This window comes from Vitis riparia, chromosome 6, assembly GCF_004353265.1.
Source record: "Vitis riparia cultivar Riparia Gloire de Montpellier isolate 1030 chromosome 6, EGFV_Vit.rip_1.0, whole genome shotgun sequence".
NCBI lineage: Eukaryota > Viridiplantae > Streptophyta > Magnoliopsida > Vitales > Vitaceae > Vitis > Vitis riparia.
In genome coordinates this window covers 19,930,123-20,071,394 of record NC_048436.1, presented here as the reverse complement: position 1 = coordinate 20,071,394, position 141,272 = coordinate 19,930,123, and the positions used below count along the sequence as shown (strand labels likewise).

Sequence of the window (141,272 nt, the reverse complement as noted above, 5' to 3'; positions counted from 1 at the left end):
TTAATATAAAGCAAAATTTCCTACTACATAAAAACCAAATTATAGGTTTTGAGCACAAAAAATATCAATTTTGATATAGAGTTAAAATTAGTCAACAATTATAACAAAACATCAAGTTTATATGAAGTAATTATTTAGGTAAATCCTTCATACAAAATAGCTCTACTAACATTTTCTCCCGAAACCAATCCATACGAGGACCTGCTAGTGAAATTGAATGGATGATTGTGCATCCAATATTCCACATATTTGATTATAAACATACCATAATTCTTACTACATGATACTCCAATAACCAATGTTAGAGTTGTTATTGAGGATTAAGTGTATAAGATATGAAAGTAAATCTAAGAATCACTTACTTATCTTCATGTTGAAGAATATCTTGTAATTGTTCAATATCCTGTTGTTGCTAGATAATGTTAGTGTCACCATGATCCCCATAATATGCTCTAACATTTAATATATATGACAACAACTTAGCTAACAATTTAATGACAACACTAAGAAAAAAGACTTTTAGCGAAAAAATATTTTGTTAGTGAAAGTTTAAATTTCGTCTTAAAAAGCATTTCTCAATGAAAAATGTTTTGTGTCATGTTCATTGCCCTAGATAATTGTTGTCTAGTTTGGATGAGATAAGGATAAACCTGTTGGTTCTTGAGGTGTCTCCTATTGCGTGCACTACTTTGATACCATGTTTGAAAGAAAAAAAAGATAGCAAAATAGGAAGAAAAGGATTATCAGTCCATTCTAGATTTATTATTTGTTAACATTCTATATAACGCACATGGTTTTTAAAGTGGTAAGTAGTTTGCAACTACTTGAATAGTTTGTTGTAATAGAAGGAGAACTAATTAAGCTACATCCTAACCATTCAACGGATGCAACAACTATAATGTGCAACTAAACTAATCTTCTATAACAAATAAAAAATCTAATCATTGTTATTTGTGGGCTTGATCTTAGAGTTTGATGGTGAAGAGTTTGTTAGGGTAAGGTCGAGCCAGTAGTGAACAACTATCGACCTCACTGACTAGTAGTTGGTGGTGGCTGATCATAGATGAAACAAATGTTTACGACGCCTCTTATAGTTTTCTATTTCTTAGCATGAGGTCACCAGTTGATGGCCATCGGTAGTGATTGATCATTAATGTTGCTAATTGTTGGCTGCCGACGATCGCCTATGGTGGGTGATTGTCAAGGACATTAGGGCTCCAAGGGTCTAGGATGTGAGCATAATATGTAAGAACATGGGAAAAAAATGAATTTACTAAATAAATTGAATTAAATTTAGGTTATATTTAGCTCCGAAAAGTTGTAAGGATAGAAAAAAAAAATGATAAGAAAAATGATTTTTTTTCAAGTTTGATTATGCTATGAAAAATATTTTAAAAAATCAAATATATTTAAAATTAATTAGAAATTTAAGTATTTTAAAATTATTTACTTTTTATATAAAAAAAATTAAAATAAGTAAAATGAGTTTGAAGTAGCATATAAAAACAATTTATTGAATTTAAATTTATATATATTTTTATTTTATTTCATTTTTTGTTTTTTCTATATATTTTGTTTTCTTTTTCTTACATTTTCCCTCAAAATTTCCAATAATCAAATGTAACATTAATAAAAACGTCAAAGTTGCTTTTAATTTTGATTAACATTTCTAAAAGTGTTGGGGTCACTCCAAATTTCTTAAAGTGCTTTTGACTAATATTTGAAATATCGATAAATATGAATATATCAATACTTTGATTTTACTGATATATTAAAAAAATATCAGTGGATATTTTGACAAAAATATTGATTGAATAAAAAAGGTTTAAAATTCATGAAAATGCTTAATTTTTTTTATTTAAAAAATGATAAAATAAGAAAGAATACACATATTAAATTTATTTTATAAATGTAATTGATATAAATATGATTAAGATAATATTCATCAATTTTTTTAAATAATTAAAATTCCTTTAATATATTTATATTCATTTATTTTAAAATTTAAAAACGACTTTTATTACATTTTAAATAAAAAATTAAATTGATTTACATAAAATAATTTATTTGAGATTTAGTTTCTAAAATTTTATTACAAATTTATAGAGACAATTTTTTCTATTAACATTAATTTATTTAAATAATTAAAATTATTAAAAATTATATTAATAATTTATCTTATCAAAAATATTATAACTTTATTAATTGCTTTTATATTTCAACAATTTTTGAATAAAATTATATTTTTAATATTTTAAAATAAAATATTTAAAATTAAATAAAATTTAAAGGATAAATATAAAAAATATTTAAAATTGAAGCGATAGTGATTTTTTAAAATAGGATGAATGAAATAAATATGAAAAGTAATTAAAAATAAAATCATAATATAAAATAAAAGGATAATATAAATTTAAAATAAAAGATAAATTATAAATGAATAATTTTAAAAATATATTAAAATTTTTTTTTGGCCTTTTTACCCGAAAAAGTCACTAAAAATCAACAATTTTTTCAAAACAAAAAGATAAATATTTAATTAGAAATGAATAATAATAAAAAAAGATATAAATATATTTTTTTAAATGGAGTTTTTTCCACGAAAAAATCACCCAATTTATGAGTGATTCATGGGTGATAAATCGGCGTGCGATCCTCCCCATGTGCGACTTCCCATTTTTTCACCAAAAAAGTGATCCAATCTATTGACCATTTTTCCAATTTTTTACCTAATCAGAAGAACCTCCAATATTCGATATTTCGATGAAATATACGGTTTAAATCTTGCTTTTGATAATAATTCTAAAAAATGGTTATAAAATTTCTAATATTTAAAAGATGAATAAAATATTTAAACTTTTAAAACATTGACTTAATTATTCCTTTGTCACCTTGTATAACACCCAAAAAGCAAGTGTTATAATTTTCAATTTTTTTAAACAGTAAATATTTTCAAGTGTTATAAAATTTTAAATCTTTCCAATCATACAAGACTCAATATCCATTCATGAAAATTGAAGTATATATACTCTAGAAATAGCATTATTGGGAAAAGAGACTTATTACTCTTAACAAAAATTAATTTCCTTTCGTTTGGAAGAAAGAGAAAATTTGCCCAGCTGTAAAGGGAAAATAAGGGCTAATAGAAAGCAAAACAAACATGCCCTACATTAAATAAATACAACAATGTGACAGGTAAAAGGTGACTTGGAATCCAATTCAGTTTCCAATCATAAATAATAACAGTAATTAAACTGTCACAATTATGAATTTGAATCCAAAAATTTCAATTTTCATTCCCATAAGAATAGTTTATCCAAAAATTAGTATTTTAAAGATAAGATTTATACAAAAATAAATAAATTATATTGGTTATCTTATTTAATTTATCCTTCTAGGTAAAGATTACATTTTGTAGATATAATTAATAAAAATGAATTAAGGTTCATAAGCATAAAATATATAAGAATTATTTTAAATATTGGGATTTTTTTGAAAAATAATATTTTTTCAGAATTATGAAAATTTATATGAATTTAATAGAAATAAAATCTATCTTAAAAACATAATTTGAAGTTGAAAAATTCACTTGTGACATTGGCAATATCACAAATAGTATTAGAAACGGAGATGTAGCTATTACACGGTATGATAAATAAATATATAGATAGAAAATTATTTTTATTGCAACCATTTCCATTTGTGGATTTTCCTTTTTTTTTCTAGGAATGGACCCCACAAGAGATGAATGGAATGGATTTGCAATCCTAATAAATAAATACAAAAATGTCATAAAATCTCACCTGGATTTAAATATTTAATTAATATATATTTTCATCAAAATCCAAATGACTAAAAATGAAGTAAAATAGGATTTATTACCAAAAAAAAAAAAAAAAAATCAAAGTAGAATGCAAGAAGAGAGTGAAAAACAGGAGGAAGCAGTTGTGAGTTGTGATTGGTGCATTTTCACGTACATATCGTCCAAAGTTTGAACTATAAATAGACGCCCAAGGAAACACTTTCTTCTTGTACATAAACCCTATCAATTACATTTTTCTTATTTTGGTCTGTCTGTTCATGGAATCTTCTTCGAAGTCATCGCCTTCTAAGCGCCGCCGATCTGTCTCAGTCAGGCGTCCTGTCAAGGACCGCCATAAGAAAGTGGAGGGCAGAGGCCGACGGGTTAGGGTTCCGGCCATCTGCGCTGCTAGGATTTTTCAGCTCACCAGGGAACTTAAACTTCGTACAGACGGCCAAACCATTGCCTGGCTTCTCTCCCACGTGACTTCTGCTGCCGTGGAAGCCCATATTGCGCGCTCCAAAGAGGCCACTGTTGCTCCTCATGGGACCACCGCAGGTGCCGCTGTAAATGGTGTTTCTGCAGTCCCTGCCGTTCCTGTTGTCCCTCCAGTTCCTGCCGCTGTGATTGACCCTGTCCCTTTGATGGCTCCGCCGGCTGGATTGGGACAGGTGTCGAGTTCCTGTAATGCGATCCCCGCATCGGGGACTACCGGCCTGGAGTGCCTGGGAGGGTTTATGGCGGGGGACATGGCGGATGATGGATGTGAACTTGAGCTGTTTCCGAGGGCATATGTGAACATGCCGTTCACTTCTCTGTTGATGGAATCCTCCAGGGTTGAGGATAATGATTTCTTCTTTTAGAGTGTTTGGATGTTGGGTTTCTGGAATTTCGTCAGCGTGTTTAATCATGGTTATATAAACATCAGTGTCGTAAGGGCCAACAGTTGCAGTATTGGTGTATGAATGGTGGTTTTGAATAATCGAGTCCATTTTCTTCTTCCTGTTTGTTGTGATTCACCCGAGGTTTCAAGAATGGATCTCATTGGCATTTGAGAGACAAAGAAACCCCAACTCATTTTGAAGTCTAACTCGCTAGCTTGTGGCTTCTAGAATATTAATATCAATAACAACAATCATAATATTAATGTATTTTTCATTTTTGGTGTTTAAGTTTGTTGTGTCATAAAAGCACACCCTATCAAACGTTTTGAATGGTTGAACCCATCTGCAGTGACTATCCGGGATGACAAGCTCAGTATAATGAGTACAAAAGAGGTTAAATGGCTGTCATAAAGTTCTGTTGTTTATCCAACTTATTCCTGACAGTGACTGTGCTTTGGTTGTAACTTAATTGAACCAGTAGAGTTTTAGTGCCAAAGTTGGATAGCTAGCTTTTCTGTGAGTTGAAATGATACATAAATCAAGAAGTTCCAAGAATAAATCTACCAAGGGCTCATGAACTTCATCTCCTGAAGTCAGAAACACCAGAAACAACTAGGGTTTCTTCAGTAATGGAACTTTGAACAGAGAGGAGCCTGGAAGGGAAGAGACTTGATTGCTTAAGAAAATGTGTATCAAATGCTGCAATTTGAAAGAGACATATGGGGAGTTGGCAATGAAGTTTACAGAATTATTTTTGGGTGGAAAGCATAGAGGTTTAACGGATGGATGAAGACAAGAAATCAGGAGAGAAGTGACATGAACAAATTTGAAGATGTGTCTCAGCTATATATCAATTTCCACCCAAGCTTATTTCTTTGATTGAAATAATGGTTTTTAAATGTATATTACATTGGTATACTGTTATAAAGATGGCTCTATTATCATTTTCCTATACTCTTAATAATTTAAATATCATATAGGAGGTACATGCCAATTTTTTCAGTTGATAATGGTTTTAGGTCGGTAATAATGTTTTTGTTAGTACCGGTCTAAAATTATTTTCGGTTTTAGACCGGTACTAACAGTTGTTATAAAGATTATAGTTTACCAATTATTGTTATCATTTTCCTATATATGTATTTTAATTATTTCATTACTATGATGCTTTGCTGCATAACAGTTTGATAAAAAATTCCTCTTTTGAAATGAAAGATAAAAGTGATGATGAAGTAATATCATAGCGATGATTATTTTGGCTCTCATCAAGAAATTAATGGAGTGAAATGATAAATAGAAAAGATCGAAAATCATTTCTACAATCATTCTCAATCCAAATTTTTATTAATTCGTCATTGAAACTTTCTAGTTTATAATGGTTTTTCTTATATTAGTTGACACTTTGAAGATGACAGTTTAGGTTTATCTATGTTTTAATTATTTCATTACTATTAGAGATGCATAATTTCTATACTTTGAAATGGAGGCTAAAAGTGACAACGAATGTAATGTAGATCATATTAACAATTAGCATATATTGCGATTTATTTTGGCTTTCTAGAAAGATATATAACAAGGAACGACAAGAAAAACGGTTTTAGTTATATTTTTAAAATTAATAGAATCATGATGCCACAACCAATAACATCCTCAACCCTAGCTTTCTACATCCCTTGCACTTAACTATAGCTTTAATTACATTATGAAATTAATATAAACACAAAGATTTAAATTCTACAATGTTTTAAAAATCTCACAACTATTTTAAGATGTATCTTCGGTCAATAATTTGGTAAAAGATTCGTTACCTTTTGAAACCAAAGACAGTGAATGACACAGGGATGGTATAACAATGAGTAGCATAATGTCCATCAATGGTATAACAATGCTACAATGATGATCATTTTGCTTTAAAATTGAAATCAGAAAATTTATTTCACCATTTGTCATTGCGGGGGATTAAGTAGCAAGAAGAGATGTAAAGCACTTCCAAGTTGATATGCAGTTCTATGGAACTAGAGAGTATCTCTAGCCTGTAGCTAGGGAAATTTGTTGCTGGCCATACTTGAGTTTTTGGCACAGCCTATCAAACGTTTTGAATGGTTGAACTTATCTGTAGGGACTATCCAGGATGATAAGCTCAGTATAATGAGTACAAAAGAGGTTAAAATGGCTGTCATAAAGGTTCTGTTGTTTATCCAACTTATTCCTGACAGTGCCAGTGCTTTGGTTGAAACATAAAGATGGTTTGAAGGGAAATGGGTAGGGCAGCGACCAAATCTCCCTAAGTTCATATTTTTAGCTAAAATAGGATTATGGCAGTCCTCTCTACACTTAAGCTATCTAACATGGTGGGTATAAGTAATAAATAAATGTTGTTCTGGACTCAGAGCTCAACCTTAATAACTTACAAAGGATCCAATGGATTTTTGTGATTCTGTATGTCTGATTCCCCCAATTGGTTACTCGTCAGTGCTTTCAAGAGGAAGCAGAACGGTATAGCTTATTCACCAAACAGTGACCACTGCACTAGTGCTTTTTATTTGGTAAATCTTGAAAGGTGGTAAGCTCTATAGTCAACCATTTTGTATGATATCTTATTCTTACCAAAAGCACTTTATCTAGTTTATCTTTACTTTATGACTTCCTTTGTCATCCAGCTGGGCTCAGTGCCGAACCATCCAGAAAACTTTGGAGGAATTTCTCTTTGAAGGGGATTAGGTAAAGTGGTATATTAATTTTTTGTACTTTAGAGGGAAGGTGGCGTTTGTTGAGTATTAGACTTTAGGAGTATAATTAAGCTTTAAAAGGTTGCTTAGGAATTTTTGCATTAAGGAATCTGTATTATTGATATATGTATATACTGCTGAAAAATTACAGAGGAAAAAATAAATGAAAAACTGAAGTTGTTTTATTTCAGAATAGCAAATGATCTTCTTCTCTTGTGTGAGCCCAAACATTGTTTCAACGTGGTATTAGAGCAAGATTGGCAATGGCATCAAGCAGCAATATGTTTTAGCCAACACTTCCCTCTATTTAACATGCGTAGAAAAATTGTAGTCAATGGAATATTCACATGAAAGTCTTATATGGTGCCCAAGATCTTGGAGATAAGATAGAAAATGGTTATAAAAATACAGATAATCAAGTGGACTTCACAACAATTCTTTGGATTCATAAAAAACCAGAGGAAGGACAACAAGGCGTTGTTCCTCATGTATTAAGCTATGGATCATGACGCCATTTTTGAAATGATTTCAATAGCAAACTCTGAACTTAAGGTACAAAGCTACAGGAGTGAAGATAACGAAGGCAATATGGTGAGGCACCAAGCTCTTAGATCTAAATTTGATGCCATCAAAATGAGGGATTCCAAAAAAGTTACAAGAATTTTTCTAGCTATCATGTTCTTTCTATTGTCAGTCAAATGAAATTGAATGGAGAGGAGATTGATGATAAGAGAATTATTTAAAAGATTTTAAAAATGCAATTATCTTAGTGCATTGACAATTCTAGGTCAATGTCATTTGCGTGTGATTTGCATTTTTTAATTATTAGTAGCATTGCTTTGTCTACGAATGTCTTTTATTTTTTAATTTTTTTTGTGTTGTTCTCTAAAAAATTAATTAAAAAAAGAAAAAGAAAAATTAGGGGAGTGGTAAAATTTATGGGTTAACCTTTGTAAAATTTTTAGAGGCACCTATCCACCCCTTCTTAAGAGCTAATCCACAAATGAGATTCACCTTTAGAAAAGCATGACCAAAAAATTTGAATGTGGATATTGGAGAATTGAAGAACTCTTTTACTTTGTCTCTTAACATCTTGATGACATCACCCCAATGTCAAGAGTTCAATTGAAGCAATCTGACATGGCTCCTTTAGAACAAGTTTATCAAATTTATGCTTTTTTTGGAGGAATTTGTATAGGAAGAAGGGATGAACATGTTGGATGAAATAATAATTTAAGGACTTCTAAGAATGGGAAAAATGAAGTTTTTTATATTCCTCAATCCAAATAGGGTTTGAAGATGAAGTAGGGAAGGAGGATAGAAGACTGCTAGTTTTCCTTTCATCCAGCACTACTTTTGCAAACATTTTGTTCAAGGTCAAGAAATTTGTAGATTGCAGAAAAATGAAATAGCAATAATGAATCAAAACTTAGCACAATAATAATGAAGGGTGTTGTTCCTTGTATGTAATACTTGAGAAGACATTGCAGAATTTGTTTGGTATATTAATAGTGGTTATAGTAACCCTAGGACTAAAAGGGTCAAAATGAAAATTTTGACCCTAGCTCCTTCAAAAATTTTAAATAAAATGATTCTTGAGAAAATTTTTGAAGACAAAAGGCATATGAGCAATAGTAACTTTGAAGTCCCACAAGTAGAATCGTAAAACCTAAAAAAAATTATTGTTCAGTATAATCGACCTCTGAACAAGCCCCTAAATACACCACATATAATAAATCTATATATTATTCTAGTAAGTGTTGTAATAGTCTCTTCAAACAATTTTCAAACTTGTATTAATAGACTAATGAGTAAGTTTGATACCTTAGACATCATATTTTGAATATTAAGAAAGGTGGTAGGTCTCATATTATGTTTAAGAAAGGAAAGAATCCGATAGACACACCTCTTAGACCAATGCAAATTTAGATAAAAAAAGATGACTTAATTGCTCTTCAAGATTTAAGCCTAGTAAGTGATAAATCTAATCCTTTAGACTTTCTTAGGATTTCATTTTCCAATAAATTTTTGGAGCTTCATCTTCTAGATAGCATATTTTGTTTCATAATTCAAGGTCTAGTTTTCATTCTTTATCCTTAGGCTACGTCATCCTAAGAGTCTTCTTATTTTTTATTTTATTATTATTTTATTAATTTTAGGACCTATTTATTAATTAATGTACTTTTATCCTTGACATTAAATTTAGGTCTTAGATTTAGGGGGATCAAATTGATATGTTTTTGAGTTTAAGATCACATATCTAAGGACAGTATTATTTGTTCATTTTATTAAGAATCATGTCTTTACCAAAGGCCAATTGGCTAATCTATTTACTAAATCATTAGATGTCAGCCTTTAGGTTTGAGAATCTTAGAAAATTTCTAGGTATTTCTACCTTAGAATAAGATTAGACATGATAGATTCTAGGATCTTGCAATTGGGGGACATTTTTATTGTGATTAATCTATAGTCTTGGCTCATTAATTCCATTCCATATATATATATATATATATATATATATCACTCTAAATATGATTTACTTATATTTGTTTATATATATGTCTCTACTTTTCCAAATTGTAATTTTCGTGACAAAAAGGACGTTGGGTTTTTTGGAAGGGGCTGTGTTTTTCTTTTTCCTAATGTTTCAGTCCCTAAGGTCTAAAATCATGGTTTAGCATGATATCCAATGTCAACTTAAAATTTTAGAACTTGAAGTATGAACCAAAGTAAAGGTTATAGTTTTTTTGGTTAAATTTTATCATTTGTAAGCTTTTTAAACATCACTCTTTAGGTCGAAAAACTTCAAATTATATACTAACTTATCTATCTTAACTTTTTAACAAGTATTTCTTAAATTGAGATAAAAATTGGTGTTTTTTTTTCATATTGGTAAAACTAAAAATGTTCTTTTTTTTTTTGAAAATTTTATTTTTATTAGCCTTGCTCATGTAAGTTATTTTCGACAATTTTCTAATGAAACTTGTTATTTTATGACTAAAATTGGAAAATTAGTTTTTAAGTTACTTAAAATGTGTTTTTGGAAGAATTTTTATTAATTTTAAATGGAGTGTTTTATGTCATTTATGTTGTAAATTTAAAGTAAATGGAGAAATGACGAACAAGTAAATGAAGAAATAAGTAACAAAATGTAAAACAATGGCAATGTCAACATAGATACCATGCTACCTATACAAGGTTGAGAAGTTATGTCAGGGAAATCTGCCCAAGGAAGCCAAGTTTGCCTACAAATTCGTGGTGGGGTTTAAGTGGGAAGCACGCCTTGAGCAAGCTCACTTAGAGCTTCCTTCTACCTAAGCTTTTATCTTGTTCAGGTTTTTCCATGAGAATACACCTATCTCAAGCTTTGCGCAAAGCTGCTCAGTAGCTTGCTTAGCCTTTTTCCATGCGCATGTCTAAGCACCCAATTCATCTGCCAATTCACATTTCGAATAGTTTTTAACCTATTTTCCAACGGTTTAAGCACTTGGAACTTATCTTTAAACATTCACTGAGTGATTTTAAGCAGTGGGAACTCAATTAACAACTAAAAAGCTACTTTGCATACATCAAACCAAATACCTAAACATAACCAAAATGAGAATTACCTCCTCGAATTTTTATATACAGTATAATAAGAGCACATTGTTATAATGTCAGTAATCATAAACTATCTAAATAAGGAAGCATCACATTAATAGCAACTAACAAAAGTTTCATATCAAATGTTTCCTCTCTCTACTTGTACAACTTGAGCTATTTTTGAAAAGGGTGAAGTATGGCTCAATAGAGAAGGATCCCACTATAAAATCTAAGCATTTGAAAATATTCATCTAGTAAATACAAATTCTTATCCAACAGATAATCGTTGAAAGCCACTTAAACCAATCAGTTTCAATTTACCATATATCCATGTACTAATCATAATAATCAAAACCTATATTTTAGGAATTCTCAACTAGGGGCATACATCCATATCCATGTTATAACCAAACAAGAATCTTCCTAAGGTGGTTTCGGATCTTTCATCTTAAGGATTTTACTCTTCTTTCTTGAGGGGTTCTCACTCAATGACCACTTCCCTTATTAATTTTATAAGACTATCTATCATGGTGCTTTTTCTCTGACTTTTCAATGCCTATCCCTTTTCCATGTTGTTAATGTTGCAATTCAGAGTTAGTTCTAAGCATTATAATTTCTATTGCAAGATATGAACAACATATTTCAACAAATCAATCATTTTTAAACATGCTTGATATCATATATTGAGAAATTTCTAGACCATCACAACCAGCACTTTTTAAATTAATTTCCTGTAGACAAATGGCCAACACAACCAGCATGGGTGGCTTCATCGATTGCTCATTCTCAGCCACTCTATAATAAGTAAGCAGCTAACTCAACTGCAACCTTTTCCAGTAGCTCTCTTTGCTACCTGCTACTTTAGCAACTTGATTAGTTGTTTCTCCATTAATTTAATTACTAACCACTTTGGTCCATTCTTAAGCCACATTTCACCTAGTATTTCACAATAATTACAACACCAATTAAATCCCTAATTCATCCTCTATCTCTCTCTCTCTCTAAATAAATAATATATATATATATATACACACACATTAATGTTTTTCACTGGTTTTTCTTATTTGAGTGTGTGCCAACCACATATTAACAATGAGAATGTTGAAAAGTAGAAGATGGTCAAGACACTATAGTTTTAGGTTTTAATGAGGTTTTGTTTGAGAGATTGGGGCATTATTGAAATCTTATGTTTTGTCATAAAATTTCAAGAGAAGAATATTATTATTAGTCTAAGTTAGCAATTTTATTCCATTACTGTACTATATTTAATGTATTTTTCCACCAAAGGTCTTATTGGTTATAGTCAAGTTTGAGTTGCTTCAAACTGAATTTGTGGTATGTATACATTTTGAGGTAAATAAAGTATAAGGAATAATTAAGATATAAGTACTTGGTGAAATTTTATAGAAAATATAGAAAAAGAGATCCAAGTGCACAAAATAAGGCATGGACATTTGAATACGGGATCAAACGTCAGGACGATCAAATGTCTTGCTCAAGGAGGTTTAATTTCCTCAGGACATTTAAATGTCTTGCTTAGTACATTCAAATTAACACCCCCTCAGCTTTTTGAACACTAGGCCACTTCCTCACATGTTTCAACTATTTTCAATTTTTTTTCAAGTATATTTTGGTAACTTAATTATACAAAAGGTCTCCAAAATTGTCTCTTAGGATTTTGATATAAATATGAGATTTTCCTAAGATAGAAGATACACAAAAGAGCATTGTCATTCTTTTTGTCATAGTTCTCCATCTTGAAAGGGCTTCAACAAAAAAGAGGATGACATTGATATAGTAGTCTTACCACAAAGTCGAGGCACCCACTAGGGAATGTGAAGTGATGTATTGAAGACATGATTTGTGCAAGTTCTTATTGGTATAAGGCCACAAAAGAGCAAGAACATCCAAATATAGTAATTTTTTATGCATTCTCTTACCTTTATAATGTACTTATTCACAACCATTTGACCTTGTGATTTTTTACATTATCTAAGTTTCTAGGAAACGTTGTAAGTGATTTTTCCACATTATACTTAGCATTCTTATATGCGATTAATTTTCTCTTTTCATTGTTAAAGTCATTGAAAATTTTAAAATGCGAATACAAATTAAAATTTAAAATAACTTGTTTGGACTACATTTAAGTGGTTTTGCATGTTAAGACATGAACTCATAGTTGTTAATTTTGACATGTGTTTTAGATCTATTTTGTCATCGTTCTCTATATATTTCCAACACACTCAAATCCCCAACTCGAATGTGTTTGCTTGAAATGGTTGATCAATCTCCTAAGTCAATGAAGAATTCACTAAGGAGCATATATATGATGTCATAAACATGAAAGAGAATATAGACATTGGCAGTGTAAGACCATAGAAAGAAGGTAGCATCTAGATACAAGTAAAACTATGTACTTGATATTTTATAATTTTGTAAATTTGCTCTGTGGTCCATTAACTTTTGTTTTTTATATTTGCAAAGTTTTTGGGAGATTTTGAATTTTTCATAAAAAAAAAATATAAGAAAGAAACAATAACAATCATGATAAGTTAATACACAACTTAAGAATTAAAGTTAAGTAATGCAAATTGTTAATATAGGATTAAGAAAAGTTAAAGCTATATAGAGTTTGATAATCTTAAATTCGCTTGAATTTCTTCATTAATTTTCACAATAAACGAGCAAAATTGTCAAATGGATTGCTGCATGCGCTATTAATATGCCAAGTTGCCAAGTAGCCAAGTAAGTGGATGAAGTAGAAATGACTGCTTTAAATACTGCACCTTGAAGGAGAATAATCCTTGGTCAAGTCTTTAAGTCGAATCAATTTGATTTTCAAAAGCTACAAAGGTTGTTTGGGTTTTTAGGAATTTTGAAAATTAACTTTATCAATTCAATTTTCTAATTGATAAAAATTAAAACAAACCGAAAATTTAAGATTTTTATCTTTTATAATTTACAATTGTACAACATTTGATGAGTTTATTTATATTTATTATTATATATATTAATTGTACAACAACTGAAATTCATGATTATTAAATTAGACTTAAATTAATATTTAAATGCATTTAATATATTTTGGATTAGAAATTTAAATATATTTTGAACTTGAGACCCAAGTCGGTTTTTAAAAACAAATCGAACTTAAATCCTAAATTAACTTGTATCTAATCAATTATTTAAACAAAATCAAACCAATCTTAAATTAGTTTGATTTGATTTGGTTTTGATTCAAACATAAACCACACCTTTTTATACATGCAAGGCTTAAAGGTGGGGAGAGAATGCATGCCTGTGGCTTAATTGCAATTCGGAGATGACACCATTTTCATTTTTGAAGTAATTTTGAGGATATCAAGAAAGGCCTTTGTTCTTCTGAGGAAGAAGAACCACTTTTGGTTCAGTTTTATCGGTCTCACATTCCAATGTTTTATTTTGCGTCAGTAGTTTTATGCGTTCTAAGGATTATCTTCAAACATAATTATAATAATTAAAAATATAATATTACATATAAGATTTATTTTTAAAATATATTTAAAAATATAAAAAACAAGTTAAAAACATTTCAAGTTCCAAACATACATTTTATTTTACAAAACATCATAAAATGATTTTCAAAAACTATTTTTGAAATCAGTTACCAAACTCGGCCTTAATCTTCGACTTCCTACATCTTTGTTTACCTACCTTTGGTCTCAAGTTAACATCAAGATCGACCCCTTTCAAATAGGCAAAAGGATGAGAAAATTAGTTGATTTAATAGATAACCTACTCCACAGCAACAGAATTAACCAGCCTATTGAAGGCACCACATACTCCCACATCTCTCCGAAAATGCGCTCCCAACCCCACCTACAAGATTGAACACCAGCGGCCACTGTGAAGATGAATCAAAGAGTACTGATTTCTGAAGAAATTTCCTCCATTCATTAATTTTAAAATAAAACTCAATTATATTAATTGCACAGTTGCACTTTGCATTCTTCCAGAAAGAGAGGGATAAAAAACACCCACCAAATTTCATCCATGAACATGGGTTTGTAAATGGCATGTACAATGCTAAGAAAAATGGTACATAATAACAAAACATTCTGAAAATGCGAAAGTCAAGCAGATGGGAATCTAGAATACCAGCACCGTATCAATGCTGCCAGCAAAGTTCTTAATATTGCCAAAAAGAAAAAAAAAGGATTATTATTGAACAAAGAATGCAGATGAGAGATATTTCAGGTGAGGAAATGCTCAAGCCATCCCAAAGTGCAGTGGCAGGAGAAATTTGTGCCCTTGGTATAGTATGCCCCTAAAATCCCACTCTGAAAATGAAACCCAGTAAAAAAGAATAAAATAAAAATATAGAGCTGAACCTCTTTAAGAAAGTGACGGGCACAGAAACCAGCTAGAAAAACATCAAACAAATGAAGCAATGTCATTACCATTCACTCGTGCATTCATCCTGTGACTCAAATTGCTTATTTCGAAAACTCCACCATCTCTTCTTCTTCTTAGTCTCAAATTCAGGCACATCTGAATTAAAACCTTAATGGATTAAAACACTACTATTTTCTGAGACAATTGCAAAAGATTACACAGTTAATAATTCTATCAGATGAGTTATAACACAATTTTGAAGGGACCAAACAAAACCATCCATAAGAATCACACGCTCAAACCACGCACCAATATTGATGCACATGCAAATACCATAAAATTTATAATGAATATTAGGTTAAGGAAACCTCATATCCAACTACTGGGGTTGACTAAACAAATCATTTCAGTAAAGTAAAACCGAATTTGGTCCATGACATGGACCAGACACAAGTCCAGCCCTTTTAAAGAATTCTAAACCAAAATATCTTAATATTAGGAATTAGTCATTTAGATTCAGAGAGGCACATTTGCAACCAATTCAATGATAGTTTTGATTCATATTCTTTTACCAATAAAACAATATGCAATGAACAATGTTTGCTGTGAAAAGATGTGAAAGTTTACCTCCTTTAAAATATATTGAGTTGTAGTGAACCTCTGCCCAAAAGCTCAAAAGCATTACTGCAAAAAATACCCCCACCCAATGAAGTTCATCCCAAAGTCTTGAACATTATGAAGAATTACAACAATTTAATCACAAATAGACATTCAACTAGTACATACTGGCATTCAATAAAGGAGTATTCTAAGATGGCCATAGTGCCATACCAAGTTGAAACTAGTTGTAGAAATATAAAGCTAAAAGAAGATGAAAATTTTCTAACAAAGCTGTCGGGCCAGTATATTTCAGCTCAAAGCAAGTGAACTATCGGGGTAAAGAAAGAAACTAATCAGCTTTGAAACTCCAGTTACACTTGGGTGTGCTTTATAGAAAGCACATATTTCCACCAAAATCATTTGGTGTTCAGTAATGAAGTACTTTAAAGATGGTCTTACCAAGCTGAAACTGGTTTTAGAAACTATAGAATTAAAAGATGAAGCAAATTTCTAGAAAAGCTGCTTAGCCAGTATATTTCAGCCTAAAACAAGCGATCTGCAGGGGATAGACAAAGAACCAAACCAGCTTGGCAAGTTCAATTAGAATGCTCCATTTGTTGCTAGGGACATCATTCCCATATAAAAAGCATGCCAATGCAGCAGCAGTGGATCAACAACTTCTAAAAAGCCATATATTTCCTACCCCTTCACAAATAATTACCATAAAAGAATATTAATCGTCAAAGTATGATCTTTTTATTGTAATAGTTGTGCTATTAATATTTCACTAATAGCTATATATTACAAAAAGTGCCTACATTTTATGAGAAATAACATATATATATATATATATATATATATATATATTGCCATATGTAAAATAATTATTTTGCAAATAATAATAATAATATTGCTTACTAGTATCATACCATTTATAATATACTAATTATTGTTACACAGTTGCATTATTAATTATAAGAATTATTACAATAAAAAACATAGCCACTATCAGAAAATGCCATCTCATTATCTTATTACAGTTCATAAAAAGAAAGGAATTGTATTAATAATTATTACTATGTTATAATTTTACAATTATCTCCTTGTTGCTTACTTAAATAGTCAAACAAGTAACTATATATTTGTAGAATTAACTCCCTAAGGCATGGCTCAAGTGACAAAAAGTTAGGGTTGGGGATAAAGAGGTTCCAAGTTTGACCTCATGTACCAAAATAAAGTAATTAGCTGTCAAAATATTAAACTTACTTGCAGATCTATACCCTGTCATCCAGCAATTTAATCAAGTTTATTTTTTTTGATAAGCAAACACAATTCAATAAAAGGGGAAAGAAACCCCAATGTATACAGGGAGTATACCAGGCAGCAAAGCCCTAAACAAGCAAAAAGCAAAAAACAAACCACCCCTCAACTGGAGGCCAACCACTCCAGCAAAAAGCAATTTAATCAAGTTTATTTGTTTCTTCTAATAATAATAAGAAATGTGAGATAAAAATAAAATGAGGTATCATTCCTGTTGATGTAAGGCAAAGTTCTTGGGATGAAAGAAACGTTTCTATCTTGCCTTAGATAAGTACCAATAGGGATATCACATATTTATGGTGTAGTAATAAACTCTCAAAAATTCTAATCTTAAACAAATGTGTTTGATATTTCCTATATAAATGTCTTCTATGATGGGTCTCCTTTTTTTTCTTTTTTTCTTTTTTGTTTTTCTGATAGGTAAATAAGGGCCTAATACAGAAAAGAGAGATTGCTATTACCAAAACCCCCTTTTCTCTTATTTGTACAAATAATTGAGCAACCAAAGGAAGTTTTTTTTCTTTTTTTGATACGTAAGAGGTTGTATTAATAAAAACGCCAAAAGCGCAAAAGAATATACATGTCATATACAAAGAGAACTAAGAAAAAAACATAAGAGAGAATACAAAAAAAATACTCCCCCTCTCATCCAAGACCCAACCAATCTATGAAATCAACTATATGCGTATAACCTCCACCTATATATGCCCTGACCCACACAGAGAAATTGTTTAGGTATATATTTTTTAGCCTTTGATCAGACAATTTTTCACTATCAAAGTATCTCCTCTTTCTTTCCTTCCAGATTGTCCAGAAAATGCAATGAGCTACTCTCCAAGCCTTAATACATCTTCTCTCTATAAAAGAACCATGCCACCCAAGCAGCGTCTCCCTAATTGACTAAAAAATAACTCACTGAACACCAAAAATGGAGAACACCAACTGCCATAATAATCTCGTCTTGTCATAATGAAGAAGGATGTGATCAATGGACTTCAACTCCTCTTTGCACAATGCACGCTCATTGGTCAAAATCCACCCTCTTCGTTGAAGCTAATCCAAAGTCAAAACATTTCCCAACAAGCCTCCTAAGTGAAGAAACTCACCTTTGAAGGAATCCATGGGTTCCAAACTATCTTTAAAAGGAAAGGGATAGTACCATCATTCTCTAGCAAAGAATAAAGCCCCCTTACAGAGAAAACCCCTTTGCTATAACCCTTCCAAACTACTCCATCTTCTTGCTCCCTTTTCACTAAATGTCCTCGAAGTTTAGAAAGAAAACGCTTCATAACACCCAACTCACAATCATTCAAGTTCCTAACAAAATAGAAGTTCCAATTTCCTCCTCCTCAATGTTCCCATAAATCAACTACCCATACCTCTTTAGAATCAAATAAGGCAAACAAGGATGGGAAAGTCTCACATAAGGGCTCTTCGCTACACTTGTCTTTCCAAAACTTCACCCTACACCTATCGTCCACCTTAAAGGAAATCATTGAATTAAAAAGCTTCCATTGCTTCCCAATCTCTTTACATACCCTAACTTCATAGGAATCTCTTACCACTCCTGACCTTTATTCCCCTTCCTCCTCCTCAAACTTTCCCCTCATGATTTTCTTCCACAATGAATCTCTTTCAATAGCAAAACACCAACACCACTTACAAAGAAGGACCTTGTAAAACAACGAACACCTATCCTTGCTTTTGACTTTGCTTTGCTGGAAAGACATTCACTCTTGTAGCATACAAAAATTGTTATAAGATTTTTACCAAACAGCATCCCTTCTTTGCTCCCTGACAAACTGTTATGTCCACTCCCACCCAAAGCACTCCCATGGAATGAACGAACTCCATAAAACAAACCCACCACCTCTTAATACCAAACCTGAAAATAGCTACAAAAAAGGGGTTCCAATGACCTTGATCTCCCTTCACCACGCATATATCCATCACTCTTCAATTCTTGACCATGCAAGAGTACAAAGAGATGGAAAGGCTTTCCTCAAAGAGTGCTTCCCAATCCACCTATCTGCTAAAACCTGGTCCTTGATCCATTCCCCATCAAGATTAGGGATGGCAATGGGGCAGGTATGGGACGGGCCACCCCTACCCCATTTCCGTCTCGGTTATATATTTTTTTTCCCATCCCCGTCCCAAATGTGTTTTCGGGAATTATGCTTTTACAGAACATGAGTCTCTAGAATTTCAATAAACGCTATCTAGGTTATCATATTTAAGCTACAAAGAACCTCTTTCTGTAGTGCCAACGAAAGCTTTGATGCCAACAATGTTAGTTCAAGAACACAAAGATAAAACAATTACACATACAGTACACGAGGTTTTAACGTGGTTCAGCCAACCATGCCTACGTCCACGGATGAGAGATAATGATTTCACTATACAATAGAGAATATTACAGAGGACAGAACCAGATACAACTATTGGGTTCCCGAAACATCCCATGTTTCCCCACTCCTTGTATCCATACCTTACTACGAGCCATCTCGCTCCACCGTGTACCTCCCGTTCTTCCTCACATCTCTATCCACCTTGTATAGTCTCTACCCATCTCCATCTCATAACTTTTTCCCCTCATGACCTAGAATATTTATAGAGATATTTCCAACAACCTTCCTTATTCTATAAGGAAGTCTAATATTACAATAATATATCAACCTAGAAATATTCTATATAATATTCTTTACAAAAAGGAATCTATACTAATTAGGAATTTGGGACACTTCCTAACACTTTCAAAATGATTCATACTCCGACAACACCCATGTTGTGTTGTCTCCTCATCCACATTTAATCAAGCATTTGTTGTGCAACAAAATTGCAAACTGCACATACGAGAACAAAATGCACAGATCTACAAATAAACAATCCTAAAATCTTAAATCCATAAACTAAAACAAAAAAATATGAAAAACAAGACATTTCTAACAAAGCCTCAAAACTTAGGGTTTTCTTACCTGGAAATGAGGAATCCATAGAAACCCTAATAATTTGTTGTCTACGAATTTGGTATTTTGGTTTTTAGAGCAAAAACTGTGCTTTTAGGGTGAAACGGAAGAAGCAATTTAGGAAGAAATCAGAAAACGAAAGCCCTCTTACGAGGAAAAAAACCCTGAGCAATTTAGGAAGAAATGAGAAAACGGGAAGAAATGAGAACGAAAGCCCTCTAACTCTTTTACGAGTGAAAGAACCTTGAACTTTAGGAAGAAATGATTATATATGGAGGACTTTTTGGGTATTTGTAATGACATAAGGGTAAATTGGTAATTCACATACGGCGGGGCGGAAACTGCAAAACCCATCCCGCCCTAAACCCGATTCGGGTTTTTATATATTCCCCAAACCCGTTCTATACCCAAATAGGATATTCCCATACCCGTCCCAATAGGGGCGGGCCGGGGCAGGTGACCCGAATTACCCGTAAAATTGTCATTCCTAATCAAGATTAAACTCCTGATCTTAACCTCCTGTCATTCCCTTCTAATGGCTTTCCACATTCCTCCCTAAATACCTCTCTCACCTCCAAGGTACTCTATCATTGATCTAACTCCCCAAACTTGCCCTTAGTGACCCTCTTTCACAAGTTATTTGGGTATATATCCCACAACCACTTAGCAAACAAGGCCCAATTTAAAGTAGAGAACCTTCTGATTCCCAATTGCCATCCTTTTTACCCACGCACATGTTTGACCAACTCACTAGATGAAGCTTTATCCCCTCTACATGATTCCCCCACAAGAAGTTTCTTAGATCTTCTCTAGCCTATTTTTAACTATGTTGGAATGACAATCAACAACATGAAATAAATTGACATGCTTCAAAGAGTGTTTTTAATAAGTTTCAGTTTACATATGAACAAGCATTGATTCATCCAAGAAGACAGCCTCCTCTTAAGCAGTCCTCCACTGAATCCTATGCTAAGCAGGAGTTAAGAGAAGTACCCAAAGGCAGTCCTAGATAGGTAGTTCCACCCTGAAACTAAGCAAAGAAGCAATTCTTCACCCCCTTCACCTTCTCCACCAGGATCATCTCACTCTTTTATAAATTAAGCTTCGATCCAAACACTAGCTTAAAGTAAGTCAGAACCTACTGAAGATATCTCAACTGCTCCTCACAAGCCTTACAAAACAACCAGGTATCATCTGGAAAGAGAGGATGAGTTTCCTGCCCTAATCCTTTCCTTCCACCAACCTGAAGCCAATAATAAGCCCCTCTTGCATGACCCTTGAAATGTATCCTCACTAGGGGCTTCCATTAGCAACACAAATAAATAGGTACCTAAAATTTCTAGAGGTCTGAAAAAAGCTTGTAGGATAGTCATTCACCAACCAAAAAAAAAAAAAACTGGCTGCAGAAATGCAGTAACTAATGCAACCCACCTATCTATGCCCAAAACCAATTGATCCATAACAGAAAGAAAAAAACTTCTAATTCATGTGATCATACACTTTCTCGATATCTAATTTGCACAATAAACCCTCATCCAAGCTCCTCTCACTGGAATTTATTACCTCATTTATGATCAAAGCAACATCTGAAATTAGTCTACTCCCCATAAAAGCATTTTAAGATTCTGACTCCACCTTTCAGAACCTCTTCCTCTCCAAAAAGCCTTTCCAACCCCTCTTTATCAATAGAGGCAATGGACCTGAAAAAATCTCCCATAATGGGACTCCTGGCAAGGGTCCTTTGAATGAATGAACATAAAGCAAACCATTCATACTTGAACTATTTATAAGATTGCCTCTTTTCATGTGCATTAGTCATCCTATGGAAAAATTTAGTTGTCCTTTTTTTTTTTTTTGCCTAAACCTAAACATTTCTATTTGATATTAAGTTCTAAATTCATCACTTTACCCAGTTTTATTACTAAGTCACTACTTTTTTTAGTCTAATGTGTTTTGTGGAGTTTTCCTTAGTTTTTGGCATGTTTACATCTAGTTTTTGGCATTTTACATCACATTTTTCCAACTGACCATATTNTTATTTGTTTCTTCTAATAATAATAAGAAATGTGAGATAAAAATAAAATGAGGTATCATTCCTGTTGATGTAAGGCAAAGTTCTTGGGATGAAAGAAACGTTTCTATCTTGCCTTAGATAAGTACCAATAGGGATATCACATATTTATGGTGTAGTAATAAACTCTCAAAATTCTAATCTTAAACAAATGTGTTTGATATTTCCTATATAAATGTCTTCTATGATGGGTCTCCTTTTTTTTCTTTTTTTCTTTTTTGTTTTTCTGATAGGTAAATAAGGGCCTAATACAGAAAAGAGAGATTGCTATTACCAAAACCCCCTTTTCTCTTATTTGTACAAATAATTGAGCAACCAAAGGAAGTTTTTTTTCTTTTTTTGATACGTAAGAGGTTGTATTAATAAAAACGCCAAAAGCGCAAAAGAATATACATGTCATATACAAAGAGAACTAAGAAAAAAACATAAGAGAGAATACAAAAAAAATACTCCCCCTCTCATCCAAGACCCAACCAATCTATGAAATCAACTATATGCGTATAACCTCCACCTATATATGCCCTGACCCACACAGAGAAATTGTTTAGGTATATATTTTTTAGCCTTTGATCAGACAATTTTTCACTATCAAAGTATCTCCTCTTTCTTTCCTTCCAGATTGTCCAGAAAATGCAATGAGCTACTCTCCAAGCCTTAATACATCTTCTCTCTATAAAAGAACCATGCCACCCAAGCAGCGTCTCCCTAATTGACTAAAAAATAACTCACTGAACACCAAAAATGGAGAACACCAACTGCCATAATCTCTTACCAATCTCGTCTTGTCATAATGAAGAAGGATGTGATCAATGGACTTCAACTCCTCTTTGCACAATGCACGCTCATTGGTCAAAATCCACCCTCTTCGTTGAAGCTAATCCAAAGTCAAAACATTTCCCAACAAGCCTCCTAAGTGAAGAAACTCACCTTTGAAGGAATCCATGGGTTCCAAACTATCTTTAAAAGGAAAGGGATAGTACCATCATTCTCTAGCAAAGAATAAAGCCCCCTTACAGAGAAAACCCCTTTGCTATAACCCTTCCAAACTACTCCATCTTCTTGCTCCCTTTTCACTAAATGTCCTCGAAGTTTAGAAAGAAAACGCTTCATAACACCCAACTCACAATCATTCAAGTTCCTAACAAAATAGAAGTTCCAATTTCCTCCTCCTCAATGTTCCCATAAATCAACTACCCATACCTCTTTAGAATCAAATAAGGCAAACAAGGATGGGAAAGTCTCACATAAGGGCTCTTCGCTACACTTGTCTTTCCAAAACTTCACCCTACACCTATCGTCCACCTTAAAGGAAATCATTGAATTAAAAAGCTTCCATTGCTTCCCAATCTCTTTACATACCCTAACTTCATAGGAATCTCTTACCACTCCTGACCTTTATTCCCCTTCCTCCTCCTCAAACTTTCCCCTCATGATTTTCTTCCACAATGAATCTCTTTCAATAGCAAAACACCAACACCACTTACAAAGAAGGACCTTGTAAAACAACGAACACCTATCCTTGCTTTTGACTTTGCTTTGCTGGAAAGACATTCACTCTTGTAGCATACAAAAAATTGTTATAAGATTTTTACCAAACAGCATCCCTTCTTTGCTCCCTGACAAACTGTTATGTCCACTCCCACCCAAAGCACTCCCATGGAATGAACGAACTCCATAAAACAAACCCACCACCTCTTAATACCAAACCTGAAAATAGCTACAAAAAAAGGGGTTCCAATGACCTTGATCTCCCTTCACCACGCATATATCCATCACTCTTCAATTCTTGACCATGCAAGAGTACAAAGAGATGGAAAGGCTTTCCTCAAAGAGTGCTTCCCAATCCACCTATCTGCTAAAACCTGGTCCTTGATCCATTCCCCATCAAGATTAGGGATGGCAATGGGGCAGGTATGGGACGGGCCACCCCTACCCCATTTCCGTCTCGGTTATATATTTTTTTTCCCATCCCCGTCCCAAATGTGTTTTCGGGAATTATGCTTTTACAGAACATGAGTCTCTAGAATTTCAATAAACGCTATCTAGGTTATCATATTTAAGCTACAAAGAACCTCTTTCTGTAGTGCCAACGAAAGCTTTGATGCCAACAATGTTAGTTCAAGAACACAAAGATAAAACAATTACACATACAGTACACGAGGTTTTAACGTGGTTCAGCCAACCATGCCTACGTCCACGGATGAGAGATAATGATTTCACTATACAATAGAGAATATTACAGAGGACAGAACCAGATACAACTATTGGGTTCCCGAAACATCCCATGTTTCCCCACTCCTTGTATCCATACCTTACTACGAGCCATCTCGCTCCACCGTGTACCTCCCGTTCTTCCTCACATCTCTATCCACCTTGTATAGTCTCTACCCATCTCCATCTCATAACTTTTTCCCCTCATGACCTAGAATATTTATAGAGATATTTCCAACAACCTTCCTTATTCTATAAGGAAGTCTAATATTACAATAATATATCAACCTAGAAATATTCTATATAATATTCTTTACAAAAAGGAATCTATACTAATTAGGAATTTGGGACACTTCCTAACACTTTCAAAATGATTCATACTCCGACAACACCCATGTTGTGTTGTCTCCTCATCCACATTTAATCAAGCATTTGTTGTGCAACAAAATTGCAAACTGCACATACGAGAACAAAATGCACAGATCTACAAATAAACAATCCTAAAAATCTTAAATCCATAAACTAAAACAAAAAAATATGAAAAACAAGACATTTCTAACAAAGCCTCAAAACTTAGGGTTTTCTTACCTGGAAATGAGGAATCCATAGAAACCCTAATAATTTGTTGTCTACGAATTTGGTATTTTGGTTTTTAGAGCAAAAACTGTGCTTTTAGGGTGAAACGGGAAGAAGCAATTTAGGAAGAAATCAGAAAACGAAAGCCCTCTTACGAGGAAAAAAACCCTGAGCAATTTAGGAAGAAATGAGAAAACAGGAAGAAATGAGAACGAAAGCCCTCTAACTCTTTTACGAGTGAAAGAACCTTGAAACTTTAGGAAGAAATGATTATATATGGAGGACTTTTTGGGTATTTTGTAATGACATAAGGGTAAATTGGTAATTCACATACGGGCGGGGCGGAAACTGCAAAACCCATCCCCGCCCTAAACCCGATTCGGGTTTTTATATATTCCCCAAACCCGTTCTATACCCAAATAGGATATTCCCATACCCGTCCCAATAGGGGCGGGGCGGGGCAGGTGACCCGAATTACCCGTAAAATTGTCATTCCTAATCAAGATTAAACTCCTGATCTTAACCTCCTGTCATTCCCTTCTAATGGCTTTCCACATTCCTCCCTAAATACCTCTCTCACCTCCAAGGTACTCTATCATTGATCTAACTCCCCAAACTTGCCCTTAGTGACCCTCTTTCACAAGTTATTTGGGTATATATCCCCACAACCACTTAGCAAACAAGGCCCAATTTAAAGTAGAGAACCTTCTGATTCCCAATTGCCATCCTTTTTACCCACGCACATGTTTGACCAACTCACTAGATGAAGCTTTATCCCCTCTACATGATTCCCCCACAAGAAGTTTCTTAGATCTTCTCTAGCCTATTTTTAACTATGTTGGGAATGACAATCAACAACATGAAATAAATTGACATGCTTCAAAGAGTGTTTTTAATAAGTTTCAGTTTACATATGAACAAGCATTGATTCATCCAAGAAGACAGCCTCCTCTTAAGCAGTCCTCCACTGAATCCTATGCTAAGCAGGAGTTAAGAGAAGTACCCAAAGGCAGTCCTAGATAGGTAGTTCCACCCTGAAACTAAGCAAAGAAGCAATTCTTCACCCCCTTCACCTTCTCCACCAGGATCATCTCACTCTTTTATAAATTAAGCTTCGATCCAAACACTAGCTTAAAGTAAGTCAGAACCTACTGAAGATATCTCAACTGCTCCTCACAAGCCTTACAAAACAACCAGGTATCATCTGGAAAGAGAGGATGAGTTTCCTGCCCTAATCCTTTCCTTCCACCAACCTGAAGCCAATAATAAGCCCCTCTTGCATGACCCTTGAAATGTATCCTCACTAGGGGCTTCCATTAGCAACACAAATAAATAGGTACCTAAAATTTCTAGAGGTCTGAAAAAAGCTTGTAGGATAGTCATTCACCAACCAAAAAAAAAAAAAACTGGCTGCAGAAATGCAGTAACTAATGCAACCCACCTATCTATGCCCAAAACCAATTTGATCCATAACAGAAAGAAAAAAACTTCTAATTCATGTGATCATACACTTTCTCGATATCTAATTTGCACAATAAACCCTCATCCAAGCTCCTCTCACTGGAATTTATTACCTCATTTATGATCAAAGCAACATCTGAAATTAGTCTACTCCCCATAAAAGCATTTTAAGATTCTGACTCCACCTTTCAGAACCTCTTCCTCTCCAAAAAGCCTTTCCAACCCCTCTTTATCAATAGAGGCAATGGACCTGAAAAAATCTCCCATAATGGGACTCCTGGCAAGGGTCCTTTGAATGAATGAACATAAAGCAAACCCATTCATACTTGAACTATTTATAAGATTGCCTCTTTTCATGTGCATTAGTCATCCTATGGAAAAATTTAGTTGTCCTTTTTTTTTTTTTTTGCCTAAACCTAAACATTTCTATTTGATATTAAGTTCTAAATTCATCACTTTACCCAGTTTTATTACTAAGTCACTACTTTTTTTAGTCTAATGTGTTTTGTGGAGTTTTCCTTAGTTTTTGGCATGTTTACATCTAGTTTTTGGCATTTTTACATCACATTTTTCCAACTGACCATATTTTCATGCTATTGGCTGCCACATTCTCTGCTCTATAGCTGCCATATTTTCCGACTATTGGCCATCACTTAGTTTGTCCCTTTTTTTCTTTTTCTTTTTTGCCTTAACTTAAACATTTCTATTTGATATTAAGTTCTAAATACATCACTTTACCTAGTTTTATTACCAAGTCCCTAACTTTTAGTCTAATGTGCTTTCTGGTATTTTCCTTAGTTTTTGGCATGTTTACATCACATTTTGCCAACTGCCTATATTTTCATGCTATTGGCTGCCACATTCTCCGCTCTATGGCTGCCATATTTTTCAACTATTGGCCATCACATCATCCAACCATGGGAACCAACCTTTTCCAGCTATCTTAGGCACCTTTTCCATCTACTTTCCATGCCTAAAATAACCTCTACAACTACTGTCTATGCTGAGAAAAGTCGCCGCCATCCTTACTTCAAGTTGCTGCCAGTTGTACCCCAAGCTGCCCATGCTATCTTTGTCTCCTATCCATTGGAAAAGAGTGTGAAAATAGCTCTATTTAAGAGAGGTGAAGGGTGGCTTGATGCAAGAAGAAGGGAAGGGGAGAGGAAGAAATGTAAGGATAGTTTTAGTTATCCTCTTCAACAGGAAGTTAAGCATGTAGTTGTCAAAATGAATTTTCACTCATAAAATTTAAAGTTTCAATTTTCTGCTCTTGTTCACTTTGTGTTGCCACAATGAGTGACCAAGTTTCTAAGCTAAGGTGAGGCAAAGCTTGGTCACTCCATTCTTGTTGTTTCCAAGATATTGGGAGAATTCATAGGTGATGTTTCATAATTTAGCTTGCTCATGTCATCCTAGTTGCGAGCTTACTTAGGGAAAGTTCTAGGACGCACCCTTACCCTTCTCGCTACTTTCATAACCCTTCTACTGCTTGGAAACATCTTGATTTTGAGGAGTTGATGTTTGAGCAAGAACTAGTACATTTGACTCTTACCATAGTGTAAATCAATATGGAACAGTGAAGGGAAGTAGAACTGGTTTGTGTGTTTTCAGGTTGTAATTTGATGAAGAAATGCACTGAATGCTATGGCACCGCATGAATGGTGATGGGCTGTTCATCACAATGGAGATAGCTCAAATGAAGGACACCTTAAGGCAACTGACTACGACCTTAAGAAAAATGACAACTGTTATAAACAGCAAAATCATCATGCTATGCTTTGCTTTTATTTAAGATTTTAAAGATATCAACCCTACATGGTGCAAGATAGGAAGATGAACACAGGCATAAATCCTTAAAAAGAAGAAACCAGAATCAACATTGGAAATATTACTTACAACATCAGTAAAAAAATCAACCTATCCAACAGCATAAATTTACTAGTAAGTTCTCTGAATGAAAACTTAGTAGTTGAAAATGAGAACTCTTGAAATAATACCTCGCTCTGACCTTTGAACATTTGGAAGAATCTCAATGTAGCATGTATCCTTGAAAGATGTTATGACAAATATTTTAACACCATACTGCAAAAAATCATTAATGTGCATTAGGTAGCATCCTATGTGTTTGACATTTCTATGAAAAACACTCTCAAAGTGGCAAACAGATTAACTTTAACATATTGATCACAGAAAATCAAGTTTAAGTCTCCTTAAGTACTTGATGTATTCAGGTTTCCATAGATTTCTATAAATGAATGTAAATATGACTAATCAATTCCATGTGAACTTACAATTAATCATGTGAATATTGTGTAACCAGAATGGGATGCAGACTTGCTAGTTATTGAACATATAGCGTGGTTAGCTGAATTTGGCCCTCCACATCAGCACCTAAGTGGGGAGTTAAGGCATCAAGGCCCAACAGGGTCTCCATGATAAAGTAGGAGGTGATAACCTTGAATGCAGCTTTGGCCACAGACATGGACTGTAATAACCGTCAACGGTTTAACTTGAAACAGAGGGCAAGAAAAATCACAAAAGAAGCTTGCTATATGTTCAGTCTTCCACTCTGTACTTTCTAATTTAATTAAAAGCAACAAAGTGATATGGCTCTAGAGTTTTTGCATGACAACATAAGACACAAGGCAAAATCCCAACTCTCTCAAGGGGTTCCCAAAAACTCAATCATCACCACCCTCACCCCTCCTAAGAAACTCACAAAGATTTTATAAGCTGGTTGTTAGTGAATGATATACATTGTGAGACCAAATTCTAACAACTTCAACTTTTAGAAAAATTGATAGTTTAACATGCAATCAAAATGCTCTGGTTAATTGGAGGTCTCAGGTTCCCCAATGAGGACCTAAACTCGAGATCTCCAATTAACTGGAGCTCACTCAAAGTGATTCTGTATTTTCCTCATTTACAATCAATAATTATTTGAAAAATGAAACTATGAGGCTTAACTGGAGCTCACTCAAGGTGATTCTGCATTTTACTCGTTCACAATCAATTATTATTTGAAAAATGAAACTATGAGGCTTAAGTTTCATGCCTCAAGATTTACAATTGTTTTTGGAGGTCAGAAGCTATAATGTGGTCAGCAATGGCAGAGTAGAAATTTATAATGGGGACCAAAGAGTAGGATATTTATCTGGGGGGGGTGAGTGTGGGGAGGGAGGGCAGTGGTTGTTTGCACCACACAAAACTGTATATAGTGATAAATTTTGCCTCATGGTACTCCCATGTCCTCTCCTTGGAAGAGATCTGGGTCCAAATCCAGCAAAAATCAACATATATTTTAGTTGTTTGGCATGCACTCCCTCTCCCCCCACCCACAACCAGCCATTGTTAGCTCCACCACAGGCAGCTAGTACATAATACCCAAAACACTTATCTGCTCACAGTGAATTGTGGGTAGTATATGCTAGTTGCCTGGGATGGAAGTAAAAAGTGCCTGGGGGCTACCAAAATAGAAACCAAACAAACAAAAAAAGGTGATTTAATGCAAGCTATAACAGTTGTAAGATTAGAATAAAAGTTCCTAAATTAATACATGATCATGAAAAGAGCTAACAAAACATACCAAATCTGCGGCAGCCTGCAAAGTGACATGATCACCCCATTCTCCAGTCCTATTTTCATCCATATTACAGCAAAAGCATAGTCAAGTTTTAGCCAAATGTTTAATTTCAAGTCAACAAAAGGGAGTGGAGAAATACTTGGACATCTTCTCCAAATAGTCACCATAAGCCATGGGAACATATCCTTCATATATCTCTGGGTAAGACTTAAGCTGATAGTTCAAAATATTAAAACACAAGGAACATCACAATCCAAATAAAGTCCAAAATGGTTGCTTCCTCAAATTTTAACTCATAGTTCCCAAACTAATATTATATAAAATGGTGTAATAATTAGAGAGGCCAACCTGATTTACAACTTGTTGTCTGATAAATTGGTGGTGCTCAGGAGTACAATAAACTTGATCTGACAGAGAACGAAACTGGAAAAATTATGGAACAAATTAGACATCAACTGAGTTAGTGGCATTCACCAACAATCACAGCACAGGCAATATTGGGCCAGGAGATAGCCACATAGCAATATTGTGCCAGGAGATAGCCACATAGCAATATTGGGCCAGGAGACAGCAACATGGATGATGTACAAATAAGTTGATGGTAGAGGGTATCATATCAAAGAGATTCACCATCATTCAACTAAAACTTAAAATGACCTACATGGTGAATGCAAGGCTGTCTTTCTTGGCATAGAAAAATGGTGAATTCACTTCAAGTGCTGAATACAGATCCACAAAACTTTAAGGAAAGGTGGACAGGAAACAGGCTGACCTACTTAACTGGTTTCACAGTCAGTAGTTGTTACAAGACAATGAAAAAAAGAAAATAGTTCTTCACAGCACATTTAAATCTGCTGAAAAGAGGGTGAATCCTGGCTTAATGAAGTCAGGTAAGAAAACTGGTTCTACCAATAAATTCCATGCAAAAACATTGACTAAAGGCCCAAGATTGAAGAAAGCTTGGGAAGACTCCATCGAGATTCTGGCACAAAAGTACCACTCGTCTAGCACATATTCTTAACACCAGCATTAACATCCAGTGATGGAGATGATATGCTGATCTACTGATCACCTATGGTAAGACTGGAAAGACATGGCCAGTTCAGTATGGCCTTTGTGGTCTCTTGCCTTTAACACCAAAAACATTAGCACTATCATTCCATTATTAAAAAAAAGTACATGGGCAAAATAGTAAACCACTCAATTTAACCTCCACTAAATAAGGAGTAACACCCCCATTTTCAGGTAGTAAAATAAAAAATAATAAACAAATAAATTAATTCACAGTATGCAGAGCATGTTGTGTATGATCAGGGCATGAAAATTTAAATTGCTAACCTGACAGTTACCATCTCCTTGAACTTTAAGCTCCACCAAATCAAATAACTGCAATCTATAGAAGAACAAACATTCACAGCCTTAATTGTACATACGAGTAGGCACAGAACAAAATTGCTACAGGACCATAACAATAGACAGAGATGCAAAGATCTTGACAAATGAAAGATAAGCAAAAGGAAAATAAACAAAAAAGAAAAAAGAAAACATCCACAGGATATTCCTTGTCCAGGATGATAAGGAATCAATACCGGTCCAACAGCCTCTGATGATCTAGAGTTGCTTCATCAAGAGAGGGTATTTCTCCATTGATTTTAGGAACATGCTGCACAGAACCAAGAAGAAAAACAAAAACATAAGTTTGAGGATGGTATATCAAGGAGCTAAAGCATATACTAGCCCCTCGATTTACAAAATTAAGCAAGCACAACAATCAATCATCCTGTAGCATGTGTTACTGACCATTTCATGTGTAAGGTTTTGGAGATGTTAGAGAATCTAGAGACACTACAATTTTACCTCACATTAAGCCATTCAGTTACAATATGTAATGCATACTTCTGAACATTAACTATTCGAGATTAGCTTGCATATTATCAATTTATATTCCTGAACATTACAGAACATAACATTTTAGGCTTAAAATGATGAACATGATAACAATATGTACTCCTAGCTCTATAAAAAGACCAACTTCACTCTCTCTTTTTTCTTTTCTTTTCTTGGCCCAAAATCTCTCTTTTAATCATAGCATGAATACAGAATTAGGATATCCCAGACCAAAACTTCCTATGTGACCAGAAACACAAGAAACTAGGCAAGTGAAAACCAATTATTTTCTATAACAGAGTAATATTTCAATCCACAGCATTAATGATTCTTAGAAACTTCCAAATTATTGAAAAAAGAGTATACAAAGTGAAATTAAAGATTAGCAAAATATGCCACATGCTAATGCTACACAGACACAAGCAAACTTAAACAGGTATAATGCAGCAGGAGGATGTTGTGCCAAGTCCTCAACATGGAAAAACAAGGGCGCAAGTGATATATGGAATACAACTCCCCAAAATGCAGGACTTCAAGTTTTCAATTTTAACCAATTTTACAGATTGAATATCTTATCTCATTAATTCAAGCATAAAGAGTGTTCAATAGATGCTACACTTACAGGAACAGGAACCATCTGATTCAATATTTTGCCTACTTCACCATCGAGTGCATATTCATCTGTCAGATCTAGAGAATATGACCAATCCTCCCCATTGTATGACTTTTCGTCAGGACTAGAACATGAACTAGAAAGTCCCATATCATCTGTATCTTCCTGGCCGCTCTCATGCCCTGCAAGTTATAAAGGAAATAAGCACAATAGAACAAAGCAAGGAAAGCATCCAACCAAACTAATTAGATAATCAAATTGGTATTATTGAATTTTCCCAATACCAAATCCATAATTTCCTATAGATTGATCAGGCCATTCTTCTGGAAAAATAGATACTTGCAAATCCTCTACCACTTCATGTGAAAGTCCAGCTGCTTCGTCAACAGCAAGTTGTGATAGTTCTTCTTGAAGAGCATGTGCAATAATCTCATCATTCTCCACATTGCTACATTCATTATCATAATGATCTTCCTTGAAATATGGTCCATCATAATAACTTACATCATTTTGTACAATGGTGCCACCATACCCGCAATTAGAAAACGGATCACCATCAAAAAGCTGGAGACCCCACCGAACAACATCAGGATCTTGCTCATATGTAATCATTTGCAATTTCTATGTCTCTTCTTAACTCAAAATCTGATTTTTTTGACACTCTTGAAGCAGATGTTCTTTTGCTAAAAGATGTACATGACTTAATCTATCTTGTGAAGCGCACCATATCCAGCTTTCATCCAATATAATATATGACATTGAACATTTTACTTCCAACAAGTCAGGATATTTGCCACAAAATTCACCACAAGAGCCAAAAGGTTTACCAACAGATGCGCAAATATAAACTGTTACCTTTTACCTGCAGGAAATAAAGCTGCCAGAAATAAATTTGACTATTTCAGATATATAATAGTCATGAAACTTTAATCAAAAAGGAAAAAGAAAAAAAAAATTGTGGGGAATTAAGGAAACCTATTGATACTGAAACTAAAAGTTACAAAATACCAATAAGCTTAAAAAAGGAAAAAAGAAAAAAAAAAAGAGAGATTTTCCGATCTAAATGAGAGAGATGACCTTTCTTTATAGGCAACGAACAAATAGATTATAGATAAATAAAACACCGACAGGGAACATGATCTTAACAAAATTTGACGAGCAATCAAAGTAAAGAAGTTGGGCAACTGGAATCATCATTCATGATCCCTTTTTTCCCACCTTAACAATTGAACTAGGCTGTGTGACTATGCATCCCACCAAAATAGAAATCATTCAGTTGTCTTTGACATAGCATTTAAAATCATTCTAATATGGTGTTCTCACAATAATAGAAAAGCACATTAGACCAACTTTCAGTATTCTCGGTATTTCAACACTCATAGAAAAGCATGCATGACCAACATTGGTATTTTAGGTATTTCAAAAATTACGACATTGAAGAATATAGATCTTCCGTTCAAATGTGCGTCCAACTATAATCAATTTACAAAGAAAAAATACAAGAACATTAAATTACAATTCACGAGCAAATGAAAAAACCATAAACCTCAAACCAGATAAAGCAAAAGGTCAATCTCCAAAACCAAGTAAAGTCAAAATTGACCACAAAATCAGAATTAAGCCAAAAAAGAAACACAAATTCTACTAATAAATCAGCATTGCAAAATCAGGCATTACCTATGTCCTCCATTTCGCTGTTGAGAAAAATGCAAGGAAAAAAATACAAAATCTTGATCTTTTCAGCCTAGCCTAGTTCAACCAATCATCAAAAAATGCCCATTTCCTTTCCTTTTTTTTCTCTCCATTTTCTCAGACTACTAAACAGAACCCCTACTTGGACCAGTGAGGATCCACTCATTCAGGCTTGAAAATCAAAATCCACGAAACGGTGAATCTCTCACCTCTTATGTGAATCGAATGAGATCGCATCGCTTGATCCTCACAAATCATGATACCGAGATTTTTTTTTACCAAAAAAAAAAAAAAAGAAGAAAAAAACAGGAGAGAGAGAGAGAGAGAGAGAGAGAGAGAGAGAGAGAGAGAGAGAGGGAAGGGTAGGAAAATGAAAATGATATTTGAGAGAAGCGCGTTCGAGACGCCACGAAATGGAGAGAGTGACCAGTAGAGAGGGCTTTGTTTTGTGTTTGTTTCGACGGGAACGGACGTCACGAGGCTGTCGTACGGATTATTCTGACACTAGCAGCAGCCCATTCTCAGAGAAGTGGACACACTACACAGACACTGATGAGGAGCCGTTACTTAACGGCGTTTGGGTTCTCTGCAGTTCACTTTCTCTTCATGTCCCTCCTGATATAAGCATTTCCGAGAGTTCAGAAGCACTTCCTTTACCCTTTCAGAGATTTAGCAAAATTTTCTACCTGGCCCCTTAAGGAAGGCCTGTCTGGATTCAACTGTTAGACGTTTCATCTTTATAAAAGCCTTTTGGACTCTTTGTTTTTATAAGCGTTTATGGGTTTAAAAAAAAAACTTGATATAAAAATCACAGAGGTATTAGCTAGGATGGTTTATGTTTCTAACTTTTAAATCTAAAAAAGTTGCTTTTAATATTTAAAATAAATTAATTTTTTATTACGAACAAAATTATTTTATTATTTAAAAAGTTGCTTTAATTTCACACCTTTGCATTTTTTTTATGATTTTTAAAATTTTTGTCTTATTTATTTATATAATTTTATTGTTTAAGATTATTAATTTACTCATAAATAAAAACGGTAATTTATTAGTATTTTAAACAAATTAATTTTTATTGAAATAATACTCTACTCTTTAAGTGTCAATATATAGATTTTTTATTATTTTAAAGCATATATTTTTAATTTCATGCAATAAGAGTATTAATTGGTAAATAATAATCTTTAATGTATAAATTTTATATACCAACTTGATAATTTTATATTTTTAATGATGTTATTTATACACACACAACACATATACCTCAAAGATAAATTTTGAAAGTAATGAAATCAAATTTTAAAAGTCTACTGTAAAATATAATTTTCACAAGCTTCATTAAAATCACAAAAAAATAAATGTCTACTAAACATTCATTTAGTGGAATAAAAAAATGAAAAAATAATCGCATATGCCTCTACAAGAGAAGAACCTATGTTTAATTGGTACTTTCTTTCTCTTTGATCACTCTTCTCTAATTATAGAAGTTACCAAACCTCCATGGGACATGTGATGAACATATATCTATGATGGAGCTAAAAATATATATGGTAAAGGTAGCATAGCATTGCAAATGTCTACCTAATGGTAGAGGTAACACAACATTACCTATATCAACCCCTCAAAATGTCTAGGGGTAAATCTATTTAAGCAGATATAGTTGTCTATATGATATAAAAAGACTAATATAAATGTATCATACAAAGGTGTATATGGTGTAGACATTTGTATGGGGTCAAACTGATGACTTAAACTCATGTCTTTGCAGCATAGCTAAAGAAGCATCAAAGAGCAATGAAAGTGGGTTGACATATGTGGTAGGGGATACTGAAAGTGATTCTGAAGAGGTATGGGTGTACCGATGAAGGGTTTGAAAGTTTGGTGATTATATTAATGTTGGTTCTAAAGAGGTAGGGAGTTGTACTAATTTTGGGTTTGAGACCTCCACTTCAAGATGTTCATCAACCTTAAACAAATGGCAATCAAGCAACTATCAATTATGTCAGTATTAAGATAGAACCCTATAAAGCATAACATGATGTAATAACTTTCGAATTTTATTATTTATTAATAAATTTCTCATTCACTTTTAACTAATGTCATTCCATGCATTATACCTTATAAACATTTTGGTCTACATCTCTTTCATTATATGTAACTTGGGTACAGTATGAGTTGTGCAAAAAATCCAAGTTATAGGTTCCTTGCAAATAGATGATTTGTTCATCGTCAGTTTGTGGGTCTAAACAACTCATTAGATACTATAATACATTACCTCATAATTTGATAAATAGATGATCTTAACTATTGAGATGAGTTTCTCTTTGTGAATGTACTCGTGTGTATGGTTACAAATTAGATAAGATTCATGGTGAGTCATGACATAAAACTATTAAGTAGTCATGACTTTACCAAGTTGTTTCATTATGTTATCTGTTAACCTTAAGAGAATATTGAGTTTATGCTAAAGTTAATAGTGGTTTTGATCTATGAGTGAGATCATAAATTGATCATGTATTCCCTATAGATTAGGTTACTGTTGATGAAAGTCGATAACAATAAATATTCTCAATAAAGACATTATGATATCTCATGGAATTGAGACAAAGTGTCTCATTGGGTCAACATAAGAATGTGTGTCCATATAAACTATGATCATAATAGTTCCTTAAGTAAAATTTGACATAAGCTTCCGAGAGCTAAGATATATCAATTGAATCCATAATATAAGGATCTATAACTAAAGAATAATAGTGATAGTCTTGTAACGTTAATAATTTTTACCGTATTAGACCACAAACAACAATTCATGGAGAGACTAAACGCAATGGATAGCAGGTCACGAACTTGAGCACTTAGCATCTTATTGTTATTTACATAGGGTATTGGAGTATAGTGGTTCTTTATAGTGGGATGTTGAATCAACTTCGAAATTAGATTTTAAGGGGGTTAGTATTGTCTTATGTGTCTCAAAGGTCTCTTCTTAAGCTCATATACTTTGTTGACATGATTTATCAAATACGTTATACTTAAATATTTAAATTAAAAACAAACAAATAAATAAAAATACCTTTTTGAAAATTATAACTTCACCTTTCAACGAAAATAAATAAATAAAAACACGAAATTATTGCAAAAGGACCTAATTCTTGTACTAACACTTTAAAATATTTGTTTTATAAGAGGAAAAATATTTTAAAAGGAAGACATGATTCGACAACGAGCTTGAAATGTGGACTATTTTGATAAGTCTTATAAAAGAATCATGGAAAAGCTAGAAAGTCATCCAAAGGCCATGTGGGTAAATAATGAAAAGAAAATGTTGAAAATGACCTTCAACAACCTAAAAAAAGAAATAAAAATATTTTGTAAACTAACTCTAATAAACCATTCCCTCAAACCTACTTGTATTTTCCGTTGCAAAAAATCAAACAAGAAATGAAAGTTGAAAAATATCTCAAAGCTTACATCAAACGGCTTTATGTTCTCCTATTCTTCTTCCATTTCTTTCCTAAACTCTCATATCAACTACTATTATCTTATTTGAAATCCAAAGGTAAAGTGAAACTTACAATATTGACACCCAAGATTTATTGTCTTTGATTTGAGCTTTTTTATTTTTCTTTTTGTGTCAATAGAAAATACTTTTTATTACATAAGATTTGCCAAAAATAAAAATAAAAATTACCCAAATCACATTAGTCGTACCTCAATCAACATGGTTATATTGTTTGTACCCATGTCACATTTTTTGTACCCAATTCATATTATTTATACCATGGTCATATTTTTCATATATGTCTCAACTTTTTCATACTTTGATCACATTATTTATACCTTGACCACACGATTAGTACCTTAATCATATTTTTCATATTTTAGTGATATTTTTTTGTACCTTGGTTATATTATTCAAACACTATCCCACTTTATTTGTACTATGATCATGTTTTTCTTACCTTGGTCACATTATTTGTACTATGATCATATTTTTCTTACTTTTGTCACATTATTTGTACTATGATCATATTTTTCTTACCTTGGTCACATTATTTTTATGTTGATCACATTTTCATACCTCAATCATATTATTTGTACCCAAGTTGCATTATTTATACCTTGGTCATACTATTAATATTTTAATCAAATTATTTGTCCATTGGTTATCTTAGTCATATTTTTCATGTCTTGATTACATTATTTTTACCTAGGTTAGATTATTTGAATCTTGGTCCCAAGTCACATTATTCATACTCAGGTTACATTATTTGTACCTTGGTTACATTATTTGTGTCATGATCATATTTTTTGTATTCTAATTACATTTTTCATACCTTAAATCAACTTATTCACACCTTGATCAAATAATAATAATTATATTTTTCATACCTTAAATCAGCGTATTCATACCTTGATCAAATAATAATAATAATAATAATAATAATAATAATAATAATCATCATCATCATCATCGTTACCATTTTCTTGCAATTTTCACTTCACAATATGCTTCCACTGGTGATGATCATAATAATAATAATAATAATAATAATAATAACAACAATAATAATAATGATGATGAGGGGAGATAGAAAGAGTGAAGAGAGAAGAAGAAGAAAATTAAAGGTTAGAAAAATACTACATCATCACCATTTTCTTGCATTTTTCACCCTACAATATGCTTACGCTTTCATTGCAATTTAGGAATCAATAGTAGCAGTTGGAGAGGAAGAATGAAAGAGGAAGAGAAAGGTTGGGTTGGGGTTTTTGGTGTTTTGAAATGAAATGACCATTTTGTTCTCGATCATGTGAAGAGCATATGCGTCTTCTATAAAAGAAAAAAATATATAACATCGTTACTCCGAAAATATACATTATATATAATTATAAAACATAGATGATACACTAATCAATTTCAAATTCAATGGGGTAATGTGCAAAGCACGATATAGGTTGGAAGGGTAAAATATAATAAACCCTAATAATAATAATAATAATAATGAAAAAGGAAAAAACAATATATATAAAGACAAAATAAAAATATATTTGATTTAAAAGTGAAAAGTTCGGGTACGATTGACTTACTTTTATAACATTGCTTAGGACCTATAAAAAATGGATGAAGGTTTCCACTCATTTTTACTACTTTCAATGAAAAAATAAAATAAAAAAATCCTCTATTTACATGCCCCTCAAACTGTTGCTTAACTACTCCTTTCCACTATGTTGTGTGGGTTGGGTTTACACTTTTTTAAGTTCATATTTGATTAAGAAAATCGAGGAAAATGCAAGGAAATAAAGTATAGTGAAAAAGCATAATAAATAAAAAATAAATTTAAAATTAATAAATTATTTTTATATGTTACTTTAAACTTATTTCACTTACTTTATTTTTTTTTTTAGTATTTTTCAAGAAACAAACATGACCTTAAAGGAAATCATACCTATGGGTTTTTTTTTTTTTTTTTTTTTTAAATGTAAGAAACACAACCATTAATAAGGATTGTATATAATTTATAAAAAATCATCAAAATGCAATATGTAATTGCGTTTATTATGAAATTTTTAAGTATATATATTGAAAAGGGTTAAAATGGGTGGAAACTAAAGAAAAAAAAAATGGCACTCAAGTTGAAGACAACTTCTTAATTCCATGTCACCTATTGAATAAATTTCTCTTTAATTTTCTGTTATATTTCCCCACAATAAACTCAAGAAAAGATTGTTTGAATTCTTTTTTGCCTTTTCCTTTTTGTTCCTTAATACTTTCCTATCCCAAGTGAATACTAAGGATTTTTTGGTCTATTTTAATAATTTAGCCATGTAAATTTCGTACTCATGAATGGCACTTTATGATTATTCAATTTATTATTGTCATGACAAATAAAATACAAAGTTAATGGGTGTTTAATAAAATTTAATATTTATTACTTAATGATTTAAGTTGATTTTAAATTAAATTATTTTTAAGTTATTAATTTAAAACTTATTATTTATTTTTTACCTCAAGTATTAAAGTTGTTCGATAAAATTAACTTAAAAATTTATTCTAAATCATCGAATTGACATATTTACCTTCTAATTTTAACTGATATTTCTCATTGATTTTTACTCATATTTATTTTCATTAATTTTAAGACACAAGTTTGTTTATAAAACATTTGCATAAATCTCCTAACTAACGAGGGCTAGTCCATGATACCAAAAATTAACTTTTTGATGTTGGGAGATGGTTCAATACCCTATTAGGGATAACATAAGTGAAAGGATGGTTGAACACTTGTAGGGATGGCTGAAAGTTGAACACTTCTAGGAATAGTTTATCATGATGAGTAAAACCATAGTTTTAAATGGGATCAGACCTGTTTTCTAGTTCGATTTGGTGGAATTAACCATTCTAAGCTTGAACCGTCGTCAAATCATTCAACCTGGCAGTGAGACACTGAGACTAAACCAGTTCCGCGTGAACCGGTCAACATATAATTTTTCTAAAACTGCTTATATAGCTCATTTCCCTTGTGCTTTTTTGATGTGGGATGTAGTGGTGAGGATTTGAACCGTAGAGATGAGGTTGTCAAAACAAAAAGAGAATTATTGTGCTACATGGATGGTTCTTTTGTTAAACATATATGTGTATATATATATATATATATATATATATATATTCAGGTTTATTCTTATAATAATTATCAACAATAAATATGAAAATAATATCAATTAATTAACATAATAATTTTTAAAATTTTAAAATAATAAAATACATAGATACTTAGATAAAATTAAATATTATAATTTTCTTTTCATATTTAAATATTATACATATAGTATTTAATAAAATTTTATATATTAATATATTTATATTTATATTTATCATTTAATTGACATATCAAATACAAAAAAATAAAATATTGTTAAAATTTTTAATTATATATATATGACATCACTGATTCGCTTGTGGTTAGACTACCCGTCATGTATTAGTAACTTTTTCAGTTCAATGACCGATCCAATTATGAAAATATTGAGTAAAACACCGGAATTTGACCTAAGCCAAAATTTTCCACAACAAACTAATGATAAAAGCTCAACAAAAAATATCCATAACAAAACATTAACAAAAAGGATATAAAAAATATAACATAGAAAAACTAAGAGAAACTTTCTTCAATTATCAAATAAATAATGAGAATATAATGGTCTCACCAAGACTCCTATGAGGTCAAGCTAGCAGAATACATGATAAAAAACTGTCATCTCATTCCAACAATGCATAAGAGTAATATTTAATTCTTAATACACATATAACTTATCTTAAGTCACTAAGATATAATATGCGAGAAGATAAAGAATAAAATAAGATAAATTATAACAATCCACTATCATATCCACTTTAGGTCTAGAGATCTTCATTACTTTAAAACACTTCTATAAGCTTAAGAAATACTCATACTTAGTATAAAAAACTTTATCTCTTATATAATGTAGGATATCACATTTAATTTGGATACATTTTTTTTTTTCAATTTTTGAAAACAAAAATGACTGAAACTTTCATAGAAAATCTTTAGGACTTTTTATTAAAAACATAATTATTTTTTAAAAATTAAAAAAATTGAAGTATTAATTTTTTTTTACTATCTCAACTTTTAAAAACAAAATTCAAGGATATAAAATAAATCTATATCTTTTATATTAATATTACTATATCATATATAAAAATTATTACTATTTTCTATTTAAAAAACCACAAAGTATATAAAAAACACTAAATTAATGATTTCCAATAGTAAAACTAAATATTATATTAAATTATCAATTCCACATGAAAGTTAATATTTTCTACAAGCTAAGATTTTTTATTTTTAAAATAAAAAAATAATAAATTTTATATAAAATATAATAACTTTGAAAGCTTATATTTACGAAGTAAAAGTTTTAAAAAATATCAAAAAATTCCAAATTTTACTACATTAAATTTAATTTTAAAAAAAAAATTTTGAAAATGATTTTTAAAAATCTATGCTTTCTATAAAAGATGTTTTACGTTTATATTTTTAAAAATAAAAAATATATCCAAATGCATAATTAGTTAAAACATGAATTTAATATTAGATGAATGTCGCTTTAGACAAGTATAAATCATTGCTTGTATAACCCTTTTATTTATTCGACGACGTTTTGGGTATGACGACAAGAAGACAAATCCAGACCGTTGGAAAATGATTAAGAGGGCGCAAATTTCGAAAATGATCCAGTGGTGGAATGAAATCAAGGAGTTGTCAAACCACCTCGCTATACCCCTCTCTCTTCCCCCTGCTTCGCCCACTCTTCCTCCCCGCCATTTCTTCTTTCCCCCTACTTCGTCAAACCCTAGGGCTTCGTTTGGTTCTTCCAGAAACCATTCTTGCGAGGAATTTTTTTTTTTTTGGAATTCCTTGTCAAGTTATTTTCTGTTATTTTCCTTTCCTTTCCTTTCCTTTTCTTTCCATCATTCCTTTTCGATTACTAAACAGAGCCTAAAACTCTCCACATTGTCTTAATTCTCAGTTTTCTGATAAAATAATAGTATATTTTTGAAATGTATCACAAGCTGTTGCGTGAGTCAAAAAGAATCTAAAATTTCAGGATCAACATGAGCAATGCGAATCCCGCTTTGTGTGTTTTTATGATAATTGCAGTTGCATGGAGTATTCCAAAGAGCGTAATTTGCCAAGATGAAAGCGAGCTAAGTAATACTCCTGCTGGTGTTAATCTCTTCACCGGTACCATATTCAACCGATTTTCCAATTTCACCACTGTTTTCAGAGATGAGATTAAAAAGCATTTGAAATTCTGCATCAAGAATGTGTGAGTAAGATGCCATTCAAATTTGTGCTCAAATTTATGGAAACCATAAAATTTGAGAACCATGTGTTATATTGGCATGCAGGGATGCTGATTGGGATTCGGCATTTAATTTCACGTCAGACACCACGTTTTTGTCCAATTGCATTCGAAAAACAAAAGGTACTATCTGAATCTGCTTCCATATCTTTGATATTATTAGGCCAGGAGAAGATTTAGATTTACTTTAACAGCATAGAAGAAAAAAAAATTGTTATTAGAAGTGTTGGTTGATACCATTAAAAGAAGTCAAGCAATCCATTTTTCTCTCACTGTCAAGAATTTCTTGATTTCGATGTTTTTTTTCTTGATAATTCTATTGTTGTTAAGAGATTCTTTTTTAATAATTTTATTATTGTTAATAGATGTTTGATATCACCTGGTTGGTTTGAATCTGGTCAGCCTTAGGCAGCTTGCATACAGCCAACATCTCATTTGTTCCTCTTCCCATTTAACAATGATATCTCAAAATATTTGCATGATTGTCTCTACCCTTCAACTAATATGTCCTTGCATTTGAAAGAATAGGAAACATAGGATAGAAATGCCAACTAAAGTTCGGAACAAGGTGGGAATGTGCAAGCTAGCTCTAGGAGATCCTGAGATCTGTTCTGTTTCGAACAAGTGACAGCCTCCCCTATTTTATAAGCATATGAAGGCTCCAAGTATGCAGTTGTTTTTTATTTGGGATTATGAATCCTATTATATTAATATTGTCCTAGAGTATTCTAATGCTTGGTTTTCACACAATTCCAAAATGTTTATACCATTCCAAAGAATTCCAAGCTGATTCAGAGCATTGCAAACTATTCTGGAAACTGTATGCAAAACTCTAGCAAGTGGCATCTTGGCGGTTTTGTGAAAATTTGGGGCAAACCTGATAAAATGCGCTGCAATTCTTGCAGCAAGAAATATTGTCCAAGAAAAGACAAAAGCTAACAGTAACTAAAGCAGAAAGTGAAAACAAGAAAGTTTCAATTGTTCTTGGATTTAGAAGTCCTAACCGTCTTTTCATAGATTCTTGGAAGTAGGGTGATAGTGAGCTCATTCTGAAACTAAAAGGTCTTAGATCTCATTCTGTTGGACTATATCAAGTACCTTTCTTTGTTCCTCTCATTATTTTTTTATTTTTTTATTTTTTGTTCAATTTTGCTGCTTTCTTTCATGTAATTTACAAATTCAGAAGCGAAGTATATATTCTCTCTAATGATGGCATTTGTGGATCAATAGGAGATATCATGCAGCGAATATGTACCGCAGCAGAAATAAAGCTCTATTTCAATAGTTTCTTCAGTGGCGAGTCCAGGAGCACAAACTACTTGAAGCTTAACAAGAACTGTAATTTGACCTCATGGGTTTCAGGATGTGAGCCAGGATGGGCTTGCAGTGTTGGTCCAAATAAGAAAGTTGACCTAAAAAATGCGCAGGACTTGCCTGATAGAACCACTGACTGCACGACTTGTTGCGAGGGTTTCTTCTGTCCTCATGGCCTTACCTGCATGATTCGTATGTATTCGAAAATCCATCAGTTAATCATGTTGTGATCAGAACTTGCTTCTTTACATCTGTTTCATTAAAGTCATCATGGACCAATTGCATGCCTTATCACTAAGCTCATGTGTTCATGTGTTGCACTTTCATCACACCTCACGTGTTAATAGAAAAAGAAATAACAAGATTTGGAATACTTTAAGAAGAAACACTGCATAGAAGAACTAATTGATACATTTACAAGAGTTACAATTTTAATCAGGAACAACAAATGCATTGCGGTGCATTAGTAACTAAGCACAAGATTACATTTAAAAGGACATTGACTGAAATTAGATACCATAAGGGAAAGAGCAGAGCATAGTGAAGCTACGGCAATAAGATGAACCTATTGAATTGACAACTGAACATAAAAGTCTCCATACTGACAATTGAACTGTTAACAATGTTTATAGCTGATTTGATTCATAGAAAAATACTGATTTTTGTCTATTCGAAGAGAGCAAAGAACAAAAAGTGACAGTTCTTATGTGACTCCATTTGTTGTATCTTAGAAGTAATATAAATGAATGAACACCAACAAATCTCCTTTGTATTCTTGGGGGACACTGATAGTCTTCACACTTCAATTTCTTCTTGACAATCAAAATAGATAAGTAAATAAATAAACTATACAACTTAGATGTCCACCTTTAATCCTTTACTAACTCAGGATCTCTTGGATAGTAGGTAGTAAGGTAAATTTTTTATGTGTAGGAATTAGGAATGATGTTTGGTTGAAAGAGGGGATTAGACCTGCTTTCTTTACCTCAAAGGTAACCATATACTTGGTTCAAAGACGGAATAGGATCCTTACCTAGAATTTAGAACTTTTCTTGCTCAACTCAGGTTTAGTAGGTCATGTAGAATTTGAAATTGGCAACCTATTTGACTATCTTTCTAAGAGCAGTTTCCAAATTAACATTTAGACCATTGCAAATTAGGATTTTGGTATCCTAGTCAACTATTTATTTGAAAAAACAAAAATGCTTTATCAATGGGACATTCTGGCTAAGGCTCATAAAATTCTTAAATTCTTTCCACATCCATCTGGGACCTGTCAAATACGATATCAAGGATTTGTCATCCTTATGGATGAATCAATCTTTTGAGAAAAGCTAGTTAACGAGCTTCATTTTACACTCATGATATTTTCTTTTTTCTTTTTCTTTTTCATTTTTGTGATTCTTATTCTTCTTATTCCTATTTCAATCCCACTAGAAGTTTTAATCATATGCATCTTTGAAGAAGATCAGAATTTAACTCAGGAAATAAGAATTTGAGATAACTCCTTGTGATGAGCACTCATGAGCTACCTCTCCCTGTCATTACTTTCTGGCATATATTTCAAGGCACATGCCTCTTTATTTTGTGGTGGATAAATGTGGATGCTATCACCTAAGTTCCAGCTCCAAACTCATTAAAAGCACTCCATGGCATCCATTCAAAGTTTCTTCTCGCTCTTCAAAATTTGTTAGCTAATATTACTTCTTGAACTTTTATTGTCATGTCTGGCCAATTATTAAGAGCTTTTGAGCCCAAATTGTAGCCTGTGGGATTGCTTTTGGTGATCAATATGATGAGATAGTATGTCTTGGAATTTGCACCAAAAAGGTGCGAATGGAAAAAAGAGGACTTATAGCAATACAATGAGCGACACCCTCTGATAACACTAACTTTTAATTATAGGAATCCACAAGTACTGGTGAAACTTGATATGTTCACAGATAAGCATCACTGTCAATAATGAAAAAAGTCGTGGTTGCCCTATCCCAATGTTCAAATTTGAGAATAGTAATCCATTTTTTTGGGATATTGGAATGTTGAAATTTACTATTCTCTTCCTTGTATTAATTGCAAGACAAAGCAAAAGTGTCATTTTGGGAAATTAAAGAGACCATACCAAGATCCCCACTTCCATTTATACAACAATTTAGCCAAACATGAAGAATGTAAAATCCTCATTACATTTTTCCACAAAATATTATATTTCAACATGACAAAACAACATTTTCTTCTCTCACTTTTTGTAAATATCCTCTGACAGGCACCATAGGTAGCATGTTAGCCATAAAAGATGTTCAATCTGGAATTCTACCTTTTATATTGCTATCCTTGTTAGTGAGAAATTACCTACAGACTATGAGGGAATGCACTATGGGTGTTCAATAAAAGACAGTATTTGAGACTTAGGAAATGAAGTTTCCATTGAACTATAGTTAAAAGTGAGGCCCAGTAGGCACTGAAGGGGAAGCCTAGAAATGGAACTCAAATAAAAGAATATAGGAATATATGGGGGTTGAACTATAAATAAATCTTGCAATATCGACTTTCCTGCTTTCTGTTCATTCTTTTTGAAGGATGCTCTTCTTCTGGTCAATAGAGCACATTGCTTTCACTTCTGTAATAGGCATGCATGCATCATTTCGTCTACATAGTAGAACTGATAAAGTTTCAGAATACATGAAAGATCCCTTTTTGACTTTCTCTTTAGCCATATATCTCTTATCACAAGGTCTTCCTCCACTAGCCTGGTTTGTTAAGAGAACTGAATTTTTTCTAGTGTAGGAGATAGTTTCTCGAGAACGTGTTTTTGCTATATGAAACTACCTAAAGTGAAGAGAAGAATAAGTAGTCTTTGAATACTATGAATGTAATGTAGTTTTCTATTCTAATAGTTATTCAAATAATCCCATATTCAAATCTAGTATCATAATTCAGTAAACAAGCTCAAAGAATACATAAATCACAAGAGACGCTAAGCTTAATGTTGGAACCCCCTCAAAAGACATAGCTTTCTTCAGGGTAAAACCAAAGGCTTTATGCCAGAAAGATGATTGACTATTTCATTAAGGGTTACAAAGTTTTACTGGATTTGCAATGCTCAAAATTTTATAGGACTTGCAATGCTCATGCCTTACATGGGACTTACTCCTATACGCATAGATCACTTCTTCACGTTCTTAGTGCAACAACTCGGTTTCCTTTTAGTGTATTATCACTTTGAAGCATGCGATCCTACAAGCCAATCTTCAACTAATCTCCAATTCATTGGTTTTAGGGTCACTAGTGTACTCAGGATAGTATAAAAGTTCTCTCTAATTTTTTCTTAGTGGTTAGGGTTTTTGTCTTTTTAAATATCCTTTTTACACCAAAGAAAACTCTAACATGATCAAAAGTCGGAACCCATCATCTTATGCTTTTTTAAAAAAAGTCAAAAATTCAATTTCATGTACAAAAATCACAAACCACTCAATCATCCAAGGAGCCAATCGATCAATCATCAATTTGAAAAACCTAAGTTTCTATCTAGTGGATGATTGATTGTCCATAGAGGTGATCAATTATTATGCTACCAACTTTTCCTAAAAGCTTAAGCTGTTAGAATATGAGTTCACAATGTATATCACTGATAAATGGATGGGACAATGGAAAATCAACAACAACAATAGAAAATAAATAGATGGGGATAGTTGTGATAGGAGAGACTCAAACCTATAACCTCTAGCTCTAATACCATCTTAAGCTACCAACTTTTTTAAAGAGCTTAAGCTATTAGAAAAGAAGCTGACAATGTATACTAGGCAACACTAGAACAAAAATGCTTATGATCAATTGTCCCCTAAGGGGTGATCTAAGGGCAATTGATTGGTCCTCTAGTAGTCTTATTTATTTTTGCAATTTTTGAAATGACTTTGACCATACTATGCATATAAATGTCCTCCTGCTGATACATGCCTGATATATCCTATGGAAATGGTGGCTTGACACCTGATTTTGAAATTTTTTTATTCTTGAACAGCTCAGGTACATCCCAAGGTAGATAGTGTTAGGCTTCACCATACACATGATTCCCACCCTGATGATGGTGGGATAAAATTCCAGTTCCTAATGATTTTATAAACAGACTAGCTGGCACCTTTTCAGTCACTTTTTTTTTCACTAAATATCATTTCTAGGATTGACATAGAGTTCATACGATGCTCAAATAGATTTGAGCATAATCTAATACCAGGAGTTGATAAAAAGATCATATAAATAGTCCTGTTTGCACATTGAATATGAGAACAGTTAGAAAGCCATTTTGTAATGCTAATTCCCCTTTTAACTCTTTTGAAAAGCCTGCTTTCATCTATATGAAAATTTATCACCTTTAAGTGTTTAGGATGTGACATGGCATATTTGCGAGTCCATATTTTTTTTTTTTGAAGAATATGTGGAAATAATTGTCTTATTGATAAGGTTGAATGTTCCTAATTTTATTTTATTTTTTTGTTTCCATTTTCTTATCAATGAAGCTTGCCCATTGGGCTCTTACTGCCCACTTGCAAAACTCAATAAAGCAACCGGTATCTGTGAACCGTAAGTTTAGATTCTTGATTGGAATTATTTCTTTTATGTTTAATTTCTTGTGTTTAGCATAATATAATTAACAGAAAATGTATGCAGTTACAATTACCAACTACCTCCAGGGCAGCAAAATAGAAGTTGTGGTGGAGCTGATATTTGGGCTGATATTGGGAGTAGTAGCGAGATATTCTGTTCAGCAGGATCTTACTGTCCATCAACTATCAAAAAAATTCCTTGCAGTAGTGGGTATTTATTATTATCCCATAACTTCTTGTACTTGTCCATTTTTTTTCTTTGAGTTTCTTATTTCATATTCGTTTGTGTTTTAATCATAAGAATCTCCGGTATCACTCTCTTCCCTCATAATGCTATTATTTACTCTCTTTTTTTTTTCAGATATTACTGCAGGATTGGCTCTACATCTCAAAAGCGTAAGTCTCTTTTTTATTTGTAAGTAGTTGTATTTTTCTGTTTCTCCTTAAAGTCCTATTTCATCTCATTATGCACCAGAATTCAACAAAATGGATCAAAGAGACTCTAAGAAACAAGAACACAGATATAAATACGATTTCTAACTTGGTGACTGTTGATACCATTCAACCTAAAGGGATGATTTTTTAACATTTGTATGGAGTACAATGTTATCCAAATTGTAAGTGGCAAGTCCAAAAGAAAAAATTAGAAAGTGCAAATAATCATACAACATTTTGTAGGTTACTTTAGTTTTAATTTTCATGTAGTAGTTTCCTGTAAGATGTTAAAGCACGTCTCTCATAAATTCTGCATATGTCATGAGTGTTTCCACTAAGTGCTTATTAGTTTCTGTGTCATTTAAACTTTGAAGCTTGTTTTATTTTCACTATACTGTTCAGAAAGCATATAACCTCTATGGATGATATTACAGGGTGCTTCCGGATGACAACTTGTGATAAAAATTCAGCAAATCAAAATATCACTGCATATGGAGTCTTGCTTTTTGTGAGTAATCTGTTTATTTTCAAAGGACAAGTAAAGGACAAGTATGATGATAGGTTTAAACCTTCATCACAATCTGCATCTATGGGATTATGTATTTTGGCCAATTTTGGATGATAGTGTCACGTTGTGTCTTTTGATTATTTCTTCGATGCACTGATCAAAATCCAATTTTTGTAAGTTATCATGAGTTTACTTTGTGAAGGAACAGAGCTAGGGTGTAATAGCAGTATCCATAAGTGAAGTTAAACATGTTTCACCATTTTATTAACCTTTTGGCTTCAGGGTGTTGCCCCAGCCATATCATGTTCAAGGTAGAATGCGCTTTTGTGGTCCTTGACTCCCCACACTGATCACTGGGGGGTGGGTGGGGATTGTGGGGGTGTTGGGCGGGGATTGTGGTTGTGGCAGTTGATTTGAGGATAGCCTTTATGACTTCTTTTTTTCTTGTTTGGTTAAGACACAACAGCTATGCTTGCCCATTTTCATATGCAAATTCTTGTTTATCTTCTAAAAAGTTCTATAAATTTATTGTAACACTTTTCATATGGCCACAGCTCATAGACTATATTTTTGCTGGGAACATCAAATATATTTCATGATTTCATTGTGCAATTATGATTTCTCTTATAGACACCACAATTGGAACTGACCCTTCACTTGTCAATGTAGGTCGGATTATGTATTATACTTATCTGTGTGTATAACTGTTCTGACCAAGTTCTCACCACTAGAGAAAGAAAACAAGCACAATCCAGGGAAGCTGCAGCAAGAAGTGCAAGAGAAACTGCACAAGCACGGGAAAAATGGAAATCTGCAAAGGATGTGGCTAAGAAGCATGCCATTGGATTGCAAGCACAGTTATCACGTACATTTTCTCGTGTAAAATCTTCCAGGCAACCAGATAAGATGAAAATTTCAGGGCCACTACCTGGAACTGATGCTGCCTTACCACCTATGCCACTAGATACTTCAAGTGCATCTGCAGCATCAGAAGGCAAGAAAAAGGGGAAAAGCAATCTAGCAAAGATGGTGCATGCACTTGAGGAGGACCCTGAGAGTCATGAAGGCTTCAATCTGGAGATTGGGGATAAAAATTTAAAAAAGAATATGCCAAAGGCTAAGCAATTGCATACACACAGCCAAATTTTCAAGTATGCGTATGGCCAAATTGAGAAAGAAAAAGCCCTGCAGGAGCAGCAGATGAACTTGACCTTCTCAGGAGTAGTTTCAATGGCTAATGATATTGAAGTCAGACCCAGGCCTATGATTGAGGTCGCTTTCAAAGATTTAACCCTTACTTTGAAAGGGAAACACAAACATCTGATGAGGTGTGTGACTGGGAAAATTATGCCTGGCCGTGTTTCTGCTGTCATGGGCCCATCTGGAGCTGGAAAAACAACGTTTCTTTCTGCTCTGGCTGGAAAACCAACCGGATGCACCATGACTGGTTCAATTTTAATAAATGGCAAGGTTGAATCAATGCACTCGTACAAGAAAATTATTGGTTTTGTGCCACAAGATGATATTGTGCATGGAAACTTGACAGTTCAGGAGAATCTATGGTTCAGTGCAAGGTGCAGGTATGTCACATTTAATTCCATTGGGTAGACCAACTTTAGACTGATTATCTTACTTCAAATTACATCATTCCCAAAAAATAATGACCTAAGAATTTATTAATATGCATTATATAATCATTATATGTTGGTGGCTATTGGTTGCATATTTCACCTTATGTTGCTTCTAGAATTACAGCCCCAATTTCATCGACCATCTACCTTATTGTCTTCATTCAGATGCCATGAAAAAAATACTCTTGGCAATTAATGGATGTATCTTTTTATATTTCAATGTTATTCAACTGTAGAATCTACCTTTTCTATTCTGAATGTCAGTTATTTTAACCAGCCTTATAACTAACAAATTTTTTAAGCTCAGGTTTTCAAAATCTGGCACAATGACTTGAACTAGAGTATGAATTTTGAATTAATCCATGAATGTATTGTTGCTGTGATTTTATTTTTTATTCATTTTTATTTTTTAGTTCAGCTTTTCACCAAATATATCACATCTTTTCTTCTGCTACTAATGATAATTGACTGCCTAAATCTTGTTATGAATCAATTTGCAAAACTTAAAGCGGTATCTTTCTTTTGGTCTGCAAATTTTTTAGGCCCCTACCTTCATGCAATTTCAAATTCTGAAGGATGCCACCAAAGATTCATTTAGATAAAAAGAAATTTGATATTACAGAAATCAATAACATTGTAATTAATTGTTCAAGTGCTACCCTGTGTTCTTATGTATGGGTAATTTCTTTAAAGAAATACTCAAGAGATACTTCTCTTTCTGCTTTCTCCTTGTTTTTGGTCCTAGTTCTACCTTCTGTTGTCAGATAATCTTTCTTCTGTGTTGACCTGTGCTATATTTATCATTTTCCATTGTATTTTTATTATTGTAGATTATCTGCTGGGCTGCCAAAACAAGAGAAGGTTCTGGTTGTCGAAAGAGTCATAGAATCCTTGGGGCTACAGCCAGTGCGGGATTCCCTGGTTGGCACAGTAGAGAAGCGAGGGATCTCTGGAGGCCAAAGGAAGCGAGTAAATGTTGGGTTAGAAATGGTGATGGAACCTTCACTATTGATCTTAGATGAACCCACTTCTGGTTTGGACAGTTCATCTTCTCAGTTACTACTTAGAGCACTTCGTCGGGAAGCTCTTGAAGGAGTAAATGTTTGCATGGTGGTTCACCAACCAAGGTTAGTTAAAGGTTTGAAAATTACAATAGTACACTTTTTTAAGAAGTGTAGTTTCTTTCATCCTCCTTCGTTTATTTTTCTAGGTATAGCTTTTTCGTCCCTCTTTTATTTCTTTTGTATCCCATCTTCAATTGCTGGCATAAGGTTCTATTGGAGTTAGCAGAATCCTGGCTATCAAGCCTTCCTTTAGATCATTGTTATCTCATTACCTGTCTTTTTTATTTGAAGAAATTAGGAGCTGTTATTCTTTTCAGCTTTTTTGCTCAAAAGCATTTCGATAAAAAGTGGCTGAAAATAAAGGAATAGTTAGAGGGCACAAGGGGACACTTTTTCCATCATAGTTGTTAGCGTCCAGGGGAGTACTCCTTTGACTTCTCTTTTCTCTTTTCTTCCTTTTTTGTGCCATTCGACTACTTTTTCTTTATAAATTCCATTTCCTTAAAAAATAAGTACACTATTTATTTGGTGTGTTAACTTGCTAAAGTAAAAAAGAACATCATTGAAGTGGTAATAAAAGAACTTATGGATCAGATTAGCAGAAGACAGGGATCTACATAAAGTAGAATGGATCAACTAGTTTGTGTAGCTGGTCCTAGTTGCTTGGATGACAATATCTTGTGTTGAAAGAGTCGGGATTCTGCAACTCCTGAACTGTTGACAAAGCAATTTTAGTTTTATTTATTTTGGGTGCAAAATTGAAGTGTAATATATACAAGTAAATAAACTAGAGATCTTTTTTTTTTTTTTTTGAATAACTAGAGATCTTCTAGTTTCTATATATGTAACTGAACTTCCTTTATGAGCAAAGGGTGATGAGTAATTTTTCTGCTTCAGCTACACCTTGTTCAGGATGTTTGATGATCTGATACTTCTAGCTAAAGGTGGTCTTACAGTGTATCATGGATCAGTGAAAAAAGTAGAAGAGTATTTTGCAGAACTTGGGATCAAGGTTCCTGACCGTGTTAATCCTCCTGACCATTTTATTGATATTCTAGAGGGCATAGTAAAACCAAGCTCAAGCACAGCAGTGGATCAAAAACAACTTCCTGTTAGATGGATGCTCCATAACGGGTACCCAGTACCCCTGGATATGCAACAGGCAGCTGGATTGACAGCATTCACAAATGCTGGAAGCTCAGATGTTGCTCATTCTGAGAAGCAATCTTTTGTTGGAGAAATTTGGCAGGATGTGGTGTCTGATGTAGCCTTGAAGAAGGATTATATACAAAATAACTTTTTCAAGTCAAAGGACTTATCAAACCGAGTAACTGCTGGTGTACTCCAGCAATACAAATACTTCCTTGGAAGGTGAATTAATGATTCTCCTTTTCTTTTCTTTTTTCATATTTTTAGCTGCATGAAACATTCTAGTTTTGTTGAGTATCAATTTGTTCAATTGCTTTTTATATGATATTATCTTTCAAACACATCATTTGATACACAAGTCCAAAGTTCATTCTTAGACAAATAAGTATTTAAAGTTGAACTCAGTAAGAAACATGGGGTGTCATAATTTTAGAATGCACAGATCTGTCTGCATAATTCTTGTATGATCTCATTATTTCTTTCTGTAATTTCCCCCCTGTTGAAGGGTTATCTCTGTTACATGTATGAATATTCTTGTGAGGAAAAAATTCCAAATTCCGAAGAAAATATTAGAATGTTGAGAAGATGATTTTTATAAAAGCTTAAGCTATTAGGATTTATGTATAACATTCTATAGCCCTCTCTCATATGAAGTGACAGAAGTCAAATATTTGTGAGCAGTGATGATGGTTGAGAGCACTTGAACTTGAGAACCAGAGCTCTGATACCATATTGAGTTATCAATTTTCCCAAAACTTATTAGAATTTATACACACAATGTATATCATTCTCACATGAATATATTTATCAGCCATATCATAAACCGTTGACATGAGTTTGTCTCAACAGGCATAATGTGTTCATGTAAAAGTGTTAGTGAAGAAAAAATGGCAATGAAGGAATGAATAATTTCTCACTTTTGATTCTCAAAAAGGATGAGTACAACTTGTATAGATACAAGGTTGACTAAGCTGTATCTAATTTAAGACTAAATAAAGGAACCTAATTACAAGCAGATTTCTAGCGAAGAAATAAAATATATAATCATACAAATCAATTAAAATATTTATAAACAAATTATAGTCATTCAAATCTACATAATTTGTCAAATCTTCCAACAGTTAGGAGGAAGAAAGAAAAAATAGTAAGTTAATTTAGGAGATTCTAATGTAACATTCTCCAGAAGAAACAAGATGGTTTTATCCATTTGGCTACTCGGTTTAATCAAGTTTGTTGTCTTTTTAATGATTGATACTCGGTTTTTATGTTCCTATGGCTTCTTTAGGGTTGGTAAGCAACGGCTACGGGAAGCCAGGATACTAGCTGTTGATTATTTGATTTTATTGCTAGCTGGAATCTGCTTAGGAACACTTGCGAAAGTGAGCGATGCAACTTTTGGGGCACTTGGTTATAATTACACCGTCATAGCAGTTTGTAAGTAAAATGACTTATTGTGTTCTTACTGATGTATGGCTCCCTTAAATTTAACTTGCTTGCTTGACCATGGACTTATCATATTCCAAATTGGGTTGTCATGATATAGTTTGACCTGCTTGAGGCATTACATAGCTTTGAGTGCCACTTGGTCACCTCCCATGTACAGCATGACATGCCCTTGGGAGAAAAAATTATCTGCAATATCATTTTACAATTAGCTATTCATTTAGAACCTGTTTTAGGATTGATTTTATAGATTTATTATGGAGTCTTCTTCCACACCTTGAGTTATTTCTCATCCATCCAATTTTGGCTGCTAACTTTCAGCTCTCCTCTGCAAGATCGGGGCATTGAGATCATTTTCTCTGGATAAATTACACTACTGGAGAGAGAGGGCTTCGGGAATGAGCAGCTTGGCATACTTTCTCTCGAAGGATACAGTTGACCATTTAAATACAATCATCAAGCCTTTGGTTTATCTCTCCATGTTCTATTTCTTCAACAACCCCAGATCTTCCTTCCCTGATAATTACTTTATTTTGCTCTGCCTGGTGTACTGCGTGACTGGTATAGCTTATTTATTTGCCATCGTTTTTGAACCCGGTCCTGCCCAACTGGTGCGCAACTTGAACTTCAAGAGTCCACCTTTGCTAAATTCCTTTGTTTATCAACAATAATATGCATTCCCTCCCAGTTTAATGCTACTTCTGTTCCGTGCAGTGGTCAGTTCTTCTTCCAGTTGTTTTGACTCTCATTGCAACCCAACAAAACCAAAGTGGATTTATCAAAAAATTATCTGACCTGTGCTACACCAAGTGGGCTTTAGAGGCATTTGTCATAGCAAATACTAAAAGGTTGGACATTAGCTCTCTCCATCAATAGCATTCTTTTCTGTCTGTATATTTTGGTTATGCTCTGCATTCCTTTCCTTTCCTTTCTTGAATTTGTTTCAGGTATTCTGGTGTATGGCTGATTACACGGTGCGGATCACTTATGAAGAGTGGCTACGATCTGAACAACTGGGCTCTTTGTTTATCAAATCTCATCATTGCTGGTATAATCAGTCGTGTCTTAGCCTTCTTTCTTATGGTCTTGTTCCATAAAAAGTGAATTCATTCCACCATTTTTTCTTCAGTCCATTCTGTTCCCCACAATTTGTACAAATGCAAAGTTTCAATGCTAAGACACTTCCATTATAGTAACTCACATAGCCCTAGGAGTCAGGTTCTCTTGAAAACTATCATATGCTGAACTTTCAATGACAGCCTGTGATCTATGCCTCATGTTTGTAAATGATAGAGAAAGCCTTTCCTACGAGAGTTTTGTTCTTCTTATCTATACTTGTGGTTGAGAAAATTTACAAATAAATAAATAAAAGAAAAAAGGGTCTATTAAGGTTCAAGGCTTAGTACTGCTGTAATCAGCATGAAGAAAAATGGATTTGGATATTGGGAAGAAAGTCCAGAAGAAATAGAGGAAACATGAATGTTAGGGTTCAAACATTGTGCCTATTATGCATTTAATCCATTTTGGGTTGTCATGTTCACCTAAAACAGATGGCCAACATCTTCCAATTTCAGTTATCAAATTTGTGGTATTGTGCTTGATTTCTGCTTTTTTCCTTTCCCCTTTCATTTAATTTATCTGGCATACAAAATTTCAGCTGCACAGTTTAGATTTTTCTGGATCCTTCTTGGGGTACAGAGGTATGAAAATTTTAACAGAAGCTTAATTATTTTTGTGCTTTGTAGGATATATTTGTCCTCGCTCAAACATCATATATGTTTGCTAGTTCCACAACTTTCATAGTTGCTACTAGTAGTTTGGCGTTACAAGATAAATCCAGTAATCCTCACTAATGAAGCAAAGCCACTATACTGAATTTTTGCATCCTCCACACCCAATCATGTTTGTCCCACAGTATTTAATCACTTCAATGAAATTAAATAAACCGACATCATTATCACAGTAGTAATGTCTCATGACGCTATTGCCATGGGATCCATTTAGTTGTTGGAGAAAAATGAAGAACAGGAAAGAAAAATTCCAAAAAGGGATTCAGAAATGAAGCCAAGTCTAAGCTAGTTCAAATAAATTGTACATGTGTAACATCAACTTCATTCATATGCCCTACCTTAATTTCTTCAGGTTTTCTCATATTCTGCAACCCACATAATTCATTCCTCAGTTTCACCAGCTTGAACGACTCATTTTAATGTTACAATTCCAAACTCAACAAAAAAGCTCCACTGCACCAGGACATGGGAGCAAATCATACAAAACTGGCAACTACACTCCTGGAATTCACACAGTGAAAAGCAAAAAGGTGAGTTCCATTCTCATGGATTTGCGGTCATCAAGCAAACTATCGCATTCTGCAAACAGAACCCAAGGGGGGGGACCCGTAAATCCCTTTTTTCATAATTTTAAAATGCGTATTCATTTCCTCTTCTTACTAGGCCCTCCATTTGTAAATAGTTAAGCAGAAATTTCATTAGCAAAATATGACTCGAGGAGTTCACAGAGAGAATCATGGTTTTGTCAGAGAAGATTGGTTACCTAATTATGCTGTCTCCAGAAATTGAAGCTTCATCTCCAAACCATATCCCCCATGAATTTAAGAGCTGGGACACCCCTGATCTCTACATCAACTAGGGGTGCCTGGATTAATCTCAAACGGGAAAGTTCTGGATCGTTCTGGATCATATTTAGACCCCGCATCTGATCCTGTGATATTCAGACATACCATTAAATCTGTTAAACATTTTGTGTTTGAAGAAAAACGGCAAGTTTCTTCTTCCTAGCATGTTTTGTTTTAACAAGATTTGAGAAGTGAGAAGTATCTCATAGCATGGTTGAGCAACTTCTATGTCACAATATTACTACCTTTCCAATTGAAGTAGTAAATGCAGTTTCTTATTATTATAATTATTAGTTTTTGAGAGAGTGCCCTTTTCCCCTAAGCAAAATCCACAACACAACTTCCATCCAATATATTAAAAGACTAAAGGTAGCCTTGAGGCATTTTAGCCAAATGAGGCAAAACAAGGCGTAAGCCTTAAGATAGAACAAGGTGTAAGCCTCAAGGCAAAATGAGACATAAGCCTCGAGGCAAAATGAGACGTAAGCCTCGAGGCAAAATGAGGTGTAAGCTTTAACTTAAACAATTGAATAATAATAATTAAAAAAAAATACCATAAAGTCACAAGAAAATTGAATAATAAAAAAAAAAAACATAAATTTCATAATGATAAAATTAGTTATTTGTCATTGTTAATAGCTTCTAATTTAGTTCCTTTTTCTCTCTTCTAACAATTAACCCTCTCATAGTTTCATCAAATAATTTTCAAAATTACTATCACTATCACTAGTTGGATCCTCCAAAGGATATAATCATATCTAATTGTTATATTATCCTCCCTATTAGAGTTAACTTCCACCCAGTCTTCTTCGTTATTTTTTCTTATATATCGATAATAAACTAATAAATCTACATATATATAAGATCAGCCACTAGGACAATTAATAATTCTGCCATTCTGTTTATCTACTCTTTCTTCTCAAACTCTCTCTCCCTTCCATTTAAAAGGTTAATTGGAAGTCAACTAGGTCCTTATTTTGTAAAAGGTTTAACCAAGTTGAAAACCAATACAAAACTCATGAAATCTATATATCACAAGCCCACAAAATCATAGATGATAATAAAACCTATTAAAACTCATTGAATATTGAGGCATAAGCCTCTTATAAAATATAATCAAAAGCCCACAAAGACCAAAAACCCTTTGGATATTTGAGGCTTAGGTCTTAATAGCCTTGAGGCTTAGGCCTCAATAGTCTCAAGGCTGTAAGCCTCGACAGGGTGAGGCTTAAAACTCAATTACCTTAACTGAGGCTATAGCCTTAAGGCTAATTCACAAAGCCTCACCTTGAGGCAAACCTCAAAGCATAAGCCTAAATAGCCTTTAAAAACACTACTTCCATTCATCGACACAATATCATCTATAATTGTTTGAACAATCATTGTGAATCTTATTTTTCCTTAATAAAGAATTAGTATGATCTATAAGAGGATTAGGCTGAATTCCAACAGAGGTCCCTCCAACGACAAAATTTAAGCCCCACACCCATCACATGGAAGAAGAAATGATATCTCATTTCTCCATGCTACATGGACCAATATCTAAGCACCACATACACCAGCATGACAGTCAGGTCTAAAACACCAAAAAACCACTGTACCACAGATTATTTAGCTCTATGGCCTTGAGGACACCAAAATGATAATACATCTCTCTAGCTTCATTGGTAGAGGGTGGTACCATATAGCCTAAATGCCCACCCATTGGGTGGAAGCTTGAGATGTTTACTTTCTGGATGGAAGCTTGAGATCTTCTCACCTGCCAAAAAATGTGGATGCTAGACCTGGATGGGCTCCAAGGAAAAGATCTGTCTACTTTCTGGATGGAATAGACTGATTATGTGACACACTCCTATGGCGTCAAAGTAGAAGGAGATCCTCCCCTTAGATACCCTCTATTGGTGAGACAATAAAGTAAAGTGAGGCTTATTTCTCATCTACCAATGCCCCAAGTTAGAAGAGTTGGTTTTATCTCCATGGATTATCTTTGAACGTGATCAATATCCAACTGGCTGTATCTTCATACATCATCCTCAAAAATTATCTCAGCACAGCACCTTGATATTGACATGCCTACATGAACTAGAAGCACGGCTTGGGCATGTTATACGAACTTGTTATACCTCTTTGGTGACCAAGCTTTCAACTCAAGTAGATGGAAACTGAGTACTTGGAATTGGTTGGAGGATCTTGTTTTGGGGGCTTGAAACTGAGGTCTGTCAAAGCAGGAATAAGTTATGCATAAGTTAAAATTATCCTGGCTTATTGAGCGGAAAGGGGGACCCAACAGTGTCAAAGGGACACGTGTTAACACCAGCAGATCTATTCCCCATGAAGGGATTCTGTTCATTATTCTATTTGCTACTGTCATTTAAAGAAATCATTAGAGAGAATTTCAAACTCCTAGCAAAATTCTGTTTAGCATCACCTATAAAAAATATATAAAAAAATAAAAAAATACGATTCCCCTTAGGATTGTTAAGATACCAATTAACCTAAAAACTTAAGTTCTTAGGCAATTGGCGAACTATGCTTATCATGACAGCTTACACTGGAGCTAATACTTCACCTCACAGGCAGTCTTTGTAAAGTTTGCTGATAAACTCAATAAAGAGGGGGAAATAAATATTGGTGATGTTTGATTACATGACCTCCCATAAACCAAGGTTTTGATATCATATTAAGTTACCAATTAGCCAAAAGCTTAGGTTGTTAGCTAATATGCCAATTACATATATCATGCCAACTTACCCTTGGGTAAAGTCCTAAAAAGGATCATCACTATATTCTCCAACCCCATCTCTCCTTTCAAGTTGCCCCACTCTCCCTAGGAGTCAAATGTATCCTCACGATTCACATAATTGATCTCTCCTACTTAAAACCATACCATCAACAAAGAAGAAAACCCGTGTGCCATGCATCATGAAAACCATTGATCCCAAGAGCTTTTCCATCTAATGCAATGCAGCACTACCTTCCAAAGGCCAGCAACCCACAGAGTGTCATAAAGCATGTCAGTGCACACGATAAAAGCCTACCCAGGTTTGGAATGAAGTTGACGGAACTTTGGATGATTTCAGGTGTTGATACAATTTCCTAACCCCATTGTCTAATCTGAATCCGGAGATGCCAACAGTAACATGAGTCAAAATCTTGTTATGCATGATGAAAGTCATAGGATTCAGGCAATCCAGATTCTAGTAACCATGTATAAAAAAGAAAGATATGTTCTAACTCATGCTCTTGAGAGCTTTTGTTCTCATTACAGTTAAAGAAAAGAGAAGTTTGCGATGGTACCTTCCTTTTCATTTCACAAAACTTGCACTCTGATGCAGATGGAGGTAGAACCTGATTAACAACAAGTCTCTGAACTGGAACATGTTCCTTCTTCAAGGATGCAAGCAACCTCGTTGACTCACTAACCGCCATGACCTTAAAATCAAATCAAATAGCCAAAAAGTGATACTTGAAGCAATTATGCAGACACCCAATTGAAGCCCAAGAACTTAAAAAACCATATTTGCAGAATAAAGTTGCTCAATAACACCCACTGGTGATTATAAAGTTACTTCCAGTTAATAAGACTGTATGTGGGAATTCTTTTTCAAATAGCTTTAGCTGAAATGAAGGAAAACCAAGTACTTTGGAGAATCTTGCAAATAATAACATGAAAAATGTGAAAGAAGCTTCCCCTTTGAGAAACCCATCTAAAATTACAAATCCCAAGTCAATAAATGACTGCCAACATAATGTCTTGCTATAATTATTGCAGCTCCAGTTATTCTAAGAAAATATTTTCCTTCCAAGATGAGGGAAATAGTCAGCAAATGAAGAAATTCTGAATGTTTATTGACTGGAAGCAGTGGTTGTATCTCAACTAATCACTTCCTAAATCCACACAAGCCTGCAGACAGTGGCTCTGACATGGAGACTGCTGACACACAGAAAACTGCCAACCTCCAAACAAAATGAATTGTATCATTGTCTCAATGACATAAATAGTGCTCCTATTCATGTGTGTGTTTGACATAGTAAAGAATGCTAAATAGGAGCTCCAAGTGCCCTTGTTACACAAGAATAGGGTTTCAATCATTCGCAAGAGATTCTAAAAAGTTTCAACAATTCATTCATAATTTGTCATCTGAAAGGTTAATCATTTTGACCCTTTTCCGTACTAAGTATCTAGTAATAAAGCTGAAACTTCAAAAAAAATTCGGAGTTTTAGAAATCAAATTCCAGCTCCAAATGGAAATGGCGTTGAAAACCAGCTGATAACTTATGCGGAAGGAACTTGAGCTAAAGAAGTTCATTAGACCAAAACAATTGGGATCAGTTTAAAAGAACACAATACAACAAAATGCACATAAACTTTCAATACTGACACTTGCTTATAATTGATGGCTTGACTTATAGCAGTGAATACTTATATTTCATTTATTACTTCCACTTATATAGTCAATAATAAGAGCAGGGTCATTACCGTTGGAATTGTTACTATAACAAACTCTGTCGTGTTTGAGTTATGGAAAAGATCTCGCACTTTTGCCATCCTCTCCCTTAGTTGCTCCAGTTTGTCAGACTAAGAAAACAAACACAAAATGCTTAGTATTCAAATGATGCAGGAATCCCATTACAAAAAGGTTCCATGCTTACAGCATCTTGCCGTGTCTCTTCCTTTCCAAAGACTGATTTGATTGCTGATGTTGCTGAAGCTAGCTTCTTCTTTAACTGAATTGGATGATCAATAGAAAAATAAAATCATCCATAAACATGAAAAAAAAAATTATAAATATCTAAATACTACCCACAAAGCTACAAGAAGATGAGAAAGGAAAACGGTTCATCAGTCCCATAATCAATCGCAGTTTTCAAAACCAGGTTGAAAATATGGAGTTTCTAACAGCAAAGAATGATAGAATAACAAGCCATTGAGTAAAAAATTCATAAAATCAGATGCTCATGTTTAGAGCCTAATGCAACTCTGCCATATTCTTCATTGATCCAGCAAATTGATTTAAACAATATGCTCAGATAGTCACAACTCACAAGCTCAAATTCAAATTTCAGATTCTCACCTTCATCATCTTGCCTATGGATGCATCCAAGAAGTCTGGCAGGGACAAAAGCCTGAGTGTATGACCCTATGAAACCGATTCACAAATGAATATTTACCAACCAAAAGTGACTTATAAATCACATTTTTTCTTTTTTACTTACTGTTGGTGCAGTATCAAAAACTATCCGAGTAAACATACTATATTCAGGTGACTCAACAAATTGCATTACCTGGAAAGCAACTGCATAGTTAGGAAGAGCACTGAAAGGATGATACCACTAACTACAATTTAATTAAATAAATTCAGAAATTATAGGAGGCTATACATGCCTTGGAAATTGCAATAGCTTCGTCCATACCAGGCGGAGGAGTGTCCAACAACTCTCCTAACTTTAGTTCTCCTAACTATAACAACGGGGAAAATATTCAATATAAGGAAGCATAAATAAAAGTCCAACCAAAATCTATAAATTAGAATATTTTCATGGAGTGAACAGGTACTAGGCACTAGAACTCGAATTCAGACAAAAATGAAGTCAGAGGAGCTCTGAATTTAAAATCTTGGTTCTTAGAAGCTTTGGTTCTCATAGTGGTGATAATCAATACCTTTAATTAGGCTTCCTGTCAAAAGGGGCTAAACTAGAAAGCAAAGAATCAGGACTATAATCTCATGGTCCAGAATTGCTCTGTGACAGAATACAACTTCTTTCATCAACTATTCAACCTAAGCCACAGTTAACAGTTTGGGGAGAGGGTATGGGAGACAGCATGGGAGATGGACATGGGAAAAGTAACCTTAAAAGTCTGGGAAAAGCAATGAGATAATTAGAAACATGTGCAATTTCACTTCATTGTTGTGCAAACATTGGGAAACCCAATCAATGTTGCATGTGCACAAAGGCAGAGGAGAATTTGGTTTGCCTAGACTAAAGCATCCCTGTTTTAGCAATTTTGGCTGCTGGACGACTGCTGCTGGTGGCAGCATGACTGTCTCTTTGAAAATTTAATTAGATAACACCATGTTGCTAAGGGGTCTCTTTTTTTGTTCTCTTTATCTTTGCAGAGAAGCCTTGTATATTCCATGTGTACTTGGATTGCATCCCATTTTTTGGCACTCCTATAGGATCTGTTCACTTAGAAAATTTCTCCCACCAGTTGTATTCAGACCCAGAGGACAAACAATGTAGCTTATGAGTTGGTTTCAAGTAGTTAGATGAGGAGAATAGTAGGGTACAGAAAGTGAAGAGGAGGCTTTCGAGGCACTTATAGACTTAGGAGGGACAAAGCCCTCGGCCCATATGGTTTCACTATGTCTTTTTGGTAATATTGCTTGGCTGTAGTAAGAAATGAGGTGATGAGATTTTTTTCATAGACTGCATACTTCCAGTTTGTTCCAGAAAAACCTTAATATCACTTTCTTGCTCTTGGTCCAAAAATGAGGGGTGGAGTATATAAAGGACTCAATTTATTAGTAGGGCATACAAGCTTCTGGCTAAGTCTTTTTTTTTTTTTTAGGTTAAGCTTCTGGCAAAGTCTTGACAATAGGCTGAAAAGATTATTGGCAGATTGCATCTGAGTCCCAAAATGTCTGTGTTGAGGATGGGCTGACATTATATATAGTATTGATTGCTAATGAGCTCATTAATTGCAGAACAAAAGCTTGCAAGGAGTGGCTTGCAAATTGGCTATAGAAAAGGCTTTTATGATAATGAGAATAGAGCTTCCTATATTCGGTGATGAATAGTATGTGTTTTTGCCTAACATGGATTGATTAGATAAAACTCTGCAACTCTATAGTTTGCTTTTCAGTTTTAGTAAATGGGACACCAACTGGATTCCTCCATGTTCAAGAGGCTTGAAGCAAAACGATCCTATCTCCCTGGTTATTCATTTCGGTGATGGAGGCCTTCAGTTGTATCATGGACTAAGCAGTTGATGGAGGTTTCATTAATGGCTTCAGGATAGGAGGAAAGGAAGGGGCATGGTTTTGATCTCACATTTTCTTTTTGCAGATGACTTTCTTCCTTTTTTATAAAGCTAATAATGAGCAATTGTCATACTTGACATGGGTATTATTGTGTTTTGAAGTTCTCTCAAGCTTAAAAAAATAGAACTGAAAATGAGTGAGCTTATTCCGGTAGGATTAGTAGAGAAGGTTGAGCAGTTGGCCTCAAGTTTTAGGTGTAGACTGGATCAGCTTCCCACTAAATATTTAGTTTTGCTCTTACAAGTCTCTTTAAATGAGTTGTAATTTGGTACATAGTAGAGGAGAGATTTAAAATAAATAAAAAAATTAAATAGATTGGCCTCTTGGAACAAGATATATCTCTCAAAAGGCGGCAGACTCACTTTGTTGAAAAGCACTCTTTCTAACCTCCAAATTTATTTTATGTCTTCCCTAGTGATTCCAATGAAAGTGTAACTCAGATTGGAGAAAATTTAAAGGAAGTTCATGAGGGAGCAAGCTTTCCAATGGTAAGATCCATCTAGTTAGGTAGGGTCTGACATGTTTAAAGAAAAGTAAAGGAGAGCTACCAATTAGAAGACTTTCATTATTGAATGTGATGTTGCTTGGGAAATGGTTATAGAGATTTTACTGTGGACAAGATTGTGTTTGGAGGAGAGTCATTGTTAGGAAGGATGGAAAGATGGTAGGGGGTTGGTGCTCCAGGAGTTGAAGGGAGTCTGACGCCTGCAGCCTCTAGAAAGTTATAAGTAGAGATAGGGAAGATTTTCAAGCAAGAACCAGATCTCTATTGATGATTGTCAAACAACAAAATTTTTGACACATGCAAGTTGTAGGGAGATGAAGTTAAAGAATCATTTTTCTTTTTAACTTTTTTTGCTTTACTGGTTCATAAGGATGCTTAGGTGGTGAATTATTAGGAAACAGGAGCAGGGATAATGACCTGTTGGAATCCAAGGTTTAGAAGAAGCTTCTTTGATTGTAAGTTGGAGATGGTGGAAGAATTTTTGCACCTTTAGAGCTTGGTGTACATTCAGGTCACTCTACTCATGAGCTAGTCTGAAAAGAATCTAGAAAAGGAATTTTATCAATTAAGTCATACTTTCATGGTCGTGTGTTCTGCAGTTGCTTTGTCTTTCCCAGCTACATAGATTTAGGCTTCTAAGTTGTCCTCCAAGATTAGCCTTTTTGCTTGGAAGGCAGGTTGGGGAAAATTTCTCAAAAGTCATCATTTAATGAAAAGAGGTTCAAATTTGTAGGTTGAAGAAGAAAATTGTATGGAAGATGACTTTTATGCCTTTTTTGGACTAGTTGGAAATAAAGGAATAGAACAACATTTCAAGGTTCTACAAACTATTTTGGTGGTTAAAGACACTTTTTAAAATCTATATTTGCTTGATCAAATTGCTTTGAAGCATAAATCAACTATTCTTAAATGGAGAATCCATAAATGGTGTCATTGGTTTTATCCTTTTTGATCCTTGCGCACCTTGTATGCCTCTTATGTACTAAAGTTGTGCCCTCTTTTTTCTTGTGAGGCACCTTTTAATACATATCCTATTTGCCTATCAAGAAAAAGAAAAAGGAATTGAGAAAAATGTCTAAATGAATAGAAGTTTTGGAAAATAGGGGAAGGGGGAGGAACCATATTTCTCCAATCAAGACAGATCCATTATTAGGACTTGGAAAGTGTTGAAGCATTTCTTATGAGATTGCAAGAGAAATCAATAAATTGGAATAGAGAGGATAGTGTGGTTTGAATGGATTTGAAGAATGGAAACTTTACCAAAACCTACTATTCTTGGTTGGCACCTGGGAGATTACAGACTTTTCCTAAGGAAATAATTTGGAATTCTTAGATTTCAACAAAAATGAGGTTTTTCACATGGGAAACAACTTAGAGGAGGATCTTTAGATCGGTTAAAGAAGAGAGGATGGGTGTTGGCAAGTGGATGTTAGCTACGCAAAGGCGAAGAAAAATCAGTTAATCACATCATCCTTTATTGTGCAAAAGCAAGGATCTTATGGCAACTAGTCTTCCCCTTATTTGGTATACTATTGTCATAGCCTTCTTCAGTAAGAGTCCCTTTTATGTTGGTGTGGGTCCTTTGTGGAGAAGAAGCAGAGAAAAAGTGGAATATGTGATTTGAGGATGTGGAATATGTGGACCAAATGGCCAAATCTTCATTTTTGTGTACTCATTTGGATTGGATTAAATTAGAAAGTTCTTTGTTGGGGTGTCAATGTCTATGTAGATTTAGTTGATTGGTTGGGTACTAGGAAAGAGGAGGGAATTGTTTCTTATTCTGTTCTTTTCTTTGCTTTTTGGCATCTTTTGTATATGCCTTGTGTACTTTGGTGCACCCTTTTTCTGGGCACTATTAATAATATTTTTTCTTGCCTATTTGAAAGAGGGTAAATATATTGCATTTCACTTCTCTCCTATGTAGCCTATTGAAGCAGGTGTTCCAATCATTTTATCAGAGGTTTTCATCAGTTTCAGCAGCAAGAAATTTGGAAGGGAGAATTGATATAGAGAATAGCATCTGAAAGCTTTCAACCTGAATGAATATAAGCTTGATCAAGGAAATAAACTTCATTATTAATACTAGTGCATGAAAAGGGCTCTAAAACAGAATGGAGTAGGAGGACTTGAAAAACATGCTGAATGACAAGTACGGTACAGGTTAGCATCAATGCTGAGTCATTCATATCAATAAGACAATAACTAATGATAAAGGCAGTGTTCACCTGATCCGCAAGCATTCCAAGGCCCATACTATCCATAAAATCTTTAACACCACTGCCACCACTTTTTTGACTTGCAGTGCGGAATTCTTCCCTAGATAGCTCAGGATTTATCTGTCACAGTACTAACAATTAAAAACATAGTGAAGTATGAGGCAGCAGAACCATCATAAGTATCATTATTTATCATTACTTAGGAACACACTGCTCACCCTCCAAGTACCTCAAGAGCAAATAGTGGAGAATCTAGTCCTTCAACTGGAACAAGTGTCCCTCCACTTAAATCCTAGAGAAAATGGATAAAATGCAGTGAGTTACCATTTGACTAGATACAATTAATTCGAAAAATTAAAACATAAATAGCATTTTTAGCTCAAAAACCAACATGGTATACAGTTAGATACCTGAGCAAAAGAATCACTTAGGGAGTGAGCAGGGTCAGTTGAGACCACTATAGTGGGGTGCCCATGGTTTGCAAATTTTACAGCAAGGGATGCAGCACAACTTGTTTTCCCAACACCTCCTTTCCCACCAAGCATGTAATACTTGCGCTGGGTACTGGAAACCATCTCATCAAAACCAGCAGCAGCTTCAGAGATAGCAGCTAGTGACCTCACTGTGAGAAAAACATGCATCCAAATATCAGTATAACTACTCTATAAGTGGTAAAAAATATTTCCCTGCATTGATGGATGTAGAATCATAACTTGCAAGTGATTTCCAAATAATCTGCTGGAAACCAGGGTAGCTAACAATGATCTTGTGACATTCATGTCCAAGAATCTAGCGTTTCAGGTTCACAAATCATATCCTTTACTGCTATCAATCATTTTTGGCTGTCAATAATATCAGGTATACAATGCTTTAGAAGTGCTAAGGTTTGCTTTATGTACTCCCCTATAGGACTTCATGGTAGTTAGAGTCCCAATACTTACTAGAAATTCTTATATCTGCTTGAGGTCATCACATAAGCAATTTTCCACAATAGCAGACAGGAAAGTTGGGTGCAAATTGTAAGTTCATTTTTTTATGATAAAGGAGAAACCACAGTAAGATCTTAGCTAAATATTGTGATTCATGGCCAAACATATGAAAATTATTCGATTTTTGTTTTTCTCTCTTTGTCATTTAGATTGCATTAGTTCTACTCTGATTCATTTTGGGTACAAAACCCAGCAACATGAAGATTCTTCTTTTACTTCATTCACAATTTAACTTTCCTCTTATCTCCGTGGTTTTTATGTATAAATTATGGTTTTCCATATTCCCATCTTTCTTATTTTTAAAGTTTCATATTTTTTTCCTTATAGAAGAAGAATCGGATTAACAACTTCTCAAATTCCCAACAGGATCTACTTTGCATTTTCATATAAAGGGAAATGATTATCCAAAACCAACTAAAATTATTAGAGAAATAATGAAGAAAAAACATTAAGCCGTCCAGTGTGCTGTGTTTCTTCAAGCCTCTAACTACTGTGTCAGTTTCCAATCACAATAGGCACACAAATGCCAACTTATTGAACCTAACCTCCGTTTGCCTGCTGAGAAAATGTACCAAAACACAGGAAACCAAAATTTCCCATCATTTATATCCAAGAAAACGAAGAACCACGAAGAGAAATAGATTATTACCTTGAAATGGGTTTTTGAAGGGTTTTGCATTGATTGGACAAGAGATAGAGTTGAAGCATCTATTAGTGATTGTACAGAGGGAGGTGCAGTTTTGTACTTTTGATATGCGATGGAACACCGCCGCCATTGCCATGGAACTGTTAGTCGCAGAGAGCCTGCGAATGGAGACCAGCGAAACGGAGGAAAAACAGCGATATGCCATTTCCTTTTCTGTTTGGCTAGTCGGAAAATAAAAAACAGAGGATTTTCTCGGGACAACGATCGAGCAAACTAAAAAATGTATTAACTTTCGCTGGGACCTGGAGGAATTCTCATACGAGAATTAGGCGCTTTTGACTGCGAAAAAATTAAAGTTATTTTGGTAGGAAAACTTGGAATTTTTCAACCTCCAATTCTTTTAAAAAAAATATTCTTCCTTTAGAAAATTGTTTCTAAAAATAAATGCTTTGTATTATTTATACTTTTGTTTCTAAAACAATTGATAATAATTTTAATTCCCATTCACCTTTTCCATTGAATAAAAACTTTTAAGTTATGTTTGGTTTATTAGAAAATATTAAAAAAAGAAAAAAATATGTACAAGAATGTCATATATTTTTAAATTATTTAATTTTAATATTAATAAATTAAAATAAGTTTGAAATAATAAATAAAAATAATTTATCGTTTTCTAATTTATTTTTTATTTTTTTCATTTTTTTTTACTTTTTATTTATATATTTTTTTTCCCTCAAATTTTTCAGAAACCAAACATAATATTAGAGTGTGAAAAATGAGTGAATGTTTCGATTTCATTCATATATGAATCCATAATAATAAAAAATGCAAGTGTTTTTAATTTTACAAAATTATAGTATATGGTTCAAATTTAATTTAAAGAATGATTAAAGTAAATAAACTTTTTATTTAGATATGTATACGTGACATTCCCAATTTATAAGTTACGAAATCGATTTTGGATTGCTTTTGTTTAATTAACTATAATTAGTTGAAATTTATTTGTAAGTAATTAAATTTATTTATCAACATTAAGATTTTAAATAATATTTTATTGAAGATAAATGAATTTTTTTATTCACAAATCATCTAAATGTAGAAACTTGTCATATGAGCATGTTCCCTTCTTCACATAAGAATGGGAAACCCTCTTAAAATGATCTCACCGATGTGGGTGGTGCACCCATGGTCAATTGGTCATTAGAGAAGGAATTTTGTGAGTGTAGTTGTACCTACAACTCATCATCATCCTGGACAAGCTTTTCATTATGATGCATAAGAAAAAAATTTCTTTACTCAAATTGCTCTTGCTATTGTTGTCATTGATCTCTTATATATTACTAAAATCTGGAAAGAAAATAAAAGAAAGAAAAGTTAGAAATGTCAGATATCTAGAAGTACAAGGAGGATATTTTGGTTAGGGTTGACAAAACGGTGAGTTTTCTTGAATACTTGAAAAGAAAATAAAAGAAAAAGAAATTAGAGAAATCAGATATGTAAAAGTACAAGGAGGGTATTTTGATTAAGGATGACAAAAGGGTTAGGTTTCTCAAATACTTGTATTGATCTTAAAATTTGTAGAGTAAGGTCGAGTTGGGTCGAGTTTAAACTAAGAGTAATATTGTTAGGAATGGCAACAGGGAGGGTTCGGGACGGGTCGCCCCCATCCCAACCCCGCCTCGTTTAGCAAAACCAATTCTCATCCCCGTCCCGTTTAAAATAAATATATTTTATAATAATAAAATTATTATATTTTTTATAACTTATTTTATTAAAAAATTTTATTATTATCTATATATTAAAAATAGTAAAATTAAATTTTAAATTAAATTAATTTTAAAATTAAATTAAATTAAATTTTAAAATTAAATTTATATGTAAACGAGGTGGGGCGGGGTGGGATGGGGCAATACCCGAACCCGCCCGGGTTTTAAAAAAAAATCTCATACCCGTCCCAAACCCGTTTAATAAATTTTAACCCCGTCTCATTAGGGGCGGGGTGGGACGGGTACCCGAAAAAACCCGCTCCGTTGCCATCCCTAAATATTGTAGTCCAGCCCACAACCTCCATAAGACCGAGTTGAAGGCAATAGAACCTACCCTTTCAGCCTTCTCCGAGTCAGCCTCTCGTTTAAGCACCAACGCCAATGACTAGGTTTTCAGCCACATAAATGTACCATCTAGGGATGGCAATGGGGTAGGTTCGGGACGGGTCGCCCCATCCCAACCCCACCCCGTTTATTTGAAACAATTCTCATCTTCATCCCATTTAAAAAATTAAACTAGACGGGGCAGGGCGGGCGGGTATGATAAATTCTCATAATCACCCCATTAAATTTTTTTTTAATTTTAATTTTAAAAAAAAATTACTTAAATTTTTTTAATTATATTAAAATAAATATATTTTATAAATAATTAAATTATTATATTTTTTATAACTTATTTTATTAAAAATATTTTATTATTATCTATATATTAAAAATAATAAAATAAAAATTAAATTAAATTAATTTTAAATTTTAAATTAAATTAAATTTTAAAAGTTTATACATAATTGGGGCGGGGTGAGGCAATACTCGAACCCGTTCCAGGTTTGTAGAAAAATTCTCAAACCCGTCTCTAGGAGTGGGACGGGGATACTTGAAAAGACCTGCCCTATTGCCATCCCTAGTACCATCGACGCTTGTTTTTAAAAAGGCATGGCCATAGTCCATGTGGCATCACATCTAAATACCACGTGCCCAAGTTATTCCAGCATCTAAGACTAAATCGTGGCACACCATTTTTTACTATAAAAGGTTGTGATTTTATCATAAACAATCCCAAAAGTTTCTTTAACTACGATATTGTGTAACGTGAATTTTTTTATTATTAAAATAATAGTCATTTATTTAGGCTAGGATTGGTTTGAAAAATATAAGAGAAAGAAAATAAAATTTTTCTAAAATTTAAAATTAATAAGAGGAAAATTTGTCTTTTTTTTTTTCCTCATATTTTTCATAAATTAAATATAACCTAAAATTAATAATGTATGATAAATGCATTGCTCAAAAAAGTCAATATCATTCCTAAAACATTTGTATTTGGTGTCATAATAATTATAGAAAAAAGAAAATAGAAAATATGCAATAAGACAAGAAAAATGGTCTAGTCCCATGGCATATTTGGTATAAATAATTATAATGGTTTGTTATTATATCGTGTATCTATATATAAAAAAATATCATTAATTAAATGGTGTCGTATGTATAACTTAATTTTTATTATTTTATATGGAAGTTCCATTCATTTGTACCATATGGGAATATGATTATTTTGCATATTGATTTCATTCCATTTTATCTTAATCCCATTCATTTTGTACCTTCTAATTATTCTTTTATATTTTGATATCATTTAATTGTATTTTTTTTTTTTACTCTTTAATCTCATTTATTTGTAATCTAATCTCATATATTTATCTGGATTCAAAGTTTTGTTAGGATCAAAGATTTAACATCTCATCTGAAAATCAATTGATTGTGAATAGAGTTAGATGTTTACGTGGTCCGAAGTTACATGCATTCACACTTGTCTTGACACAATGGATCTTGACTCTCCCACACAACACTCTCATATTGACATCTCAATGCTTTGACTCATCATTTGAAAATCAATTTGTTGTCAATGAGATTATATCTTTATATGGTTTGATGTTACACTCATTTATACACGTCTTGGGGCTTAGCCATTTGAGGTACACAATGATCTTTGACCCTCTCACACAACACATTTCTTGTAGTTTTTGACTTATCCTAAGACTTATTACGGTGCTAAACATCTCCGGTTCTACACACTCATCCAAGGTCATTTTTCACGGGAGCAGGATTATTGCATACCTGGTATATATAACAATTGGGTAGCTATAGTGTTTTACTGATCAGCGATTAAAAAAAAGCATGCTTAAAAAACAAAATTGTGAAGATATATCACTGTTTACTTTTGCTTGAGGCTATTGAATCGAATATGATATGGTGAAAATCTTAATTGGTACGGGGTGTGTGGCCTTTTTCAGTCATTTTCCATAAAGAAATGGAACTTAAGTAGGCGGAGAAGGATGTGGTAAAGCCATAGAAAAAGGGAAAAGAATGCAAGTGCAAGCTACGCCAAGTCAAGCCCGACCACTAAGCAAGTATGCAAAGCGAAACGTCCTACGCACACATCCACTTCAAGGGACGGTTGGGTGAAATGAAGAGGAGATTAGGGGGTGATGATCAGTCTGATGAAAGCTCCATCTCATCTTCTGAATATGAGGATCTAACTCTATTTCCTTCAAGTCGAATGTCAACAACAACAACTACTTCTACAACTACTACTACTCCCTCTTCCTTTCCCTCTACGCTTCACTCTCTCTCTCTCCGTCAGTTTGATCCTCAAAACAACGTCGCCGTCCCGGGTTTCTCCAAGCTTTCTTCTAAGCGCTGGGGCTGGCTGACCTTCAAGTTGTCTCCCTCGTCACTCATGGCCACCCCCGACTACGATCTCTCCCTTTACCAGCCTACGGAGATGGTGAGCATTCATTCCTTCTTCTGGACAAGAGTGGTTTTCTTGCGTTGTTTCTAATTGTTTGTTTGTGGTTACAGACCAAAAAGAAGCCTACTGGGAAGCAGAAGAGAAAGGAGCTTGAAAGGGAGGTATGTCTGGGCCTGTAGTTACTGTAGCAGTTGTTATTCCATGTATCGATTGATTTCTTTGTTATCTTAGTTTTTGAAGGAAACAAGAATAAGTGAAAACATCTGAAGAACATGAAAAATGAAATTTTTTATTAATTAATATGTAAAAATTTTATAAAATTAAGGAGATTGATCTTCATATATACTGAACTTCTCTACAGTATTATGAGATCATTGGAGAAATACTCATAACAGATAGAAGGTAGGTTGCTGTCCCAAAGTATATAAACCAACTTTGTTTTGGGATTTTCTTTTGATCATTTTTAGCCCCTAACGCCCAACTTTTCTTTTTTTAAGAGCAATATTACAGTGATTTCAAACTGGATTTCTCAATCATCTTGTGAGAAAAAAAATGGTACACTACTCTACTCCATCAGCCCCCTAGTCTGGGAAGTACTTGAAGGCCCATTATTTCCATTTCTCACCCATAAAAGGGAAGAAATCAGTAAAGGAAGGCCATACCTCTGCTACCAAAACATTAGAAAACTTTGCATAAAATTGCTTTTCTCCTTAAGAGATGTTTCCTCTAAAACACTATCATTCTTGCAAGGAAAATGCCACTTTCCCCCTTCAGAGTGTCTGAATGTTTCCTCCAAAAGATACAATTGCATGTGCTATTAATTATTATGATTTTTCTTGGGTAGAATTAAGTACGGTCTTGTATATGGTGCTTTGTTAGAGAACTTAGTGGGAGAATCTAGTTGAAGAGAGCAGCATTGAAGTTAGTAGTTATATGCATGTATTTATTGACAGAGCTTCATTGATGCAGGTTTCTACTCTTCAAAAACTGTTGCGTAATGAAAGAAAGGTACATGAGATTTTGGAGAATGTACATAATCGAAAAGATGGTTCCCCAATTTACATACCTAACTTCCTTCCTCCTAAGGTAATTGATCTCTTTTTTTTTTTTCCCTTCTCCTCCTTTTAATTATACAGAAATTTTCTTGTTCTTAAAGACTCTTCCATGAATTGTGTAGATGAAGGAGCTTTTAGCTGAAATAGCCATGGTTGAGGGGGAGATAGCTCGCCTACAAAGCCAAATAAGAGAACTTCAAAATAGTTTGGATAAAGAAAAGGAAGTCACTAGAAAATCCAAAAACAAACAAGGGCAGTTTGAGACGAGCATAAGTGGTCCGTATTGCCTTTTACCGAGTCCACCAATCGCAATCCCCCCCAAGAAAGGAACTAGTACTCCTGAAAGATTGTCATTTGAGACAAAGGCATTGCATTTCATTACTAAAGCTATAAAAGGGGACTATAATCTCAATAATTTCAGTATAAATAACAAAATCGGAAGCCCAAGAGAATTATCTGAACATAAGGAAAATCGTTTCCGTGAAGAGGTTGGATTTCTAGAGAAGGTTCCAAGAAAAAGTGGGCTATTGAAGCCACCCTCACCCCTGCGAGACCCACGGCATCCAACCCCAAGGGTAAGCTCAATGTCCATTTTAATTTTATCCTCAGCTGTCATTCTGTTCTAAGCATTCTGAAAACAATAGTTCATCCTAAAACAGATCCTCAGGTCTTTGGTCTTTGGTTCCCCAATATAGAAGTCCCATCTTAATAGATTATGGCATGATTTACAATGATGCATATAGAATTATAGCCAGATATTGATTGCTATTCTAAGTTTCGAATGACTTTTTTTCAGCCAAGAGAACGTAGCTCAGAGCTCTTCTCTGACCTCCCACTAAAACCTGTGTCTCAATCAATCCAGCCAGAGGAGATCAGCCAGAAGTGGCAGCCAAACAAGCTATCCGAGAGTATCATGAAGTGTTTGCTCTTCATATTTGTGAGACTGATCAGAACCTCTAGAACAATGGAACTGGAGAAATCAGGCCCTATTTCCAGGTCAATCCATTTCTCTTTAAGCTCAGTAAGCTTTAGGGTCGATCCCAGCTTAAACCCAAAGGCGAGCCCCCTGCCACAGAAGGACTCAAGACAACAAGATCCATATGGTATCTTTGATATCGAAGAATCTATTCCAAGGGACATTGGCCCCTACAAGAATCTGGTTAGATTCACATCAAGCTCCTTGGACCCCAAATGCATCTCAAATTCGAGTTCCATTCCTTTGCTACAAAAGTTAAGGTACTTCAAGAGACCTTCAACAATAATTTTTTTTTTTATCAATTGCTATAGATGGCACATAATTTGCCCTCATGATTTGATTTACATTTTCCTTTTGTCCTTGTGGACTAACAGGGTCTTAATGAACAATCTCCAGAAGGTGGACTCGAGAAGCTTGACTTATGAACAGAAACTAGCATTCTGGATCAACATGTACAATGCTTGTATCATGCATGTATATTATTGGAAAAGCCGATTTTTTTTTTCTTTTCTCGTTCTGTTTTAAACTAATCTTACTAAGATAGGGTCTACCCAATGCCTTTAGAGCTACAGCTCTGCTGTACTGAGTATGCTTACTAGTGCATCAGGATAGCCTCAGAAATCTTATTGGTCTCGTTTGTTTGAAGTGCTTACGCTGTGTTTTCTTGCATTTCCATTAATGCAGGGATTTCTCCAATATGGGGTGCCTTCTAGTCCGGAAAAGCTGATTACATTGATGAACAAGGTAAACTGTTTTATCAACATCTTAGAACTGCAGCCCAGAAATTTATCTGTGTCTCACACAGATGTCTGGTTACTATATTTGAATCAACTGATCGGTCTATCAGCTAAATTCAACAAACCTTTGGGGGCTGTTTAGTTGTGGTGATCATAGTGATGACTCTTGATGGTTTCCCTTCAGGCAACCCTCAATATAGGAGGCAACATAGTAAATGCTCAAGCTATAGAGCATTTTATTTTGAGGAAACAAGCAACTTCTGTGATAAGAGGGGTATGGTTTAACTTATACTTTGCAAGGATCATCAGTCCTTCCATTGTCTATAAGATTGTATCCTAAAACATTTTCTTTTTGTAGGCTTACTGGAAGGGAGAAAAGGACGATAAAGAAGCCATCATTCGCGAGCTTTATGGGGTCCAACCATTCAATCCTAATGTCACATTTGCTCTGTGTTGTGGAACCCGTTCTTCTCCAGCCGTAAGTCGAAAAATCAAATTCAATTTTTCTTTCAACCCTTTCAATGCTGAAAATCTAAAGTGAATGTGCAGGTGAAAATATACACAGCTGAAGGTGTGGTGGCTGAGTTGGAGAGGTCGAAACTAGAATACCTGCAAGCTTCAATTGTGGTAGCCAGCACAAAAAGGATTGCAGTCCCAGAGCTGCTGTTTCGAAACATGCTTGATTTTGCACAAGACGCGGACTCATTGGTCAAGTGGGTTGCAAACCAGTTGCCTACATCCGGGTCATTAAGGAAGTCGATGGTGGATTTATACAGAAGCCATAACATTGGAAAGCTACCTAACAGCATTGACAACATTCCATATGAGTATGAGTTTCAGTATCTGTTGTCCGTGTAAACTTCCCCATCATCTTCAAGCATATGCCTAATATGTTATATTTTGCTAAGTGACAAAAGAAACGAGGAGGAATTGTTTCCCTCATTTGTTAGTTGTTTGAGTATGATACTTGCTCAAGTTTCTTCGCATATTATAGCGTGGAACTGCCAATTGTTTTAAAAGACTATAACAAATATGCTTTTTGTCACGATTTTTTTTTTTTTTTGTCATAAACTAGATTTTATGGCAAAATGTCACTTTTAGCCACAAATTTCCTTTTTATTGCTAAGCATATGACCCGAATAATTCTTACCAAAATAAATGACATTTTATGATGAATTCATCTTTTTGCCACAAAATTATTTGTGGTAAAATATTCCTTGTTGTTACGAAATTGCTTTTTATCGCTAAAAATACAATTGGAATAATTCAACTTTTTGCCTCAAAATTATTTATAAAAAAATATTACTTTTAACCATAAATTTACATTTCATCTTTAAAATTATGATAAAAGCAATTTTCATGAAGTATGTGACATTTTGCTACGAACTTTACTTTTTAATATGAAATTATTTATGAAATTTCTTAGATAACTCAAATGGCTTAAATAAAGGTTAATCATATTTTTTTAATTAAAGTTGTCTTAATATGTTCTTAATTTTAGATAATTTCTTCTACTCTATTAAAACTAAGAAATATGTTGACATAATTATTTTGTTTTATGATTTTCTTAATATTTGTTGCATTAGAAGTTCTTTGATCGCCGGTCTTAGTTTTAAAAGATGATGTTCTTACTATTGTTCCATCATTATTCTTATCTATCTTAATTTCGATAGGATGGATGGATCGGATAATGACATTAGCACTAGTCTTGTACTATTTAATATTTCTTAAGCTATCATTGATATCCTTGAATGGATAACTAGAAAATTAATCTTTCTTAATAGTATGTTTGGATGGTTAAATATAACATGAGATGGGATAAGAAATGGATAACATATCGCATCCCATGTTTTGGTAATGGGATAATTAAGATAGGAATGTAATATAATTTTTATCTTAGACATTGAAAAAATAATATATATATATATATATATAATTTAAATTTTTTATTTTATATCTCATTAGATATATTACCTTAGAATATCAAGTATGTTCGATTTAATATCCAAGGTGATTATATTTCATTGGATATCGTATCCTATGATATATATATATACATTTTCTATCCAATGGGATATGAGATTCTATCCATATTGAATATGATATCTTATAATATACATATTATACTTTATCGTATCTGGTCAACCACATGTAGCCTAAAGGGTTTGAACCATTTCCAATATGTAACCTAAGTTTGGCATTTTCTTAGGTAATAAAATTATTCTTGATATATAGTTCTAAAATGACACATTATTGAAGCACCATAATTTTTTTTTCTCAAAGAAGAAATCTTGTCTTAATAAATTCCTTATTAATCACAAATTCTTGACTTATCCAACTCATTTGGGAATATATAGGTGACATATCAAGTGATTCTTGTGTCTTTTTATTTTATGAATAAAAGGGTTGTGTTATATTTGTGTAGACTTAATATTCTTAGGTTTTGAGGACATGGATCCTTTTTCCATCTTAGTGATCCTAATAGGAATGAATGAGCATGATCCTTTAGAGGGTTCATATTTTGAAATTTTAGGAATCAAATGTCTAAATGAATTAGAGAAGATCATATCCCCTTTTCCATAAGGATATTAAACTATTTGTTAAATTTTTTCAGTTATTTGTTTTGTAGATGGAACAACATTAAGAAAATGCCATGACTCTAAGAAATTAACTTCATTCCACACAACTTTCTTAGGGATGATAAAGTTAGGCTTGTTATCAAATCTTATTAGAAGGGAATTGTCTCTCCTTTAGGACTGGTGCATAAAGCTCTTGATCCTACACTAATAGTTATGCTTTTATAAGCAAATATGATAATTGTGGAAACTAGACTATTTCTTTCCTTAAACTTAAACCTATGAATAACGACTCAATCTAAGATATTAACACCTCTTAATCTTATTATAGAGTTTGGAAAACACTTAAAATAAATTGGTCTATTATTTAATCCTTCCTTAACTGCTCCTATAATAGAATCTCTATAATCAAGATGTATATTATCTCTTAAGCACATTATAATAAAGTGTTTAAACCTATTTTGAGCAAAGGGTTAGTAGCTATTTGGATCATCTTGTTCTAAACTTATAGTTTGTTCAACCGTCGTGATTGTGTAATTATAGAAAAACTTAAAATCATTTCTTATAAATTTCTTAGCTAGAAAGCTTAGGTAACATCCAATTTTCTAAATCCTTGTAAGTTGTTGGAAAATTTACTTCTTCACTATTTACTATATTTTCTTAAAGATTTGAAGATATTCTAGACATAGACGTGAATATTGAACTCATATCAAAACCTAGTATAGAGCATATTCACAAATTTACAAACCTAATTGAGTAATCACCAGAAATCTTACTATTAGAAACCTTTTCTTTCAACTAAAATATACTCGTCTAGATCACCTCTAAACAAATTGTTACTCCCAAGATAGATGATAAAAATTTTCATTATCTTTTCGGTGATCTCTTTGAAACCTAACAATTTTATGAATTTATTTTAATTAATACTGACATTGTCAAAATTAAGCATAATACCGATAGTTTTGATAACTCAGAGTTTAGATACTTCACTTGTCATATCTTTAAGATCTTCACAATTTCATAGTGGAGAAACAACCCAAACACACTAAGAGAATTCTCTAAGCCTTTTAAGCCAAGATATTTTAATTATTGGGACTACCAATGTGTTTGGTTCCATGTCTTCTTCATTTAGAATAAGAACTTCCATGATTTATGAATGTTTTACTTTTAGTCCAAATTTAAGTTAACTCTGTCATTTGAGTGTTGGTGGAATTATTTTAGCCCTATCAAATATATTTTTCCAAAACCATTCTTCAAGGTTTTGAAATCTTTCAAACAAATTTTGCTCATACTAAGGAACTTTTAGTTTTCTCTTAGCTTCTTTTCTTTTTTTAGTTTTCTCTCACACAAAAAAGAAGGTGAGGTTAACTCAGAAGAAGTATATGGATCAAAAACTCCACCAATAGGTCAAAACTCAAGAATTGACAACCAACAACATTCTACATGCGAGAGAATGAAGATAATTGAAGGAATCCTTTCCTCTACCAAAAGATTAAGATGTTAAACAATACCTAGTACAACCATTAAAACTCTTAAAACCAAAGTCAATGAGATAACTTCAAACAAAAGCTAAAGGGTTCACATGGAGATTCTTCAAACAAAAGTTAAGGCATCTTAAGCTGAAAAGTTAATATGCCTACAGTAAAATTGGTGTTCACATAACTATAATAAGATTTTTCAACTAATGACTAGAAGATTGGTGCTCACATGACTATAATAAAATTCTTTAGACAAAAGTTGAAGATTTCACATGGATTTCAATGGTCTTAGAGGATCCTTAAGTTCTTTATTAAAAGCTCTTGCAAGGGTAACAGAAGAAAGTTTCTTTTTTCCTCATCATTTCCACCTCTCTCATTTCTTTATTTATTTTTATTTTTTTCTTTTGATGTAAAGTAAAGGAAGTTTTAGAGTTTTCATTATAGGTTGTTTCTCCTTATGAGTTTTTAATTTAATAGATATTAAGATGTTTTCATGTGCAAATATTTTCATGTTCTAGTATTGAATTTTGCTTTCACATTTTCAGTTAAGTTATTTTGATTTAAAATATTAGTTTAAATCAAACAAGAATTCTTACAAAAGTAGAATTGAGGTTGAAAATTTGGATGATAATACTTTTAATGGAATGAAGTTTTTACTATGAACAATGAAGAAGAGTTATACTTTTAGAGTTGAACAAAAAAACAATGTGTAGGCAAGATTTGTAGTTTAATTAGCTATTGATAATCTATATGCTTATATAATATTTTATTTTTATAAAATTAAAATTTTTACTTATGTTGTATTTTGATTTTATAAAATAAAACGTTTTCTTATTATTTAATGAAAGGGCATAAATATTATTTTTAATGACTAATTTCCTTGTTAGATAAAATATGTTTTACTATTTTTATATTCAAATACTAAAAAATTAATCATATTTTTTCAAGTGTTTTTGTTTTGTTATATGTTATCCTAATTTTCCTAAACATAAATGTTTAGTTTGAGTATATTGTTGTTTTCCATTTTTAAAATATTGGAACTCTTGTAGACTTATCTTTGAAATATAATGATTTTTTAAAACGGTTTAAAAAAATTAAGCAACTAATAATTTTTTTCTATTTTTAAAAGTTATTTTTAAAAAATGAGGTAAATCCACACATTTTGTGTTATAGACTTATAGGTCTTAAATTCTAATTTTGTATATAAGAGTTATTACTTATTACTATTTTTTATTTTAAAAAATTAAAAATAGGAAATACATGAAATGGACCTCTTGGGAGTTTGACCATCGAGGAACCATTCGAACTATGCTTAACAAAATGAGCGTCTAACCACAAAGTTACTTAACCACTTTGTTAAATAGTGCAGTAAGCTATATATTAATCTTCTTTATTAATTTTTATCATATAAAACATTTAAGCAAATATAAATATTTACATTTAATTTTATTTTTATAATAATTATTAAGGAGAAGTATGAAAATATTATAAATTCATTAATTTAATAATTTTATAAATTCTAAAATAATAAATTACATAGATATATAGATAGAATTAAATATTATAATTCTTTTCATCTTAAATATGTCTTCAAATTTGAATGTTATATAGATTCTATTTAATAAAATCTAAAATATTAATACATTTATATTTATTTTCATCATTTAATTTGACATATCAATTACATAAAATAAAATATTATTTAAAAATTTAATTATATCTATATATTTTTTAATTCTTAAAATTATTTTTAATTTTAATAAAATATAAATTATATATTTATAAAGTCACCGGTTCAACCATTGAACCTTGAACCGATAACTTTTCTGATTTAATGATCAGTTAAATTCTTAAAACATTGAAAATGACACCTTAGAAATCAATTTTCTATTCACATATTTGAAAACATATTAAATTTTAAGTTTTAAAAATAAAATAAATAATATCTAAATAATACCAAAAATTTTAAAATTATAAGGTTTATTTGACAATTGTTTTCGAGAACAAGTTTTTGTTCTTTATAACAAAACCATGAAAGCACGTTTGATAACCAAAAACTATTTTTTTGTTTTTTAAGAATAAAAAATAAAGTGTTTCAGATAATATTTTTTAATTATTTTATATTATTTTTTAAGAGCTATTTTAAAAAATAATTATACAAACATGTAGAATGATTAAAAATAAAATAATAGATATAAATATTATTTTTAAAACATATTTAAAAATAAGTTAAAAACATTATAAGTTTTCAAATAAACTTTTATTTTATAAAATATAACCGTTTTAAAAAAATAATTCTAAAAAACTAATTTTCAGAACCATTTTAAAAAACAATTACCAAACAGACCTATAATATCTCAAAATACATTTTAGAGATTTGTTTTTTTTTTTTTTTTTTTAATTTCAATTCAAGCTCATGCCCATTATTTAGGGAATTTGATAAGAGTTTTTATTTTTTATTTATTTATTTATTTTTAGTTATTTTATGTTCTCGACGTATAAAAAATGGTGACCCGACAAATGCTAGTCTAAATCATTTGTATTTTGGGAATGATTCACTTGCTTTATATTTAGCTTTATATCTAAGTTATATTTTCTTATATTTTAATCCTAATTTTGAGTTGGATGTGAAAGTTTTTTAGTAAGGAAGTCCTAGGTGAGGTCTCATCATTGAAGGGGAATCAAATTGGAATGAAAAAATGACAAGAGGGAAAGGGAAGCAGCCCAAGTAGGCCCATGGAATGGAACCAAAACATTAGGCCACGTTTGATTCCAAGAAAAATTTAAGGTTATGCGTGTGGTTGGGAAAGTGGGAAGAAAAAAAAAGGAGGAAAAATAATTATCTCAAATTTGATTATATTACAAAGAAATGTAAAATAATAAAATATAATTAAGGTTGTATATTTTTAAATAATTTAGTTTTTATATATAAGAGTTAAAATAAGTACATATAAAAATTAAATTTAAATTATGTTTTTTTTATTATTTTAAATTCCTTCTTTTTCTCTTTATTTTCTATTTCTTGCATTTTTCCTCACATTTTTTTAGAATCAAACCTAGAGTAGGAGTACATTTGGTAAAAAAAATGTCAAAAAAATAAAATAGATAGAAAAAGTATAAAAAAAATTATATTAATTTAAAAATGTATATGTTTTTAATTGATTTTAATTATATTTGATTTTCTCTCATATTTTTCATAATAAAACTATCTCTAATTGTTGTTTTGTTTTATTATTATGGATATTGGCTTGATTTTTTTTTTTTTTTCTAGTCATGACATAAATCATCTTGCTTGAAAGAAATAAAAAATGTCTTAACCTGTCCTAATTAAGGAACAAAGTGATCGAAGATTAAGTTGTTCAAAGATTTGGTAGTCTATGATTAGCTCGGATCGATCCATCATTATCACCTTACCTGCTTCTTCGAAGACAAGAATATAAAAAAAATTAGTTCCTTAAAATTTTGTTTTTTTTTATTAACTACTTTAAAAAAATTACACATAATCTTTAAAAATTAAGTATGAGCTTAATATCAAACTGGTATCAATTTAAAAGTAGGGTCAATCATAATACATTACACGTATAGTTTGAAGTCATTATTTTATACTCTATTTATGTCATATGCATTTGTATCTTAATCCTGCTTTAATTCTATAATCTCAAGACTACATTTTCTCATATATGTTCAATTATTTAATTAGCATATATTTTCAAATTACCATATTCCAGACATTTATTCATTCAACGAACAATTCCCTGATACACAGTGGACTACTGGAGGAGTCACATGCCCACTGTGGCTTTCTAGTCATGGGGACCTCTTGTCACTTCCATCATCACTTTCTCTTCTTTGACTATGCCCTCTTGCTCGTGACTCCATACCACTCTCCCACAAACTCCACCATCTGATAAGACCGCCCCTCTTTTTGGCTTGTCCATTTTCATTTTCCTCTTATGAGTTTTCACATATAAAATAAGTCTGTGCTATCGTATTCCTTGTTTCATAGATCTGGTTGTTGGGTAATAGCTACGTTCAATCATACACAATTTATTTATTTTTTTCTTAATAAAATTTATAACTTTTGAGCTAAATATCTTTAATGTCCTTTTTGGACTTAAAGTTTTAAAACGTGGGGTAAAACAAACCTTAATACAAACGCCCACGTTGACATCGGGATTGAGGATTGGTTCTGATAACATATATAACGATTTACACCAAATCATATAAATATTATTCACTTTAAAGTTAAAAGATTCATCATAACTTTTAAACGTTTTTATAAAATTAAAAAGAGTTTATATTTATATAATATCAAAAAAATTTTTTTATATGTAACGTGAGATTTCATAAGTTATCTCAACTCTCATTATTCTTTCATATATTTTTTGAATTTATGATCTATAATAATTTCTTTGCTTGATATAGTTTTATTTTTTAGCTTTATATAAAAGTTTTAGTCAATGCCATAATAAATACAAATATATATGTATTATGTTATGAATGGTTAAAAAGGGATAATATATTTTGTAAATTAAAATAATAATTTAAAAAAAATTTGAAATATAAATATAAGAGTTTGTCCTGTAATTGTATTTAAAAGAAGTTTTGAAAAATATTTTTAATGTTTTATAAAATAAAAACTTGTTTCAAAACTTAAAATATTTATAATTTATTTTTAATATTTTAAAAAATAATTTTTATGTTTAATGTTTTATTTTTAATTATTTTATATGTTTGTTTAATTAATTTTTAAAATAGTATTTAAAAAATAAGTGAAAATAATATAAAATAATTAAAAAATGTTTTTTAAAAAATAAAAAATATGTTTTATGTTTTATATACTTGATTTTTTTTTTTTTTGAAACTCGGATCCGACCCATTTTCACCACTCCAAGAGAAAAATGGATTGTCTTCCATACAAGAGTGAGAAGGAAGCGCGTGGGAGACCAAATCACATTTTCCAAGATCACGCCGTCCCTGACCGACTGACCATCTCCACTACAAATCGTACTAACGCCGTCATTTGCATGGACGGCGGGTGAGCAAAGGTCAGACTCAGGTGCCCACGTGTCGAGAAGCGGACTCCAAACCACCTCTTGGTTCCCACTCTATTAACCATTTCACGTCCGTCCCATAACATAAAAAAGGTAAAGAGGTTCTCTCTCTTTCATTCTCTCTCTCCTTGTTCCTTGTTCCTTGTTCCTTGTTCCTTGTTCCAGCCTCTCTCTCTCTCTCTCTCTAAATTCATAGTCGGTTTCAGCTTTTCGGTTCCAGAAATTCTCTCCGCTTTCTCTGACACTATAATGTGGTGTTTTCTCAGTCGATTTTCTCTGTAAATTCCAGTGTTTTTGGGTCTCTGAATCGTTTCATGAGGTAGTCTTCTAAACTTCTTTTGTGCGTTTACTTTTGAATACTCTAATCTGCATTTCTGGTTTTCTTTTGTACTGTTTGGCTAGCATGGCTTTGTGGAAGTGCCTTTTTTCGCTTTTGACGCAAAAGCAAGCTAATATTTCTCAGTTCCTGCTTTAAAATGCAGGAAAAATACTTGTAAACTACCGAAAGAAGATGCTTTCGTTTTCGAAATTTCCTTTTTGTTTTCTTTCCGGTTTTGTTGTTCATGTTTGTATTTACGGTGCGTTGATTTTGTGATTTTCTTTCTTTTTGGATTTATTTGCGGGAATGTAACGGAGGGGGGTAGAGGCATTCTCTTAAGCTGCCTTGGGTTCTGAGAAAATGTAGGAGACAAAATAAGAATTTTGAATCTTATATCAGTGATTAAGAACGTGGGAGACTCAAGAACCTGAAGGCCTAAGTGAGTTGAGTTATTTATAGTACGTGTAAGCATAACAGAAGGAATGATATTAACTATTAAAAAAATTGTAGGGGAAAAGTTTAAGACTTAAAAGTTTTATTTTTATTTTTAATTACCTTTTCCTCCATTTTCTCAGCAACCGAATTTGGTTGTCCATGGGAATTGAACGGTTTTGTTGTTTCTTACCTGATACTTGAAGGTGGAAACTAGTTATTATGTTTGCAACCTTATCTGGCAATGGTGAAAAGTTGGAAGACTCAATAGAGAGGAATCTAAAGTGGGGTTATAATATCATTGGGTCAATAATTGATGTCCGATGCCTGGAAATTTGAGACTGTTAGCTGTTCCAGTGCTGTTGACAACTAAAGAAGATCGATCTTGCTTATGCATATTGATACCCAGGATATTATGAATATGAAATTTTAGATAATGGTTTTGCATCCTTGTATAAATGGTACTTTCCACATGCTAATAGTTCCAAATTTGAGAGTTGGACTAGTTATTGGTGCTCTGTTTTGCTTGCTTGTGTGGTTTTACAATATTAAGGGATAAGGCTTCCTGTGGGTTCTGGTGGCTTGTACCCAGAAGGAACACCCACATTTAGGTGGGTTGCCTTTGTCAGATATTAATGAATATTTTTCTTTCAATCAGATACCGAAGATTTCCTTTGTTATAGCAATTGCTGGCTGCAAACTTCTTCATTTGAGTGGTTTCTAGTGTAATTTAGGATTAATTTAATGCTGGTGAGCTGAAACAATGCACATACCATATTGCATGAATATTTTATTCCACTGTTGTATGAACATTGAAATTATCAAATCTAGTTGGTAGATGTGTATGAACACTGGTGGAATACAGCAGTGATGATAATTTTAGAAGAATTAGTAGTGATGGGCAATACAATGGTGGTACTGGACACTGTTATGGTGGGGGTGTGGTGCTAATGGCTGGGGTTGTATGAGCTATAGTAGCATGATTCCGAGGAATCATAGTGGTGGCAGCAATGACAGAAGATTGTGCTCTGGTGATTCAGTGAATATAGGTTAGGTTTGTCTTAGCATCTGATGATCAATGATCATTCATTAGAAAATAAATTATAACTTTTAGTCTGGGGGTCTACTGGAAAAGAGTTTGAGTTTGCAGCAATGGTGCTGAGTTACAAGTGGGGGTTGACTTTACTGTGGTGGTGGTGACAGCGGAGGTTGATGACAGTGGTAGTGGTTATTTATATTTATTTTATAAATCAGTTATTGCTAATTTTGCTACTGTGTCCATCCATTTTCTAATTAAGAAATAATGGTACCTTTCGGAGATTCACTTCAGTGGAAAAAGAATTTGACTTTACAAGCTCTTATAGTAGTGTATATGAAGAAAAAGGACTCATTTTTATTAATCAAGAAGGTTGTAAATGGATATGTCTGTGGTTTATGCATGATATATGTTACTGTATTAAAAATTTATTCAAAGCCTTAAATTAGTCCAAGTAATAGATACAAGACAAAGCTGACCTTAATTCAAAAAAAAGTCGTAATCCCAAGGCTCAATGAATCCTTTTGAAAAACAATTGGAAGATATAGGAATATGAATCAAGATAATTGAATTACTTAACTATATAGTAAGCTTTAAAATTAAATTTAAATATTTAACTAAAATAATGTTCCTCTAGGTATTGAGAAGGAAAATCACAGTTGTTGATGGATCTTTTTTATTTTTATTTTTTTGGTGAATCGGGAATGTCTTACATTCTCTAACTTTAAACTTATATCCATGTTCCATATGTAATTATGCATGAATAACTTTGTTATATTTTTGGCAGACATTTTATTTATTAACAATAAATATACCATTGTGTTGGAAATTGTTAACAATTTTTAGGTATACTTTTGTTAAGTTTTAAATGCAGTGATTTTACATGGTGTGATGTATTTCTTGTCCTTGATTTTATGCCTGGCATTTTGAAGAAAATGTTAAGACATGGGCACGAAGAGCAGAAACTAGACACACCAAAGAATACCTCAAGTACTTTGGATGAGGGTGCAAACATGTTCACATATAAACTTATTGAGGTATGGTCATTTCTCGTACAAGTTGATGAAATTTTTTTTTTCTGCCTTTTCTTATGCACACCTGATTCAATTCTGGAATTGTGGCTTGTGGTGGAAGTTACTTTGCTCTCTTAGTTTGGGTGAGACATTTTCTTCCAGTCAATATTGTTCTAATGGTATTAGACACTGATTTGATTTGTAAGGCACTTCAAAAGGCAGTTTCTGTCTGTTGCTCCAGATGGGGGAGCATTTTAGATTTTTAAATTAAAGTTGTTCACCTATAGTTTCTGAGCTATATTTGAAAACATGGTGTTATAGAGTGGAAACAGGACCCCATTTCTCATGAAGATGGAGGTATATGTTGAAAAGGGCACATGTGCAAGGCAACCACTGGGAGGACTCATGTCCAATGGATTATTTCCTTTAGAGCAATATATTCCCATGATGTCATCTGCTCTGTCCTTCTAACTTGGTCTTACTTGGCTGGGGATTAGCACCAAGGTAGGGCCAAGTCCATTAGTATAACTTGGGTCTTACTTGGCTGGGGACTAGCACCAAGTTAGGCTAAGTCCATTAGTAGTAGCCTCTGTACACGTGTCCAGGCTCTCTTATAATGGTGCATTTTCCATTGACTTAGCCCCTAGCTAGCTTCTTCTCTTGACCCAACAAAGCCTAGCTTCCCTTCATAATGTGGCCCTTAAGTAGCCTCTAATACATGTAAGGTTCTTACTGAGAATTTAAGTAGTTTATAAGTGAAAAGTTACATCTTTTTCTTTCCCATTTTCTTGTAAATGATAAAGGTGTGGGTTTTGGAGAACACTTCAGAAACTCTCTTTCTCCCTCTCTCTCTCCTGCCCTCCCTTCCTTTCTTCTCCTTTTTTATTCATTTTTTTTTTTTTTCAGTTGTATCAAACAACTTGATATCAAAGCCTTGGTTTCTAGAGTGATTGAGTTCAAAGATCTCTTTTTGTTTATTCCCTTGTTTGTTTGCCTTCCAGGTCATTTTTATGACCCATTAATCTGTTGTTTACCTCTTCAAGTGTGGATTGGGGCTGCCAATGGGGAAGGGTGTTAGCTTTATATACATTGTTGGCTCGTTGTCCAACAGTTAAATCTTTAGAGTTAAAGTTGTGGAAGCCAAAAGGAGGAATATGAACATAATGTATACAGCCAAACACTTTGGATGAAGGAATTAAGGAAATAGGGGGCGATTTGGACACAAAAAGGACAGAGGTGTGCCTGGAATTGTAAAATATGATATGAAAACTGATTGATGAGAAAAATAGCACATAAAAGGTTTGAAAATGAAAAGGAATAGTCATGGTAAAGGAAAGAAACGGTATACTGTATACCCTCAAGGAGATGACAGATGCTCCATTCAGAAACTCCATTTTGTTCAGGAGTTTTTACATGAATTTTTTGATAAATTATCCCATGATTGGAGAAATAAAAACCTAAACCTTGATCAATGCATTCACTGCAATGATTTGTACAAATGGCACCAATTTTACATTGAATAGAACATCAAGCGTGTTATTAAATAGTTGAACGCATCATATACATAAGTTTTATGTTTGAAAAGACAAGCCTAAGTGACTTGAGAGTAACTATCTAAAAATATCAGAAAATAAGGATTCATAGATAGGGGCTCACAGGAGAAGGCCCCCAATCACAGTTTAAACAAGATCAGAAAAAGCATTGTTGACTCATTATCTAATAACTTGACTTTTAGGAATTGAACCAGATCAGAAAAAGTATTGTTGACTCATTATCTAATAATTTGACTTTTTGGAGCTAAAAGATAGCTTAACAGCTCTTTTGATGGTGCATTTCTCGTGGATTTTGTCTCTAGCTAGCTTCACTTCTTGACCCAACAAACTGAAACCTCCTTAAAGCTCCCTATATGCAATAAACCATGGCAAAATTTGGCACATTATTTTTTCCACTACACTGCACATCAGCCACTTGAATACCAACATAAACAAGTTGTTTGACCTTAATTTGGGGCATAATGTTGTTTTTTTAAAAATGAAGTTATTCTTAACTATTTTTTAGAGTACAAAGGTCCTTATTTTTTCATTGGGCTTTTAAATCTAGGGTCAATGTTTAACATTCGGAGATTTGGTTGGTGATAAAATAAGATTAGGTTTTATTTATGGCGTTCTGACAAAGGGTTTCAAAGGTGGGGATGTAAATGCTATCGGGGGCAATTTGAGGGTTTTGGGCTAAATTAATGGAAATGGGATTGAATGCTTTGAATTTGATGATTTTAATACCTAGAGAATTTAGATTGAGTTATCTTTTCTGACCATTACTTTATTTCTAACTTGAGGGTGTTTACAGTACATGTTGTTTGTGGGTTTTGACTGTGGAAATATGGGTAACATCACTATTAGGGGTTTTTTTGCTTACATTTTAGTTTGTAGCTTATCTACTTCACCTTTAGTGTAGCTTTGAAGCCCTTCTGGGTCCCACATTTAAATTTGCTGTTGTCCTGTGAATAGGTGATAGGTTTGGAGGCAAAAAAAAAAAAAAAAAAATTTTGCTGTTGCCATGTGAATAGGTGATAAAATTGGAGCAAACAACAGATATAGTGTAGATGTTCTGTGGTGGTAATAGAGCCTCAGTATTCTCATTAGTATGATTTGAGACATTCTATGGATAAATGTTTAAGGTGTTTTTAGTAATTTTGCTTTCTTTTCTTGGCTCACTCTCTCTTTCTCTCTAGCTCTCTGTCTCTTGACATTCTCTCTTCTTTTTGTCTAGGCTGAGGGCAATGGATCCTTGTTTCCTTACCCAGAAGATGAAGGCATTGGAGTGGAGTATTTACTAGCGGAACCTAAGTGTAACAATTTGGTTGATGATGTTTTAGGTTTTGAGACATTGAATCCTCAGAAATTCTTCAGTGTTGGAGATTTTTCACTCGCTGTTGAGAATGACCAAAGAAAAATTGATGGTGGTAATAGTCTATTCAAGTTGTAATTGTATGTCTAGCTAACTTCTTGTCTTTCTCTCTTCTGGTCTATAGTTACCATAATATGTACAATGCAGAAATTGTTAGGATAACCGCTGCTAGCTGTGGATCAACTTTCTTGTTGGCCAATGTTGGAAATAACATGTCTTTCCTGTGCAAGTGCTATTAAAAGTATTAGGTCTGAAAGAGAACATCTAGGGTTCTGTTGTAAGATTGGAGAGCCTATTTGAATCTCATACTGCACAATGGAAACGTAGGTTTGGTTCTTTGCTGCCAATGTAGAGTCAATCAACATATCTGTGGATAATATGCAAATGAAACATTGCTCGGGGTCTAATTTGCTGCTGATGTAGAATCACTCACTACATTTTTGGTCTGTTTAGGTGCTACATCCTTTTCTTAGGCCTTGGGAAATGTCCATTCAGAGGAAAACACCAATGATAGTGTCACTCATTGTAAAGGTTCTCCTTTTCCATGATATGAGTTATGGAGAGTAGCTATTGAAATTACCTACAGTTTTTGAAATTCTCAAGAGTTGAATATGGGTTTTCTGTAAGTTCTTAATTTTTAAGATATAATTTGCACATTGGTCTAATTTTTAAAAGCAAATTAAAAGGTGTTAGCGAAAGAGTGGGATTAAAAATCATTTGTACTTGAGCCAGTCAAATGATTGAAGAACTTTTGTTGTATATGCTGCCTTAGAATGCATGTTTTTTCCCCAAGTTTTAGATTTGTCTTGGAAACTCAATTCTAATTGGCTTTCAAAATCACCATGCTTCCCTACACTTTCTTGAAAAAAATTCACTTGTAAATGTGCTTCGGTTAGTCATGCCAGTTGGGAGCTCTTGTATCTGAAGATTAGAGACATCATTACATGTTGATTTTTCTATTTCACTTGTCAAGGTCATAAATCAGCTTGCAGAAATGTTTAGTAGTTCATTCTGGCTTAGCCCATTAATTGGCCCACTGATATCTGGCTTAAAAAGGGTGCTACATGTGTCATTACTATGGACTATGGGGTGGTTGTATGATACATTTTATCTGAGCTATTCATGTAAAAAATCACTTCGTATACAACATGAGGTTATACAAGTAACATGAATGCCTTGTCTTGTTCTCTCTTAAAGATTAAAAAACTAGTTGGCTTGTGAGAATAGCACACATTGATGTCTGCACATATTGATGCATGCAAAATAGTTGTCAACATTCTTGATTGTTAGATTATAGTTTGCATGTTCACATTTATGTGCATCTCTTTATGGAGATTTTTAATGTATTTAATTAATTATAAATAGAATTTGGTCTGCCCCTGTAAAGAAAATGGAATTTGGTTTGTTCTTTGACATTATGCCTACTGAATTGATGGTTCTTCATGTTTCCAACACATGGTTTCTATGATTTCTTTTTCTACCTACAACATTTGGTTCTGATGTTCTAAAGCTTCCTAGAAGCTGAAACTTTTGTTGGGGCAATAGTACCTAGTTTGTAGAGTGTTATTGAGATAGTCTTAGTGAGGCAAACAAATGCAAAATGGTTTGCTTGTTCTTCAGTTTTGACATTTGGAGCTTCTTACAGAAGTCAGGGCTATTTTAATGGTTCAATGCTAACACATTCCTTTGTAAACTATGTTTTAACTAGTAATTCAACAGAGAAACACAATGGATGTCTTGTTCTGTTGATTTGAAGATTGGGGGTGTTACTAGCACTTGATGAGAGTTGGTGTTTTTTGTTGAGCAATTTGGGTATCTCTTTTTTGTTTATAGTTGGTTTAGCTTTTTCTATTTGTTTAGTTATTTGCTTTTCTAATAATGCTTTCATATGTGATTTGTAACTCAGATGCACTGGATTCTAATCTCACTCGAGAAGAAGAGCATGCAAGCCTAGAAGTATGATCATATTCTATATTTGGCTGTTCTTTGGTTTTTCAGCATATCTTTATGAGGATATGTCTAGATGTTATCTTTTTCTTCCATAATTAGATCTGTTTGCTATATATATTAGTATGTATTATTGCCAAAAGCTCTTGTTGGTAGTGGTTGCATTGTGTCATATTATCCCACTACTTTTTACGCCTTTAGTTCCACTTGTTCTGCTCTTGAACTATTCTTTTTATGCACAATTATGGAAGAATTCTGTATATTTCTCACTGATAATTTGATATTAACAGGCTGTAGAAGAAAAAGGAAATGAACAAATCCCATAAAATCAGGACACTAACTATCCTGAGATTATGCACACTAAATCCTGTACACATATCCAGACTGATCATTCAATTATTTTTCAAATCTATCATCTTTCCCATACTCCCCTGCAAGCTGGTTTGAATAGTCAATCATTCTTAGCTTGCTTGTAAAATCATCAAACAACTGTCTAGGAAGCCCTTTGGTGGTGCATCAGCCAGCTCTCGGTTAGTAGAGACATGATATGCATATTACTCCTTTTTCCTGTTTCTCCTTGATAAAAGTGTCAATGTACCTCGCCATGCTTGGTGCGACCATGTTGTACTGAAATATGAGCAATATTGATAGCAGCTTTATTGTCACAATATAATTTCCTAGGAGTCACAAGAAAATTTCAATTCCTAAATAGCATCTTCAACCATAGCAACTCACAGATACCTTGTACAACAGCTCTGAATTAAGTCTCTGCACTACACTTTACAACAAATGAATGTTTTTTACTCCTTCAAGGTACTATGTTACCTCCAACAAATGTACAATACCCAGAAGTAGATCTCATTTGATTTACTAAACCAGCCCAATTTGCATCATAAAATGCATCAACATGCATTTGTTCTCCTTTCTCAAAGAGTGCGGAAAACCGCTTACTGTGACTCTCATCCACCCATCTGTTCCACCAGAATTTAGTGTACATACCATTTCTAAATCTGAATAGCTGTTCCAATCTTAAAATCATCCCATACTCTTCTAATGATCTTCCTAAAGTTCACTCCAAAAGATACTCACCTCTAGGGTGCTCCATCCCTCATCCATTTCCTTATATTTGGCTTGAATGAACTTTCTCCATGTACTGTCATTGTCATTGGCAAACCTTAATAACCATTTACCTAGTAAGGTCGGTTTAAAACCTTCAACCTCCTGATCCCTAAACCATCATACTTCTTATCCTTACAAACAATTAGCCATCTCAATAGATGCATTTTCCTTCCTTCTAGGTGATCAGACCTTTGGAAATCTTTTTGAATTTTTTCTGATCTAATCCTTGCCCGTGGGGGCACGAAGTAAAATTTTGAGCTATCCCTTTGAAGCTCAAAAAATGAGAAGATTTTTCGTTAAAAAGTGCCGAGTAGGAAGTCTTATTAACTGCATCAAAAAAAAAAAAAAATTCTCTAATGGCCCTTAGAAGCATAAAAAATTGGAGAGAATTAATTTTCTTAACTTTCAAATTTAGTAAAATGCTAATGTACACCATATGCTCTCCCTGCACAAAATTTAACGTCTGAAGATGCATTTAGATTTTATTTCTAGGAATGAATGTTTTCTGAAACGTGTGTATCTATTAAATTGAATTGGTTTGTCATCTTCTTGCTTACTGATGGATTCAGACTGCCCATGTTTGGTAAAGCTATGCCCCTCAAACATGTTTTTTTGCTTCATTTAATAATGTTCTGCTTCAGGCAACAGTCTTTATCTGTGAGGAAATGTATAGATAAATTAGTTAGTTAAAAAGTGTTTAGTGCTATCATGAGGAGGCTCTTCATTTGTAGTTTCTTGATGGAATGCTGGAAGGAACTGAAGGAGTTCTTCAAGGGATGAATAAAGTACCATGTTCTTGTGAAGATTTTCTTTTGGGTAAATCCTTCTGTGATATACATTCTTATTATTATTATTATTTTTATGTCGATTGCTGCTCTATTTTGCCATCCTAATTTTTTTCCTTTTCTCTCTCTCTCTCTCTCTCTCTCTGTTGTCTTTTTTGGGTTTTCTTTTCTACATTTTTTTGTAGATACCAAACTTGCTGATCCAGTTCCAAATTTGGAGCATGGTCCATGTGGAGGCTCCTCTTTTGGAAACTTGGGTTTGGAGAGCCCCTCTTCAAGTTTCAATGGAAGAGATTCTGGTGTTAAATATACTTATAATCAGAATTCTTCTTTGCATGACAACATGACAATTCATGGATTACATGAAGACTTTAAGAACATATTTGGAGGAGGAACATCAATTAAGGACAAGCAGTGGCTAAAACTCCATATTTCATTTGGTTTGCAGAACCTTGTAGAGTTGGACAACGGTTTGAACCTCTTGAAACAGGGTGTAACTTTCAATGACAATGAAGCCAAATCAAACTTCTCATCTAGGAATGAGTTCTGCAGCAGTGCATCCATCTCCTTCTCAAGTGTGGTCAATGATAAAACAGTGTCAGGACGCCAACAAGTGAAAAATGATTCTTTGCAGGCATTATCTTCTGATGATAACAGAGTTGGATTTTGTATTCTAGATTCAGGAGAAAAAGATTTGCTTGTTACACAAAAAAGATTGCGTAAGCCCACTCGGAGGTACATTGAAGAACCTTCAGAGCAGAAAGGAAAATATCATAGTAGAAAATGTGGAATTTCTTATAAAAGGTCGAAGGATAAATTTCCACATGTTGGATCTCATGAGCAGCATCGCCAAGCTGGATTTGGAGCATCATCATTGGATTGTCAACAGGAATTCTTTGAAGGAGCCTGTATCCAAGTACCATTTGGTCTTCCTGTACAGGAAGGGTGCTCAAAGAGAAATACATCAATTTTGGTAAGCATGTTCTTGTTGAATGGATTGCACGAAAGTTTGTTATATGTTTTACCTTTTCACAGGTGTTTTAAAGCCTGAATTTGGCTGTTGATTCAGCTGAGAAGATGGGTTGTTCCAACTTGGTTGAAAACATGGGTTGTTCTTCTTCTTGAGAGTTTCGTTGTGGTATAAAAGTTTCATTTCCATGGGATGGACTAAGGTGGTTCTTTTCTCAAAGATGACACTTTTCTTCCACATCTTATTCCTTCAGCAGCCAGATAGGTCTTCCCAATATTCTCAAATCAATATTGACATCACAGTATTCTCCTTGCTCGATATTGTATATGGTTTATAGATGTATCCATTCTCATTTCCCTAGAGCTATTTTAATTGTTATTCACACATATATGCATGTTTGGCTAAATACATGTGATTCTTGAGTAAAATTTCTTGACATCAAATTTCATAAATGTCATTTTTGTGCAGGGGTGCCAGGAATCTGAGGATTGCAAGGACAGTGGAAGCTTGGTTCCAAATGAAATTTCTGAAATGGAGCCTTTTCCAGCTGAATCTCAAGATGATATGTCTGAAGACGATTGTATCACAATTATAAATACTCAAAAAGGTAGAAGTCGTAGAAAACACCATATGTTGTGGACGCTTTCTGAGGTGATGAAGTTGATTGAAGGTGTTTCTCAGTATGGTGTTGGAAGGTGGACTGAAATAAAGCGGCTACTTTTTTCATCATCTACTCATCGGACATCTGTAGATCTTAAGGTATTGGCACTTTTCAGTTTTTGTATGATAAATTTGATATATGTTATTCTTCAGGATCTGATATTTGGTATCCAACCTGGGATTTCAGGACAAATGGCGTAATCTTCTAAGAGCTAGCTGCACAAGGTTGCATAATAAGAGAGAGGTTGGACTAAAACTGGTTTCTTTTTGTTTCATAATTTTTTTCTTTTTTGTTGCCCTTTTAAACTATATCAATAGACATTATTATAATGAAATCGGAACTTAGGCTGATCAAATTATTAGTTTATTCTATTTGGACTGATCTTTGGTATATTCTAAATCTCATGGATACTACATGATTCTTTCAATTGTCAAAATCTTGGCATTCCTAGGTATCTGAGGTTGTCTAGATACAAGAAATGTCATATGCATGCAATAGGTAGAAAGATGCACCAGACTGATGATGGCAAAGCGGAAACTCGTCACTTTCATATTTTTGTAAAATTTCAAACTATAAGTTAAGTCATGTTCCATAATGATTCCTTCAATTACATCACAATAATGTAATGATTTTGGGCGGCTTGCAGATGCCTATTTATACTGTATACTGATTTTCTTTGTTTCTTGTTGACCACTCTTGCCTTTGCTCTGAAGAAGGGTGAGCATTGATCTGTTTTCTAACTTTTGCAGTGTGTTGCCCAGGAGAGAGGACTACACTTTCTCATACTTTAATTCTTGTAAATTGCATTTTTATCATAGAAGCTGAGATCTCTTTAACAACATGGTTGATGCAGGTCGAGCAAGGACGCAAGCATGCATCCCACCAAATTCCGCAGTCTGTTCTGGGCCGTGTGAGAGAGCTGGCCCTCATTTATCCATACCCAAGAGGACGCAAGTCCAAGGATACGTGTACTCCTGTTGTGTCTCCCATCCCTTCCTCCACGGGTAAACTGGTTCCCATGTCGACTGCTGTAAAAGGGTAATATAGTCTTATAGAGCAAAAAAGTTACTTGAAATGTGAACTGAACCACTTACAGACTCGAAATGTTTTACTGGGAAAAACGAACAGTTGAAAATGAAGGTTCACCCCCATCAAATACCGATCAGTTTTCTTCTCTACTTGGCATGTACAGGCATGGTGGTTTTATGTCTAAATCCTTTGAGTGGGATGGATGGCTGAACGTGTTGCTTGTACAAGCAATCTTCAATCTCTGAATCCAATTGCTTGTAACTGGTTGTTGAAACTTTTGATTGACATGTCGTTCTCCTGCAGATACGTAAAAACAAAACCACTGCTAAATGGGATCAACTTCATATGGACTAAAAAAACAATGACAGATGTCATTTTTTTACGCGCTTTCCCATATACCTCTCATGTTTGTTATTATTTGGGAATGATGGGTTGCTTTACTACTCCATGCGCGCACGCGTTTGTTATTTGGGTATGATGGGTTGCTTGACTACTTCATGCGCGCACGCGTTGTTTCTGATCGCATGTACACGGTGCTCCAGTGAATAGGGGGTGAGCCGTGCGCCCACTTTGTTACAATTACATTCTAAGGTCCTGGGTGCGTTAGCGGTTAGCCAAACAAGGGCGTCAGGGCGGCGTGAGTCATCATCACTCTAAAAATGACCACTTTTAGGGTCAACCATGTTTAGTTGATGTTTTAGTTAAGGGCAATGGATTGGAACTAAGATACTGAGTCTTTTCTGGAGACTTTCTAGCATTGGATCAATCTAGTTTCTTAATCTCAGGCACCATTTATTGAAATCTCGAAATCATGATTAAACCCCAAAAAAGGGTTGAAAATTGGCCGCAACAAATATATAATGTCCACCAGTTGCGTCACAATCAAAACGACGCCGCCCAACAATTGATAAAAGGATTTAAAATAAAAAAGGGGGAAACTCAACGAGGAGCCAACGAGACCGAGATATCAGTAGGAACCTTCAACTTATCCAACCAATTCTTTGACTGTATGAGAAGCTTGGAAATCTTTCCAGAAACGTGGCTCATGTCGGGCCGTTGATCAGGGTCCACGTGTACGCAGTCCAGTGCTAAACGTGTCACCTTCTCCGCAACCTCAACCGGAAAGGAGTCCTTCAGCCTCTTGTCCACCCACCTCCTCAATCTCCCATCTTTACCATCGGTATCGTCGATTGCTGCTCTTGCAGTGTCGATCACCGACGTTCGTCTGAATTCGCCGGTCGTTTTATCGAACTTATATTTCAATGGCTCTTCGCCAGACAAAAGTTCCAGGATCACAACTCCGAACGCGTACACATCTGATTGCTGCGTCGCCACTCCGGTGGATTGGAATTCCGGCGACATGTATCCTCTGACACCTTCGAATTGCATCGCTCTGCTATTCGTTCGCTTCAACTCCGGAGATTTCGTTGACGAAAAGGACTCCTCTTCCACGATTTCGCCTTCATATTTAGAAACCTGGGGCTGCAGCTGATTCTCGTCGGTTTCGCCGCACAATTGGGCCGTTCCAAAATGGCATATCTTGGCGTTGTGCAAAGTCTCCGCAATGGATGTACGGTTACTCTTTATAGGCTCCGTAATGACAATGCTGTTACTTTTTATACGGTTATGCACAAAGCTTATGCTCAATCCAGTATTGTTGTGGATGTAATTGAGACCATCAGCGAGATCCGCGGCGATCTGCATTCTCGAAATCCAAGTCGACAACACAGTGAAGTCCGGGTTCCTCTGGTTTCTCAGGATATTCGCTAGGTTTGCTCCCTTAACAAAGTCATAAACTAGGTATAAGTGTTCACCAGAAATCGACGCTCCGAGAAGCCTGGTTATGCTCTTGTGATGACTTCTACAGATCACAGACAATCGTTCTTTGAGTTGCGCCATCTCCAGCCTCCGCCAGAACTTGCGCTGGAACACTATCACATCCTTGCCGCGGAGCGTGCACCGCCAGCACGCGGTGGAAGAAGACGACGGTGAGTACCGTTTAGCAAGGAAATTATTGGTGGCGGAGCTTATCTCAGAGAAATCGTAAATGTGAGGATTCTCCGGCAACGAGTCGCGGAGGCTGGACAATGAAGTACGGCTGGAAATCGATGTTACTGATGAGCCTATGTAGCTCGAGCCTGTGGCGTAAGGAACACTGCTCACGTTGCTTGTGGAGGCCTCTGATGTTGAAGCTGTTCCTGTTGATGGCCTTGGTCTTGTGATTTGTGGAATTCGCGGCGTTCCCTGCTTTGTTGAGGTTTCTGAGGTTGAAGACGTTGCCGTGGATGATCTCGATTTTGTGGTACTTGTTCGCTGCTTCCCACTGGATTGGACCACATCGGTCGCCATTTTGGATCTACACATGAAAAGATTTGGAGATCAGAACCAGAATAATCTTGGAAAAAGTAAAGATTAGGGTTAGGGTTATGGCTTTAAGAATCGGATGAGAATTCAAAATTTGGGGGTGTGACAGAAAAAGGGCAGAAAAGTCGGGCGGCCCAGTCATGAACCGGGAGCTACTAATGAGCGCATGTATTAGAAGCTGGCTACGGATAAAAGAGATTGAACGTCGGCGCTTAATTTGGCCGGAACAACTGGAGTAGAGGCAGATCGCAGAGGGAAAAGCAGAAGCTGAGGGTGGTCCCCGTCGAATTGATCGCCAGCGGGGAGCAGCGAGGTATGTCTGATATAAATTTTTTTTATTGTCATTTTGCAAAAAGTGCAGGGTCTGTTTGATCTTTCCGTTCGTTCACTTTTTATCACCTGCTGACCAATGGATCTTAGTCTTGTGCAACTTTGCTTCTTCTAGCTTTTAGTCTGGGCTATGAATCTCAGCCAAATTATTAAGAAATGAATAATTAAAAAATGCCCACACGAGTGAAATTTATTTTACTAGGTCTAAATTCTCAAATCTTTAGTTATATTTTTCTTAGGGCCAACTCAGCCTTTAAATAAGCAGAAGCGTTTAAATGACTCAATTATCGATAGTATTCATGATGCCAGCAACAAACACAATTTAAGAACCCTACGTTGAAATGCAAATTTTGTTATTAGGACAAGAGAATGGTGGTGTTTGTTTTTTGATTGAATAGAAAAAGTTAAAATTAAAAACTTATTAACATCAATCAATATAATTAAATTAAATTTATTGATAATAAACTCACTTTAGTTATGTTGGTTAATATTAAAAAGATACTTTTATCTTAATAGAAAAAGTTAAATATTTTAATTTTTTTATTTAGCTAAAAAATAAACCGATCGAAGTTAAAGCCTATTCTCCTCTTTTTTGTTTTTTTCTTGTTTTTTTCAGGAGAATTATGATCCATGTGTATGAGGTGATAATGGTCCTACAAAAGTCTACAAAATTTGTGAAATTTGCCCAAATGTCAACAAAATCATACACTTAAAACAAAAGAACGTGATTTTGTCGTAATTTGGAAAATACCTTGTAGGCTGAGATGCAAAACTACATCCACTTAAGAGCTAATTTTATTCATGTGTTTGGCTTTTTCTTTAACTATTTCTTTGTAAAATATGTATTTAAAAAGTACATATTTTAAATATATATATATATATATTTTAAAATGTTTTTTTTTTCAAAATCCCCATAAGTATAATTATTTTTTAAATTTATCTCATTAATCCTATTTTAAAAAATTGTTATCACTTCACTTTAATTTTTTATATATATTTATCCTTATAATTTTAAAATATTAAAAATATAAATTTATTAAAAAATTACTAAAATATAAAAAATTAATGAAGTTCTAATAATTTATAAATTAAAATTAATTTGATAAAATAAATTATTAATTATTTAAATAAATTAATGTTAATAACAAAATATTGTCAAAATTTTAGAAATTAAATCTCAAACAAAATATTTTGTGTAAATCAATTTAATTTTTATTTAAAATGTAATAAAACATGTTTTAATAAAAATAGTTTTTGATTTTTAAAATAAATAAATATGAATATATTAAAGGAATTTAAGTTAATTTTTTTTTTTAAAATTGATAAACATTATATTCACCATACCTATATCAATTGCATTAAAAAAATAATTGTTATATATATATATATATATATATATATATATATATATATATATATAATCGCATCCTTTAGTTTTGACTTTTTGCTTTTTCTATTCCATTAATTTTGGCTATTGTGAATGCGGATTTGAGTTGATTTCAATCTTCGCATTACATCTTTGACTTCTAATTTTTATTCACACAATTCTATTGATTTCAACCATTACAACGACATCTTTTAAGTTCCACTTTTTTCACAATTTAATTAACACAATCATATTGTTTAGATCCAATTTCTATTGTTAAGAAATCATCGAATTCAATTATAAAAATAATATTATTGGGTTTGACCTTTACTTGTCAATTTGGTCTTTCCTTTAATATTAAAATTATCGATTTCAATTATAAAAATAATATTATTAAGTTTCACCTTTACTCGTTAATTTAGTTATTTTTTTCAACGATATTCGTTGAAATATTGGGTGTTGAATAAGTTTGGCACAACAAGGGAAAAAAATATCTTAGTTATATAACGTTAGAAACTTTTACTGGGTAAAAATGTCATTTTCTTCAATAATATTCATTGGAATATCGGGTGTTGGACGCCTTTGACATGATAAGGAAAAGAGATATGTTAATCGGCTAGTGTTGGAAACTTTTTACCATAGTCAGAGGCGAAAAAGGTTATTTTTTGGGTGATATTGAAGGTTATTTTATTTATCTTATCATTTTTATGCATTTTCATTAATTTTTAATAGTTTTCGGCAACATTTTTATTAAAATATTTATCAATATTTCATATTTCGAACCTTTCATAACTCTCGTGGCAGGCTGATTTTATTAGATTATATTGTCAGAATTTGCTCATGAAAATGTACAGATTTGCTAAGCATAGGTCTATAATCTACTATTCTGGGTCAAGGAATTTACAAAAAAATATGGAATGCCGGCTGCACACACTGACATTTATGTTTCATATATATGTATTATAATTTATAACCTTATCTTAGCCTACCTAGGAAGTCTTTTGTATGACTATATATTTTATATAAAGACACACTTGCATGCTTGGCCACGTTGATGGTATTGTGAGATGTGCAATTAGATATATTTATCCATATCTATACTATATTATTTATGTTAGTGTAAATAACTGTTGCTTATTTTCTCTTTTAAAATATCCTACCGTTTGTTCCAGGAATTTGATTTTTTATTTTGATACCCTTTTGAGATTTGAATATCAGTAACGTTTTTGACCCAACAGATGATTGACTCACAAGATTGGTCAATCTCTGCCTCAAAAAAAATCAAACATAATTAAAAAAAAAAAAAAATTATAGAAGGCAAGAGAAACCCAAGATTGGAATTGTATTGGCCCTCATTCATCATCAATAGCTGTGTTGAAATTAAGATTTTCAAGTTTTAAGAGGTTTCAACAAACCAAGTCTTTCCGGAAGGATGTTAGAAGTAGATTATGTGTCATCAAAAGGGTATGATTGGAAACGACTAAAACATCGATTATTCAAACGTTATAACCTGGTAAGTGATGGGATGGACACTTGATGCAATGATTAAAACATCGATTATTAATCATTCTTTCTCTTAACCTTGATAATTGTCCTATTTTGTTAACCAAGGATGTAAGTGCTTTTGTTTTTTCTAGGATTTGGTCTCTATATCTTTTGTGCTTAGGATGCATGATCCTTGGCATGGTTGAGTAATGATGATGGGTTAACCACTAGTTCTTCACCCATTTGTTCATATATCAATCTCCCTGGCCCCATTCGTTTTCTCAAACTTCCTCTAACCTCCTGGTACGGTTGATTACGTCAAAGTACCATTGGGCATGTAAAAAACTAGGTTTTATGAAAAAACCCATCCCGTAATGGGACAAGTTTCAACTTTAATAAACGGGTTTGAGAATTTTTTTAAAATCCAGGGTGGGTTCATATATTGACTTGTCCTGTTCCGCATCGTCCCGATTATATATAAAATTATTATTTTTAATTAATTTAATTTAATTTTTAAAATTAACTTAATTTAATTTTTAGTTTACTATTTTTAATAAAATACATTATAAAAAAATAATATTTTAATTATTTATAAAATATATTTATTTTAATGTAATTAAAAATTTTAAAAGTAATTTTTAAAAAATTAAAAATTAAAAAAAAAAGTTAAACGGGGTAGATATGAGAATTTACCATATCCGTTCCACCTCGTCCCGTTTAATTTTTTAAATAGGATAAGGATGAGAACTATTTTGAATAAACGGGATGAGGTTGGGATGGGGGCGACTCATCTCGAATCCGTCCCGTTGTCATTCCTACTATGTCTAAGTGAATTTGTTGGTTTGATATGTAAGCATGCCAAAACAATTTAATGGTAAAAAATGATGGTCCAATTAGAGGAGTTACTCATCGTTGCTAAATACTCGAATTCTTCCGGTTATGTTAGAAAATGCTCCTATATGCTTCTTCCTTGGGTGATTGTGTGCATGTTAAGGCCTTTTGCATGCATTAGGTCCATTTTTATGCCTAATATCAAGACTTTTATCCTATCTAATCTGTACTAACACCAAAATTAGCGGGAGATAAAAAGTATTCATAAGAAAAATGACTGTTGGAAAGCCAGTTCCCGAGGGCTTCTAGGTCCCACTTTGTGTAAATTGAACTTTTAGAGACTAATAATTTAATAAAAGATTTTTTTATCAAATTAATTGAGAGAAAAGTACATTATAGAATATTGACCATACCAAACTATGTCAGTGTCCATATGAAGTTTCTCAAAGGCAATGTGTTATATACTATTTTTGTAGTACTCTCTAACTACAATCTTCCACGTATACAACTTCGTAGCAGTTTTTCGAATCAATCTCTATACCACTGATTAGTTTGCACTTGATGGCTAGAGAGGGTATGACATTAAGGTTGGTTTACTTACTACTCTTTATCCATGTATGCTTTAGAACATTTATATAATAGAATCAATTAATCTCCTTTAACTTGTTAACATAAGAATTGGTCAAAGAGTCCACATAGATACATTTTGTGTAAAGATGCATTTTTAACTATATTGAAATTGTTTGCTCGTTAATAGATTCTCATAACTTTAGAATACATTCGCGTATTTAAGAGAAGTTTATACATTTATAATACCAATTTTTTTTATATGATATTAGATATCATAATCCGCTCTTAACCATATAGATATATTTATATATATACATCAAAGATAAAAATACCATTTTTATGATATTTGTTAAAATATGGAGTGTTAGACGTCTTTGACACGATAAGAGGAAAAAAAATCTTAATTGTATAATATTGGAAAATTTTTCATTATAATCAAAGGCGAAAATGTCATTTTTTTCAACGATATTCGTTGAAATTGGGTGTTGAACAACTTTGGCACAATAAGAGGAAGAGATATCTTAGTTCTATAATGTTAGAAACTTTTATAGCGTAAAAATGTCATTTTCTTCAAGCCTTTGACATGATAAGAAAAAGAGATATGTTAATTGCTTAGTATTGGAAAGTTTTTCATCATAATCAAAAGCAAAAATATCATTTTTTTTCAACAATATTAGTTGAAATATTGGTTGTTGAATAAGTTTGGCACAATAAGGGGAAAAAACATTTTAGTTATATAACGTTAGAAACTTTTACTGAGTAAAAATGTCATTTTCTTCAACAATATTCATTGGAATATCGGGTGGTGGACGCCTTGGGCGTGGTAAGGAAAAAGAGATACGTTAATCGGCTTGGAAACTTTTTACCATAGTCAGAGGCGAAAAAGGTTATTTTTTGGGTGATATTCAAGATATAATTACGTAGTGTTGGGAAACTTTTTCACCATTATCAAGGGTGAAATTGTCATTTTCTTCAGCAATATTCGTTGCAATATCGGGCCCATATTCGGGCCGATGGAATTTTGTGTTTCCGAAAGGACTCCTTCTGCCTGACCCAATAAAACCAGCCCACCCTAAGCCCCACAATCTTTCGGCTTGTGTCACTTGGAAAGTTACATGAGTTTTAAATACTTCATTTGCATCTCACACCTTCCAATGTGGAATGTCTTTCTTAGAAAGAAATTGAAAAAAAAGAAAGGAAAAAAAATTATTATATATCATAGCTGTGAAATTGGAAGAGCGTGCTTGCATTCAACCAAATCTTCCTTTGTGTTAAATATGCACATGTAATTATATATCTTTTATATATTATATTATAAATTAATTAAAATAAAATTATTATAAATATTTAATTATAATTATTTTATTATGTATTTTCTATACTAGTTAAATCCAAGAGAATTATCAATATTTAAAAAAAAAAAATACTTATTTACATGTAGTTTTTTCTTTTATTAGCTTCAATATATTCAAAGAATTTTGTTTCTTCCATGCAAATTTCATTTGCAGATTCTAATAAGGCGTTTTATGGACTAATTAACTGTTCGAATAAACAAATCTCGATTTTTTATTTTTAAAATACAAAATTTTTATCTAAAAGTAAATCATTTTGTATAAAAGGTATAAATTTATTTTATAACCAAGTGGAGCAGTTGATTGTCCAATAGAATTTATTCATCTCTCTCATGTCATTATAAAACCAAGTGGCCATTGGAAATGAAATAAGCCAACCAATTCCAAGCAGGTGGGCACCATGTAACAAATGGTGAATTGGGTGAAACTTCTTTGTCAGATTAAATGAGAGTTTATAAATGGGTCACTAACCTCAAATTTAATCCTCTAATATAGGTGAAGTCAATTACTACTAGTACTAATTTTTTTTTTTAACCAAATTCCTAGAGGTTCGTGTTTAAAACAATTATATTCCTCACTAACAAATGTAAATGTCAAATTATAACCCGTTGATATGACCAAAAAGGTTAATAGTTATAATTTTTTGAGTAGAATAAAAAATTATCAACAATTATAGTATGTTGATTAGGTCCAAACAAATTAAAGTCAAACATTTTGTTTAAACTTATTAAAATATAATATCTCCATATTTTTCTGCTATAAACGAAAGAAAATTTTCTCATATGTTTTTTTTATACAAAATAACAATTTACATAATTTCAAATGGGTAAGACATGGATCCCACAAGGGGGTGTCTGTCTATTTGTCCTTGTAATCTTATGGGACACAATAAGGATGTTGTATCTATATAAACGGTGTTTGTGATATTCCATATTTGATAGAAAAAAAAGTTTTTGATGCTCTTTTTCTTTTTTTTTTCTTTCTCTAATATGGATTAAAAAAAAAGGTTTTAAATGCTCTCTCTTTCTCTCTCTCTTTCTATATATATACACTTTTTAAAGTCACAAGAGCCCTTAGGGCTTAAAACAACTGTTAGAGCTTGGTAACCCGATTTCATTTTTTGGTCAAACCTGAAAAGTTCGCAATGCGATATATATGGTGAAAATAATAATAATGGATTTTTCCTACTTTATTTATTTTTTTCTCTCATATATATTTTTGAGATGACGTATAGGTTTTCAAAGATTTAATAGTAGCCACTTGATATTCTCCCTTTTTGTACCAATTTTTGACATAGTAGATTTTTTTTCTTATACTCTATCTGTGGTTTTTCTTGTATAGGGTTTTCCATGTAAATATGTTTGTATTCTTATTTTTTCTTGTTGTCTATTCTTGTTTCGTTTTTTCATAACAAACTAGTATCAAAGCGAGGTTTGATTAGAGAGAGGTTTGATCTTCTTGACAATGGCAATAAAGAAATACGATATTTTGCTTTTGGATCACAACACCAGATTTTTGCTATGATAGGTTAAGATGCGAGCTGTGCTCGCGCAAATGGATTTGGATGATGCACTGTTAAGGTTTGATAAGATGCCCTCGTCATTGACACAAGAGGAAAAACAATGTAAGGATCGAAATACCTTATCTCAAATTCATCTTCATATGTCAAAGCAAATTCTACAAGACGTTTTAAAAGAGAAAACCGTCGTTGCATTATGGTTAAAGTTGGAGAAATTGTGTATGATGAAAAGTCTAACTAGCAAGTTACATTTGAAACAACGATTGTATTCTCATCATATGACAAAAGATACGTCTTTGGAAGATCACTTAACCGTCTTTAAGAAAATTGTTTCTGATCTAGAGGCCATGGAGGTTAAGTACAATGAATAAGATTTAGGGTTGATTTTATTATGTTCGTTGCCCTCTTCATATGCGACTTTTAGAGATACTATATTGTATAGTCTTGACATTCTTACCTTGGAAGAAGTTTTTGATGCTTTATTTTCTAAGGAGAAGATGAAACAACTTCTAGTTGGATCTAAGGCTCAAGTAGAGGGCCTTGTTATTCAAGGGAGGACACATGAATGAAATCATGGTGGTGATATGATGGGAAAATCAAAATCCAACAATAAAGACAAAATTTGCAAGTACTGTAAGAAAAAATGCACATTAAATCTGAATGCTATAAGTTGCAAAATAAGAATAAGAAAGTTGTTACAAATCAAAAGGAAAAACAACCAGAAAAATTTGGTGAAACTAGTGTTGCATAAGATGAGTACATTGATGGAGAACTCCTAATTGTTTATGATGGCGACTCCAAATCTTGCGAGGATTGGATTATTGATTCAAGTTGCACATTTCATATGTGTCCTAATAGGGATTGGGTTTCAACATATGAAATAGTGTCCAAAGCTGTTGTGGTGATGGGAAATAATGCATCTTGTAAGATAGCTGGTATTGGAATGGTTAGAATCAAAATGCTTGATGGGGTTGTCAAGACACTTGGTGATGTGAGACACATTCTAGATCTAAAAAGGAACCTTATCTCGTTGAGTACTCTTGATTCAAAATGGTACAAGTACACTAGTGAATGTGGAGTCCTGAAGGTTAGCAAATGTGTTCTTGTTGTGATGAAAAGGCAAAAATGGTTTGCCAAATTATATGTCTTGTAGGGATGCACAATTACAAGTGATGCAGCTATTGCTACTCCTTTCTTATCAAATGGTGATATTACTAGACTTTGGCATATGCATTTTGGGCATATGAGTGAGAATGAGATAGATGACTAAATTAAGCAGAAGAGGACTTCTTAATGGTTAGAGTATTAGTAAACTAAAGTTCCGTGAGCACTGCGTTTTTGGGAAGCAGAAGAGAGTCAAATTCACAAAAGGCATTCACAACACAAAGGGAACACTCGATTATATACATTATGATCTCTAGGGACCATCTAGGGTGCCTTCTAAGGGAGGTGCTAGTTATATGTTCACTATTATTGATGATTTTTTCATAAAAGTTTGGGTGTTCTTCTTGAAGCAAAAGAGTGATGTGCTAGCTACATTCAAGGAAGGGAAGATTATGATTGAGAATCAAACAAGGAAGTAGGTAAAACATCTTCGCATTGATAATGACTTGGAGTTTTGTTCTGATGAGTTTAATGTTCTATGCAAGTCAAAAGGAATTGTGAGACATCATACAATTCGTCATACTCCATAGCAAAATGGTATGGCGAAGTGAATGAATGTAACTCTGATGGAGAAAGTATGTTGTATGCTCTTTAATGCTGGTTTACCTAAGGTTTTCTAGGTTGAAGTTGTCTCTACAACTTGTTTTCTCATTAATCACTCTCCTTCAATTGCTATTAACAAAAAAACTCCATAAGAGGTATGGTCTAGTATTCCTACTAGTTACTTTGATTTGAAGATATTTAGATGTCTGCCTATGCTCATGTTGATAATGGAAAACTGGAACCTTGATCTATAAAGTGTGTTTTCCTTGGCTATAAGTCTGGTGTTAAATGATATAAGTTATGGTGTCCAAAAACCAAGAAAGTCATAGTATGTAGAGATGTTATTTTTTATGAAACTGTCATGCTTCATGACTTATCTTCTAAAGATTCTTATGATAAAGAGCAACAGAAATCAAGCACACGGGTGGAGTTTGAGATTGGGTCAGAATCCATATTAGAGTTTACATTTCAGTTTAGTTCAAAGATAAAGAGTGGTGTTGTTGCTCCCTCACCACCACCAGCACCACCATAATATCCTATTGTAATAGACAAGTCTAGAAGAGATATTAAACCTCCACAAAGGTATGTTGAGGCTAATTTGGTTGCTTATACCTTAAATGTGGCTAAAGGTATTCATTCCAGTGCAAAACCTTCTACCTACTTAAAGGTAGTTAATTGTAATGATTCTAGGAAATGAATGATTGCCACTTCATAAGAATGACACATGGGACTTTAGTGAGACTACCTATAGGAAAAAAAAATAAAAATTGTTTGTTGCAAATGGATGTTCAAGAGGAATGAAGGAATACTAGGAGTTGAAGAAGCCGGGTATAAGACAAGACTAGTTGCAAAGGGCTACAGTCATATTCCAAGTATAGACTTCACTGATGTGTTTTCTCCACTTGTAAAGCATAGTTCGATTCAAGCTTTGCTTGGTATTATGCCTATGCATGATTTTGAGCTTGAGTAGTTGGATGTGAAGACAACATTCTTACATGGAGAACTTGAAGAGGATATCTACGTGCAGCAACCTGAGGGTTTTATAGTTTCAGAAAAGAAATACTATGTGTGTTTGCTGAAAAAATCTCTACATGGCCTAAAACAGTCACCTAGACAGTGGTATAAGAGGTTTGATTCGTTTATGACCACTCATGATTTCAAAAGAAGCAGTTATGATAGTTGTGTCTACTTTAAGAAGAGTGATGATGGGTCATTTATATATCTACTCTTATATGTTGATGACATGTTAATAGCAGCCAAGGATAAGGAAGAGATAAGAAAGGTAAAAGTCCAAATCGGTAAGGAGTTTGAGATGAAAGACGTAGGAGCCACAAAAAAAATACTCAAAATGGCGATTCTGAGAGATCAAAAGGTAGGTAAATTATACCTAAGTCAAAAAAGATACATTGAGAAAGTTCTTTACAAGTTCAATATGTAGAATGTCAAACCTATTAGTACTCCATTAGTAGCTCATTTCAAACTTTCATCTGCTTTATCTCCACAATCAGATGATGATGTTGATTATATGTCACGAGTTCCATATTCTAGTATAGTGGGATCTTTCATCTATGTTATGGTTTGCTCACATCTAGATTTATCATATGCAGTCAGTAGATATATGAAAAATCTTGTAAAAGAACATTGGAAAGCAGTTTAGTGGATTTTCAGATACTTGTGTGATTTTATTAATGTTTATTTGTATTTTGGGAAAACTAGAGATGTAGTTGTTTGGTATGTCGATTCTGATTTTGTTGGTGATCTTGATAAAAGAAGATCTCTTACAGGATATGTTTTTATTGTTGGTAGTTGTGCTATTAGTTGGAAAGCTACTTTGCAAACTATAGTTGCTTTGTCTACTACTGAGGCTGAGTACAGGGCTATTACAAAGGCTTGTAAGGAAGCTATTTGGTTAAAAGGACTATTTGGTGAACTTAGTGACAACTTGCAGATTAACATGGTTTTTTTGTGATAGTCAAAGTGCTATTTTTCTCACAAAAGATCATATGTTTCGTTAGAAGACAAAGCACATTGATGTGAGGTATTATTTTGTGCATGATATCATTGCTCGTGATGATATTGTTGTGGCCAAAGTTAGCACCCATGATATATATGGTGAAGAAAAAAAATTATGGATTTTTCCTACTTTATTTATTTATTTCTCTCTCATATATATTTTTGAGATGACATATAGGTTTTCAGGGATTTATATAGTAGCCACTTGATACTCTTCCTTTTTATACCAATTTTTGACATAGTGGATTTTTTTTCTTCTCATTTGCTCGTGGTTTTTCTCGTCTAGGGTTTTATACATAAATATGTATATGTTCTTATCTTTTCTTGTTGTCTATTCTCGTTTCATTTTTTTCATAACACGGACAATATCTACATATTTTGGAATGAGTCGTTGCAAATGTATTAGAATCGATCATCGACCTCAATGTAAGCCTTTATTTGTTTGACCTTCCAAGAAGTGTCAATTTGTTTAGTCCCGTAATCACATATAATATAACAAGAATGTTGTATCTATATAAAAGAGTGTTTGTAATATCTCACATCAGATAGAAGGGAAAGTTCCTAATGTCATATATGTATGAGCTTATCTTAATTAAGTAAACGTTTAAAGTTGTGAGGGTTTTCTTGGAATCAATGCAGATAATATCTACACGATAAGGAGTGACTCATTATACACCAAGATTAATTTCATTGACCCCTCATGAGGTTTTAATTAAATACACCTAACATTTATTGGTTTGAAATTTCATTATATGTTTTCCTTATCATTTTCATTTGATATTTTCACTTACCTACCCTCTAATTCAAAATAAGAAAAGTATTCAATGAATTTTCAAATCAATAAGAATTAGTCATATTTAGTTAAAACCTCACATTTATTGGTTTGAGATTTCATTATATGTTTTCCTTATCATTTTCATTTGATATTTTCACTTACCTACCCTCTAATTCAAAATAAGAAAAGTATTCGATGAATTTTCAAATCAATAAGAATTAATCGTATTTAGTTAAAACCTCAAAAGAGGTGACTGAAATTTTCCTCCTTTGCATCTACATATATTGCTACAATTTTAAGAGCTTTTATTATGAGATTTTTATTCTTTATTCTTCAACAATATCAAAATGTGGTTTGTCGTGGCAGTAAACGTCTTGGAAAAGCATATAGTTCTCCTTGTTCTTTGTAATTTTTTATTTTTTTTCCTCCTAACTGATTAGTGAGTTGAGTGTGTTTTCTCCTTTTCAACCTTCAGTTTTTTCATTTATTTTCAAGTAGGAGTCTCAAGTGCTACACCTACTGATCCAGCACATACAATTGTGTACTAGTTTTTATTTTTGACTTGCAAATAAATTGCAAGCTTGGGGATAACACGATCTTTATTACTGTTATAATGTCATATTGGTGTTGCCATGGCATTGGTAGAAAGCGGACTTTTCTCAATAGTATGGTAATTTAAAAAAATTATTCTTAAATTATTGTAGTAGAAGAGGTTATTACAAATATATGATAGTTTTTGTCACTTAGGAGAGAGAGTGAACAGATAAATTTTTTTTTAAACCAAAATTGTCTTTTCAAAAGACGATTTTATTTCCATTTAAAAAAAAAATTCAAAAGGGAAATCGTCTCTTCAAAAGACGAGTTCCCTTGAGGATTTTGTTTATTTATTTATTTATAATTTGGGATTTTTTTAAAAAAAAATATTAATTTTTTTTTCATGGGAACTCGTCTCTTGAGGATTTTTAAAATATATATATATATATATATATATATATATATATATATATATATATATATATTTCATGGGAACTCGCCTCGTCTCTTGAAGAGACGAATTCCCTTGAGGATTTTTTTTAAAAAAAATATTAATTTTTTTTCATGGGAACTCATCTCTTCAAGAGACGAGTTCCCTTGAGGATTTTTTTTTTTCATGGGAACTCGTCTCTTTAAGAGATGAATTCCCTAGAGGAATATTTTTTATAATTTGAGAATTTTTTTTATGCGAATTCATCTCTTCAAGAGACGAGTTCCCATAAGGGTTTTTTTTTTTTTTTTTTTTTTTTTTTTTTTTTTTTTATAATTTGGGATTTTTTAAAAATATATATATATATATATATTTTTTTTTTCATCGGAACCCATGAGGTTTTTTTTTAAAAAATATATATTTTTTTTCATGGGAACTCGTCTCCATTCCCTTTTTTTAATTAACATGAGAAGGGGTGAAGAATATTAGAGATACAATCAAATATCTGTGACTAATTCCTTTCCCCCTCCTCTTTTTTTCTCTTTTTTAGAATTTTATAAGGGACGAGTAAGAGAAAGAATAAAAGTGGATTTAACCTCAGCGAAACTCGGGTTCAGACTCGAATCAAATTAAGAATAGAGGGAAAACGTAAATGTAAATGTTGGTCTAGTGCAAGAGTATCATACAAGATCCTTAAATTAAATACTGTACTGCGATTAGAAATATAGTTATAGTTAGAAATCATTGTATTACTTATTATTTACTATTACTCTATTGATATTGATTACAACGAAATCCTTCATATCATAATTGGATTTTGAGTTAGCAACTTCTATTTTTTTTCCTTACTTTCTTCGGATCGAAAATAGAAGACTTGAATGAATAAAAAAAAACAAAGGAGGTTCATGGCCAAGAGTAAAGATGCCCGAATAAGGGTTCTTTTGGAATGTACTAGTTGTGTACGAGGCGGTGTTAATAAGGAATCAACAGGCATTTCCAGATATATTACTGAAAAAAATCGACACAATACGCCCGGTCGATTGGAATTGCAAAAATTCTGTCCCTATTGTTATAAACATACGATTCATGGGGAGATAAAAAAATAGATCGAACCGAGGTGTCACCCTTCCAAGGAACAGTAAAAATAATATAGTAAAATAATATAGTATATAATATTATATAATATATATAACATATATTTAAATAGAAATAAACCAAATCCTATTTCTGAATTCTAATTCATTTTTGATCCGAACGAAATAGGATTTTCGGGATAAGGAATAAACAAACCATGGATAAATCCAAGCGACCTTTTCTTAAATCCAAGCGATCGTCTGGAGGAATTTTTATTTTATTTATTTATAATTTGGGAATTTTTTTTTTCATGGGAACTCGTCTCTCACGTCTCTTGAGAGACGAGTTCCCTTGAGGAAATTATTTTATTTTATTTTATTTGGGATTTTTTTTTAAAAAATATTAATTTTTTTTCATGGGAACTCATCTCTTGAAGAGGCGAGTTCCCTTGAGGATTTTTTTTTTAATTTGGGATTTATATATATATTTTCATGGGAACTCGTCTCTTGAAAAGATGAGTTCCCTTGAGGAATTTTTATTTTTATTTTTATTTTATAATTTGAGATTTTTTTTTATGGGAACTCGTCTCTTCAAGAGACGAGTTCCCTTGAGGATTTTTATTTTTATTTTTTTTATTTATAATTTGGGATTTTTTTAAAAAAAAAATATTAATTTTTTTTCATGGTAATTCCCTTGAGGATTTTTTTTTTAAAATTTTTTTCATGGGAAATGTCTTTTGAAGAGACGATTTCCCATGAGTTTTTTTTTTTTTTTTTTTTTTTTATAAATAATTTATAATAAATATTAAAAAAATATTAATTTTTTTTTAATGAAAATCGTATCTTCAAGAACCGATTTCCCTTTTGAATTTTTTTTTTAAATGGAAATTAAATCGTCTTTTGAAAAGACGATTTTGATTAAAAAAAAATTTTATCTGTTCACCCTCTTTTCTAAGTGGTAAAAATTATCATATATTTATAATATCTTTTTCTACTAATAATTTAAGAATAACTTTTTTAAATTACCTTATAAAAGTCCGAAAGCTGGAAAAACTTTATGATCGTGGAAGTTGTGTCAAGGCCAACACTTTCTATGCAGCGACTTTGACAGCTGCGTTATCAATACGCTAGAAAACTGCAGATGAACTGTACACACACGCTGCCTTTAGTGGACTCAGAGTGTCGGACCCACTTGAAGGCTAAGAAGTCTAAGTAGAGGAAATAAATTAAGGAACTTCTAGCTCCTTTTCGTATTTGCCCCAACTCACAAACCATTAGGCTTTTCTCACCTTTTGCTGGCTCCAATGGCGAATATGCCACTGCTATTGTCTCTTTGCCTTATCTATACTATCTCCTTCTTTCCATTCCTTGCATTTGCCATATCCTCTTGCAATGGTCCTTGCCGAACATTTAACGACTGCGACGGTGAGCTCATATGCATCAATGGTAAGTGTAACGACGACCCTGAACTTGGGACTCACGTATGTGAAGGGGTTCCTTCCCCTCCACCTCCCTCCGGCTACTGTCATTCCTCTGGGTCCCTTCGGTGCAAGGGCCAATATTATCCTACCTACACCTGCTCCCCTCAGATCACATCCTCCACAAGTGCCATTCTTACTAACAATGATTTTAGTGAGGGTGGGGATGGCGGAGGGCCATCGGAATGTGATGGAAAATACCATAACAATTCTGACCCCATCGTGGCATTGTCGACTGGGTGGTACAATGGTGGATTCCGGTGTGGGAAGATGATCAAGATAACGGCTAACAACGGGAGGAGTGTGGTGGCCAAGGTGGTGGATGAGTGTGACTCACTGCGGGGCTGTGACGAAGAGCATTCAGATCAGCCACCATGTAAGAACAACATCGTTAATGGATCTGATGCTGTGTGGAGTGCTCTGGGGCTGGATACGAACTTAGGTGAAGTGGATGTTACCTGGAGCGAAGTAACTGATGTTCCATGTGATTCAAACAATTATATAGTTCATATTATGTAATTATTAAATTACTTAGTTCTACAAATTATATATCATGAAACCTTATTCTACAAATTGCAACTTTTTATTCTCATGAACTAAAATATTTTTCATATACCAATCGAGGATTTGAGACATTTTTCAACAATAATATGCAAGAAATAAAACTTCGCACTAGTAAAACTGCATGGTGATCAAACCCCAATAACTGGCTTGATTAAAGAGTAACGTGTCCTTCCAGGATTTTCCGACGACCATACTAAACCAGAGGGACCCGAAGACTAAGAATTTTCTGAGTCATCCATCCTATGTTCCCACTAGAGTCATTAAGAGATGCTGCGCTGACTGGTCCTCGAGTGAGATCAACTTTTCTCCACCGCCTTAGGATTTCCAAAATCACAGCCATAACGACTAGACTCTTAAGGAGACTCAATTTTTTTAGTCATTGTCCTATACTATGATTAAGAAGGTGTTAATTGGTGAATGGATTTAATGACTTAATATAAATTAATAATTTAATTTAAATCATCATATAGATTAAATTTATTCGATAAAACAATTTAATATTATAATTTGAAATTAAAAATAATTTTAAGTATTAATTCAAAATAGTTGATGGATCTAATGCTGTGTGGGATGCTTTGGGGCTGGATATCAATATTGGTCGTGTGGACGTTACTTGGTCCATGGCTTAGATATATGGTTATGACTTATGATCAGTTGGTTGATTACTTGGTTTTTGTGTGTGCGTACGTACTTTCCTCTTTGTGTTCCCCTCTCTACTTTGGTTTGTATGGCTCCGCCAAGCACTATTTGTATGTAATTTTGCAGCAATATATGCATGCGCTGAAATAAAACTGGAAGGCACTAGCCGGCCAGTGCCACCAGAACCCCATTAACTGGGGTTTGATTAATAATGAGTGATTTGCGTCACGATCGATTATTAATGCATCGCCTAACCTACATCAACTTCCAATGAGTATTTTGTATTAATTTAGCATTGAGAATGCTGATCTTGGGAAAATACATATTTTAAATTTAGAAAGTTGTAAAATCAAAAGAAACTTACAAATCAAAAGAAAGAAAAGAAAAGAAAAGAATATAGAAGGTGTTGTCTAATGATCACTTTGATGAGGTCACAGTGAGGAAATTAACAAGAAGCCAGGAAAGAGAAGCTGTAGAAAAATTGTCACATACCAATAACAAATATCATCCTGGCACCCAAATATAAAGGCCCCATTGAGTTATTGATGGGTACATGTGTCACTTTTTCAAATTCTTAGTCTTGATCAGTGGTCATATGAAGTTTTTCTATTATAATCTATCATAATACAAATCTAACTAGTAAAACCCTAAATGTCTTATACCTAAACTATTTATTTATTAACTAATTCATAATGAAACAAAATAATAAAAGTTAGAATACGAATCAACTTTGAGATATAAAACTTAAATTGATTTTGTTAGAGCATGCATTTTGATTAATTAAATTTTATTCCTTTGTTGAGCTTAAAGTCTAAACCCAAAGTTGGGTTGTGCAACATTCAAGTATTTTGTTAAACCTAAACTAATTAAATTCTATACCTTTGTTTTGCTTAAAGGTCTATGTTCAAAGTTGGGTTGTAGAAACCTCAATCTTAATTAGTTGAATTAAAAATAAGTAATTATTTTATAATTTAAATACATTTATTTTTAAAAAAATCTTTATTCATATTTATTTAAATTAGATTTTATTATCTTTAATAAATAATTAATCTTTTTAATCTAAAAATAATTAAACACAAGTTAATCCATGATAATCCAAAATAATACAAAGTCATGATAACCTTATATCCCTATTGTATTTCTTAGTCATTGTCTATTTGAATAACTCAATAAAGCAACAAGTACCTATTAGTTGTAAGTTCAAATTCTTGATTTGAATTAATTTCTTGTGTTTATCATAATATAACTAGCAAAAAATGTTTGCAATTACATTTACAAATTCTATAGAACGAAAATAATATATCTAATTTTCCCATTTATTTTTCTCTCTATAGATTCTATATATATTTAAAATCAAATATTATTTTTAATTTAAAGTTTTATCAGATACATATTTTTATATTAGATTAATCCTTTCATTAATATATTAATTATAAATATATTTAAACTTTTTATTACACTATTTTAAAATTAAAATTACAATAAAGAAAATGAAAATATATGAATAAATGCACTTTTATTATTTTTATTTGATTAAAAAATAGACACCAAATGAATCAAATTTTATCAGTGTTTATTTTTCAAAACTTATTTAAAAAAATCAAGTATAATAAAATTAGTTTATTTTTTTAAAAGAAAAGTAAATTTTAAAAAATACATAAACCACACCTAATTACTAATGCTACGATCAAAAGCAATTACTTGGAAGAGCTGTACACAATTGAATATATAGAAGGTTACAAAGTCCTAATTAGAGAAACAATGATTTTCATTAAAGGAAAAAAAATTATTTTTCAAATTATTTCTCAGGTGACAGATACGCAAGCAAAACATTGATATTCCATAATAATAAAAACTATTTATTTATAATGTTTCTTTTTCACATTATTTTTCGGAGTAACTGAAAATTAAATATTTTTACGTGTCCATGGTGCATATTCGTGGGACTCATTAGTCACAATGAAGACGTAGTCCTGTGGATGAGAGCAAAGCAAAAGTAGGAGGTGACCATCCTCATTTTATAATTCAGAAATAAATCTATTAAATGTCTCACATCAAATTATCACACGCCACGTAAGAATAGGATAAGAAAGAACCCAAAAGATTTCAAATTTTGCGACGAGTCGAGTGTGAGGGAATATCGTCATAAAAGAGAAGCCACCGCCTGAGAGAAGGGCCCACCGGCCTACCGGCACCGAAATTACGTTGTGGACCAAAAGACTTGAAGTGAAGCCATCTAGGGGGGACGCATTCATTGCAAAGGAAACTCTTAAAAAGAAAAAAAGGAAAAAAAACGTGTGGCTACTTAATTTCTTGATAAGGTGGAGCCGCATGAGGGCATGAGTTCAGTATATAAATGGATGCAAGCTTGTGTTACTGAATACTAAGAGTAGCTCCAAATTGCAATGGCGAATTCAGCAGTAGTGTGGTTAGCATCCGTATGGCTTGTGTCCAATATCTTGTCCCTTCCATTCCTGGCATTGGGCATATCTTCTTGTGGTGGCTCATGTCAAACACTTGATGACTGTGACGGTCAGCTCATATGCATCAACGGTAAATGTAACGACGACCCCGAGGTCGGGACTCACATATGACGGGGAGGTTCAAGTACCCCTTCCCCTCCGGTCTCCTCCTCCACGTCTGCCATTCTAACTAACAACAATTTTGAAAAAGGAGGAGACGGTGGAGGCCCATCGGAGTGCGACGGCAAATACCATGACAATTCAGAGCGCATCGTAGCATTGTCAACTCGGTGGTATGATGGGGGATCCCAGTGTGGGAAGATGATCAGGATAACAGCTCCAAGTGGGAGGAGCGTATTGGCCAAAGTGGTGGATGAGTGTGATTCAGCGGACGGCTGTGCGAATAACATAGTTGATGGATCCGATGGTGTGTGGGCTGCTCTGGGGCTGGATATCAATCTTGGTGAAGTGCACTTTACTTGGTCCATGGCTTAGATATCCGTATGGTTAATGAGTTGGGTTGGTTTTTTGTGTTCCCCTCTACTTTGGTTAATTATGATGTCATTTTGCAGCAATATATATATATATATATGCATGCACTGAAATAAAATAGCTGGAAGGCGCTAGCCTAGTGCCACCATAACCCCATTGACTGGGTTGATTAATAAAGAGTGATTATCAGCAGAATGATCTACTTCAAGTCTTCAACCATCACATCGATTAATTAATAAAGAATCCCATCAACTGTTGTTATCCTCCTTATACACATTACTTCACAGTTACTTTGTTCACCACAACATACATCGTCTGAACATTGGGCAGCAGCCGATTATTATCTCTGTACTATTAATTATCGATCCTAATCAACTCATTTTTATCCAATCGTACTGGGCAGTACTTACAAGACAAGTCTTTATTAATTTTTTTTCAACATTACAGCTATCAAGAAATCATTTAAGCTTATTATTTTAATTTGTTGAACAAGTTAACTTCATTGCATAGTTATTAAACCACCTATTAATAAATAATTTTTATTTTTAATAAATTAATATATAAAATTAAATAAACCCAATCCAGTTATTAAAATAGCCAAATAAGCCGGTGGGGCTCGAACCCCTCACCAAAAACTTAAGGGGTGTCCAGTATACCACCAAGGCGAGCTTGTCCAGTATGTATATATATATAAATGAAAATTTTTCATTTAGTAGATTAGTAAAAATATAAAAATTATTATAATAATTTTCTTTATAGTATTTTTAATATTAAAATTTTATGTATTTATTATCATTTATTTTATATCATTTAATACAATTAAATTAAATATATCATAATTTTAATATTAAATATATTTTAAAATTAGACATATTATAATCAAATATCACAATATTATTATCAAATAATATTTGATATAATTTAATAATCAATGTACACTTTTATATATATATATCAATTTCTTCAACAAAACAACTTTAAAAAATTTATTATACTTTTAATTTTAATTTTTTAAAAAAATTTATAAATTTTGATCAATTTTAGACCAATCTATATTTTTTGTTAAAATATCTGTCGATATATCCATAAAATCAGATTATCGATATTTTTATCCTTGACTCAATCATTAGTAAATATAATTATTATACCCAATAATTTATTTATATATAATATTATAATCTAAACTAAATTATGTATAAATAAACTTGTTCAAAGAAACTACATGTCAAACAAATTTTCATTTAATTCCTAGTAATTTGTTTTAAACATATTAAAGTAGTTGAAATACAAATGTTCAGTCAAAGTTTTAATTGATTTTTAATCTATCAAATGAGAATATCATCAAACTTCTTATAAGAGAACATTGCTTTCCACAAAAAAAAAAAAAAAATCAACTCCAAATTAAATTTGCACTATCACCAATATTTGCTTCAAAAATTACACAAAAACCTAACGTTTAGTAGTACAAATTAAGTTTTCAATATCATGTACTATTTTTGAAGAATTCTCTTGTCACTATAAACAAATACTTGTCTTTATGATAAAATTAATTTGGGTAAGGATCTAAGGTATAACTTACTTGCACTATGAAAATTTTAACTTCAACCATTTCAAACATAAGATAGAGTTATACCTCAAATAATAGAGTATAAAAAGTATTAAAAATTTAATAAACTTCTTCTTCTTCTTCTTCTTCTTCTTCTTTATTATTTTAAGCAAAACAATATGTATTTCATCATAAACAATACTATTTATCATTATCCTAATAATACTAAACTCAAGGTTATGTATAATAAAATGAAATATCTAAAAGTATTTTTTTGAATTCTATATATGTTAAAAACTTGTATTAAATTAAGAAAAATAAAATAAAGAAAAAAAGTATTAATGCATGTTTATAGCTAAATAATCCAAAGATTGAGTGTCATTTTGATAAAAAGGCCACGCAGTACGTGAAACATAGGATATGGTTATCTCAATGTATTTTAACCAATGCTAAAACCTGCTTGAAGAAAAAAACTAGAATACTCATACCCTAATTAAGTACCACAATAAATTAATATCATAAAACATTATAATAAATTTACCTTTGATTAGAATTTGTGTACATCTCAAGTAACCAAACAAATTACCTCTAAATTATTTTAAAATTTTACATAGTTTAGTTTACATCATTGAAAATAAAAAGGTTTGTCAAATGTCATGATCACTATATATTTTCTATCAATGCATAATTTCAATAATTATGTAATCTTGCTTTTACATTGATACATGGAAGCCACTCGCTTCTTATTTCACACCTCATCATTTGAACACTTAAACCAATAAATGTTTTTTTTTCTTCAGTTTTTTCTTAATTTTTATTTTTATTTATTTATCTTTTCATTTAAATATAGAAAGATCTTTATTATAAATTTATTTAAAATAAAAAAATATTTAGAGCAATTAAAAATCTATTTAAATTTAATTTATTGATATCTAATTTTTTTTTTATTCTTTTTAAAATTTTAAAATGTACTATAAACTAGTGTATCTGTTAGCCCAACGATTCTCTTGATTGTGTTTTGATGATAAAAAGTCATGATTAAGTTGCTAATTATTTTGAATTATAAAGAATTTCAAGTGTTAGTTTGAAAATTTATCAAAAAATCCAATGGATGCAAGATAAAGACAATTATGAAATTTTACTCATAGAAAACATATGTAAGATGAATGCATGAGTGCATTTAGGTTTTTTTATATCTTTTCATGCATCTTTAAAAACTCGGTTTATGCATTAAAGTTATATTTCCATCAAAACTTAAGTTTTATCAAATGAACTTTAGGCAAATAATTTCAAAATTGACATAATAATTTATTTAATGACCTTACCTAAGTGTTAGAAAAAAAAAACATAAAAAAAAAAAGTTTTTGGGCCAAAAATTGTGAACCAGTTGAAGCACTGGCTAATTGGCTCAATCAACTAGGGTACCAATCAACCGATTACACCTTCTTGATCGAGGTCTGATTGAGATATGCAAAAAATCTTCTCTCTCTTCCAATAGCCTTGCATTCCCAGTCGAGGGATATGTCTTCCCGACCGAGGCCTAACGGTCACCTGACATGCATTTATTGCCCAATAGCTAGTTAACCAGTCAACCCCCAACTCAACCGATCAAGACTGTTTTTTGGCCTTTTTGGCTCTCAAGGATAGAAACTTATAAATTGATAACTCTACTTCATTTATGAGTAAGAGAATATCTGCATTTATTTGTCTACCTACTTGTTATTGCCTCAAAAACTTTAATTCTTTCCTTAGTTCATTAAATTTTTATTTGCATATTATTTAGTGCACCTTTGTGATTTATCCTAGCATTTGAGTTGTATTTAAGCCCTTGTTGAGCTAAGTTGAAAGATTTGATTTTTTTATTCGATTGTTAGAACCTTCAAGTGAATAGAGACTTGAAAAGATTGTATAAGAGCTCATTGGAGCCAAAATCTAAGTGTAAATGTGTTAAAAGCTTGGTTGAAACTTCAAATATAATAGAACACTCATTCGGTTAGGAGTTTGAGAAGAGTAAACGTAGGCAAGGGGTGTCGAACCATTATAAAATCTAAATTTGCTTATTCGAACCTTATCTCTTGTGTATGTGCTTCCTTTACTTGAATTTGTTGTGGTTGAAAAAAAAAATTAAAACCCAATTCACCCACCCCTCTCTCTCTTTCCCTCTTAGGTGTTTTCTCTATTAAGATTAGTTTTTATTTTCTCAGTATCCAAGAACATAAATATGTATTTTCACTCTTAATAGCCCAAAATAGATTCTTTTTAATCCAATTAATTCATTTGAGAATATATGGAAGAATAAAAACAAATCAACACGTAAGACAAAAGATTATTTACATGAAAAATCCTCATACAACATGTGGAGAAAAAAAACCATAGAGTCAGAGACTTAAATTTATAATCCACTTATGAGAATACAACAAAGTTTTAGCTAACAGACATTATCCCTAAGACTTACTCTTCAATACTTATATTGCATTTTACATCTATGATACAACACCTTGTATGCTCCCAGTGGATCTCACCTTAGCGTTTGAAGGGAAATAGATCTCTTTCACAATCCAACAAAAGCAAACATGAACACTTCCTTGAGAGTTTTGGGAACAATAAGACAAATTAGATTTTCTAATTCAGAAGCACTAAGCCAAAAACCTTTTTAAGCAAGGCATATGTAGGCCTAGAGACCTAGTGGATCGATACTTAGAAAATGCTCGATTTAAATCCATAAAAAAATGGAAAGAGTGAACTCCAAAATTTTGGAGGATTCTATCTCATGTGCTTATGCGCCCTTAGAGCGCTTGAGTGCTCTTCAAGCATTGAATTTAGTGTTCTTTCTCTCTCTCTCCCTCTATATATATAAAAATATATATAAAAGGTTAATTAATTTTATTATATTTTATAAATAGATTTATACTTTTTCTTGCATTATTTTAAAATGAAATTAGAGTAAAGAAAATGAAAAATATATGAACAAATTTAATTTTAGTATTTTTATTTGATTAAAAAATAAACACCAAAATTTTTTTATACTTTTTTTATTTTTAAAAAGGAATTTTCATTTTGCTCAACACAAAGCCGTTTGGAAGTGATCATTTTCAAAAGTATGGGAAACCAAAGGCAGCTAGAGATTTAGTTATAGTGTGTAGCATGTGCAAAGACTTTGAACTCAAACCATCAAGGTGTACAACCTCTCTCTCCCTTAATTGCATTCGTCATATTCTCTTGTGATCACGATCCCCTTTAGATACTTCTTCCCTTTTGGGTCATGTAAACTAGTGGCAAGAAAAATCTGAATTGATTTCTTACTATATATATATGATGTTCCATAATATCTCCACGATCCCCTTTAGATACTTCTTCCCTTTGTGGCAAGAAAAATTCGAATTGATTTCTTACCATATATATATATATATTATATATATATGATATGATGTTCCACGGTAAATATATATTTACTTTTAAAGTTTCTTTCTCTACATTATTTTTCTCATATAGTAGATTTAAAATATTCTTTATCCACCCATTTGCCGATGCATGTTTGTGGGAGTCATTAGCATTAATTATTGAAGGCATATGTCTAACCTAAAAAGAAGTTAGCATTATTGAAGGCCTAGTCTTGTGGATGTGACAAAAGGAAGGAGAGGTCATCATGCTCATCCTATGCCAATTAACTCAAAATGACTGAGGATAATTCTTTGATGGGGTAATTTTTGAACAAGATGATATTATATGATAAGAAAAAGGTCTATTTGATATTTACGTTGCTTTAAAAAACTAACTTAAAAAGATTAAAATAAGAGTCCATAAAAATCGAAGAATGATTTTTATAATTCAGAAATAAATATATTAAATGCGTCACCTCAAATTATGGCACGCCACCTAAGAAGAGGATAAGGAACCCAAAGTTCAACGATCCGTCATTTTCAAATTGTGTGGCGGGTTGAGTGTGGGGAATATCATCCTAAGAGTGAAGCCGCGGCCAGAGAGAAGTCCCACTGGCACTGAAATTAGAGAAGGCTTCAGTTACGTCATGAACCGAAAGATTGAAGTGAAGCCATCTAGAGGAGCCTTGCAAAAAAAAAAAAACGTGTGGCTGCGTAATTTCTTGATATGGTGGAGCCGCATGAGGGCATGGGGTGAGTACATAAGTGGATGCAAGCTTCATCCGTTGTCCATTAAACCTCTTTGGGTTACTGAATACTGAGAGTAGCTCCAAATTGCAATGGCAAATTCAGCACTAGTGTGGTTAGCATCGGTGTGCCTTGTGTTCAATATCTTGTTCCTTCCATTCCTAGCATTGGGCTTATCTTCTTGTGGTGGCTCATGTCAAACACTTAATGACTGTGAAGGTCAGCTCATTTGCATCAATGGTAAATGTAACGACGATCCCGAGGTCGGAACTCACATATGTGGAGGAAACTCGAGTACCCCTTCCCCTCCACCCCCCAGTACCTGCCAGCCCTCGGGAACTCTTGCGTGCAAGGGCGGAAAACCCAAAAATACCTACACATGCTCTCCTCCGGTTACCTCCTCCACGCCTGCCGTTCTAACTAACAATAATTTTGAAAAAGGAGGGGACGGTGGAGGCCCATCCGCTTGCGACAACAACTACCATGACAATTCAGAGCGCATCGTAGCATTGTCAACTGGGTGGTATAATGGGGGATCCCGGTGTGGAAAGATGATCAGGATAACGGCTCAAAATGGGAGGAGCGTGTTGGCCAAAGTGGTGGATGAGTGTGACTCCATGCACGGCTGTGACAAAGAGCATGCAGGTCAGCCCCCCTGTGATAATAACATAGTTGATGGATCTAATGCTGTGTGGAATGCTTTGGGGCTGGATATCAATATTGGTGAAGTGGACGTTACTTGGTCCATGGCTTAGGTATATGGTTGAATGGTTACTTGGTTTTTGTGTGTACGTACGTACCCTCCTCTTTGTGTTCCCCTCTCTACTTTGGTTTGTATGGCTCCGCCAAGCACTATTTTTATGTAATTTTGCAGCAATATATGCATGCACTGAAATAAAACTGGAAGGCACCAGCCCAGTGCCACCAGAATCCCATTAAGTGGTTTGATTAATGAAGAGTGATTTGCGTCACGATCTACTTGAACCATCACATTGATTATTAATGCAACGCCTAAACTACATCAACTTCCAATGAGTATTTTATATTAATTTGACATTGAGATTCACCTTATATATAGCAATACTGATATTGGGAAAATACATATTTTAAAATTAAAAAGTTGTAAAATCGAAAGAAACTTAAAAAGTAAAAAGAAAGAAAAGAAAAGAACATAGAAGGTGTTATCTAATGGGTGGTACTAGATCACTTTGATGAGGTCGCAATGAAGAAATTAACAAGAACCCCAGGAAAGAGATGTCGTGCAATAAGAAATATCATCCTGGAACCCAAATATAAAAGCCCCATGGACTTATTGACGGGTACATCAGTCATATATAATACTTTTTCTTGATCCATACTTTTCAGAAGTTTTTCTATTATTGTCTATCCTAATACAAGATAATTTAACTGATAAAAGCCTAAGTGCCTTGTACCTAAACCAGATTTCATATCTATTTATCTATTAAATAATTTAAAATAAAATAAAATAATTAAAGTTAGAACACAAATTAACTTTGAGATATGGAACTTAAATGTTGATTTAGTCGCTTACTAGTCCATATTCAAAGTTGGGTTGTAGAAACCCGATCTTGATTAGTTGAATTAAAAATCAATAATTAGGGAAGATAAAAAAAAACCAATCAACACACAAAATAAAATATTTTTAACATGGAAAACTTTCATGCAATATGAAGAAATAAAAAGTCAGAAGTCAGAAACTTCAAATCTACATCTATTATATGAGAATACAATACACACTTTTATCTAGCAGATTGCATTCGAGGTTTGTGACGTAACACATTGTGTGCTCCCTATGAATCTCATCTTAGCGATGCAAATCTCCTTCACAATCCATCAAAGATAAACATAAACACTTGAAAATTTTAAGAATAAGAAGACAAATTACATTTTCCAACTAGAAGCACTAAGCCAAAAACCTTTTTTAGTAAGGTATATGTACGCCTACAGACCTAGTGGACCAATTCTCAAAAATTCCTCAATTTAAATCCTTTAAAAATGGAAAGAGAAAACTTTAGAATTCTAGAGGTTTCTATGTCGAGTGCTCGAGCACCCTCAGGTAGGGATGACAATGGGACGGGTTGCCCCCATCCCAATCCCGTTGAATTTATTCGAAACAATTTTCATCCTTGTCCCATTTAAAAAATTAAACGGGGCAGGTACGATGAATTCCCATACCTGTCCCGCCCTGTCCCGTTTATCTTTTTTTTTTTAATTTTAATTTTTTTTAAAAAAATTACTTTTAAAATTTTTAATTATATTAAAATAAATATATTTTATAAATAATTAAATTATTATATTTTTTATAACTTATTTTATTAAAAATATTTTTTTATTATCTATATATTAAAAATAATAAAATAAAAATTAAATTAATTTAATTTTAAATTTTAATTTTATATATAATCAGGGTGGTGCAATACCCGAACCCGTCCCAAGTTTTTTAAAAAAATCTCAAATCCGTTTATTAAAATTAAACTTCATCCCATTAGGGACGGAACAGGGCAGGTATCTGAATAGACTCGCCCCATTGCCATCCCTACCCTTAGAGCATTTGAGTGCTTCTCAAGCATTGAATCCTGTGCTTCAAGGTTCATGCAGTTTTTAAACCCTAAAAAAAAATTCATTTTGATCAATTTTAAAAACTCGATCGATGTCATGCTACACCAACTACTAATTTGTCTTTCTAAGACTTTTCTATACTTACCAAAATCAATCGATGTCATGTTATACCAATATATATATATATATATATATATATATATATATAAACCATTTTAACAAGATTTTATTGATTTTATTTTTTTAAAATAGTATTTTATTAACCATATTTTAGTAAAGGGAAAAAGAGAAATTCTTATTAGTAAATGTTTTCTAAAACAAATGGAACCCAAAACTCTAAATGTGCTTTAGAAATTTTTTGGAAAACCAAAACCTGTTTTCTAAAAGGTAGAAAGCAAGATAATAAACAAAATCTTGTGAGATCCTTCTATATGAATATCATAAATATAAATGAAAATGAATAAAATTACACAATATAGCATGATTTATCTGTATATATTTGAAATATAATATTCTTTTATAAGTGTTATTACAATTTAAAGTTATATCAAGTATATATATTTTTTCATATTAGGTTAATTCATTTTATTATATTTTATAAATAGATTTAAATTAACTTTTTCTTGCATTATTTTAAAATAAAATTAGAGTAAAGGAAATGAAAAATATATGAACAAATTTAATTTTAGTATTTTTATTTTATTAAGAAATAAACAAGAAATAAAACTTTCTACTTTTTATTTTTAAAAACGAATTTTCATTTTGCTCAACCGAAAGCCTTTTCAAAGAGATCATTGTCAAGAGTATGGGCAACCAAAGGCAGCTAGAGGTTTAGTTGTAGTGTGTAGCATGTGCAAAGACTTTGAATTCAAGCCATAAACGTGCACTACCTCTCTCTCCCTTAGTTGCATTTGTCATGTTCTCTTGTGATGATCCCCTTTAGATGCTTAGACCCTTTGGGCCACGTGAACTAGTGGAAAGAAAAATGAATTGATTTCTTGATGGAGGGGTCATCATGCTCATCCTAGTGCCAATTAACTCAAAACAACTAAGGATAATTCTTTGATGGGGTAATTATCGAACAAGATGATATTACATGATAAGAAAAAGGTCTATTTGATATCTCAATATAATTTGATATTTAGGTTGCTTAAAAAGATTAAAATGAGATTGAAGAATGATTTTTATAATTCAGAAATAAATATATTGTCTCACATCAAATTATGGAACGCCGCCTAAGCATAGGATAAGAAAGAGCCCAAAATAGAATGATCCGTCATTTTCGAATTGTGCGGCGGGTCGAGTGTGGGGAACATCATCCTAAGAGTAAAGCCACACCAGAGAGAAGTCCCACTGGCACTGAAATCAAGGCAACTAGAAGAAAAGGCTTCAGTTACGTCGTCAACCGAAAGAGTTGAAGTGAAGCCATCCAGATGAGGCATTAACTGCAAAGAAAAAACAAAACATGTGGCTGCTTAATTTCTTGATATGGTGGAGCCGCATGAGGGCATGAGTTGAGTTTATAAGTGGATGCAAGCTTCATTCCTTGACCATTAAGCCTCTTTGGGTTACTGAATACTGAGAGTAGAACCAAATTGCAATGGCAAATTCAGCTGTAGTGTGGTTAGCATCCGTGTGGCTTGTGTCCAATATATTGTCCCTTCCATTCCTGGCATTGGGTATATCTTCTTGTGGTGGCTCATGTCAAACACTTAATGACTTTGAAGGTCAGCTCATGCATCGATGGTAAATGTAACGACGATCCCGAGGTCGGGACTCACATAAATGGAGGAAGTTCAATTACCCCTTCCCCTCCACCTCCCGGTACCTGCCAACCCTCCGGAACTCTTGCGTGCAATGGCGGAAAACCCAAAAATACTTGCACATGCTCCCCTCCGGTCACCTCCTCCACGCCTGCCGTTCTACTTCTAACTAACAATAATTTTGAAAAAGGAGGGGACGGTGGAGGCCCATCCGCTTGCGACAACAAATACCATGACAATTCAGAGCGCATGTCAACTGGGTGGTATAATGGGGGATCCCAGTGTGGAAAGATGATCAGGATAACGGCTCAAAATGGGAGGAGCGTGTTGGCCGAAGTGGTGGATGAGTGTGACTCCAAATCTTTATGATTAATGTTTTCCGTGATGCCCCAATTACTAATACATGCAGTTACTTCGTCAACGCAACATATATCATGTGAACATTACTATACTATCTGCCTACAAGATACTATTGGCAGTACGTACTAACCAATTAGTATCTCTAGGATTCTCATAGTACTAATTATTGATTCCAATCTACTCATTTTCATCAAAATAACTATAATTAAAATATCTGCAGACATTTTAGGAAAATAGATATGCATGCCTATGAGGGTCTTTTGGACTTTATAAAACTTACCACAGTACAATTATATCAAAGCTTTGTCAAGTGTTGTGGTAGTAGAACATATAACTTTAAACCAAAGACCTTATACGACTACTCGGATACATTTGTACATGTCTATGAATTCCCACACTTATTGCCCTATGGATATCCCAACTATCATGAGTATTAATTGTAGAGTACGTAGGTCTCAATCTCTTAGGATGGCCCCAGTTCCACACTCATTCATGTAATTATCAAAAAATTTCCTGCCAACCATCCTAACTTTATAGCTTATAGACTAATTAAGAGTTTCCACTCAGGCTCTATAGCACTACATGAAAGGCGTAATGTAAAGACATCCCAGATGAAGTGTGGCACAAATAATGAGGAAGAAAAATCATAATGAACAGAAAGCCCAATAACTGAGTTTTGGGTCAAAATGGCCCATTTTTTAAACTTAATGTTGAAAATGGGCACATTTTGAAACTATTGTTCAAAATGACCTCTTTGATGCCACGTAGACGTCACATCATTCAAAAATATTTTTTTTTCGTCATTATAGTGAAAGCTGCAGTTGGGAAACGCGGCTTCATTTTTGCACTAAAGCCGCAATTGGGAAACGCGGCTTCATTTTTGCACTAAAGCCGCAATTGGGAAATGCGGCTTCATTTTTGCACTAAAGCCGCAGTTGGCAAACGCGGCTTCATTTTTGTACTAAAGCCGCATTTGCCAAACGCAGCTTTAGTTCATTTTTTTTCAAATTTAAAATTTAATTAAAAAATTATTAACTGAAATTTAAAAATATACTTAAATAATAAATTATTTATATTTAAATTTAAAATTCTAGTATTACTTCAATAAACATAAATTGATAAATAGAAGATATTATAAATGAATGTTTTATTTATTAATAAATTAATAATCTTAAAATAATAAATTTATATAACATATAAATAATATATAAAATTGTATAATTTATTAATTTAAGATATTTAATTTGTTAATTTTTAAGATATTAATTTATTTATATTATGATAAATTTATTTTATCGAAATAATAGTATAGTAGTTAATAACTGAGATTTCAATTATAATATTTTTTTTACTTTCCAATTTAATTAAAAACTATTAAATCACAATTTATGATTGAAAATTTAAAAATATACTTAATTAAAAATTATTTATTTATTCTATTATTTCGATAAAGATAAATTTATCATAATATAAATAAATTAATATCTTAAAAATTAACAAATTAAATATCTTAAATTAATAAATTATACAATTTTATATATTATTTATATGTTATATAAATTTATTATTTTAAGATTATTAATTTATTAATAAATAAACATTCATTTATAATATCTTCTATTTATTAATTTATGTTTGTTGAAGTAATACTAGATTTTTAAGTTTAAATATAAATAATTTTTTATTTAAGTATATTTTTTAAATTTCAATCATAAATTGTGATTTAATAGTTTTTAATTAAATTGGAAAGTAAAAAAATATATATTATAATTGAAATCTCAGTTATTAACTACTATACTATTATTTCGATAAAGATAAATTTATCATAATATAAATAAATTAATATCTTAAAAATTAACAAATTAAATATCTTAAATTAATAAATTATACAATTTTATATATTATTTATATGTTATATAAATTTATTATTTTAAGATTATTAATTTATTAATAAATAAAACATTCATTTATAATATCTTCTATTTATCAATTTATATTTGTTGAAGTAATACTAGAATTTTAAATTTAAATATAAATAATTTATTATTTAAGTATATTTTTAAATTTCATTCATAAATTGTAATTTAATAATTTTTTAATTAAATTTTAAATTTAAATAAAAATGAACTAAAGCCGTAGTTGCCAACCGCGGCTTTAGTTAAAAAATGAAGCCGCGTTTGGCAAATGCGGCTTTAGTACAAAAATGAAGCCGCGTTTGCCAACTGCGGTTTTAGTGCAAAAATGAAGCCGCATTTCCCAACTGCGGCTTTAGTACAAAAATCAAGCTGCGTTTCCCAACTGCGGCTTTAGTGCAAAAATAAAGCCGAGTTTCCCAACTGCGGTTTTCACTATAATGACGAAAAAAAAAATTTTTTTTAATGATGTGACGCCTACGTGGCATCAAAGAGGCCATTTTGAACAATAGTTTCAAAATATGCCCATTTTCAACATTAAGTTTCAAAAATGGGCCATTTTGACCCAAAACTCCCATAACTAGCAGGGAGAGCCAATGACTCCCAAGCACCACGTGTATCCTGTGCACAAGTGGAAATAATTTGGAGAAAATTTAGATTTGCACGTGTATCATGCGTTGAATGTCAAAATTATGTTGGGGTGAGGTATATTTGTGTCTTTTAAAAACTATAAGTTTTAGAGTAAACTTGTGTTGTTAATTTGGAATTAGGTTCTTTAATCAAATTGGGTGAATGGTACTACCTCTTTACTCGAGATGGCCTCAGGGTTGGGTGGCTGAAGATTAGTATTTCAAGATGGCTTGTTTATTGTTCATTTCAAGAGACAAGAAGGAACTCATTCCTACAAGGTTGCTTCGCCCTACCAAAGAATTGTTGCTTCTTCAATAAATATTCCTTCTCCGCGAGAAGGATCCACTTTTATAGTTCTTAATTCAAGTGGCATGCATGCATCATTATTACAAAAGTTGCAGCCGAGGGATTGTGTACATAAACTATGGTCTATGAAGACAGCCATATCAATGCCTTGATAGTGTGAAATTTAGCTTTCTTTCGAGTAATTTATTTTCCCCCCTTTTATAGGTAGAGGGTGGAGCAAGATAGGCGGATGGTCAAAAATCGACTAGTGCAAATTGAATTGAAAGGAGTCCAATTGGGGTTGGCCCTGCAATTTGATTGTGTGGAACTCTACCAAGAAATAGCACATGATATAACGTCACAAAAGAGGAGAACGATTAGTTCTGGATTGAGTTATCATAATTTCGTGCAGAGCCAAGTTTCATCCACCCATCACGCATGCCCGGAAAAAAAAAACAAAAAATCTGAGGAGCTACACTAAATGCCTCCTCAATAGAGCAGGTTGACCCGTAGCCAATGCCCACAAGCTAATGGCCAAGTTGAAGAAATTAAAGGTGCCCCGCTATGTGGACCAAATGACCAATTGCATTTAGCACTCATTACTTCCTGAGTCAGACAACAGCTTGGAGTGGATTCAGTATCAATATAAGCAGCCTCTTCCTTAGGCCTCATCCAAAACATTCCAAACCGTTGGGCCAATTTACCTTATTGAGGGTGGCTCCAATGGCAAATTTAGCACTGTTGCTAGCATCTCTGTGTCTTCTCTCCAACATTTTCTCCCTCCCATTCCTTGCATTTGCTATATCCTCCTGTGGTGGCCCATGTCAAACCCTTAACGACTGTGAGGGTCAGCTCATATGCGTCAATGGTAAATGTAATGATGATCCAGACGTCGGGACTCACATTTGTCAAACCCCATCACCATCCCCTCCAAGCGGCTCTAACTGTCAAGCCTCCGGCACTCTTACGTGCGAGGGAATATCCTATCCCACCTACAGATGCTCCCCTCGGGTTACATCCTCCACACCTGCCAAACTCACAAACAATGACTTTAGCGAAGGCGGGGACGGTGGAGGCGCGTCGGAGTGTGATGAGCAGTACCATAGCAACTCGGAGCGTATTGTCGCCCTGTCAACCGGGTGGTACAATGGCGGATCGCGATGTGGAAAGATGATCAGGATTACGGCACAAAATGGGAGGAGTGTGGTGGCCAAGGTGGTGGATGAGTGTGACTCCATGAGGGGGTGTGACCAAGAGCATGCATACCAGCCTCCTTGTAAGAATAACATAGTTGATGGATCTGATGCTGTGTGGAGTGCTCTGGGGCTGGATAAGGACATAGGTGTAGTGGATGTTACCTGGACCATGGCTTAGGTACGTTAGCTTTAGTGCTTGTAGCCACCTAATAAACGGCGTTACGTACCGAGCTTCAATGCCTAATTACTGGCTGTGTTGTATCGACACATTAATATGAAGTAAATAAATGGTCCAGCTACTAAGAATATATTTAGGAGTGATTTTAAAAAGTGTTTTTAGTATTTTTAAAACTTAAATAATAAAAAAATTAATAAAAATATTAAAAATCATTCTTAAAATCACTCTAATTTTATGTTGTGAGATCACTTCATTGACTAGCTTTATTAAATTAGTAGGCAACTTGACCTAGCTAGCTAACTTATATTCGACATCATTGTTGTTAGCCTCTTTAATGACACAATTAATTAGACTAGAAAATCAAAATTGATAATAATCCACTAAAAAACCATCAAGGAATTTGGAGTCAATTTTTAGAAAATTATCCTTGTGATATACCTTTATGAATAACTCTCATAAGATACTCCCTCTAATAGGAATCAACAAATGTGTAGACCCCCATATTGGGGTGCATTTTATGCACCTTTGTTTTGCCAGGTGTCCGGATTTCGAGGAGCCACGTGGAGTTTGAAGATTGGCCATCAGGTAGTGCATCTTGCCGTTGGGAGAGAGCTGGTTGAAGCCATCAGAATTCGACACCTGTCCAAGGAATGTGGGAAAAGCTGCAGACGGTTAGAGGATGTTGCCGGCTGCATGTGAGAGTGAGTGGAGAAAAAGCCAGCTGGAGTTAGTGGAGGTGGGGGGTTTGTTGCTGAAAAGAGGGTTGTAGGGGCAAATCAGGTAAGGAAAATCGGCCTAGAAGAGGAAGGTGGCAGAGATCCTTTAAGGGGGAGCTTTTTGTTTGGTTTTGGGAGGGTGAGAGAGCGGCAGGAAAAAGTTCCAGAAGAGCCTTGTGAGAGGAGGAGGTTTTCTCAGGTTGGTTGAGACAGAGCTTGGGAGAGGGGAGGATTCAGATTCAGAGACGATTTTCTTGCTTGAGAGTCAAGTTTTTGCTACGGGAGGGATATTCAGAGAGCGGAGCTAGCGAGGTTTAGCTTGGAGTGTGTTTTTTTTAGGCTAAGAGGGAGAGAGAAAGAGCGGTACGTTTAAAGGGTAGAGGAGGATTTTTCCAACTGCAGCAAGGGAGGCTTGGCTGGAAAAAGGTAGGGGGGATTTCTTGAGAGAGGAGCTGCTACAAAGAGGAGAGTGTTGGAGATCTTGAGAAGCTGTAGGAGGGAAGAGAAGGGAGAGTTGAAACAGAGGAAAGAAAGGGAACGTTCTCAGGTATGCTTGCGAGACCTCATTTTGATTGCCATTGACGTTTTTGGTTGCTATGACTGTGTTGTGCCATGTCCGCTCCCTGTTCTTCGTGTGAGGTTTGATTTAGAGTGAGAATTCTTCTTTTGACATTCTTTGTGTGTTTGAACGTATCCTTTAATCTCATTCCCACATGGTTTGAATCTCGTTTCCATCTGATTTCTTTTCCCACCCATGCATAAGCCCTACTGACTCCAATATGAAATGGAGCTCGGGTCGGTGTCTTTCTTTGTTTAGTTTGATACTCTGTTTTTGTGCTTGCTCCCTTATTGCTTGCTCTCTGTTCTCAACGGTTATTCGTACCCCCAAGGAGGAGAGTTTTGGTTAGCTTTGCCGCTGGTTTTGTTTTCATAAGGGTACAGATTCTAAGCTCAGGGCGATAGGATGATTTCGAGGAATGGGTTTCCAGACATGAGAAATCTCCTGCACATAAAGGAGTCTCAGAGGGGTTTTTTAAATATGTCTCAATAAGAAGTTGGAAAAGACGCGCTTGAATAAGCTTGTGCAGTTAATGGAAACCAAATTTTTGTGTATTACTTGAGCAATGTGAAGTATGTTCTGCAGATAAGGGACTTGAATGTTGTGATGGATGCATGGGAAGAACCTGATGATTATCAGGTTGTTGATTCTTAGACAAACATTCCAGCAGTCTCTGAGGATGGAAAGCATCAGAGTGAGAAGCTGGATAATTTGGAAGATTGCCAGATACCGAACTCTAGATATATTAAAACAAACATTGAAACTACAACGAAATCTATGACTGGCACTGTGATTTTAGCTGATGTAGAAGGAGATATCAACATGGCCTCAGACTCGAGATGTGAGGGTCTTAGGACTTGTGATTCTAACACAGAAGAACATAAGTTGGAAACATGCTCCACAGCTAACACAACCTGCTCCCATGAAAAAGGTATTCCTACTCCAACTGAACATGCTCTGGAGTCCACAGTAGTTGCTGTTTCTGATGCTAAAGCTTATAAGGAAGTGATAATGGATGCATGCCTCGTGCAACCTGCCAGCCCCAGATCACGTCGTATTGGAAATGCACAGATATCTGATGAAGACAGAAATACAGCAATTAGTGGTGTTATTTGTGGATCAGAGCAGAGAAGATTGTACTTCTGATGTGCAATTGGATGAACCTGTTTGTTTAGAAAGTGTTGAGGTGGAGAAGAATGAAGTTGGGTTTTCTCCTTCATCAGTCACCAAGACCAACTGTGAAATTGACTGTCTTACGAATAAAGATGATGATAATTCCAGACAAATATCTTCTGGAGAGATGATGAGCACTGACATCTGTTCACTAGGACCTGAACATGCTGAGGTTCCTACTAATGAATCAGGTGAAGTACATGTTCCCCATCCTTCACCCAGGTGTGATGATGTATCTGCGTCTGGAGCATCTGCTGTAGAAGGCCAATCTGTGGTAACTGTGGGTATAAAGGAACACAATGACCAAGTTTCTGCAGATGATGCTACCGAAGTTGATCCTTCAGTGCGTGTTGGGGCTAGAGAATTTGTAAACAAGTCTTCTGAGCATTCAACTATTTCAGGAGAACGATCTGAATTCATCCCTGATGAGGATGATCGTGGTCGTCCAGTTGGGATGGAGAATGTGACTGGACTCGATGCTAGTTATAACTCTCAGAGGGAAGATGAGGATGCAGTTGCTGTAGCCAATGTTCTCAAGGAATCTGCTTCAGCATTGGAAGTCTTGGAGATGGCTGGGAATGATATAACAGCTGAAGCAGTTCCTGCTTTAGTTGCTTGTATAGCAGTAAGGCAGCTTATTACAAAGCTGAACTTGACTGAGAATGAACTGAGCCACTCTTGGTGCTGGTTCTTGCACTCCCTGGATACTGATGATGATCCCGACAGGTTCGGCATTGGCAGCGGCAGCAGTGGCATCTACAGAAATCAGAACTCCCATGATCCCAGTTATGTCCAACGATGATGCACAGCCACATGCAGATCCCGATACGATTAAGAAGATGATTGGAAACTTTGGGGGTCATCGTTTTATGCTGCTAATGCAATGGACATGGCTTCGACCTTGAGTCTCTTTCCTGGCTCCCCTTCAGCCGTTTCTGCCATGTCACCTTCACCATTTACGCCACCAATGTCCCCTGCAGGGGTTGCTATTTCACGCTCATCAATGGCTTGGCCGCAGCGAAGCATCCCTACTTTGCATCTCCCAGGCAGCAAATCTCCAAACAAGTCACCTTAGATTATCTTTGAGTGCAAGAGACATGCTGTTTGAGGAGTTCAATGTGCTGCAGGTTTTTGATGTGCAGCAGCAGCAGCTCCTAAACGATTCGTCTCATTTCACACAACCAAATCTCAGTTCTGCATCTGGAAATCCCCCTGTTCGATCAAGGGCCCTAACCCTTTCTAATCTTGATGAGCTTTTCTCTGCTGAGATGTCATCTCCCCGGTATGCTGATCACGTTGCTGCTTCAACCATGTTCTCCCCATTTCATAAATCAGTGGTTCTAAATCAATTCCAGCACCAACAGGGCATGTTGCCTCCTATAAAGCCAAATGTATCCTCTCCAAAGAATGTTGATCATCCTCTCCCGCAAGCCTCCTTTGATGTTTTTTTTTCTCCTGGGAGGATGTCACCTCGAGGCATTGAGCCTCTCTCCCCATTGAGCTCTCGTTTTTCCTCCCTGGCTCATAGTAAGAGCAGCAGCCACAACGACTATTGCAGCAGCCAAGCAAACTGGAAGATTACCCGGAATGTTTGCTGATGGTGATGAAAGAATAGGGGAAACCTTTCCTGAAGCCGTTTCCAACAACGTGGTTGCAGCTGAAGCTCCTGTTGACTCGGCCATTAATGGTGATACAAGTAATTATATGATCACAGAAAATGATATGATTCTGGGACTAAGGGCAGTGGGCAAAAGTGTTAAGTACTTGGTTGAAACCCCAGCAGCTGAAGCTGAGACCCTTAGTGCTGCATTGGCAGGCGTAAAGAACTCCACTTTGATCATGCCTGGATCAGCTATGTTGAGCAGCATTCTGCATGGAGTCCGGTTGCATCATAGAGCTGTTGTGGTAGCTGCAGAAGCTGGCAGCGTTTCGGATTGTATGGTTAGACAGCTTTCAAGTGATCAGTGAGGGCGTAGTGCTTGATACATCCTTGGGGGACCCACTCTTGCATGGACTGCATGGCCACCCTTGGGCCACGCGTCTTTCTTTATTTTTACTTCAGCATCTTGGATTTTAAAAGAATTTCCCAACTTCCAGTTTTAAAATATTTTTCCGTTCCTAGATTTCCAAATAATTTCAAACTTTCTATCTTTCATCCTTAGTACTTTTCTTAGTTTCTAAAAATCATTTTTTTCAATAAAAATTTTGCTGCCATCTTTCTTTCAGGCAAACACTTTTCAATAACTTTCATGATTTTAAAAATGCTTTGAAATAAACATGAATTTATTCCTGTAATTCCAATTAATGGAAATTCATGGGGTTAATTCATACAAAAATAAATCGGGCTTTGGTGGGGGCCCAACATCAGAGAAAATTTAAGATTGAGTTTGAGTGAAGTGTTACGTGTGCTTATCATTGGTGATTTATCTTGTTTAGTGATGCATGTGATATATTATATACTTGTTATTGTGCACTAATCTCATTTCTTGATAGCGCATGGTGGCCCACTGCCAAGGTATGCAATCTCTCTCTCTCTGATCAGTTCTCATGCATGTTTTGAGCTTTCAGTGTGTGGTCATGTTGGTATTCATTGATTTTCCTGTTGATTGCCACGTCAGCTTCATTTTATTAGTAGAGACCCGACTTTAGGGACTTAGAGGGGTGCTACGGTCTTTACCGTACCTTCCCGATAAGTAACCTGACCCCCGAACCCGATCCAGTTTTTCATAGACCGCCTTTTCCAAAATAAGGAGTCACACTTAGAGTTTTTCTTTCTTATTTTGTTTACCCTTTAAAAATAAAACAAAAATAAGTGGCGACTCCAAGTCATTTTCAAATAATCAATAAAAAACCAATTTTTCAAAATAAAAAGCGAGTTTCGCCATCGAGTGGGAAACGCATTGAGACGAAATACGGGGTCCACAAAATGTTTTTAGAAAGATTAGTAATTCAACAAAAATGACCTATATGGTAACAATGGAAAAGTCCCACCACGTTCCTATAGTTGGTTTGGCAATATCATCCTTTTAATTACTACAGCCCCACTTGGATTGTAGCTACCTCAATTCAATTCCATTCACGGTTGCTTTTGAATTGAATAAGAAGATCAAAATTCTTTACTTATCTCGCTTGACTGTTCTAAAGTCTGGATTAAGATTTTTTAGTAAAGTTAATTTAAAATTTATTCTAAATTATAAAATTTTAATATATTTACCTTCGTTAATTTTAATTAATACTTTTTTCATTGATTTTAACTCGTATTTATTTTCATTAATTTTAAATAATAAATTTATTTGTAAAACATCTAGATTTAAATTATGAATGTATAACATAACTAAAAAAATATTTATTATAAAAAATAAGTTGTGGATGTTTAAAGTATGGAACTATCATTCTAAAATACACTCATTGTTTAAAAATTTTGAGATTAAAAATAAATTAATCATTTTAGCTCAATACTTAAAGTAAAAAATAATTTTAAATTATAATATTAAGTTATTCTACCCAACATACTTAATGATTTAAATTAAGTTATTAAGTCATACGAAACCCCTTTTAAGAGAAAATGTTGACTACCTTTTACTAAAATTTTCCATTGCTTCGTCGTAATTCATATGCAAGTTGGCTATGTGAAGAAAAGAGGCGCTTACAAGAGGACATTTTCCTAGCTAGAGAACAGAATGGACTATCTTGCATTGGGTTGGACAAAGAGCCAATGCATAAACCCGAGCCCAAGCCCAATTAACATTGGATTGGGTTGGAAACCTACTGAACTTGCTATTGGGCTTAATATGAATGTGGCCTTTATGCATGTCACTGGAGACTAAAGAAAATAAGTTTCTAGGAAGCATGGAAATATTGGCTTGCACACCGGTCTGATTTCTAAAAATTTCTGGAAAAAGATAAAATGCAATGTGAAAATGAAAGAATAAAGTAGAAATAAGTAAAAAATTTTAAGTTTGATTTTTTTCCCTTTATTCACTTTTATTAATTTTTTAAATACAAATTATAAAAATATACAAAATAAAATGAAATATAATTGAAATTAATCAAAATTTTAAAACTTTATTTTAAAATAATAAAATAGAAAATAAATTTCAATTATGTTCAACATTAAAACTCTATTTTGGAATTCAAACATCAGAATCCCAACAAAAATAGTAACTATTTATAAATAATTAATAGTTTCAATTATGGTTCGAAATATTATATAAAAAGTAATTAAAAATACTTAAAATTTAATATT

At 33.3% G+C, this 141,272-nt stretch overlaps 10 protein-coding genes and 2 pseudogenes across 19 annotated transcripts; 9 read left to right on the top strand and 3 right to left on the bottom strand.

The window, feature by feature from the left end:
* Nucleotides 1-4,080: 4,080 nt before the first annotated feature.
* LOC117917089 (transcription factor PCF1-like) lies at nucleotides 4,081-4,665 on the top strand. The gene has a single exon (XM_034833315.1). The coding sequence runs from the start codon at nucleotides 4,081-4,083 to the stop codon at nucleotides 4,663-4,665; it is 585 nt and encodes a 194-aa protein (XP_034689206.1).
* Nucleotides 4,666-14,951: 10,286 nt separating this feature from the next.
* Nucleotides 14,952-35,048, bottom strand: LOC117916616 (OVARIAN TUMOR DOMAIN-containing deubiquitinating enzyme 12-like). Of its 5 annotated transcripts, none has more exons than XM_034832737.1 (12): nucleotides 34,334-35,047; nucleotides 32,941-33,533; nucleotides 32,666-32,838; nucleotides 31,746-31,819; nucleotides 31,495-31,549; nucleotides 30,505-30,579; nucleotides 30,296-30,369; nucleotides 30,160-30,208; nucleotides 28,571-28,655; nucleotides 15,996-16,052; nucleotides 15,434-15,524; nucleotides 14,952-15,313 (listed from the first exon to the last, which is right to left on the bottom strand). In XM_034832737.1, coding segments are annotated over exons 2-12 (1,062 nt in total). In that variant the 5' UTR covers nucleotides 33,269-33,533; nucleotides 34,334-35,047; the 3' UTR covers nucleotides 14,952-15,312. The 5 variants fall into 5 exon arrangements, with proteins under 5 accessions (XP_034688628.1, XP_034688627.1, XP_034688630.1 ...); XM_034832736.1 differs by having other exon boundaries at nucleotides 32,941-33,518; XM_034832739.1 differs by having other exon boundaries at nucleotides 34,558-35,047.
* Nucleotides 35,049-42,614: 7,566 nt separating this feature from the next.
* Nucleotides 42,615-56,904, top strand: LOC117915887 (ABC transporter G family member 28). 2 transcript variants are annotated; one of them, XM_034831628.1, is made up of 14 exons: nucleotides 42,615-43,195; nucleotides 43,278-43,354; nucleotides 44,462-44,737; nucleotides 49,060-49,123; nucleotides 49,211-49,357; nucleotides 49,508-49,542; nucleotides 50,016-50,089; nucleotides 50,759-51,669; nucleotides 52,551-52,847; nucleotides 53,682-54,155; nucleotides 55,219-55,367; nucleotides 55,698-55,987; nucleotides 56,091-56,224; nucleotides 56,324-56,904. In XM_034831628.1, the coding sequence occupies exons 1-14, from the start codon at nucleotides 42,981-42,983 to the stop codon at nucleotides 56,478-56,480; spliced, it is 3,300 nt and encodes a 1,099-aa protein (XP_034687519.1). In that variant the 5' UTR covers nucleotides 42,615-42,980; the 3' UTR covers nucleotides 56,481-56,904. The 2 variants fall into 2 exon arrangements, with proteins under 2 accessions (XP_034687519.1, XP_034687520.1); XM_034831629.1 differs by lacking the exons at nucleotides 42,615-43,195; nucleotides 43,278-43,354 and adding an exon at nucleotides 43,882-43,896.
* Nucleotides 56,905-57,290: 386 nt separating this feature from the next.
* On the bottom strand, nucleotides 57,291-69,724 carry LOC117915677 (ATPase ARSA1-like). Of its 3 annotated transcripts, none has more exons than XM_034831307.1 (12): nucleotides 69,414-69,724; nucleotides 68,186-68,397; nucleotides 68,005-68,067; nucleotides 67,785-67,895; nucleotides 63,398-63,472; nucleotides 63,229-63,297; nucleotides 63,087-63,152; nucleotides 62,665-62,739; nucleotides 62,492-62,590; nucleotides 61,309-61,443; nucleotides 57,930-58,097; nucleotides 57,291-57,745 (listed from the first exon to the last, which is right to left on the bottom strand). In XM_034831307.1, the coding sequence occupies exons 1-11, from the start codon at nucleotides 69,613-69,615 to the stop codon at nucleotides 57,960-57,962; spliced, it is 1,245 nt and encodes a 414-aa protein (XP_034687198.1). In that variant the 5' UTR covers nucleotides 69,616-69,724; the 3' UTR covers nucleotides 57,291-57,745; nucleotides 57,930-57,959. The 3 variants fall into 3 exon arrangements, with proteins under 3 accessions (XP_034687198.1, XP_034687197.1, XP_034687199.1); XM_034831306.1 differs by having other exon boundaries at nucleotides 57,291-57,667; XM_034831308.1 differs by lacking the exon at nucleotides 63,229-63,297 and having other exon boundaries at nucleotides 57,291-57,667.
* A 4,043-nt stretch (nucleotides 69,725-73,767) lies between these two features.
* LOC117915957 lies at nucleotides 73,768-77,672 on the top strand. Its single transcript, XM_034831730.1, has 10 exons — nucleotides 73,768-73,958; nucleotides 74,033-74,083; nucleotides 74,892-75,008; nucleotides 75,100-75,552; nucleotides 75,774-76,213; nucleotides 76,328-76,427; nucleotides 76,638-76,697; nucleotides 76,875-76,964; nucleotides 77,049-77,168; nucleotides 77,240-77,672. Exons 1-10 carry the CDS (start codon nucleotides 73,911-73,913, stop codon nucleotides 77,546-77,548), a joined length of 1,788 nt encoding a protein of 595 aa, XP_034687621.1. The 5' UTR covers nucleotides 73,768-73,910; the 3' UTR covers nucleotides 77,549-77,672.
* An 8,266-nt stretch (nucleotides 77,673-85,938) lies between these two features.
* LOC117916907 lies at nucleotides 85,939-98,398 on the top strand. Of its 3 annotated transcripts, none has more exons than XM_034833131.1 (9): nucleotides 85,939-86,117; nucleotides 88,529-88,622; nucleotides 91,368-91,560; nucleotides 93,412-93,461; nucleotides 95,303-95,387; nucleotides 95,542-96,329; nucleotides 96,795-97,085; nucleotides 97,174-97,230; nucleotides 97,841-98,398. In XM_034833131.1, exons 1-9 carry the CDS (start codon nucleotides 86,113-86,115, stop codon nucleotides 98,027-98,029), a joined length of 1,752 nt encoding a protein of 583 aa, XP_034689022.1. In that variant the 5' UTR covers nucleotides 85,939-86,112; the 3' UTR covers nucleotides 98,030-98,398. The 3 variants fall into 3 exon arrangements, with proteins under 3 accessions (XP_034689022.1, XP_034689021.1, XP_034689020.1); XM_034833130.1 differs by having other exon boundaries at nucleotides 88,518-88,622; XM_034833129.1 differs by having other exon boundaries at nucleotides 88,448-88,622.
* A 393-nt stretch (nucleotides 98,399-98,791) lies between these two features.
* LOC117916909 (lysM domain receptor-like kinase 3) lies at nucleotides 98,792-100,787 on the bottom strand. The gene has a single exon (XM_034833132.1). The coding sequence runs from the start codon at nucleotides 100,378-100,380 to the stop codon at nucleotides 98,956-98,958; it is 1,425 nt and encodes a 474-aa protein (XP_034689023.1). The 5' UTR covers nucleotides 100,381-100,787; the 3' UTR covers nucleotides 98,792-98,955.
* Nucleotides 100,788-115,658: 14,871 nt separating this feature from the next.
* On the top strand, nucleotides 115,659-116,407 carry LOC117916809 (kiwellin-like). The gene has a single exon (XM_034832990.1). It carries the CDS (start codon nucleotides 115,670-115,672, stop codon nucleotides 116,360-116,362), a length of 693 nt encoding a protein of 230 aa, XP_034688881.1. The 5' UTR covers nucleotides 115,659-115,669; the 3' UTR covers nucleotides 116,363-116,407.
* A 3,021-nt stretch (nucleotides 116,408-119,428) lies between these two features.
* On the top strand, nucleotides 119,429-120,390 carry LOC117916749 (annotated as a pseudogene).
* A 5,375-nt stretch (nucleotides 120,391-125,765) lies between these two features.
* Nucleotides 125,766-126,621, top strand: LOC117916886 (ripening-related protein grip22). Its single transcript, XM_034833098.1, has one exon. The coding sequence runs from the start codon at nucleotides 125,766-125,768 to the stop codon at nucleotides 126,426-126,428; it is 663 nt and encodes a 220-aa protein (XP_034688989.1). The 3' UTR covers nucleotides 126,429-126,621.
* Nucleotides 126,622-129,853: 3,232 nt separating this feature from the next.
* LOC117917088 lies at nucleotides 129,854-130,385 on the top strand (annotated as a pseudogene).
* Nucleotides 130,386-133,898: 3,513 nt separating this feature from the next.
* LOC117916774 (kiwellin-like) lies at nucleotides 133,899-134,706 on the top strand. Its single transcript, XM_034832946.1, has one exon. It carries the CDS (start codon nucleotides 133,928-133,930, stop codon nucleotides 134,576-134,578), a length of 651 nt encoding a protein of 216 aa, XP_034688837.1. The 5' UTR covers nucleotides 133,899-133,927; the 3' UTR covers nucleotides 134,579-134,706.
* Nucleotides 134,707-141,272: the final 6,566 nt, after the last annotated feature.

Excerpts from the sequence above, each read along its gene's own strand:
- LOC117917089 (XM_034833315.1), top strand. The coding sequence starts at position 4,081 with ATGGAATCTTCTTCGAAGTCATCGCCTTCTAAGCGCCGCCGATCTGTC.
- LOC117916616 (XM_034832737.1), bottom strand. The coding sequence starts at position 33,268 with ATGATTACATATGAGCAAGATCCTGATGTTGTTCGGTGGGGTCTCCAG. Across the intron at positions 31,550-31,745 it reads CATCAGAGGCTGTTGGACCG|ATTGCAGTTATTTGATTTGG; the intron begins GTATTGATTCCT and ends GTTCTTCTATAG. Across the intron at positions 15,525-15,995 it reads CTCAATATATTTTAAAGGAG|ATGTGCCTGAATTTGAGACT; the intron begins GTAAACTTTCAC and ends GTTTTAATTCAG.
- LOC117915887 (XM_034831628.1), top strand. The coding sequence starts at position 42,981 with ATGAGCAATGCGAATCCCGCTTTGTGTGTTTTTATGATAATTGCAGTT. Across the intron at positions 43,196-43,277 it reads AAATTCTGCATCAAGAATGT|GGATGCTGATTGGGATTCGG; the intron begins GTGAGTAAGATG and ends ATTGGCATGCAG. Across the intron at positions 55,988-56,090 it reads AACCCGGTCCTGCCCAACTG|TGGTCAGTTCTTCTTCCAGT; the intron begins GTGCGCAACTTG and ends TGTTCCGTGCAG.
- LOC117915677 (XM_034831307.1), bottom strand. The coding sequence starts at position 69,615 with ATGGCATATCGCTGTTTTTCCTCCGTTTCGCTGGTCTCCATTCGCAGG. Across the intron at positions 67,896-68,004 it reads CTCCACTATTTGCTCTTGAG|ATAAATCCTGAGCTATCTAG; the intron begins GTACTTGGAGGG and ends GTACTGTGACAG. Across the intron at positions 61,444-62,491 it reads TTATAGTAACAATTCCAACG|GTCATGGCGGTTAGTGAGTC; the intron begins GTAATGACCCTG and ends TTTGATTTTAAG.
- LOC117915957 (XM_034831730.1), top strand. The coding sequence starts at position 73,911 with ATGGCCACCCCCGACTACGATCTCTCCCTTTACCAGCCTACGGAGATG. Across the intron at positions 74,084-74,891 it reads GAAAGGAGCTTGAAAGGGAG|GTTTCTACTCTTCAAAAACT; the intron begins GTATGTCTGGGC and ends TCATTGATGCAG. Across the intron at positions 75,553-75,773 it reads CACGGCATCCAACCCCAAGG|CCAAGAGAACGTAGCTCAGA; the intron begins GTAAGCTCAATG and ends ACTTTTTTTCAG.
- LOC117916907 (XM_034833129.1), top strand. Across the intron at positions 95,388-95,541 it reads TTGTGAAGATTTTCTTTTGG|ATACCAAACTTGCTGATCCA; the intron begins GTAAATCCTTCT and ends ATTTTTTTGTAG. Across the intron at positions 96,330-96,794 it reads AGAGAAATACATCAATTTTG|GGGTGCCAGGAATCTGAGGA; the intron begins GTAAGCATGTTC and ends ATTTTTGTGCAG.
- LOC117916909 (XM_034833132.1), bottom strand. The coding sequence starts at position 100,380 with ATGTGTAGATCCAAAATGGCGACCGATGTGGTCCAATCCAGTGGGAAG.
- LOC117916809 (XM_034832990.1), top strand. The coding sequence starts at position 115,670 with ATGGCGAATATGCCACTGCTATTGTCTCTTTGCCTTATCTATACTATC.
- LOC117916886 (XM_034833098.1), top strand. The coding sequence starts at position 125,766 with ATGGCAAATTCAGCACTAGTGTGGTTAGCATCGGTGTGCCTTGTGTTC.
- LOC117916774 (XM_034832946.1), top strand. The coding sequence starts at position 133,928 with ATGGCAAATTTAGCACTGTTGCTAGCATCTCTGTGTCTTCTCTCCAAC.